The 113417-nt window shown below is 41.6% G+C and overlaps 7 protein-coding genes and 1 long non-coding RNA gene across 15 annotated transcripts; 6 read left to right on the top strand and 2 right to left on the bottom strand.

Annotated features, from left to right (window-relative positions):
- Positions 1-9938: 9938 nt before the first annotated feature.
- sncb (synuclein, beta) lies at positions 9939-22710 on the top strand. 3 transcript variants are annotated; one of them, XM_076292852.1, is made up of 4 exons: positions 9939-10059; positions 14846-14964; positions 18452-18538; positions 22573-22710. In XM_076292852.1, the coding sequence occupies exons 1-4, from the start codon at positions 9939-9941 to the stop codon at positions 22603-22605; spliced, it is 360 nt and encodes a 119-aa protein (XP_076148967.1). In that variant the 3' UTR covers positions 22606-22710. The 3 variants fall into 3 exon arrangements, with proteins under 3 accessions (XP_076148967.1, XP_076148965.1, XP_076148968.1); XM_076292850.1 differs by having other exon boundaries at positions 9939-10083; positions 14828-14964; XM_076292853.1 differs by lacking the exon at positions 18452-18538 and having other exon boundaries at positions 9939-10083; positions 14828-14964.
- A 1256-nt stretch (positions 22711-23966) lies between these two features.
- On the top strand, positions 23967-25196 carry adirf (adipogenesis regulatory factor). The gene is made up of 3 exons (XM_076292849.1): positions 23967-24060; positions 24546-24608; positions 25037-25196. Exons 1-3 carry the CDS (start codon positions 23982-23984, stop codon positions 25138-25140), a joined length of 246 nt encoding a protein of 81 aa, XP_076148964.1. The 5' UTR covers positions 23967-23981; the 3' UTR covers positions 25141-25196.
- A 10242-nt stretch (positions 25197-35438) lies between these two features.
- LOC143132846 (cadherin-related family member 2-like) lies at positions 35439-48250 on the bottom strand. The gene is made up of 29 exons (XM_076292670.1): positions 48193-48250; positions 47932-48071; positions 47760-47813; positions 47579-47668; positions 46840-46929; positions 46629-46748; positions 46302-46448; positions 46037-46112; positions 45456-45574; positions 45146-45364; positions 44803-44958; positions 43969-44130; positions 43652-43713; positions 43155-43401; positions 42785-43024; positions 42499-42568; positions 41795-42382; positions 41280-41351; positions 41129-41178; positions 40856-41013; positions 40576-40675; positions 40376-40464; positions 40090-40155; positions 39458-39602; positions 38888-39012; positions 37282-37395; positions 36978-37061; positions 36091-36154; positions 35439-35761 (listed from the first exon to the last, which is right to left on the bottom strand). Exons 1-29 carry the CDS (start codon positions 48230-48232, stop codon positions 35609-35611), a joined length of 3840 nt encoding a protein of 1279 aa, XP_076148785.1. The 5' UTR covers positions 48233-48250; the 3' UTR covers positions 35439-35608.
- A 3994-nt stretch (positions 48251-52244) lies between these two features.
- rnf44 (ring finger protein 44) lies at positions 52245-61939 on the top strand. Of its 6 annotated transcripts, none has more exons than XM_076291651.1 (11): positions 52245-52450; positions 56740-56938; positions 57521-57755; positions 57894-58061; positions 58820-58993; positions 59496-59657; positions 59780-59895; positions 60141-60228; positions 60354-60475; positions 60575-60674; positions 60786-61939. In XM_076291651.1, exons 2-11 carry the CDS (start codon positions 56832-56834, stop codon positions 60846-60848), a joined length of 1335 nt encoding a protein of 444 aa, XP_076147766.1. In that variant the 5' UTR covers positions 52245-52450; positions 56740-56831; the 3' UTR covers positions 60849-61939. The 6 variants fall into 6 exon arrangements, with proteins under 6 accessions (XP_076147766.1, XP_076147770.1, XP_076147771.1 ...); XM_076291655.1 differs by having other exon boundaries at positions 56715-56938; XM_076291656.1 differs by having other exon boundaries at positions 52246-52450; positions 57894-58013.
- A 5991-nt stretch (positions 61940-67930) lies between these two features.
- faf2 (Fas associated factor family member 2) lies at positions 67931-74368 on the bottom strand. Its single transcript, XM_076291650.1, has 11 exons — positions 74287-74368; positions 73037-73105; positions 72798-72932; positions 72593-72669; positions 72003-72141; positions 71615-71700; positions 71422-71513; positions 70812-70989; positions 69509-69680; positions 68780-68923; positions 67931-68671 (listed from the first exon to the last, which is right to left on the bottom strand). Exons 1-11 carry the CDS (start codon positions 74347-74349, stop codon positions 68489-68491), a joined length of 1338 nt encoding a protein of 445 aa, XP_076147765.1. The 5' UTR covers positions 74350-74368; the 3' UTR covers positions 67931-68488.
- A 5533-nt stretch (positions 74369-79901) lies between these two features.
- LOC143132251 (12-(S)-hydroxy-5,8,10,14-eicosatetraenoic acid receptor-like) lies at positions 79902-82006 on the top strand. The gene has a single exon (XM_076291649.1). It carries the CDS (start codon positions 80276-80278, stop codon positions 81269-81271), a length of 996 nt encoding a protein of 331 aa, XP_076147764.1. The 5' UTR covers positions 79902-80275; the 3' UTR covers positions 81272-82006.
- Positions 82007-95565: 13559 nt separating this feature from the next.
- LOC143133051 (uncharacterized) lies at positions 95566-101241 on the top strand. The gene is made up of 12 exons (XM_076292848.1): positions 95566-95622; positions 95733-95768; positions 95931-96224; positions 96356-96658; positions 96829-96930; positions 97031-97055; positions 97576-97625; positions 97706-97748; positions 97838-97896; positions 100272-100306; positions 100760-100787; positions 100954-101241. Exons 1-12 carry the CDS (start codon positions 95595-95597, stop codon positions 101040-101042), a joined length of 1092 nt encoding a protein of 363 aa, XP_076148963.1. The 5' UTR covers positions 95566-95594; the 3' UTR covers positions 101043-101241.
- Positions 101242-102006: 765 nt separating this feature from the next.
- Positions 102007-103461, top strand: LOC143133050 (uncharacterized). The gene is made up of 4 exons (XR_012988422.1): positions 102007-102070; positions 102208-102249; positions 102349-102656; positions 103186-103461. It is a non-coding gene; the product is annotated as an uncharacterized LOC143133050 (long non-coding RNA).
- Positions 103462-113417: the final 9956 nt, after the last annotated feature.

The following is a 113417-nucleotide window of genomic DNA, read 5'->3' as shown; positions in this document are numbered from 1 at the left end:
CAAGTATGGATCTAATGCACATTTAGACAAAGTACCGTATTGCCTATTTGGTGAAGAAAACGGTACATGTGTGTACTGTAGGTCTATTTCGATGAAAAATGACAAGTTGTAGTTCTATGAAATTTGTCTTGCCTGGCCCCAGTGGCGCGACTGGCTGGGGCACCTGCACCGTATGCTGGCGACCCGGGTTCGATTCCCGCCCCGTGGTCCTTCCCGAGTCCCACCCCGACTCTCTCTCCCACTCACTTCCTGTCAATCTCCACTATCCTATCTAATTAAAGGCATAAAAAGCCCAAAAAATATACTTTAAAAATGTGTCTTGCCTAGGTGTTTACTGTAGGTCTTACATGTCAATGACAATTACATCTTGGGAGGAATGAATAAATTATTTTTTATTCAGTACATTTTGTCTTTTCACAGTTTCTGCTAATACCAGAAAAATGAGAAAGAAATGGAACAGACATAACAAAAATGAGAACTAGATTTTGCATTTTGTTGTCCAGTGTGTGATTGATTGAAATAATAATAATTCATAGCAAAACCACAGCAACATACTGTATTCACAAATACAGTACACATTTCTCCCAAAAACGAGAAGCTGTGAAAATCACATAATCTTGTTACAGTGCAGACAAAAAGATCAGGGGCCGGATTCACAAAGCCTTCTTAAGACAAAAATACTTCTTAAGTGGTGCTTTCTTCTTATCTTTTGTCTTAAGAACAATTTTAAGAAGATTTGATATTCATGAATAAAGTTCTTATGATTTTCTTAACTTTCTTCTTAAGATGTTTCCTAAGAAAACACAAATGAGATTCTTGAAAACAAAGTTCTTACATTTCTTCTCAATTTTCCTCGTAATTTAAGATAACCCTGCACCTGTCTTAAAAATGTAATCTAATGTAATCGGCCATTGAAAGCGGAGTGCACCACACTCATGTCGGCACCTATGTGCGGAGGCCTTTAGTATCTACGTAAGAAACGGCTGATCTCCTGACAGTCCCACACAACAGTGGTTTGCTGACTGCTCTGTAGCCATGCCCAATCACAGCAATGGTATTGCCTCTCTCAACTATCAAAAATATCACAACCCAGATAGCAAGAGGCTGGCGGACCACTGTCGGCCCACTGGGGCCAGGTCAGTTCTCTGGCAGTCCACTGGCGGGTTGCCGACAAATGGCGCAATATTTTGCCGCTATTGGTCTAAAATCTTTTTCATTTATTCAGTTATACTTCATCCATCATTTTAATAACATGTCATGTCTTTTCTTAATATTCATGACAAGTTAAATTTAAAGAGATGGTGGTACAACGGCGGACCACAAGTGGCATGCCACCAGCGCTATCTGCCAATCTGATTTTGCTATCTGGGTATGTTGCTTTGAATGAGAAATGGCATCTAGTATCAATCTATCAACAACAGTCTCCTCGGCAGGGTGCAGAGCTGTGGAGAGCGTTAGCCACCCTGGTGTTAGATGTAGGCCTTCGTTGCTGTGTTGTCTGTTTTGATTAAGCATGGAAACCCGACAGCCGGGGCCGTAAGTCTTTTCAACATGCTGTTTGTAGCTCAAGCATGTTGGTGTGGAGGCGTCCATGGCCTGGGTGCTTGTCCACACACCGCTGGTACACTTGCCCTCGTACCCGGGCCCTCAGCCGTGGAGGGTCGCATCTGTGGTCACCACCATCCGGCAGTTCACGCTGCCCAGGGGCACACCTAGGGAACGCCAGTGGGGCAGCACATTCCAGCTCTGCCTGTCCAGTTCGAGCAGCTTGTGACGGCCCCATGAGGGAGGAGCAAACTGTCTGCAAAGAACCGCAATTGAAGCCCTCGCATGTGCAACAGACCAAGCACCACTGCTGCAGACTGCTACGGCTAGTGAGCCCAGCAGTCCCCGGCGTAAGCACACACTGGCGGTCACTCCCAGGCGAAATGTGCCATGCAAGCATGAATATCTGCCTGTGGCTTGTATGTCAGCTTGGGTGCCATGTACTTGGAGTCAAGGCTGAGCCCAAGAATTTCCAGCCTCTTAGTGGACGCGAGAGGGCACTTCAACCAGTTCACCCATAAGATAGGTGACTTAGGCTGGCTGCAGTGACTGAGAGTGGCCACCGAGTGGTGCTTTAAGAGCATAGCCCGGTAAGGTATCTGCTGTACAACCCCCTCTGCCTGTCCTCCACAGGGGCTAGGCGAATGGCCCACTTCGCCAACGGTTTGCTGATCCCATCTGAAAATGGAGGCGTGAGGAGGCACCATGATGGGCGCGATGATTAGAAGCGTGTTGGAGAGTGAGTAGACTGCAGTGTGTTGCTGCTCGACACCATGCTGAGTACCCACAGGGAGTTTGCCCATACTTGCCAAGTACTCAGAGGAGCGGTGAGGTATTGGGCCGTGTCTGAGAGTGTGCTTGCCGGAGCTCTGCGAGCTTCAGGCAGAGGCAAGAGAGTGGCCGCAGGGGCTGGGTGGGAGTACTGTGGGTGGGGTCATGTGTTTTATGTGTGCATGGTTCTGTTTGTTGTTGGTCCACTGTTTGTGTTTTTGTAGATGAGGTTTCTCTATTTTATTTACTGTGTTGCCTTTCTTGGCCAGGGACCATTTGAAAAAGAGACTATAGTCTCAATATGACCCCCTTGGTTAAATAAAGGGGGGGGGGATTAAAGGAGTAGCCTACTACAGAAGAGGGGGGGGGGGCGGTCTTGACAGCCATCGCCATGGTAGAACTGGGTATAAGGTCTTGAGGGCTCATGCCACCTTCACATGCTATCAGGAAGATGGTACTTCCCATTTGTGAATTCAGAACTATGAGTGCGTTATGTTTAAGTGCTTATGTTGTTGGAGCGAAAAGAAAATTGGCGGACACACGGTTCATCCTTACCTGCTATGTTATTGATTTGTTAAGATGCAGCAAAACGCAAATGGCTATAGCAGTTATGGCTATAACAGTATAACATTAGCTGAATGGTTAATAAAGGAATTATTTACCATAATTCCGATAACACGTGAAGGCAGCATCATACCAGGGAGGCTGGCACCTCGATGTCTGCCTCACCATCCGAGGCAAAGAGTGACATGACATCATCTCCAAGCCTCAACATATCTAGCTGTGCCTCACCACTCTCAATGCCCAGGTCATCCGAGGAGCGGAAATCTGACACCATACTGACCTTTGATAGCTTTCAAAGAAGCTCAAGGATTACTTGCCAACAATAGCTTTCTTAAAAAACTAGCAGAATAGTTTTGTAGATAACCTTTAAAAATACTAGCTGAAATTAATGGTAAGGGAAGGGCAGATACCCAGCTGAAGCAGGTAGCTTGATCTGGCTTCATATTGGAGGCTTCTGTCTTTGTGAAGCGTGGTGGTTGGAGGGGTTGGAGCTGAGGTTGGTTCAGGTCGATATATCATCCGAGTGACTTCCCGGTTCACATTGAGTGTACTTGACTGAAAGAGAACCATTAGCTGGGTCCATCCTACTATTTCATGCACATTTTGACCATTCAAATATTAAATCCTGACCGGAAACACTTGAAATGCACATTCAATCTTCTAATGAGCATAGAAATTCCATTCACTTGAGGGAGGTGGATTAACTCTCCATTCGTAAAAGATATAACATGATTAAAGTTGATGGAAACAATTTATTTGCATATATTCACATTTGTCCAACCAACCACCAACCATTTGTCACAATTCTGTAAGCCTTGCCCTGACGAACCTTATGTCTTGATCCCACAGCTGATCAGAACTCTTCCCAAGATAAGGAGTGTGTTACCTTGCAGTCGAGTCGAATTTTCATGAATGCACATAGAATATACGAATGAGCAGAATGGAAACCCATCTTATGGTGCTTCCTCTGCCTTAATTTTTAAACCATTACAGGGAGCGGTTATGCTAAGGTATTTTTTAACTGTTTACTCTATGTCATATCAATCAGTGGTTATACAGAGAAGCAATGTTATTTGACACCCACTTCAAAGAAGAAGTAAAACATAATGATTTTTGGCCAGCACTCGCAAATCAGCTTCTGGTAAATTGTTAAGCTTACTTTGCATACTACATAATCCCATGTTTAATTCATATTTCATATTTATAGAGTCTTCCATATTAATCTACCAGGTAAAAAATCGACAAATTGAGGAGCTATGTCCAAGTGTGACTGGTAGGCCTACTATACATGAGACTCTTTGAACTGTCAGTTCCCAAGTTATTTGGATGATGTAGAAACAATGATAATACAACAATGAGAAATGGACTATTGATGAACGCTTGGTCCAGAGATGTCATCTGGCTGGCATGCTACATAGTTACACAGGCTATTTAAGCATAATTCCATGACTTATCTATGACTTATCTGACCTGTGAAGAGGGTTGAAAGTTTTAAATACCTTGGTGTACACATCATTGAGGACCTTACATCGTGGACCACTAACATCCAACACAGAAAGAAATCCAGGAACTTACGTCAGCTGCGGAAATTCAAAATGTCAGCATCCATCTTGAAAGCCTTCTACTCTTCAGCACTGAAGAGTGTTCTAGCAGGTAGCATCATCACCTGATATGGGAACTGTACAGCCTGTGACTGCAGACTGCAGACCGTCTTCTGCTGAACACTCCATCAGAGCACCTCTCCCTACCCTGCAGGATATCTACCAGAATAATAGCATTTTTTATTTATTTGTTCTAGTGCTTTTCTAGACACTCAAAGACACTTTACAGTTTTGTTAGGTATAAGTCTGGAATAGACAAAGGCCTCTTAGTCATGACTAGCTACTGTATGCCAAAAATGGCAGCTAGCCACTACACTCTTAAAATGAATGTGTTAGAAACAACACAAACTGTGTTGTCCCTATCTGGACATAAAGTTGTGTTAAAGAAATAATTGCTGTGAGAATGTACTCAGTATAACAAAAGCACACTTGTTTTAAGAGTGTACAAACCTGTGACAACCTAACTGCTTCTGAGGTGACCGAAAATAACCTCATGATTGCACACACAGCCAGTTGTCACATGGTAAATGAATTGATTAAATAAGTTGATATTCCACTTTTTGACTAGCAGGTATATTAACTAATCTAAATTATTATTTCTAGTGGCCTGTAGATGAGGATTTATTGAAACTGTTGAGATACTAAGATAATGAACAAAGTATCGTGTACATGTCATGAACTAAAGCCATTGTGTGTCTTAGGATCTTGCTTAAAGTAGAAAATAGATTTTGTCTCATTATTAAATTAGCTTTTAGACTTTAGACTTTGCACTTTGCCCACCATTGTAATTAGGGTCTACTATCTTGAGTTGAAATAATCTGATACAAACTCAATAATAAGTAAAAGTATGCTCAAATAAAGATTGAATAATTCAAGTTAAATAAATACTTTAGTTATGCTACCACTACCCTCTGCTGTTGAGCTTTGCAAAATGGCACTTAATTCCACACCCAGGTAACTGCAGGTACTGACCAGAAGATGGCGTCTGGCATCTGAACGACATGGTTTATGCGCTTGAATTGCCCTCCTACATGTATGAAGGTATATTGGGTGCAAAAGTGGCGAGCACATTTAACTGCAGATTTTGCATGTGCACACTAAAGTCGTAAATGTGTAACAGTAAAGTTGAAGTTGTACATATTTTTTTATATCTTGTTAACACAAAATAGGGGCTACGGGTTCACAAATCCTTTTTACAGGTACACAAATCCTTTTTACAGGTACACAAATCCTATCCTGTGAGTCACAACTTTCAAGAGTCACGCACTCGACACTTCTGCTCCAATCGTTGCAGCGCAGTAGGTGCGAAACACATTTGCACATCCGTGTTTCATAATCTGAGAACATGCACAACATTCGTGCATTTGTAAACCCAAATGTGAACTAATGCATCCGAAGTTGTGCATCTGTGAAATAATTTCTCATTAATAAAATTCTACAGATCGCTTTGATTTTCTTGCACGACTACAAGTCAATTGATACAAGTGCTCGAATCTTCTTCTACGAGTGACGATACTTTTGCTCCTGGCTAGGTGATATAATAGGAGCAAAACGATTTGTATGTGTGCACGTCGAGCGAATCGATCGAGAAAACAAGGCGGCCGGATCTGGATCGCGCTCAGACTACCATTGCCTGCTCATAAGGTAAGTAACATGATAATAATATGAAGAAAGTTATTTTGTTTGTTGGTTTACATTATCATGACAGCTATGTTTAGCTTAGTTTACCTGCTTGCTAAATCCTCCAGTGCCAGATCAAGCTAGCTATCGCTAGATAAATAACTAGTTTAGAAGTACAGAAATATAACACTGCCCGTCCAAAATCGTTAGGACACACAATCTGACACAATCGTTCTGCAATTTTCGAACAGCTGACTTGTATCTTGCACGAAGACTATTGGATAGTGCAAGGCAAGTTAGCAATTGTTTGCTGTGCAGACATTATGAATAATAAGGTCGACTTAACACCGCACACCGCAACATTTTTTTCCTCGCTTTGTGCAAAGAAAAACTATAAATCGTGTGTCCTTCATTGATAAGGAAACATGCTGAGGTTACTTACTTTATGAGCAGGCAATGGTAGTCTGAGCGTGATCCAGGATCCAGATCCGGCCGCCTTGTTTTCTCGATCGATTGCTCGACGTGCACACATACAAATCTTTTTGCACCTATTATATCACCTAGCCAGGAGCAAAAGTCACTCGTCACTCGTAGAAGCAGATTCGAGCACTTGTATCAATTGACTTGTAGTCGTGCAAGAAAATCAAAGCGATCTGTAGAATTTTATTAATGAGAAATTATTTCACAGATGCACAACTTCGGATGCATTAGTTCACATTTGGGTTTACAAATGCACGAATGTTGTGCATGTTCTCAGATTATGAAACACAGATGTGCAAATGTGTTTCGCACCTACTGCGCTGCAACGATTGGAGCAAAAGTGTCGAGTGCGTGACTCTTGAAAGTTGTGACTCACAGGATAGGATTTGTGTACCTGTAAAAAGGATTTGTGTACCTGTAAAAAGGATTTGTGAACCCGTAGCCCCTATTTTGTGTTAACAAGATATAAAAAAATATGTACAACTTCAACTTTACTGTTACACATTTACGACTTTAGTGTGCACATGCAAAATCTGCAGTTAAATGTGCTCGCCACTTTTGCACCCAATATACCTTCATATACATGAAGCTGGAAGATTAGGATGAAACAGCTAACAATAATAAACAGAAGAAAAACAAAGGTGTAGTTGGATAGGAATCATTAGGTATTATCTAATTATTCAATGCTGGTTGAATCAAGAATATTTGGTTGCTAAGTTAAACATGTAGGCTAGCTTTTGTAAATTCAAGTGCTTCATGGAAGTTTCGAATGTATGATCACTGAACAGTGTTTCTCAATTTCACTGTGCATTTTACACATTTACATAGATGGTGTGCACGGACGTGTAGACGGCAGCTGTGCAGTATTGACTGACAATAGGCTACTACTGACATATCTCAACATGTCCTCGGACGAGGAGTAGTCGGTGGCCAATTTTACTAAATCAATAACGCATCTTTGAAGAGGTGAGACCATGGCAACGATACAGGCTATCCCCAGATGGTAACTTAAAGGCAGCGCCCCCCCCCTTTCTTCAGGGGCCTCATCATTAGAAGCCCCATAGAAAACAAATTAGCCTACCTTACTAATCTGACTGCTTATAAATCATACGACATTGAAAGTTTCTCTTTGCGTCATGTGGCACAGTGACACATTGCATTTAGATTAGGACACCAAGACATGTACGCTGGTCGAAGTCGGAAAGTTATTTTCAGTTGATCAAAACAGGGGGCAGTATAATGGTTAAAATATTGGTAGCCCACACACGCATGCATGGTGCTACTGCTGAAGTCTGCTAAAACAACACACAGTAGCGCACATAAATAATACTCGAATATCCGTTTTTAACTATCTTCATCTCATCATTATAAAAGCCAGACAGACCCCTGTCGAGTATTCTTCTACCACAGCAGTATTCATGGTTTACACTGACTGCAGCACCCTCCATCAAATGGATGCAGTCTATCCAGTGAATGTGGAGATCAGTGAACGTGACTGTCGCTCTCAGCTTATTACATAGGCTTATTCTTTAGCACATGTCCCACATGCATAGGCCTACTAGTTTTAGAATAAAACATGATGGCAGACAATGGTAAACATTTAAAATATCTTAATATACAATAGATCGTAATCTCCTCACCAAAGCGCAAATTGTCATAATCAGAGCGCACTTTGTGAGTTGCTATCTGTTGCTGGAACCAAGCATGAACTTCAATATTGTGATTGTATTCTAGATAGGCCTATTATGATTACCAATCGCTTTCCAAATTGCAGCCGAGCCAATCAGCAGATTGCCAACAAGTGTTTTGAGCAGTTTAATGTGCTTATTAGTCCAGACATCTAAATGACCCAAAATGACATGTTTTTGCATTATAAATGTTATGAATGGTGTAGGCCATAATGGTTGCTAATGGGATCATCCCATATCAAATTATTAATTAATGTACAGTCGTCACAGCGCAATTGTAGCTAGGTCGCTCTCATCCCACAGTGGAAGTATGCAAAGGGAGTCCATTAACAGTAATGGACGGTACGCGTTCAACAACACCTGTCCAAAATGTAATGTAGCCTAGGCAATTCCTCATTACTGGTTCGGGATTCCTATTTCTTCAGATCCGTTCTGGCGTTTCAAAGTAGAGACCCACACCACAGCAGATATCACCAGACTCACTGCTAGATGACATTAATCGCACTTTTACATGAATCAGAAATAACCAGAAACCACCAGCCGCTGGGATCAATGGTAGGGGCTACGTGGATTCTCTCTGTTGCGCCTTGAGGAGGTCCGCTGCTATTGGTTGAGCGCAAACGGAGGAAGGCCCACCTAGTGATTATATTGTGAGATTTCCCCGTTAGAACATATTTGAGTAGTGTGCAATTGAACCATAAGGAGAAGTGACATTTGGGGAAAAAAAGGTAAGTTTGACATTTGTTTCTAATGGTTGGTGATTATTATGGGATAATCGGATTTGATTAGCACGTATTTTATTAAGCATGTTGAATGTAGAGCGGAAAATTAGGCTCTTTGTATGCATACCAAGGATTAAACAGTATACATGTCTTGGTGTAAATATAATCAATATAATACTATGAATATATGGCGACAACCTGATGATGGAGAATTGCACATTCTGCCATATACCTATTGTTGTCCAGCAATTTGTTATAAGGACGTTAATGACACCTTACTGCTCATGTGAATAGCCTACTATTAAAACCAAATTATTAATTTAGAAAACAGGAACACCAGCGAAGGGATAAAGTTATATTTTGAAGAAAATTAGTCTCTTTAAACAAAAGTCTCGGTTTAAATTTAGTGAGGGATGAGTGCATATTTGTTGCACATATCTTCCACATCTTCCATTATCTCCACCATGTAATGGTCTTCCATTATGTCATTGAAAACTGCCATTTATGTGATACAGACAGGTTTATTTGAAAGACACTTCTCGGACATTGGGAGTAACGTTACATTAAGTAATAATTAATGAGCGGGTGCACAATTAACCGTTTCGAGGACATCGTGTTCAACTACCCGTTTGTGACTGAAATAAATAAATAGATCATACAAATCTGAATGTAGCATCAGTATAACCACACAGTCACGAGTGAGTGAAATATTCTAGCTGGAGGCAAACGAGGCGTTCCATTTGCTCCTCCATTGTGTTTAAGTGACAGGGTTCGAAAAGCCACTTTGTGATAGTTCGTGGCTTTTGGGTTGGCCACAACACACACATCTGAATATACTCCTGTATTGGTTATGTTTAATTGTTTACGCCTTGACTTAACGCAAGCACAGTAATTTAACACCGATTTCTTCATTCATTCATTTTCTTTTGGGAAGTGACGGGGCCAAGATGGATGTTTTTATGAAGGGGCTTGCTAAAGCTAAAGAAGCTATGGACGTGGCCGCCGAGAAGACCAAGGAAGGAGTGGCGGTGGCCACGGAGAAGACGAAGGAGGGCGTCATGTTTGTAGGTAAGGAAAAAATACACGAGGCGTGTGTCTGAAAAAATCCTTAAATGTATGCACATCACGGAGATGCCTCGCGCCTGCCTCCGTGGGGGTGATGACGTACAGGCATCCCTACATCAGCACGGTTGGGGGAAGCTGTTGCCTTCTGCTATATTACCCCATAGCGCATCTCTATAGGATGGGGGGACGTTTGTAAGTCACATTGATTGGCTGGAAGAGGGGTGGGGTGTTCTTTTCCTGTCACGTAGACCGTGCACACATGCTATAATAATATGCACTAATACTGTAACAGCGGTATCCTATGGACAGCCTCATTGAAGCACCTGTTCTTGTGTTACACTAAGACAAATTTATTCAATAGAGATGTCTAACAACAATGGGGCAGTTTTGGTTTGCATTTACAGTGACAATTGTTTTTTCTATATTGATTGCTTATCTGCTCTCTATGTAATTATTTGGTCCTTATAGCCTACATATTTTCATTTAATAATAGACTGCAGTTTAAATGTTATATTTTAAGTTACAGATAAATTGCAGTCTTGGTCCTTGTAATAATAATTTAAAGTACAATTTTAAAGGTTTTAGGTAGATTATTTGATCTGGGTTAAACGTTTATGAAACAGGTTGGTGTTGCATTTACAATCAACATGGTTTGTGGTCAGACACACACTTGCAGTCAATGGGATGGAAAGGTATTTATTAGGAATGATACTGAAAAGACTATTATGCTACACATAATGCAATTATACACGCAGTACAGTATGTGAGCTTGCCTGGATGCACAGTGTATTATCTACCCAGAGACCCTCATAGAGTTTGGATAGACATGTATTCTGGAGATCATCCAACATCATTTTGATCCCTTGCTGGTGCTGGACGGATGCCTTGCAGGCCACATGTCACCGAATTCCATGATCTCATAGAGTGTCTAATTCACCTTGGTAACAATAATGACAGAAGTCCCTATACATATAGTCTTTTTAGATGCACAAAGTCGTCTCCCCTCTGCATTTATAAACACAACTGTGGTGATGTAGTGTGCTTTTGGTGTTTGATGTCAGCTGAAAGAGTGAAATCCTTTTTCTCTGTACGTCTTCAAGATGCTCTGTTATGAATAGTTTTTCATAGACAGAGTTGGGTGGTGAACGATCAGAATGATCTCCTCAGCCAGCGAATTCGCTGTCTTTTGACTTTATGCTGGGAGGGATGTTTATTTTAGCAACTAGTGTCTGTCTGTAGGAGGAGGTGTTGTATCTGACTCTTAAGATGGTGATGAAGTAATTTATCTTTTATGGCAGATGTTGGTTAGATGTCTTTTTTTAACGTGAACCTGAATGCATGACTAGTCAAGCACAGCTTAATATTGGCAGTTGGTAAGCAATTTGAGATGCATGCATGATGCATGATATAGCCACATGGCATATGAAATCCATACAACTCATCAATATGATATGTTGAACATCTTACATATTGGACATAGATTAGTCAGTCTATATTTTTTGGCACAGTTTGTATTATAAATAGTGCCGCAAAAGATACACTACCTTAAACCATTACATTTAAGCATCTTTTGTGAAGGATTTGCTGAACTAGTAGTCACAGATCATCGTTCTGTTAAATGAAAGCAGAGGAACTAATCAATCTGCCTTCAACCTGTCGACCTCTCTCCCTGTTTATTGAAAGAACCTCAAGGTCTGTGCTTTGGCTGAGTACGCCAGCCATTCTCTGTTCAGGGACAACTAAGGCAATATTTCTCAGGTCTGCCTTTCTGATCAGTGCACTGCTGCACCATATACACTGCCAGGTTGCATTGCTTTTGTGTGGCTCTTTCCCATGCGAGGAGTATACATGTCCTTTATGGTGTTCCCAAAGACCAGCTGAGGAAGACAGAAGGGGAGGGAGGGAGAGAGAGGGAGAGAGAGAGAGAGGGGGGGGGGGTAGAATGCATGTCATCCTTATATGCGTTTGCATGAGAAAATGAACGGTGGTGGTGGTGATGGTGCCCTAGAAAGCTACGCTTGACTCGCCCTGTGGGCTTGCGTGTGGAGGAGGGGTGAGAGTCAGCTGAGCTCATAGGCATCCTCTCCTCCTCCTCCTCCTCCACACCTTTGACTGTCGCTCTGCACCCCCCCCCCCCCCCCAGCTGAGGGAGAGCAGAGCAAAGCACAACCAAGGAAATGGGAAGACACCCACTCTAATGGCCGCTGTGCATTTTACAGCCCACCACTTAACACACACACACACACACACACATACACACACACACACACACACACACACACACACACACACACACACACAAACACACACACACACACACACACTTTCACCCACAATGCCAAAGAGTCGTCCCTTAAAATGTAAAAAATAAGATCAAGCCACAGTGTGTAAAGCAGAACGGTCAGTGTTATATCTCGAGTACTCTGATTTCTTTCAGGCAGATGGAAAAGGTATTGATCCCACGAGGGTCCACACTGAAATGCCTCTTTGCATTATAGTGCCACAAATTGAAAGGGAGCTATTTATTATTCCTTTAAGTTGCATACATTCGTAACTTACACATAACATAAGATGATTGTAGAGTCGATATTCTGTTGATATTTGGACTCAACAGCTAGTGAAATTTTACCCCTCCATTCGGAACTCCTGAAACCATATGTTGACTGGCTGAAATTGTTTATGGCTGCGTCCAAGCTACTAATCACTTACAGAGCCAGGGATGTTAGATTTTTTTAGAGAGCATACAGAGGTGGCTAGAGGCACTGGACAAAAGAGGCACATGGACAAAAGGCACTGGATTAGAATAAAATCTAATCTATCTGTGGTCAATTTGCGCTGCAGTAGGATGGGAAGGTCTATGCGCGCTGTGGTGATAGCCAGTCTTGAGCAAGGTGGACAGTGTTGAGAAGGACACGCCGCTAGATTGGCATGAGATCAGAGGGTAATGCCTCATTCGCCAGAAAAGGCCCTCCATCGGCAGAAAAGGCCCTCCATCGGCAGTCGAAAGTGGTGTGTGGGTCCTCATCTGAGGCAACAGGGAGCCATCAGAGTGCTGTATTTTTCTAACCTCACTTGAGTAGGATTGTGGGGGCTTAATTTGAACAAATTAATGTGTTAGTGTGTATGTGTGTGTGTGTGTGTGTGTGTGTGTGTGTGTGGCTAGGTATATTTCCCTGGCCTGACAGTCGGCACAATTTCGTCTCCTTTAAATGTTGTGACTGTTGCCTCTTCCAAAAGGAACCATTTCCCCACGTACATAAAACCTAAAGCCAGCGCTCACTTGTGTTAATCCTGAACTGTGCACTTAACCTTGTCTGGTCTACCACATTGGTTGGTGGCTGTATTCGTGTTGATTTAGTTTAAATGCTCCTCTGGCACCACTCATAAAGACACTACAATATACATTTTAACAAAACGCTTGAAATAGCCCTCAGATGTGCAATTTAATGCAAGCTTTTGTGGAATTTTCAAACAATTTTTCAAAAGAAAATGGGCTCTCACTAAAAGAATGTCTGAGGGATCCCCTTAGAAATGGGCATACGGATAAGGTGCTGGCAGAAATCCAAATGGATTGAAATGCTGTTATTCTGAAAAGTGTTTGAATTGAACCTCAGTCAGGAACCTAAATGCTTTCATAGTTTTTGCCTAGTACATGTTTGAATGCTAAAGTCTTTGTTATTGTCTATGTTTATAATAACATACAGGTCTCTGATGGTAATTTTTATTTTTATTTTTTGCTTTCTAGGGAGCAAGACCGCAACAGGTAAGTTGACCTGAGTATTTCTAAAGCTATAAATATATGTTAGATCTCATTACTTCAGAATGATGATCAACAAATAAGTCACTGGTGCATACTGTGTGTACTTTCCACCTATTCAATAATTTAAGAATCCGTCTGGTAGAGACGGATGACTGTTAAACCCAATCCACCAAACCAAATGTGCTATCCCATGCAAAAGTGATGTTACGTTATTATGTACTTATACTGAATGTACATCAATGTAAACGTACCACTAACTGATGGACAATTTTAAAATCCAATAAATAATGGTAATATTGCTAAATGTATTGTAGTAGATTATTGAGAGTATGTTGGATGTGTCAGCTGCTCTATCTATTTGAGCCTGCAATAACAAATGGTAACCCAACGCAATGTTTTTGTTTTAGCATTGTAATACTGATGTGTACTTTAGATACTATTGTTTGGCTGTGGAATGCTTTTTTCACACAAACAGCGTAATACCATAGACAAATTCTACTTAAAACCTAAAATGTATGTGGGAGGAAACTGCTCACATTATGCATAAAAGTGTTGAGGAGGCCTTTATGCTTCGGGTCATTATCAGCTTCATTGACCCAGTTAAAGCTGAGAATAGCTAAATGAAGCCAGTTCTGTACCCAAGATGCATCAGAGGTAGAACTCAGAGTCCATTTGATGCATTTCTTTCTGTTCACTGTCATGTCTGCCTGTGGCAAACACAAACAGCTCACATCTTGGGTTAGGCCCGGGGTTATAGTACTATGCTTGGGTTAGGCCCAGGGTTATAGTACTGTGCTCAGGTATGAGCTAAGGCTTGGGGTTTGTGTGAAGGTTGCGTTGTGATTAGTTGACAGTTACTTGACAGATATTTTGCCCAAATACCCCAAACATATATGTTTATTTTTATTTTTATTTTGAAAAAAGGAAAAACTTAAACACAGGGGTATCAAAATGAGGGTCTTGGTTTTCTGTTGGCACCCACTCAGGTTCTCTCTCTCTCTGATTAAAAAGTCACTTCCTGTTTCACAGTGGCCGAGAAGACCAAGGAGCAGGCATCGCAGCTCGGCGGCGCCGTAATGTCAGGCGCCGGGAACATCGCCGCAGCCACTGGCCTCGTGAAGAAAGACGAATTCCCCTCCGACATGAATGTAGGTTCCGCTCTCATTCCCCACTTCCCTCTGTAAAAACAGACACAGGCGTGCCAGGCGTGGGGGGGTTGTTTTGTATCTGTACAGGGAATCCGTAGTTGTTGTTTTTTTTCTCACCGGAGGTCTGTGCACCTTTTTTAGGACCATTTTTTGGTCGAATGGGTCAATTTTTATGACGCAATTGTGCAACCATCCAATTACCAGGGAATGAATCTCCAGCAGAAATCATCCCAGGTGTCCGAGCAGAGCGCTGCTTGCCCTCTGTGCACAGGCCTTGCATCAGTGGCCCAGTGACAAGCAACGGGACAGATTGCTCCAGAGGGAGTATCGCAGCCTCTCAACTCCTTTGTGATGTTTGCTCCTCTCCCCTGCGACCTTGCACAATGTCACTGGGCCTAACATAAGCAATTAAAAAGCACCGGAGCATAGTTGAGGGGGGTTGGCGCTGTATTTGGTATTTGGTATTGTGGCTGTAACACCCTAGAATGTCTCTGCTAAGACTTTTTTCATGTGTCTCATGAAAAGCAGGTTTTTGGTGGCTATAGATGTGATTGAATCACACCACATAGCCACTGCTGTTACACATAGTCTTATATGCATGTATAGGCATACAACACACAGGCCCACACAAACACAACACCCTTCACATAAAGCCACAAATGGTGCATTAATGCACAAAGAAGCACACCCGCATAACATACATTGTGTGACTGACTGGATGGCAAGTTTGTCAAATAACTGATACAACTCTAATATCTAGTGCAGCAACACTTTTAGTGCAATGTCCCTTCCTCGTCTTGTTTGGGAAGACTACTCGGAGTGAGAGAAGGACAAAAGCTCAATGTCTTAGATGTGTTCAGCCTTATTGATCTGGTGTTGGGTGATGCAGCCGCCTCACATTAGAAATAGGAGCATCACCTGAAAAGTCACTTTAAAAAAAAATATTTAAAAAAAAACCCCACAAGATTTGGATTTCTGTTGCAAGCGCCTAGAAACCTTCCTTCAAACTGCAGGCACTGATTTATCCAATTGTATGCAATTTGCAGGGTTTATTATACATTTGTGAGGCTGTAAAAATAAATCTTTCATATCTGAATTGCTGCCCTGGGCGTAGATATTGGCACAGCATTGCACCTGATCAGGTCATTTGTCAAATTTGGGAAATATTAGGAGAGAATTTTAGATGATATTAATGAAATCACCCGAGTTAAGCTCCAATTAGATGCCAGATTTATCTTATTAGGACACGATTCAATATTAGAGCTCAAACATGATCTGAAACCAGGATTGATGATGGCGACCCCACCAGCCAGACACTGTTTAACTGCTCTATGGAAATCAGCTGGACCTCTTAAGTTCACCATGTGGTTCAGAAAAATGTAATCGTCTGTACCTCTAGAGAGTATAACGCTTAATTCAGAAAAAGAAGCCATCTGCTCATAATTAGCACAGGGGAAGAACTTCACTGAGCTTACAAATAGAGTTGGAAACAGACTGGCACAGGATGAGATGCCCATGAAGCCGTGTAGTCTCCGCTTAAGAAGCTGCTGATCACTCTTGCTTTGCTCTGTGTTTGGTATGTGTTGTTATGTGGTGGTGTTTTGCAACAGCTGTTAGCTGGGGTTTTTTTGTGGTAAAGATAGCAGTACTTTGATGCTCTGCCTGGGTGGATGGGTGGGCCAGTGACCGTGGCAACAGGGCTGTAATTGGTAGGGACACTGTGTTCTCGGTGGCGGGGGGATTTCACGTTTAACATTGCAGTGCGCAACTGCATTTAGTTTTGTGTTTTTATACTGTTTCATCAGGAAACATATAGAAGGAAAACAGCATCAGTAAACATACTGAAAATATGGTCACCCGCTTCTTTTAAAACTACTGTTTAAATACAGTATACCTAACCTGGAGTGAGTTATAAGAGATATTAATGCTTAGTAATGATCATGTAGATATTACCACCCGTTAATAACTTGATGCCTAACTCTTACCCTAACCAAAATAACACCCTGTAACAGCACAGACTTACATAACTATAAATATACATTTATTAAGCATTAAGTACATACTATCTAAGGCTACTTAAGAAAAGTGTAACAGAAAATGGTGTCAGGGCTGTTAGCCAGAAGTCTCCCACTAGACTGTATGACTCCCTTGTTGTTGTTCTCTTGTGTTGACTCAGTAATCTCATAAATCGCTTAGACAGAGACTTAAGCTAAGGAGCTTCCACTGGCTGCAGGTTTTGCAGCATTTACACTCATAGGTGTTCAGAGGTAAACAGAAATAATGCATTTGCTTACAAGCTGTGATGGCAGACGAAAGAGGCCATTGCCTTCAGATAATAGAGGAGTTTAATCGAACATGTCAGCAGACATGCTGTGGTTGGCTATCCTCTTTAGGGTGTCACCCCAGCCATCCACACTCTGGCAGCAAGAAACAATTCTAACACCTAGAGTCTCATAACCATCGTTTTGCAAAGCCAAGCGCTAGCTAGCATCATTTAATGATTCGAACGGCGGCAAACTAAACTGTGTGAATGGATTGTGAGGCCGAATCCATATACAATGCCGTGGGATTACAACCTGTCCCAGCACGGCCTAATTGACATGGTTAGTGGAGTTTAAAAATAAATGCCGCAGCCACGAGCCTTCAGCTCGGCTCATATTCTAGGTAACAGGGCTTCCTCCTCTTCCTCCTCTCCCTCTCTTTTGTCTGCACCTGTTGGACACAAAAGAGGAAGCTGAAACCGAGATGAGGTGTCGTCATTGTGGGATGTTACAGTTTCCATCAGAATTTCATGAGTTATCTTTGTAACCGTGAGCTGAGGCAGATGAGTATCTGTGTCTTGCACTGTTCTCGGCTGGTCTCGACTGGTCTGTACTCACGTGCATAAGGAGAAGCAGCAGGGCAAGTGGCACGCTAAAGCGCTTCTTTTAGTGCTTTTGCCCGAGGCACTGGGGTTGGGAAAAAATGCAATGCAGTGTGTGACAGTTATGCTCATGTGCACATTATTATCCAGAATGTGTGTGTGTGTGTGTGCGTGTGTGTGTGTGTGTTCGGTGTGTGTGTGTGTGTGTGTGTGTGTGTGTGTGTGTGTGTGTGTGTGTGTGTGTGTGTACATGTTCTGGCCTTGTGAATGTTTGCTCTGTCAGAGAGCAAAAGCTTTTGTGTGCTTGTTCTGAGAGAGTCTGTTACATTTGTAAGTGGTTGCCTGCATGTGTGTGTGTGTGTGTGTTTGTGTGTGTGGGTGGGGGGGGTGCAGGAGTGTGTGGCTCACTATGTATGTAAAATAAAAAAGAGAGAATTAGATGTGTGTATTATGGTTGTGTTTTTGCACCAGTCCGTATCTCTGCCTTGCGTCCTTATCGCCCCATCTCATGTGCGCGCCTTGTCTCTGTGCATGCACTGCACTGTATCTATGGGAAGTCCAGGGAATGAGGCCTGTGGTGAATGGTGTGGATGAGAACTGAGGTGTGTCCTCTCTCTCCCGCAGCCGGAGTTCGGTCAGGAGGCCACCGAGGAGCCAGCAGGTGAGCAGCTCATGGAGCCTGAGGGGCAGACATACGACGAGACTCAACAGGTGTGATGCAGCAACACACACACACACACACACACACACACACACACACACACACACACACACACACACACACACACACACACACACACACACAAATACAGACACAAATACAGACACACCCACACACACACACACACACACACACACACACGCACACACACACACACACCGCATTATCACTGGATAGCCTACGAAACTGACATAAGTTTTGATGGCTATGGAGCTCTATGCCAGCATCATCAGTGAAAATAGATGAGATGATTAGATCAGAAGTGAATGACCATTGAGGGTTTTCTACCCACAGTGAAAGGAGATCCTTTATTGAAATCGAACAGACTACCCGACTGGCATGCTTGAAATGAAGGTGGTCCAGATAGGGGCAACACAGTTTGTGTTGTTTCCTTTTTTATTTGTTACACAACATGTGTTGAAAATAACACAAATTGGGGGCGCTGTGGCGCAGCAGGCTACAGCGCCCGTACCATATATGGGTCCATGTGCCCACGGGGACCCAGGTTCGTATCCGACCAGCGGTCATGTCCCGATCCCACCCCGTCTCTCTCTCCCACTTGCTTCCTGTCACTCTCCACTTTCCTGTCCAAATGAACGCCAAAAGCCCCAAAAATATAATAAAAAATAAATAACAAATAACACAACCTACGTTGTTTTTTAGCACATCTCTGTGTCCAGATAGGGACAACACATTTGTTTTAAGAGTGTATTCTTTGGTAACCTTAATGTGTACGGAAATATCTGTGTTGCATGAATGCAGACATTTTGGAGCATACTGAAGTCCTTAAATCTTTCTTACCTCCACCAAGGAGGTTGTTTTCACAGACTGTCAGTGAAGGATTGCACCAAAAATACCAAAATGATTTTCACAAGACTTTGTGGAAAAGCACTAAATGGGCCAAGGACGAACACATAAAATTTTGGAGCAGATGGCTATGTGAATTTACAGCATATTCAATTTTTCCTTGGACTAGGACTGCTCTCTCCAGCTAATTTATTGTCCTCAGAAGCGCTGTCTAAGCAAACATTTTTCAAATATATTTGAGAGTAATACTTGGCTATGTTTTGTTTTCCAAGTTCAAGTTACAAACTTGTAGTTGAAACTGCAGGTTTTAAATGATGACATCCTCTTGGTAGGGTCAGGGACTGTTTCACTTTCTTTCAGGAGTCTTTTCCACTCTTTTGTAGCAGAATAAAAAAAAAGCTGAACACATTTAATTTGGTGATGTCATGTGACACAATTGTTCTTCCTATAAAGACAGGGACTAGTGCCCTAAATAAAGATGTAAATATTCTCAATGGTGTGGATGTAGCAACTTTGTTGGTTGCAATGCAATTTCCAATTGCCAACCAACTAAATTGCTAACAGGTTAGCAACTATGGTTTTGGGAAACGCACCCCATGTCTGGTAGTTTCAACATAAACATGACATGATATCAGTTGTGATGATGATGTTAATAATAAGAAATAAATAAATGTTTAACTTAACTTAGTTTGAATCGTTGAACCAGACCTGAAATGCACATTTGAGGTCCTGCAGAAGATCTCTCTAAATCTGGGTGAGCAAAGACAAGCCGTGATCATCAAAGCCACAGTTTCTCAAAAGCAAGGTTCTTGAGAAAATGTATGCTACGCTAATGTATGCTCTACACTGAATCTCCTTCTCAGTATTTCAACAGATGACCTTCCCTCTTGAGGCATTGTAAAAATAGGCCTACTGCTGGTGTAGGACATGCAATAATCAATAATCAGACGACAAATTCCACTGCTGGCATCTGATACCCACATAATAGCATCCGTTGTAATCAATCATTTCATTATTTAATTGTAGGATGCAGGTTGCTTGTTGTTTGCTTGTTGTTTGTTCATTTCCGTTCATTTTGTTTTTAACAACAAATTGCCAAATGTACATGGACCAATATAGAGAACCTCACGTTGATGGATAAAAACAAAATCCATTCGTTCAAATGGGTAATTGTGGGTTATTGTTTCATTTGCACCCCAAATCAGCAGTACTTGCCCCCTTTTGTCATATGCATCTCACTCTCCAAACAATGTCTCTGTGTCTGGTTGTTGGGGTGTGGTGATGATTCTTCTTCTAGGGCACAGATGCATTGTGGGTAGGTGCCTTGCCTGCTTGCCTGTAAACATGGATTCTGTTGGAGCTTGGTGACGGACTATTGGCCAAACTCTATTACTGTAACAGCGAGCTGGCCTTGTGAGGCATGTGACGTGAAAGATGTCTCTCTCTCTCTCTCTCTCTCTCTCTCTCTCTCTCTCTCTCTCTCTCTCTCTCTCTCTCTCTCTCTCTTTCTGTCTCTCTCTGTCTCTCTCCTTTTTTCTCTCTCTTCCCTCTGCCCCCCCCCCCATCCACCCTTATTGCCTTTTCTTTGAGTGTCCCCCGGGGGAGGGAGGCAAGAGGCAGCTGTATTGAAAGGACACTCGGTGGCTCGGTCGTGATGATCTGGGTGGCTCGCTGGTTGACTGATCTTGGCTGATTGGCTACCACTGCCCTCTGCTGGTCACAAGAGACACTGACATGATTTGTGTCTTAAGTATAGTTTAGAATTAGGGTGATAAACAAGGAGAGATATTGCACAGAAAATATCACTGTCATTACATACCAGGATGCATATTTACAAAGCTGGGTAATGAGACAGTACTGATGTAAATTCCATATTAGGCATGCTAAGATTAATTAAAGAAAGAGACAATTTGTATGCATTTGTAGTAACATACATGTATTATATTATACTATATTATATATTTAGTTAGTTAATTATGGAATTCCCATATTCTCTTAATGTCTCCTGGTAATCTTCACGACCTCCAACAAACCATTTTCTCAGACATTCAGTCTTAAAGGTCCTCTGCACTACAGTGTGTAAATAATGTCCAGCGGTGGAAACAGATTACTGGTGGTGGTTTTGCAAATGAAGGCTTGAATCAAGCTGGTGGTCTGCATCTTTTCATTTAAATCAGTGATTTAGTTTGATTCATCATTTAATTAATTTCATCTCTGTTTAATTCCTACAACACTGTCCACATTTTAAATACTAGGCATTTAAAATGGGATTGATAGCAAATTGAATTGCACTCTAAAACAAGTTTATTATAGAAAAGTAAATGTTATCATAAATATACCAAACTTGCATGGTAATGTACAGTTTATTACCTTATCGGAGTATGTTGAGATTCTGCAGAAGTTTTTTTTTTCTGTCCTGTTAAAATGTATTAGGCAGTGATGACATTGACCAGCGGCAAGTGGCAGATTTCCTATTGTTTGCCATGGTTCGCCAGCGGAATCATGCTGCACCACTTTAACACTAGCGTTGAACAAGCTGAGCATTTAACTTTGTAAAGTTTATACAGTAACAGTGTGTGGGCCTTCTGTTGTTTGACTGTCTGTTTTGCCCCAGTGCCTGTGTGTGGGTTGGGTATGCTCTTGCCGCTCTATTTAAAGTATTCCAAATATCCCATAGAGAAGCTCACTCCTGAATGGATTGGCCAGATTGGTTCTGGTTCTCATTGGCCGGATTGATTCTGGCTCTGATTGGCCACATTGGTTCAGGTTGATGAGAATGATGCTGGTTGATGAGAACGGTGCTGGTTATGGTCCAGTTCATGTCCAGATTCATTCCATGTCATCTGTGGTGGTCTGAATATTCTATGAACATTTTTTTAAATGTTAAGACAGTGAAGTGTTTGACAGAGAGGTAAACAACAGCTGGGCTGCTCAGGTGCACTGGAAAGAAGACGCAGGAACATGAATAACAATGTTACAGACTCCAATCAAGTTATTTTATTTCATTAAAGAGTCCAACTTGTTGACTTAGCATCTTGATCTTGGTCATTCATTACAAATACATTGTGTGTCATATTCAGTATGGACGTAGGCCTCTTTACAGTTTACCTGTTTACCTGAAATAAAAGAAAAGTAAAACCCAATGTGTACTGCTTGCATAAAATGTTAATGCAGTTCTTACAATTCCTAAGCTCTGTTCTTTTATGTTTGTTTTCAGGAGCAGACCCAGGACTACGAGCCTGAGGCTTAAGCTGACCATTCCAGTGTCCAGCCAGCAGCACAATAAAGGTTTATATCAATACCAAGGACAAATGCTGACCCCATCACAATAACCCCGGTTGCAAAAAAACCCAACAAAATCCAAGAGCAAAACACCCACAAAAATATCAAACATTCCTGCCGAGAGAAAAAAAATGTTCTTCCTTACAGAAAATACTTTTATTATGATCTATTGTAAATGTCATGGTATTTCTGTAACGTGTTGGGTGTAGTTTTATTATCAACATGGGTGACTCTGTCTCATTCCCTTGACTCCCTCCCAAAGAAATGAGACCCGAGGCCCATTTGTGAATCTTTGTACTTGTGTCTCTGTATTTCTATATTTGTGTGATAGATGTTTCGGATCTTCCAATACAGATATTGGGAGAGAAAAATTCTTCGGGTAAATGTATACAAAAGCAACAGTATGCTACAATGCCTGTTTGTGTATTCTCTTTTTTCATTTACTATTGAAGCAATTTGTTGATTTTACTGTTTTTCAAGTAAGAGTTTTATACATTGTACCTTTATAGTTGCTTGTGATATCATTTCAGTGAGGTATCTGTCGGACTTGGGCAACTTGTACATGTTTGTGCGTGCGTTGCGTGTGTGTGTGTGTGTATGTGAGGTGTGTTGGTGAAATGACAATTTAACAAGTCAAGTCTAAATGTGTCTCAAGCTCTCAGTGGATGTCAGTATGTGCTTTACAAAGCTGGAAATGTCGGTATCAAGATTTCTGTGTCAAGCAAGACATGCGAATCCTCTGTAAATAAAGAAGATATAAAAAAAAAAGACGTGGTCGTCCTTTTGGCCATCCTTCACCCACCCACGACTTTAGTCCCCTCTGATGCTGCCCTTCTGTCCGGCTGTCTTCTGCTTCTAGCTGAATAAACTGTCTGATTGGGAAGGACAGGAGCCTAACAGCTTTCCCCTCACAGTCAACTCTCTTTCACAGGCCCCCACCACCCTCCACCCGCCCCTCACTCAGGATGTCTGAGCGCTCGATCCTGAATGAAAGGGATGCTCTCCAAACTGCAGATGCTTGCAGAACCCGAGCCAGAACCTCGTCTCGGAGCTGCCCAGCCCGGGCCCTCGCCCTCCATAGCTGGGATGCCAGCCTAATCTAGCCCCCTTTTTACTGGGGGTTTTGTGTGTGTAATCGGGCTGGAATGTGGTGGGTGCGCGTGCACGAGCGGCCGGGCGCTGACCAGAGGCCGGTGGGGTATTAAACCGACCCACGCCCACTCACACGCTTTATTCGTTTGTGGGCAAGAAAGAGAGAGACAACAATAACGACTTGAGAGACATCGAGGAGGTTTGTGTGTTTTTTTTCCGGAGACGGGAGAGACCGAGGGTGAGCTCAGGAGAATGGCCTCCATCAAGAAGTCGTTTGAGGGGCTCAAAGGGGCCAGTCAGTCGGCGGCCAAGGGGGTCACAGACACCGCAGGTAGGGCAGTTCTGTTCCTGCACCTTAACCTTCCCAATGAGCACAGTAGAACACAGTAAACACCACAGTGATTTCATCCATGGGTTCTATAATCATGTTGTTACGCACTGAACTCTAGGGTTGTTTACATTCCCAAGAGGCATGCATTGTGCTGAGATCTTTTTTTGTTGCAACAAAAAAAGATAACACTGCCAATACACAGGATAAATTCAAGTGCCAGTGTAGGTGTCTGTTTTGTTAATGAAAAAAAATCTGTCCTATCTGAGGCTATCATGAAAATCACAGAACAGAAGCTGTTTAAACTGTCATATGTCTTGTACGTGTGACATACTCTGTCTGGATGTCAAACATATACTGCATGTGCATGTGAGAGATTTTCAAAATGATTACAAATTCATCAGCAGCAGAGTTAATAAAAGCCCTGCTCCAGTCTGTCTGTGTGTATGTCTGTGTCAGCCATGCTGTGTCTCCTCGTGTGATTGCAGTGCAGGCAGCTCAAGATGCTGTTCACCAGGTGGCAGAGTCTTCCAAAGAAACCACCACCACAGGTATGGCACACAGCACTACTTACACCGATCACTGCCGCTCAGAAATGCTACACTGATACACCTATAACACAGATTTGTTATATATATATATTGTATAATGTTCTTTACATTCAAATAATCAGTATGTAAACATACTTATTTAGTGTAATATAAAATGAGTCTACTTAACAGGAGGGTATAGCAACCAGCCAGGTCCACTGACGTTCAGTTGTATTATAATACTCTGTAATATAAACTCTGAGCTGAGATCGTTTTGGCAGTAAGGATCTCTGTAGATACGGAGGAGTTTTTATACCCCTTTATCTAATTAGGTCTGTTGTCAGATAGTATGTCTCATTACATTGTTCCAGAGAAATGATTCTTATGACTTTCTATTACGTACTGAGCTGCTTTGGCCACTCCCACTCCCGATCTCTCCCCCTCCACAGCTGCTGAGGAGGTCTCCCGGCAAACACAGGTCACCATCGGCAGTGCCGCCGACAAAGCCTCTGACACCATCAAGGGGTTTGGGCAGAAACTGGGGACCAAATGAACTGTCTCTCTGGCACACACACAGACACACATACACACACACACCCGCACACACACACACACACACACACACACACACACACACGCACACACACACCATGTTGTGATGATTTGATGATTCACATTGAGCGATTCCAAAAAAAAGAAAATGTAGAGCCCACTGTGTAAATTTTCTTTTGTTTCTCAGTCATTGATAAACTGTATGGTAATTGAAGAGGAACTCGAGTGTGCTTCTCTTCTCATGTCAACAGAGAGGAGAGATATAACACACTGGTCGATTGGCACACAGTATACCAGTCAAAACTCATCTCTTCATGATACCAAGAGCTTAACCTTTGTCCTTTATAGTATTTAGAGCATTTTTTTATGACATTCATAAAGGCAGTACATGTAGGTGTTCTCACAGAGAGATTTGTCAGTGGAAAACGAATGTTCAATAAAAGCATTCCTTTCCATGTAGTCCTGTATCATTGCTCTTTCATTAAGATAAACCTGCCCTCTGTGTTCTGTGGAAGCTCCTTTCCCCTTTACCATAAGCAAACATCAACAAATAATCTGGAAATAAGTGGGGAAATGATGTCAAAAAATTGCATTCAAGCCCAGGCTCTAAGGCTGATTTGAATAATATAAAAAGCCTTTATTTTATTGGGCTAAGAGGATTAAAAAGGACACACTCCAATGCATATCTGCTTTTGCCTTCTGCAGGGATCAACATATCTCCTTATAAGCTTCCAAGCCAATATGTGGCATTTTGAAAAAAACAAAAAAGGCAATGAAATGAAATGGACAGAGAATTCTTCTCTCATAATACATGTATTACACATCTGATACAGTACTGTGCAGAAGTCTCAAGCACTTTACATGTTTTGTTTCAGCAATGCTATAAGGACCATATTGTGTATTTCTCACTTTCTTTATTACAACCCCAAATCAGAAAAAGTTGGGACGTTGTGTAAAATGCAAATAAAAACAGAATGTGATAATATAAGTCTCATAAACCCATGTTTAGCAGCAAAAAAGGACATAGACATCAAATGTTGAAAATGACAACTTGGACTATTTCATGGAAAATATGTTCATTTTGAATTTGATGCCAGCAACATGTTTCAAAAAAAGTTGGGGCAGGGAATGTTTACTGTGCTGCTTCACCTCTTCATTTAACAAAATTCTGTAAATGTTTAGGAACCGGTTAAGAGGAAGAGTTTTTAGAATGAAATGTCCCATTACTCCCCGATTATAGGATTTCAGTTGCTCAACAGTATGGGGTATTCTTAGTCATGTTTTTCATTCCATGATGCACCTAATTTGACAAATCTGGACTGCAGATAGACCATTTTAGCACCTGGGCTCTTCCTCTATGGAGAAATATTATTTAAATATGTACAGAATTAAAAAAATGTCTGTCTAGGAGCGCTTCCTGGACTCAAATTTGTTTGTTTGAGGTGCTCTTTGGATGGGAAAAAGTAGATAATGTACAGAATTCATTTTGACATTGTTTTCCTGAAATATTCAAGTCTTCCCTGGAAAAGACATTGCCTGGATGGCAGTACATGTTGCTCAAAACCTGTATACATCATTCAGAATTGATTGTGCTTTGCCAGATGTGCAAGACGGCCAGGCTGTAGGCACTAATGCTTCTCCACACTGTCATAGATGTTGGGTTTCGAACTGAGCACTAAAACAGGATAGGTTGGATACTTGGATAGGCCCTCTCCTCTTTAGCCCAGATGAGTCCATGATTTCCAAAAAGAATGGTACATTTTGATCGGTCTAACCACAGGAACTTTTTCTCATGTTACCTCAGTCGATTTTAAACAAGCTCAGGTCCAGATAAGTATTGGTGATGGTATTTTTTGTATTATGTCTTAATACAATTTTGGCTGTTACAATTTCCGCTGCAGTTTTTGAATTGAGCATCAAATTGTGCACATAGACAATGGTTATCAGAGGTTTTCCTGAGCCCATACAATGACAGGTGTGGAAACAGGTCTGGTTTTGGTGCAGTGCCATCTGAGGTCCAAAAGACCATGTCCACGGCCATCCAATTTGTGACATTGTTTCATCATTTGTGCACACAGGTTTACACAGAGTGATGAATACCCCTACATCTTTACTTCTAAGAGACCCTGCCTCTCTGGGATGTTCTTTTTCATACCCAATCATGTTGAAACATGTTGCTGGTATCAAATGAAATAGTCAACATTTGATATGTTGTCTGTGTCCTTTTTGCAACCAACTATGAGTTTAAGAGATTTGCAGATTATTACATTCTGTTTTTATTCACATTTTACACAATGTCCTAACTTTTTCTGTTTTGGGGTTGTAGAATATGACCAGAGAAAGCAAGAAATATGTACTGTACATGGGAGGCCATTTAAATACACATAAAATGTAGTTTTTGTTCTGATACCAGTCCAATTTCAGTCTCAAGCTGCCATTAAATTTGTTTTAGCAGTGTTATATTCAGGGATGGATTACTGCGCCGGGCCCAGGCCCAGGGCCCCAAGGGGTCAGGGGTCCCTGAAGCCCAAGCCTTTGCATGAAATCATTGCCTCAATATCAACAAATCAGGATGTAGGCTATGAATCTGATTGAATTTAGTATTGGCCATCCCCAAAATGCACCAGAATACAGGAAATCACATCAAACATATTAAACAATTGTTTGATGTGATAAGTGGGGGGCCCTTAATACATCTGGGCCCAGGGGCCCGAAAGTTCATAATCCGCCCATAGTTATATTGACCAATTACCCAAAGGGGACCTCTTAATGGAGCTTAATGGAGGCCACTGATGGGCATGCCTGGCCTGCCAGAAGCTGCTGGTAGATACAGCTACAATGGGGGTCTCGGGACCAGCTGCTGATTTGACCGTGGCTCACCCTAAAACTAACGCTACAGTGACAAGGGCATTTTGGCAGGGTGCAAAGTGCAGGAGCCACCTGAAAAGTTCTGTACATCTCCGGTGACCCTCTTCATTGTATTCCCAGGTGGTAATGCAGTGTCAGCTTGCTCATCAAGATTTTTTGAATAGAAATCTTTGGCCATGCTTTTTCCACTTCAGGTGCCCAGTGAACTCTTCCAGTTGTAGCTTTTCAATGAGATCTTTGATCTGTCAGAGTGTCATCATCTCCTTCCCACTTCTGATACCAATGTGTCAGAGCCAGAACCAGTGCCAGTACCAACCAGCTTCAGCTTCCCCCTTGTGTGATTATAACACTGCAAAAACAACCAATCGAATAGATGCAAAAGACTAGAACCTGAACCAGAAATGCACATTTATTTTGTTTTTTATTCCCTCTATCTTCTGGTTGAATTATAGTAAAGACAATGAGAATTAAACATATATGGTCATCTAACATTGCTAAAACAACAAATCTAGTGCCTAACACTTTTGCACAGTACTGTATATATATTATATATGTAGATATGGATGTGGATGTCCATGGTACCGTAGCTCTGCCGGTAGACTCACAGCAGATCTGGCTTCACACTGTGTACTAATAAAGCAACCAGTGCATGATGGGAGGACCATCCTCCCGAGCTGTTTCCAAACCAGCCAGCTCTGGTTCCCTGAGAAGCTTGGGGGCAAATGCAACACCACTAAAAATGGATGACACATATCCAAACATGTCATCTGACAAGCATAGCTCACAAAAATGATTTACTTGATCATGTTAAAGCATGATGGCTTCATTGCCATATTGACAAAAGTGCACATGCATTATTATCTCATGTGTTGGCATTACATCATGAGCACAGTTGCAATAAAAATCAATTCGAGAGCAGTATATGAAAAGCTTCCAGTTGGAATGGCACAAAATGTACCAGTGAAGGGGAGAAATGTGAAAGGATGTTCTATGACAGCAATGTACATGTCTGCACCAGCCAACCATGGCTTTTCAACCTCTCGTTCATATATCCTCCCACACATTTCTCTCCACCTCCTCCTCCTCCTCCACCTCCTCCTCTGTTATGCTGTTCTCTCTGCCAGTGGCAGACAGCCCCAGTCTTGTTTGGCGTAGCAGTCACAACTGTTTACCAGGCCTTTCGGTAGCAGACCTGCCTCCATCTATGCGACCGAGCGGTTGCTAGGGAACAGCTATCGGTGGGAGATGTGATTGGTAAAAGCCTGAGAGTGGATGGTAGGAAGGGAAGCAATAGAACGCGGAATCCCAGGGGCAGGACATGCCTGGCGCACATTTTACAAGATAAATAAGTAACCAAAATGGTTAATCTGAAGGGGCCCTTCATCAAATACAAAATAACATAGAGTCATTTGGCTTTTAAAGCCATCTGGAATTTATTTGTTATCATAATATGTTTCTTGGCATGTGCATCCCCCCCCCCCCTTTGAGCTTTGTGGGTGTACCTTATTGGACCTACAAAATGATGGACATGTGACAATAATTTTTTGTTAAATCCACATTTACTTTTTCTCAGACCTCCACATTGCCCATGATTGTGACAAGCAGAAATAGTGTTGACAGCATGTTATGACATATGCAATGGTTATTGATTGTAACAGGGCACAGATTACTCATTTTCAAGAAAGTACTGCAACTTGATGAATTATTGAAACTACGTCATTAGACTCCCCCCCCCCCCCCCAACACACACACATACACACACACACACACACACACACCTCATGGTAGCTCCCCCTCCACAAAGGTGCCACTCCATACCCTTTGTGTCTCACAAATAATGTACATTTTGTTTGTGATGAGTTGCACAGAAGGGGGGAAAAAGCCGTGTATCATGAAAGCATGATATTAATCACCATAATTTGCTGATGATTAAAGAGGGAGGGAGATTTTTTTTCCCATCAACATGCACTTAGAGCCAGGCTGAGGCTGGTTTCCAGGGCAACAGAAAATCAGAAGCTTTCAGTACTCTGTCACATCGCAAGCCCAAGGACCTCCATCCAGGAAGATTCTTCTGGAAACTAATCCTTGTTTTCTCAAACACGCTTGGTGGGAGAGATATGGAGATGGCGATGTGAGAAAAAAAGCATGCTTTAGGGTGCAGAATATGGAACATGTGGATCGTGTTTCTGGTCTTCTGAGCTGTTAAGGTATGTAATATTTTAGGTACTGTATGTTGGTCAGATTTCCTGGAGGAATAGTCCATCTGTGCTCGATTACTGATGAAATGATTGCTCAGATGTGTTGGAAAACGTGTGCTTGTTCTGTTAGTCATGTTGAAATTCCTTTGCACGCAGCTGATGTCTGTGAGAGATAGATCTATGTTTTATGTGGCTTTAAGGTTCTGTGTTTCATTAGAGGACCTCAACAAAAACTCAGTGGAACTGCGAGGGCTGCAATGCAAGTATCAACAGTTGGGAAAGTGTGTTGGTGTAAATAATTCATATTCAGCCAAGCATCCTTAATTAACCCTTCAGCAGGGGAGATTTGAACATTCTAAATGAAGATTCTGTTCTGCAACAATGTTCAAACTTCTCAAATTCCATGTTCAATTCAATGAACGCAGATATTCTTTAGAACATTCAATTTCCAACAGGTATCCTTAATGAAATGAGCAACATGTGGATGAGAGTGACTTGTTGTTCAGCATTGCGTTGCAGGTGTTACATCTCTGTTTAGGGTAAAATGTTGCCTTTTCTACCAGCCACTCCTTCGACTGGCTGTTTAATCAGATGCTATTATCTGTTGGCTATAAACACACATCTCAACTGGTATATCTCAGAGCAGTCGTGACAGTAATAATGACCGTCTTCAAATTGTGTGGCTCCATAATAACAGTGCATCATTATAGTGCTTAACAAATCACACAGTTTGAGATGCCTTTCCCTATAAATGTAACGAAAATATGCTGTTTTCTTTTTTTTATTCTTGCGTTAGATGTCAGTAGCTGTATCTAGAAAAACGTTTTAATAGTAAAATAGTTAATTGTTTTTACAGGTGAATTTTTCTCTTCCTGGTCAGAAAAACTGAAAGCCTCAGCATAGCATAAGCATGGGAAGCCTTAAGACCCTGGCGGAGGACCACCACTGCCACGACATCTTACTGGAGAGCCCAATCTTGACTGATCGCGGCCAGTGGCTCGCCAACCCCAACTCCAACTCCGACTTCGGCCCTGACCTCAGCAGCGAGAGCGACGCCACTGCCGCCGCTGCCACCAGAGACGGTCAGACTCCCCAGGGCACTCAGGACTCGGAAGCGACCATGGCGACTGACCAGCCGGCGTTCCCCTCAGGGAGCTCAAAGGCAAGTGGTGAGGACAGCACCTCCCCCTCCCCCTCCCTGTCATCCTGTGAGGAGGCTGACCTGTCACGCTCTGAGCTCCTCCACGAGGCTGAGTCCTGCCAGCTTGATCCTGTGCCAGCCTGTCTTAACGCGGCGGCTTCGGGGGCAGACAACATGCGTCCGTCACACGTGTCGGTAAACAGCGCCAAGCGACACGATCAGCTGGGTGAGGAGGGCGAGGGCGACGATGAGGGTGGCGTCACGATGGGCCAGCGCGACCAGCGGGGGGAGGAGGGTAGCGGTGGCGTTGGGGGAGAAAAGAGCTGTCCACCAATAAGACGAGATGTCAGTCAAGAGATTACCATACTGGTGACCAGCCACGACAACTGCGTGGAAGACGAACAAGGGGAGCTGCAGGAGGAGGAGAAGGAGGAGGAAGAGGAGGTGGGGGAGGAAGAAGCTGAGCGAGGTGGGGAGATTGAGAGGGCAAGGTCACCCAATAGCATCAGGGAGGAAGAGCTGAGAGCCGAGAGCCAAGATGTAGTGGACACAGAGGGCAGTGGGGGAGCCTTGGAGGGCTGCATTGTAGTGGCGAGCCTCACATCAACAAGCGAAGTGGAGAGGCCCCAAATAGTTGGCCCTAACTCCTTGGAAACGGGCAGAGACAGTGTGTCTGACGCCCAATGGGAAGAGGCAAAGGCGAACAGCGGTAGCCAAGTGTCCTCTGATCCCATTAACAGCAGGGGTTCAGGTTGTTTACCGAAAGCCCGTACCGAGTCTCAGCAGTCCACTGGAGCAAACAGCCCACTCAACTGTGACCTGAGCGCGGATGGCGGCTCTCCGGGCACCGAGAAGCCCGTTCACACACAATCTAAGTCCGTGGTCACTGGGAACGCCACCGAGCATAAAGAGATGGGGCAAATGTCTAACACAAACGAGTCCTGCGCTAGCGAATCGAAAGAGTGCCTCCAGAAAGCCAAGACACTCGATCTCTCCAGTGGCAGGTTCAGCGCGTCCTCCAGTAAGACGGTCCAGGGCCAGTCTAGTCTGGAGGTGGTGACGAGCCACTCAGTGGCCACCAGTCCCATGACACCACCAGAGGGCTCGGCCGCTTTCCTTTTCCCGTACTCCACTGCCACAGCAGGCGCGGGCCTTGCCAGCACAATGGAGATAAAGGAGTTCAAATCGGTAGCAACTGCCCCCATGAGTCCCCAGAATTTAACTGCCCCAGCGGCCATCCCAGAGGCATGTCTTGTAGGGGTAGAGATGCGATCGGTGGCAACTGCCCCCATGACCCCTCAGAACTTAACTGCCCCAGTGGCCATCCCAGAGATACATACTGCTGGGGTAGAGATGCGATCAGTGGCAACTGCCCCCATGACCCCTCAGAACTTAACTGCCCCAGTGGCCATCCCAGAGATACATACTGCTGGGGTAGAGATGCGATCAGTGGCAACTGCCCCCATGACCCCTCAGAACTTAACTGCCCCAGTAGGCATTCCAGAGGCACATAGTACTGGGGTGGAGATGCGATCAGTGGCAACTGCCCCGATGAGCCCTCAGAACTTAACTGCCCCAGTGGGCATCCCAGAGATACATACTGCTGGGGTAGAGATGCGATCAGTGGCAACTGCCCCCATGACCCCTCAGAACTTAACTGCCCCAGTAGGCATCCCAGAGGCACATAGTACTGGGGTGGAGATGCGATCAGTGGCAACTGCCCCGATGAGCCCTCAGAACTTAACTGCCCCAGTGGCCATCCCTGATACGCGCAAGGTTGGGAGTGTGCAGACACAGATGAGCCTGGAAGTCATGTGTCACTCAGTGGCGACGAGCCCCATGACACCATCGGGAGGTTCCACAGCCTTCTTCTTCCCGCACACCCAAAAGGTCGAGCTGAGATCGGTGGCAACTGCCCCCATGAGTCCTCAAGGTTTAACTGCCCCGGAGGCGATCCCTGAGGCTCTTGTAGCCGGCGAGGACGAAGAACCCACCTCCCCAGAGATCATTCCGGAGCCGCGGGTGTTGGAGCCCAGCGCAGGGTCTCCAGAGCCCTTACAGGACGTGAGCTGGGACGAGAAGGGCATGACGTGGGACGTGTACGGCGCGGTGGTGGAGGTGGCGGTGCTGGGGACAGCCATCCAGAAGCACCTGGAGAAGCAGGTGAGGAAGCACCGCAAGCAGACGTCCTCCGACGCCGTGCCCTCTCCCACCCAGAGCCAGAGCCAGAGCCTGACCCAGGAGCTGTCTCCGTCCGAGGCCCAGATCCCCTCTGATGGGGCATCCTCCCCGCCGGCCTCCGACCTGGCCCTGGACCTGGCCCCCGACCCCGACCCCGCCCCCGATCCGGCCCCCGCCCCCGACCCCGACCCCGCCCCCGCCCCCGACCCGGCCTCCACCGACTCCCAGAAGAGACGGAACCCCAAAGAGGAGAAGAACGACAGCACCAAGAGGAAGGGGTGGCGCAGGAACCCTCTGAGGGGCCGTTTCCGCCGACTCCATTTGCCGAGCTGCTGTTCCCGCTCGCGGCCAGAAGAGGCGCCGTGAATCTGTGAAACAGAGATACACGTTTTATTTTCTGTCATGCCAGCGATTTGAAAGAAGCTATCATATCTCGATTTCCACATTTTTGTCTTTAAATTAGATTTGATTTAGCAGAAACAATACTAAAGAGAGGAAACTAATCAAATCAGTAAGCTGCCGCAAAAAATCCTGCTTCAGATGTATGGAAAGTAGAAAGTTACATTACAATGTAGATATCTTGCTCATGTTGTTAGTTTTATGTGACTCAAGTACGGTGCTTTCCTGCTTCTGTTGTGTTCAACACTATCACATGACACCCTGTGTCTGTATCTGTGTCCTCAGAGGTCCATCAAAGTTGCACATTAGCAGAGCTCAAATGCTAGTCAACAGCTATGATGTCAAAGCAATTTGCTTCCCTGAGCACCATGACATTTTAGTCATCAAGTGAGATTTTGTGTTGATGTGGTTTGCTTTTAGCTTTGAAGTGTCCGTTTTCAAAGGGCTCCCACACTCAAAGCCCTGTGGATCTCCCAAGTAATGGTATCCAACCAGGTAGTAGTTGACTTCATTGTTTCTGTTGATATTTTGTGACGCTGCAGATGTAAAATTTGGTGCAATGTGTTTGTGTGAATACATTTCTGACAGAAAAGAGGACAAATTAGTAATGAAAGGCAGTTTATTGGACACGTATCATGTTTGTGTTGACATTTTTCTGTACCTTTGATTCATATTGCACAGAGAGAGGTGAGATAATTGTTTCACTTGTACACAACAGCACACATTCAATCTGTTAAATGCATTTGATTTGCAATCATCATGTAGCAAGTGGGAAGTGTTTCAACCATCCGGCTAAACCTAACTGAACAAAAAGCACACAACTCACAACTCAAAATTCAACTCACAATTCACATCCATAGTGAATCAAAGCCCACATTTGAAGACATGATACAAATCTGACCAAATAGCTGTGGCACTGAGAATTTATCAGACCTTGAATGTAAGATTCCTTCTTCTGTCAAAATTATTTACTGTTTTAAGTGTATACCTGAATTTCAAAATGAGTTCCAGCATTTTTACATCTCTCACACAGTACATATATATATATATATATATATACACACAATCTGGGATTTAAAGAGGATTGTCAGGAAAGCCTCAATATTTTTAAATATGAGAAAATAATTATACAAAAATCATATATCAAAGACACAGTTTAACAGTTTCTTTTCCATTAATTACAATACTTCTTTAAAAAAATAAAAAAAATTATTAACATGTGCCAAATGAATGACTTTATTTATCTGTGCTTGTTTTATGTTTTTATGCTACCTAGCAGTTCAGTTTAAAGTGCACTGGAACTCTTGTAATGCACTAATACTTCTGGGAAAGGAAGCTGTTGGCAATATGACACGAGTCTTTTCCGTGATAAAGCCATGACGGGAACAAGCTTGGCATGGCTGCAATTTCCGTAATGTGCAAAAGGTTCAAAAAGCACAAGTTGTGTAAGCGAAGTATTATTAGACAAGGACACAGTGGCTGGATCTCAGCTCCCCAGACACTGCACTTACTTTTGGACCTACAATGGGCAAATTTCTTCAAATTAAAAGTGAATGCCTCAAATCCTAAACTGGTTGGTTTTGTGTTTTGTTTGTGTTTTTTTTTGGGGGGGGGGCTGGCACTATAGGTGGTGTGTGTCTGTGTTGGCATAGGCACCCGTATGGTGTCAGACAGCCAGGGCTTTACAGGTCAGTGGTGCTGGGAGTGGGCTCGGTGAAGGATAGGGATGGGCTGTCAGTTCCTCTCTTCTTGCCGCGTTGGGCGAGTGCTGCACCCAGCGGCTCATAGTAGCTATTGTTGTCGTAGCCATTCTCCTCCTCTTCCTCCTCGATTACCTACCGAAGGACAAAACACACACACACAACACACACACACACACACACACACACACACACACACACACACACATACACACACACACACATAGATGCACAGAGAGAAGCTCACAAACAGAAGCGTAGACAATGTGTTCAAGCACACACATAAAATGCAGGCAGGAACAAACACACAAGTTGACAAGGCAAAACCACCCATGAGAAAGTATGCACAATGTAATATCTTAAGTAATATCTGATCATGATTTCTAATCTACTATGTCATGTTTGATACATGGAATTTTATCATACAGTTGATTGGACTTATTATCTGAATCCAAATGCGTTACCATCATTGGCATAGTGTCTTTCTCACTCATGTTCATATCAATGTTGTAGTCCAGGGAATTAAGGCTAAAAACGAAACACAGAAGACCACAGAACATCAGAATCTCACAAAGTAACACCATCTTAATGTAATAAGACAGAAAGTACTGAAGGAATGTTACCAGTATAGACAATTGATTTGATGGCTTGAAAGAAAATCAGATGAGGTTTAGTGTATAGCTAAATACAGTTGAATACTCAGAATATAAATATACTATACATTTGTGTTTACATTGTGCGATTCTGAAAGACACATCACAAGAGGGGGTTGGGGTTGAGGGGGCTGCTAAAGGATTGTGGGATAGGGGAGGGGATACAGGGGCTTAACAGGGACATTTACACAGTCTGATATGTTTTACTTGGACTATGAAGCCCTTCTGTTCACACTAGGATCACAATCGCCATCTGTGTTGTCTGGCTTGTCTTAGAAAATCATAAATAACAATATTATTTAGCCGAACAATGAACAATGTTATCTGTATTCATACCGGAGAATTTTGTTAAGATACATGCAACCTTCCAAGACAAGAGGACAAGACAGATTAAGCCATCAACACCTGTTGCAAACCAGTTTAAAGTACAGGAATCAGCCTTCCTCTCCGAAACGGTTTCCGGTAAGATCCATATAAAGTCACTGATAGTGACTGGACTTTGTGTGGACTTTTGCGCTTGATTAATTGTGGTGGAGAGTTTTTGTTTTACTTTTTTGAGACAAGGTTGACACCCTGTGTTATCATAGGGTCACGTCGCCAAAGCAGTATCTCATACAAATACAAATAGAAGTTGAAGCCGTGACGTGTCTATTTAAAGGATTAGTACACATTAGCTTTCGGCTCCTGCTTTACGCTACCTAGATCTGTCAGCGTTGGAGTCCTCTTCGTCGAAGCCCAGGTCCGTGGTCGTGTCGATGTTGAGGTTAAGCACCGGGTTTGCTCTGTGGGGATACAAAACACGCCCATGGCCTGTCAATCACTCACGTCCGTAACATCTATGTAGCACTTACTGTACGACGGCAAACACTTATTCTTCACAGAGCCAGTTATGACTGTCGGGTGTGATACATTGCCACTTGATTTGAGGGAATAGAAACTCATGGCATTCGATTATCGCAACAGACTAAATGGGTGTCATGATGGTCATGCACCCTGACTCACCCCTCCCTTGTGTACTTGTTGGTGCCAGGGACGACTGGGCCAGACTTCTGGTTGTCTAATATGGCATTGGTGGCGGAGTTCATGGCCTTGGCTGCTTTGAGCTTTCTTGTGTAACTGAAATGACACCACAAGACAGTCTATATGTGACAAGCTCCCTTACACACCTCTGTGATAAAACATGATGAATGACGTGTGGATGAGGTGTGTATACAAACACGCACTTTATCCTCTATCACACACACATACACACACACACATTTACTTGCACAGACAGACACATATACACATATACACATTCAAACACACTTACACACACATACAAGCATACATACAACTTACAAGCATACATCACACTACCTAATTTTTGTTTAATTGAGTAATCACAGTAGTTTTCCTGTGTGTGTGTGTGTTTGTGTGTGTGTGTGTGTGTGTATGTGTGTTTGTGTTTTTGTGTTTGTGTGTGTGTGTGTGTGTGTGTGTGTGTGTGTGTGAGTGTGTGTGAATGTGTGTGTGTGTGTGTGTGTGTGTGTGTGTGTGTGTGTGTGTGTGTGTATGTGTGTGTGTGTGTGTGTGTGTGTATGTGTGATAGAAAAAGTGCATCTATGTGTGTATGTATGTGTGTATGTATGTGTCGCTGTGCTTTTATATAAGCGGGCGCTCCTGTCACAATGTTGACACCCAAGGGCCAGTCGTAAGTCGTAAACTCCTATCTGATGGCGCCTGAGTGGCATTTGTAATTGACCTCTCAAGCTGGCTAAGTGCCCAGAGCTGAAGAGATCACCCCTGCTGGAGGGTGGCATAAGCCTGCTAGCACGTTCACACACACCACATTTAAACACCAGGGGATTTAGACAACTTAGAGTTCACACAGAAACAGACATGGCCAGGAGGACTCCACTACGCTCCCCTCCTCTCTGCTCTCAGGACTTTGGACTGAAAAGAAAGGGCCTGCCTTAGTAATGGTGAAGAGGCACTGTATGAGGGGACGGCTATCTCTCTCTCTCTCTCTCTCTCTCTCTCACATATACTCTCTCTTATGCACACACTACAGTCTCTTTCTCTGCCTTGGTCTCTCTCTTTTACTCTCTCTCTTTCTCTCTCTCTCTCTCTCTCACACATATACTCTCTCTCATGCACACACTACAGTCTCTTTCTCTGCCTTGGTCTCTCTCTCTCTTACTCTCTCTCTCTCTTTCTCTCCCACACTCTCTCTTCCAGTGACCAACCACGAATCCACAGCAAGGTTTTTACAGCTCCATGTTACCATAGCAATGATGAGGGTTCTTCTCACACAAAGAATGTTATCTATGCTTGTAACATGCGACCTCTGCACGGGGCATCATAAAGAGCCATAAAGTCTCAGGGTGCGCACAAACACTGCCCAGCAGGAGGGAGATAAACTAACCTGGGCTTGTTAGGAGAGGGTGTGGGGATGATGTTATTTCATGGCAATAAATCACACACAGATACAAACTGTCTTACACTTACGCAAACACACATGCACACACACACACATGCACAAATAATTGTGATTGTATATTTGCTTGAAAAAATAAGAATAATATAGGTCTGTTCCTATCGTTGCCGTGGCAAATTTGCTACTTACTTCCGTCTCATGAACACCAACAAAGTCGTCATGACAACCAACACAATCACCAGGCCTCCCGCCAATCCCATCAGGATGTACAGTTCTGTATTGACCTCTCCTTGGTTTTCCTCTATACCAGCGTTCTTGACAGGTCAAGACCAGAGAAAAGTCATCAGAAAACAGATTCTAAAAACCTCTCTCCCTCCCTACACATGTTAATTATAAGGTGATGGTTGTCATTTACTGCAATGTTATACATTTATAAAGTGCAGTTAATAAACTATTTAATCTCAAAGTGCTGTTTGTTATGTTGTTATGTAAAACTATATTTTAGAATATCTTAAACACTGTAATCATACTAGCCACTATCCTCCAACATTATTGAACTAAATGTGTTTCGGCTAAGTTTTTTTTTTTTGGGGGGTGCTCTTGTCAGGTGCAAATTCAAGCAGGCTTGAAGCCAAGATCATCTTGACCAGGCTTGAGCAAGCTTTGACTGACACCTAGGATATACTGCTCTCCGGCTCAGCTCCTTGCTACTGTCAGAAAGTCTCAGTGTGGTGAAATGTTTTCTTCCTCAAAACTCACCACTCCTGAGAGACCGTTCTGGGAGAGGGTGTCTCTGAATTCTGTATTTGGGTTGCCGTTCACCATGTTTAAAACGGTGTCATGTTTCAGGGCGGTCCCATTAGGGTAGATAAAATAGGTGTCCACAACAGTTAAAGGGGTAGCTCTAGCATAACAAAAAAGAGAGCAAAATTAGTTTCCTATACACAGTACAATTTAGGCTTTTGTACAAAACATGATATATTATATATATATATATATTCACGTATTAAGAAACTTAGATAACTTAGAGAACTTTATTTAGAAAGTTATTTGTGGTTGGTCCTTAGGCACAAACACACAAGAACGAAAAATCATGAGATTTTGCTTGGAAACAATTTTTTTAATTGTTCTCCAAAAACTCCAATAAGATGTTACAGACTTTTTGCCATCTAGTGGTGAATATTCACCATTACAATACTTTGGTGGTGTTTTGTGCAATTTACCAAAATGTGCAATAAGTAATCATATTTGTGTTCCTCTTAGATGGCAGAATGGTTGTTTGTGAGATAATGCCCTACAGTGGCATTAGTTCTGCTACCTTGTTCTTTCCATTCATTTCACACACAAATACAATTGCACAGACCATAAAACTGTCGAATGCTGAATAGTACCTCTGCTCTGTTTGTCCCGAGATTTTAACAATATGAACTGTTGTTCCAGTGGCCGACTCAAGTGCCCTAGAATTCAACAGAATCAACATCAAAATCAGTACGTCACGGCAGACCATGTTTCAACACACCGAAAAACAAAACATCACCAGGTATTAAAAGAAGACATACAAATGACCAATATCTTCATGGGCAAATGCCTAGGAAAACACTCAGAGATATGTACATTATGTAGAAATTAGCTTATTTCCCCCACCCCAGAGAAGACATCAGTCAGACGTCATCCTACCATTTGATTGTTGCCTGGTTGTCATTAAACTCTGCCACTGTAACTCTGAATTCCAGGGAGACTCTGAAAGACTGGTCCACTGTGAAAATCTACCACAAACACAAAAAGTTGTCAATAATAAAAGCAGTTCCTGTTTCCCCACAGGTCCTGTGTTACACAGATGTGTATATAATGGGTGTGCAAAGGAAAGGGATGCTTACCACAACATCTGAAGTTGAACTTAGCCCGTCGTTTATGTTTTTCACCTGAACTGTGACCACATATTTCCCTTTCTTATTAGGGTCTAGGCTCTGGAGAGATCTGAAGGACGATATATGGAGCAAGATTTAAGAGTTAAATCAATTGTTATTAATTTTCATGTTTTCCTAATCAAAATGTGGATAAATGAACAAGCTTGAACTAAAAGCTGATAAATGACTTAACACGTTTGGTTCACATGTCAAATACATGTTACAGATATTAATTTGCTAAATCTCTTACCTTATTATTGCTAAGCGATCTGTAGATGTTTGTGGCTGGTCCTCCGCCTGGAAGATTTTGCTCATCCCTTCGGTCTGATTGTTATTGCTGACGAACTTCACCGCCAGCACTTCAAATGTCATGTCTATGTTCTCCTTGTCTGTATCACGGTCTGTTGCCTTCAGATAGACCATTTGAAAATATTATTCCAGAGACAGCCAAGTATTCATGGATAGAAAAGATCATAAGTCACCATAAGTTCCCAACAACAATGATGAGATGATATGAACTCACAGAAACACTGGCCACAGAGGTGCCCTTTTCTGTGCTTTCAGCAAGGACAACTATGGGAAAACAGAATCTCCTCACAGACACAGGAACATTTCATATTTACAAGAAAATGGGTAGTATAATGGGGGAGAAGTAAAAATCATAAATGTGTTACCAAAGTTGGGTTGCACTTGGATGAACTCTGGAGCATTGTCATTGATATCCTTTATTTTGATGGTAATTGTCCCTGGAAATGCAACATTTATTTTAAATCCCATTTTGTCTTAGAAGTGCAAATAAAATATAAATACATATTAATCTAATTAGGTAAATTGCCTTATGATAACAAAAAAGTAGAATCCATAAGATATATTACGTTTTTATTTATTACATGTTGTCCATGTATTTATCTAATGGAATTGTTATTATCCACCAGGCTTGTGCAAAATTCCAGAATTGAATTGAAACTAGCTCTTAAATTCCAATTCAATTCTTTTTTTTGCACTGCACTTGCATTTCAATTGAGGTAGCAAACAGGAAACAGAATTGCATTTCGAATTGTGCACAAACCTGTTATCCACGTCACCTTGAAACACAGGGTTGTGTACTCCCAGTGTATTAGATCAAGGATTGAGACATATAATCAATAACAAAGTAACTTACAAAAATATACTGTACATCTTCACTTACCCTCACTGCTGTTCTTGCCAAGCTCTGTTAAGACATCAGTCACTTGCACATGCAAGAGGACCTCGTCGCACATTTCATAGTCAACCACATACTCTGGATTGAGCATCACCTGCCCTGAAGGCTCCACCAGGAACCATTCCTCCTGGCACACTCCAGTCTCATTGCACGGACACTCGGTGCTGAGAAGCTCATACTTCAGCTCGTGGTTGGTGTCTACATCCTTGCCTACGATCACACCGACCTTTCCTCCAACTATGGTGGTGTTCTCAGTCACTAACATCACGATTCCCGTACTCAAGCTCGGCGTCTCGTCGTTCACGTCCTCGACGGTGAGGTGCACGGTGGCCGTGTCCGTCTGCTGCTCCGGGTCCAAGGCTTCCACTGTGAACGTGTACGTCTTGCGTGTCTCGTAGTCCAGCGTGCTGTCCTGATCCACGCTGATGTTCCCCCAGTAGCCTGCATTGTCTGGCGCTTGGACGCTACGGACGGAAAACGTTCCCGCGCCGCCGCCAGTGATCCTGAATGAGATCCGGTTGTTCTGCACTGTCTGGTCCAGGTCTTTGGCAAGCACCGAATTGATGAAAGCACCTACGGGAGGTAAACAGCGTGACATTACATCAATAACATCATTAATATGTCAAAATACAGCCATGACCTCTCCTAAGTGGGAATACATAGGCTGCAGAAGAATCTAGAGGACCTACCTTGTTCACTTTCTTTCACAGTAAATTTATACTCTTTTTGCTTGAAGAGTGGCTCGTTGTCATTGATATCCTGAAATGAAATCCCATTTTCTTATTAAATACAATTGTGATGCATCTATTGCAAGACAAGATGACCATGAAATTGTAATTAATAATTTGTAATTAACAACCTAAGCAAGTGGGGATAGCACTGGTTTGTTCATATCATGGCAGATGCATGACATGGTAAAGGTTACAAAAATAATACTAAAAAATGAAGTGAACAGGCACATAATCCTATCATTACCTCAACATTGATCTCCACTTTGACCCAAGTCCCAAGGGGTGGTGTTCCTTTGTCAAAAGCAGTCACATTTAGCTCAATCACTCCGTTTAAACTTGGGTCCAAAGCTTCCCTGTCCAGAGGCCCATTCAAAGTTAAAACACCAGTGTCCTTGTCAAGTTTGAAATAGTTACTGAATTCATCTGGGACAATTTGATACTCGATCTTGCTGTTGTCTGTGTCAGGTTGATCAAAATCAGTAGCCTGTCAAAAGAATAAGACAATTACCACCACCATCATTATCAGCAACATCATTTTCATTGTCGTCATCATGATCCAAATGATTTAAGAGGTCACAGTGATACTTCACTGTCAGGATAAAGTTGTCACGTACCCGGATTTTCATTTCAAAGACCACACCAGGTCCCTCTTTGACAAAAGCGATATATGTCTCCCTGATTTGTGGTGCGTTGTCGTTCTTGTCCAGGAGTGTGATCTCCAAGTTGGCAGTGCCAGTGTTGTTGGCCTGGTCTTTTGCTTGCAGCGTGGCAGTGTAAAAACTCTGACCCTCTCTGTCCAGCCTGTCACCATTTCGAACTGTGATTTTCCCTGTTGCGGGGTCAACAGTGAAGTACTCCGTACTGAAGAAAAGAGAAATCAGGCAACACACCTCAGAGGGATACACAGATGAAATGTTAATTGTATGTTATGAAAATGTTAATGTTATGATAGTATATTTCAGAAATAACAAAAAGAAATAATTTAAGGAATATTTTTCACATATTTTGGAACGAAAGCTAAAATGTGCCCTAATTGTTAAATGAATCTGAATTTTAGTCATCATTCCAAAATGTCTGCCTTTTACCATACAGTACAGAACACTGAACCTACACGCTCTCTGGAAGCAGTCGGTACACAATCTTCCCAGCATCATCTTTGTCGTCATCAGTTGCCTGTCAAACAAACAGCCATATTTAATACATGGTGTGCTTTATTCACAGACTAAAAGAAATACTCAAGATTAGCCTGTAAGCATAGGAATAAAATAAGGATGTTGTAATAGCAGAATACATTAATCAGACAATAAAATAGTTCATTTTGGATGACATAAAATGACGTGTGTGTGTCAAGGAGTGGTCTGTAGAACCAAAGCTATATATCGTCATATGACCACAATATACAAATTGCTGCCAGTGTATTAGACATACTGTGATGATTGCTATTTCTGTTCCTGCTGGACTGTGCTCCTCGACTGTTAGTTTGTAGGTCTCATTTTGGAATTTGGGACTGTTGTCGTTGATGTTGTTGATTGCAATGGTGACAGTGGCTGTAGATTTGAACTCCTCTTTGTTGGTATCCACAGCAATCACCTGAGAGAGAGAGAGGGGAGAGAGAGAAGAGAGAAATGGAGTGAGAGAGAGAACAAAGAAACATGTTGAGTGCTCTGTTTTCTTCTCCTTCTTCCTATCCTATCACCTTATTAGTGCTAACTAGCCATCTCAGCGATGGTCACTTCAGTTCTGCCCAGCCTCCCCTCAGACTGTTTCAGACTTAGCCATGAGCTAATGTGCCATGTGACTTAGGTATTGTTTGAAAGTTGACACTACAACAGCTGAAAGTCAGGTTCTTGTACTACTGTGTGAATTGTGTAAAATCTTATCCTTTTTGATGGTGTCTGTTTAGAGTTTTGACCTTTTATCTGTCTGTATAGCTGACCTGTGTGCTTGACCTCCAATTCAGCTTCTGACTTTTGGATTGTACTTCATGTGGACTGGCATTTCTGCTCACAAAAACACTTCTTGAACACTGCATCTGGGTTTGAGTCATCACACATCCCCTCCTCATGGTAATCCCTTTGTGTGCAGTGCAATTGATCTCATTCACAATTGCTTGTCTTAAATACGCAAAGCCCCTTTTCCTTTAAGCCAGGATAATTCTGGCCAGTAGAAATCCCAACCCATCTTAGCTGGTTGAGCAGGGATTGGTGTTGATGGTCGGGTGTCTTTTGTGCGTGCCAGGAGCCACTGGCTCAAAACACTCACCGTCAACGTAATGGACGGGGTCTTTTCGTAGTCAACGTCTGCAGGGCTCCTCATCAGAATCTGGACATTGGCACTTGATATGGCGAGTACTGGGGAGATAGAGAAGGCATCCTTGCCTTGGCCTTCAATACTTAGGCTGAATTTACTGTTGTCACCCTGACAAATGTAAAATTAAACACATTTGTTGTTAAAAAACAAATGAGAAAAAGCATGCCACTAATTTCAATATTCAGATTAAAGAAAGAAAAAAGATGGGAAACAATAAAGGTTATTTGAGGTTTGAGGTATGTCATGTATGGTAAGCTTATATGCGGCAGAATTATAAATAAAACTGAATACTAACCTTATCCTTGTCTATCACTGTCATATTTATGCCCAACAGAGGGAGGCCAACAGCTGAATGCTCATTGATATTCCCAGTGAACATATTCTGAATCGCACAGGATTCTGGGGTGCAGGAGTAGAACTTTGGCATTTCGTCATTTACATCTGTGATAGTGATCTGAAGTTCACTGTTTGCAACTGCATTAACGTTATTCACATCCACTATGGTCTCCTTTGCCTAAAGGAAGAATAATTTCCAATGACTCACATGCATGGTGGTGAATGGAAAACTCATGTTTGGCAAAACAGAAGAAGCCTGTGGAAGATACCTCTATTTCCAGAGTGACAACTCCATCTGAATCCAAATACTGCTCCCGATCTAACAAGGAACGGACAGTAATGACCCCACTATTGGGATCGATTTGGAAGAGTTCATCCACAGAGGAGCCTGAGAAAGGAGGATATGATTGAAGAATACACATAAACGGAGAGGACCTCTACTACTCTTGTGGGTACCCACCTCCTACGGATGGGCAGTTAATAGGAAATGTATAGATACCATAATTTCTGACAAATATTTATTTGGTTTAAAAAATTCGGTTTCTCAAGTTGTGAATGGTTGTGATAATATTACCCAGTTCTTGATAAATGTGCGAACCGATGATATTTTAAAAGATTATGATATTTGACAGGTCATTATTTTCCGAGATATATCAAAGTGATATTTTGAAACTGTCCAATACACAAAATTAATTTGAATTTATTGTCACTAAGGTAAGGCTGTGAAATAAGACAAATCTATTGTAGGTTATATTACTTAGCACTATGCGACAATAGAACAGCTCTCCCTTTAACAATACACAATTTTACAGGGCACGCATGACAATACAATGATTGACAATTCACTCACTTGTAATGCTGTACAGTATTGGTGAATTGACGCCTGTGTCAGGGTCTCTGGCTCGCACAATATACACTTCTGTTCCCTAGGTTACCAGAAAGGCAGGGAGGACATCACATGTTTCAAGCATATCTTATTTATTTATTCGTTTATTTATTTGTTTGATTGTTTGCTTGTTTGTTTAATGTAATTGTTCTGATTAACTGGACTGTAATATTTTGGGACATTCATTATCATAATTTTCATGGTATAAACAGAATGTTAAATCACGTACAACAACAGCTCCTTCTGCCACGTTGGCTGCACTGGGAAGATTAAAGAACTGAGGGTCCAAATTCGGGACATCCTCCACGGTAAGAAAGACAAAGGTTGAACTTTCCTGAAAATGTTGTGGGTCATCTCCAAGAGGCCCACCACCATCCTTGTAAATGAAAATAATTGATACCACATATTAATGATATATATTGAGATTTATAAACTATTTCTTACAGAATTATTTTACATTAAGGGGAAATTTGTGTATGGAGCATTCCTGGAAGACATACAAAACTGAAAACTGAGACAGGGTATGATAATAGATCATGGTCATCTTCACATTTACCTTTGCTGTGACATTTAACTGATAGAAAGTGCTTTTCTCTGTGAAGCTGAGCTCTCCCGTCAGACTGATAATTCCAGTACTTTGAATGGCAAAGAGACCTTCTCCATCAGGTGGTGAAACCTTTGGGATCAGTTAGCATTTTCTGTTATTAGGTCTATTGAATGATTCAATTAGTAATTGTTACCAGATCTTCTTCATAAATATAGCTTACGCCAGAGAGAGAATAGGACACAGCTCCAGCTGATCCTAAATCAGCATCGCGTGCCGTTACATGAAAAATAGAACTGCCAATGGGTTTATTCTGTAGGGGGATGTAACAAAGAAGATTTTAGCAAAATAATTATATCCAACATAAATGTATATCGGTATGGATCTTCTTTCTACAATTGGTTCAATAGTATATAAAAAAAATGTTTTTGTTTTTTTTACAAAAAGTAAAGTTATATATGGGCCATGTTTATGATGCTGCAGCTTTCCCTCCCTAAAGGGCCTATCACATTACACGCGGCATGCGCTACAAAACCCATTACTTTCAATGGCTTGCGCGCACAAGAACTGGTCTGCCGCTGCAAATTTTGCCGCTTTGCCGCTCTTGTGCGTGCCGCGGTCAAAGTTCAGCGCATACTGTGTACAATGTGATCCCCCTTAAGCCTTTGTAGCCAAGGCCACAGTGAATTAATACATATTAAAAATAAACATTTAAATGTTTTAATACAATTTAAGTCTATTAATTTACCTGCTTATGTTTTAGCATATTGCATTAACAAACATCAAATATACAACAGTGGTCCACAGGTCAAATTGAAAATGGCATGAAGCAGCTAGATTTCAAGGGACTTCCATTGTTGTAAATGGTCAATTTACCTTCAGTCTTTGTTTTTAAAGTACCACTTTTAGTTTTGAGCCAGTTGTATGCTTTTGTATGGACAGATCACTCTCAAATCACTTACCTCTGGAATTTTTACATTATATGGTGTTCCTTGGAATATTGGGAAGTTGTCATTGGCATCGATTAGTATAACATTAACCACCTTTGACACCTGAAAATATATAAATGCATTAGAAAGGTAAAATAAATATCATTGTACTCACTGGAAAATAATTTTAAAAAGCTGCAAAATGAAGACTTACTGGAAAATAGACATTATCAGTAACTGTTACTTCGAATGTCAGTACATCTTTCGCCTACAGGGGAAACAGTAACAAAAAACATGTAGTATGAAATCAACATTCAGAGATGTTTTTGTAAAGTTTGATGTATAACATCAATGATGTTCCTATATAAAGGTTAATATAAACTAACCTCTCTGTCAAGCTTAAGTCTAACTGTTACCCTCCCGGTCCCTGTGTCAGCATTGAAGAAGTTAGAATCAGGCCCAGAGAGACCATATACCAGCTTATCCCCATCGGCATCCGTTGCATTGATTTGAAATGCAAAATCACCTGTTCAGAGAAATCAGTTTTAACCCATGGGCCACGTTTATACCCCTTAAAGTGTAGGGAGGACAGGACATATGGAGGACAGAATATACTGAAACGGCTGCAGATAGAAACACATACACACCAGTAGGGGTGTCCTCACGAATACGAATGAGAGTAGTCATATCAATCTCTGGCACCGTATTACAATGGACTGTAGAGAAACACATGAAAAACATCAACTAAGAAACAAGCATACTGGGACAAACTTCTTTCACTATGTCAAATTTCTGAAGATCAAGATGCTAAACTTGATTTGTTATAACCTAACCTATTCCAATCCAATACCTATTCAAGCAATTCTGTATAATAAAAAAATATATTAGAAAAAGCAACTCACCTTTGGCAGTCAAAGTCACTAGCAGGAGAAAGGATATGATTGTCACCTGGTCCATTTCTGCCTGTAGTGCTGTGGATACACAACAAAACTACTCAGTACACTATTACACATTCAAATTATTTCACTTTATTGGTTATTACATTTTAACTCATTCATTGTACTAGTGAACGTTTCCCTTGAGGTTTTGTTAAGGACATAAAACCAAAAATATCCTTTCCCTAAGGTTTTCTAAGGTTCCTAACATTAATTAACAGCTGATTAGTTTCAAATGTGTTTTCAGTATTCACATCAAGCACATACACACAACCATTCATGATGAACTTTTTTAAATACTGATGACATAGACAAGTTACCTGGTAAGTCACTTTAGATAACAGCGTCAGCTAAATAACTAAATGTAAATGTAAAGATAATGACAGAGGACAAAACCAACCAGAAGAGAAGAGGCAGATTTTCTTTCCCTGAGAAAATGAGTGACCATAGAGACGTACCTGACAGCACACTCCGATGCCGTTGGAACAGATGCCTTCTGTTGAATGAGAAGCTGTGGGCAGAGGTAGACCTTTGCCTGGTGCAGCCCTCTTGATTACAGTCTCTCGGCTGTAAACGTCAATCATTAACACGGTGTGAGTGCCTTGATTGAGCCTCTTCACTTTCTCAACGCGCGGAAAAGCAGCTTAACACTGGCAAGGGATCTGCTCCTAAAGCGGCATGGCACATGGACAAGAGACCGGTTCTCTCAAAAGCGCTCGTCCACTATGTTCAGCAGCCCAGTCTACACCCACAACCTACAGTAGTTGGGATATCCTGTGTCTGTATCCTGACCAAGAGTGTGTTTAAAGCATCTTTGTCTTGCAGAACTAAGTAAATGGCTGCAAAACACAAGCACATGCAAAAACACAGACACTGACAAACAATAAAGCAAGAGTTTAACTGCTCTCTCTCTCTCTCTATCTCTCTCTCTTTCTCTCTATTGACTGAAAAGATGAAGAGTGCTGTAGACATGCTCCATTGCACCCCGTGTTGGTGCATCCCAGGCCTCCCACTGGAGGTGGCCTCACAGCAGGATGCCAGGGTCATCACAGGCAGCTTACCAGAAGCAAAAGCTGAACTCCTAATGAATGCAGCCTTGTGGCCTGACTGCCACCTCACTGAAGTGAAGGGGATGAGGCGGGGGGACATTCCAGTCCAGACACAAAATACAACAACAACAACAACAACAAACATTACTGTAACACCAAAATAATGTAAATAATAATAGGTAAAGTACAAGAACCATCACAAGAACAAGAACAGCCATACAAATTAGTGAGACCACAACACAGAGAGCCAGTTAAGGCTCCTCCCACCTCTCTGGAGTCCGTTAATGAGCTCGTCATGTTCAGCCCCCGTTTCCCTCCCCCATTTGTTGCTTCCAATTACTGTGAGCCAGACAAAGGATTATCCTTTTCAGAGTCGTTTAAGGCTTTGCCAAATTTGTTTGCCACCAACCAAAAACAATGCCTTAAAAAAAGTCTGTTCTCCACTTACGTCATTTTTAGTGGCATCGATAGAACTAGCATCAATGCATGTTGTTAATGAAGTTGGATGAAGTTGCATTATTTTTACTTTTCAAATATCATGCAGGAGTAAAACCTCAATAGGATGGGTGAGCCATGATCTTCAAGAGATGAGAGCGTTAAACTCTAGAATTGTCAGGTGAGAATCCAGTCACACAGAAAAACACAACTTTAAGGAAAATTAGCTTATTTGCCATCTACCCCAAAGTTAGATCAGACAATTCATGCCCTTCTCTAGCATAGCTTAGCATAATTCACTGGAAATGGATTATTAAGGTTAACCTATAGCTAAAAGGAAGCTAATGGCTAACTTGAACAGGCCACTTGCAGTGAATTATGCTATAGTGAGTATGAACCCTCTTAGGCCTATCTAACTCTGAGGTAGATGGAAAAAAGGTAATTTCCCACAGACTTGCATGTTCCTTAAACCGCTCTAATATAGACCGGTTTAAGGAACATATATATAGCATTTCTAATATTTAATTTTTTGAGAGATGTGATTCATACAGAAGTTGCAGAAATTAAATTGCTAGTAGTTAATTGGAATTAGTTAGTAAATAAGTTAGTTACTAAGCTGTAGCTATAACTTGCATGTCAGAATCATCAAGAGCACATCGTCATTACGATGCATTACTGCAACATGCCTAAATATGTCAATGGAATTCATGTCAGGGGTTATCATGCCATTCTGATCTTATCATATTCGACTTTGGTTTATGAGTACTTTTTATAACGGATACACCTTCTCAAGGAGCAAGCTGAGTGACCCTTCCAGTAACAGAAAATTTGATACTCAGTCAACATCACAGTGATTATACCTGATGGCACACAAATGAACATGAATAAGCAAAAAACAAACAAACAAACAAAAAAACATTGACCAATATACCAGTGAAGCATCCACAACTAGATTAAACACATTTTGTTTTTAAAGGAGAGAGGAGATATGGAGACATGCCTTGTCTATAAAAGTATTCATACAAATGCAAATTATTATCATTGCCTTATAATTAGGGTAAGAACAACTCACAGTGCAAAGGTTGATTATTTACATATCAATAAACATGTTGGTACAGCCCTCTGGTCTCCTGTCTCACCCATAAACAAGTGTTGACTTGACAGAAGAAGACTACTGGAAACTGCTATGCCCAGAGTAGGCTGGGCTACAGGAGATGTTCTTTATGTTGTCTGTGACTATAGGCTACAGTCCAGTTAGCTGACCAGAGCCATTGCAGTCCTTTGGGATACCCTTAAAATAAACTAGGCTATAGGCCTATCTGGATGATCTGAAGAGAATCTGTAATGAGGAATGGTCTCAAATCCCATGTTTTTTTTTCTTCTCCAACTTTATGAGGTGTTACTGTATAAGGGATGACTAGCTTACCAGCTGTTTTATTGGCAAAAGGAGTAGTTAAAGTAGGCCTATTGCATATGGTTATATGCATTTGTGTAAGTGTATTTAGAAACATGTATTTCTTCATAGGGTAGGCTATATTTTTCAGAATGAATGCACTTTCCTTCTAAATTGGATTTTCCCTTGTTGATTACAGTGTGAGACATATTGGTAAAAGATGATTTGTAATGCCTCTTTTTACTCGATTTTGAGTTTTGACCAGGGGTGCCAACTGTAAAGGGCACTGGGAGTGAAGACTTCCAAAATCTCACAAAGATTTAGAGTGATCAAAATCATGTCAAAATCACGTCTTTCCATCTGATAGGCCTAGTAAAAGACTAGGCCTAGCCTACTACAAACGCTAAGAAGCTACGGATAAAACAGTATTACATAAAAAATATAGCCTAACGCTAGGCTTGGGTGGATCATAATTTGGGGTGGATGAATGGATGAATCCATGAATAACGTTTTCCTCCGTAACATAAGTGTTAACGAGCATTAGAAGAAAAACGGTCGATTGAAAAATAAAAAATCCCGAGCATTTCTCTGCCAGAAAAGATTACTTAAAGCGCATTGTCGGTTAAATACATTTTCTCTCCAAGGTTTTTCTGACCTGTCCACTTTCCAGTGATCTTGATAACCGACACATGACATTGAGGAAATCACTGGGTATCTAGTAATAACGGTTTTACGGTAAAATTGCATGTAATGGAGAGCGCCCTCCCAAACGTTTTGGTAGGGGGTACATTACAAAAATATACAAACTCTGGAACGATATGAGTTGGAATTGTCTATTGTCAGTGTTTACTGTACATTTTATATGTAGGTCACTACTTTCTATGGCACTGTATTGGCTGAAAAAGTTAATATTCACACCGTTTTTCGATGATGCGACGATGTTTGTACCTTTTTCTGCAATAGTGGTGAAATCCACGGAATGTTCCATTTACAGGAACAGCTGAAGATAATGCTGCACCGAATATATGAAAGAGATGTGAAGGATTACAAGGAGAATTAACAGTGAATCAAATGCTTGCAAATTAACAATCAGGTAATTATTTGGACATTTTTGACGTTATGAACGCCGTTTTTTTCTCAGGGTTGTTTTGGACTGCACACTTGGTTTCTCGTTTTCCACGATTGGCGTTTGCTTCTCTGTTTGTCTTTTCCCCCTAGCCTTGAGCCCCTCCTTGTTTTGCTGCTTGCTAACTAGCTATGTTGTAATGTTTACATTCAGGTTAGGGTATGGGAAACGCGCTCTTTTCTGACAGTGCATATAGTTTTTCATTAGGCTACATTGTGTTAATGTCCCTTGTAGACAGAAGGCCTATATGTAGGTAGGCCAAGAAGTAACCACAATTTACAAAAAAAAAAATCTCTTCCGTCTCATCATCAGCGAGAATGCAACAGTATTTTCTCTGCAGTGTGGCAACTGGAAAGGCCTCATTTATGATTTGTAAAACGACCCAAGATTAATAGAATATTTTCATATTGCCGGACAAATGGCAATAGAAGCAGATCTATTCGAACTGGGAAAATGTAATTTGCAGTCATATTTACACTTGGGTTACGGGCCTGGTATAATATTTACAGGGCCTATCTACTCAATATTACCTATGTCTTCATGAACTCATTTTTAAAACCGCAGTCAACATATTTCATTAAGCTTGGGGTTTTCTTGAAATAGCTCAAACAAAAAGCAATAGCTTTTGCACCCAACTATATTTCATTTCCTCTTTAGCAGCTCTTCGTTTTGCTGCAAGTCTTACGTAACAGGGTAGGCTATGTCACATCTTCTCTAATGAGATGAGTTAACAGCCAAATCAGCGAGGGCATGGAATCAGCGCATGTTCGGGAAATGCATCGCCCGTTCTCTGTTGTTCGCGCAGTGTAATCAAAAGTATTTAACAGAATACTTAACCTGAATGCAAGATTTGAACGTTCCCTTTCTATCCTCATGCATTTCCGTGAGCTTCTGAAATAGCACTAAAAATGCCTCTTCGGTCAGAAGTCCAGCGTCTAGGTAAGCCTAGAGACCCACAATCGGTTAGTTTAGTCTTTGCATTTCATAGCCTGTGTTGACAGTCTGATCATTTGCTTTTGCGATTTTGAAAATGGGTTGACCTATTATCCCACATGGCTTCTCAAGTTGTTCTTAGATTTTACTGTGCTCAATGAGATGTTAACTATCTGAGAGAATGTAGCGTAGGTTGTTTCGATGTTTAGGCCTGCTTTATGTGGAACGTGTTACCTGGAAATAGGCTTAGACCAGAATATTACAGCCTGATTCAATGATTTGGGAGCCGAACCCAAGGGTAGGCTACAACACCTGAATTGTAGCGGTGTTTTACAAATCGCGTAGCCTATGTTCCAAGAATTATAGACTTGACGTTTTAGGCCTAGGCTACTGACTGTTGTTTGATCTCTTGAACATAGGCCGTGCTAATGTCCAACCTTATCATGAACTTTTACATTAGGCTATCACTTGAAGAGGAGTTTAGCCATCACAATGTACTGTGGCCTAGCCTACATCTTGCGTTCACATGAGAATAAGTCTATAACATCTTTGATCCATCTAAATTATTTGACACAAACAAACGGGCATTTATGGATATTTGTGGGCGGTAACAGGTAGGATATGCCTATGCCATGCTGTTGAAGGTGCAAACAAACAAACAAGCTGCATCGCCATTGAGATCATATAGAAAGGTAATAATAATGTTTTTTACGTCAATCACTCCTATGACAGTCATAGGCTATTGCTATTGTCTACCCAGAGTAAGGTGCCTGTTTCGAAGTTAACTGATGGTCAAATTAACCAAAACTCCGATATTGTTTGCACCTCCAAGTGGTCTGTGACGTAATCGTGTGTGAAAAAATTATTTTGTAGCCTAGCCTACTTTAATTAGTGACACATCAGTAGGAAATACATAATCAGATAGGCTGGCTAACCATAGACTGCGTAATATGCCAAGGAATGTAACCAACCAAATATCAAGTAAGAGATACAGTAGAATTCCAAAATCGGATACAATCTATCCATCTATGTTTTTATGTCGATTCTGTTTGATTGGTCCTTCGGGGCACTTGCGTAGCGAGTTCAGAGATGAAGGCGTGGTGTTGTCGTAGCCTACTCTATTACCAACAAGACATGAAATGAAACACGCGCTAAGGAATGTTGTGAATTAAATATTTCTTAGAATGTTAAAGCAAACGGAGCAGTTATTTCGTTTACTAAGAAACTTATCTAAAATATGAATTTTGTGCCATTTGGATGGCTCTGCGATAGAGACATTTCGCAAACCATAGCAAGCAAGCCATTGTTTGTGTCTGTTGGACTTCTCCACATCAAGATCAACAAGCAACAGCTATCGTTCACATTCAGGCTTTCGATGAGCTCATAAGTTATCACCTCTACGATTGAAGAAACACAGGAATATCGACTAACGTTAGGTACTATTTAACTAGCAACTAAGTTAACGTTATTCCACGTTAACTTGCTAATGGTAACGAGTAGCTGCTACTCAGACGAGTGGTGGCTACCAAACGGCTAACAATCTAGCTACGGTTAGTTAGCTTAGCGTTAACTAGCTAAGTGTTATCATCACTGTTTTTGTTTGCCTCTTTATTCTGTTTACGGTTTGCACTGATTGGCGTTAACGTTAGCTAAAACGTTAAAAACAAAAGGCTGCGTTTCCAGCGCCTTTGCCACTGTCGCATAACGTTAACCTGCGTGCATGTGCAGTCATGTAAATTAACGTTAACGTCTGCCAGTGCTGGCCTAAGAAAGTGCAGGTAACAATAACGTTAGCGTCAGTTAATTGTAATGTCACTAACGTTACAGTAAGGTTAACGGTACCAACTGACTAGGGTAAATCCTTCAACTTCAACTGTATCCCTCATGATAACATTTAATAACTCGGGGGAATGTGTGCATTTCCTGCTTGCTTAGCAAGATAGAGATCACTGTTTTGTAACGTTAATTCTAGCTTGGTTGACGTCGGCTAGCTTACGCTGACGTTAGAAGTAACGTTGATTTGAACAGTTAACGTTATGGTCATATACTAAATGCAATGCATGTTTGTCATGTGTGTGTCATCATATGTAACGTCAACGTTAGCCATGGTAGCCTGATATGCCAGGATAACTTCCATTGGACAAGAAAGGCATTGTTATCTTAGCCAATGAGCTAAAGTTGTTTGCACTTCATCCATAACGTTACAAGGTAACGTTAGCGATACGGGTGTAAGAGATGACCTTAGAGTTTATTCAACTATTTTTGTGTTTCGTTGATGGTCGAATACTAACGTTTGCTTACTGCTATTGCATATATCATATGTTTAAATAACTTGGAAAGCTTGCTATGCTAATTTGTTCGGTGTTGATAGCCAATTTTAGCCAGATAGCTAAGTCTTTGTTGAAGCTCACACCAGAGCCCGTCTACCGACCAACGTTAATGTTAGCTATTAGAAGCTATCAGGCTAACTTAGCCAACGAGATTACAGCAGCTTAGCCTAGTAGCTTTATGTAATGTTATCTTTATATACACATTAGCCGTTTGATGGACGAAGCGTTTATATCCGTCTGGTTTTCTAAAAGTATTGAGATTTAAGTGTTGAAGTGCAGCTAGATTGGTTATTGGACTCCATTTCATGTCGACTCTTTGTTATTGCTTTGTTTCTCCCTCTGAGCACATGGCTTTCCTTGCTTTGTTGTTAAAGTTGCAGTACTCTCATTCTGCACTGCACAGTCCTTTGTGTTTTGCCAGTGTAGCCGAATAAAAATGTTTTAATTTCTCGTTGTTGAACCAAATAGGCCGACAAATCGTGTTTCGAGATTTTTAATTGTTTTGTTGTGTGAGGGTGATTAGGTGCTCGTTTGGATAGTTTACATAGCTGTGTAGAGAATTTGGGAAATAGGGTGACTTAACAATGGCATACTTCTCTTGTCAAGTGATTGAATCCATTTCTAATGAAAACCTTTAACTGACTTGCAGTATAAGTAAACTTCTTTATTAGGGTAAATAAAGTGGACGGTGACAGAACTCTCGATATTTAATCATCCATCTCATCATAGCTTTCTTATTCAACCATCTCCATGTTAGTTACCCTTGCACGTTACAGCTAAAATAAAGAACAGCTATAAAAACTATTATTTGGATATGTCACTTGCTGCTGCCTAATTTATAGGAGTTGCATGCAACCCTGCAATGTATTGTCAAAAAAAACCTTTTAATGGCATTACATTGTGTGTGACAAAAATGGTGTCAATCAAAATTTGGCGTTTTTGAGAAAGCAATTCAATTGAAGATGTAGGCCAACTGTCTCTTGTTTCTATCAGAGTGAAGACAATCCAAAGCAGCAAGACACAAGTGCCTCCAGCACTGAAGGTCCCCCTCTTCCCGAGTGTGACTCGTCCCCACGACGTCACAAATGCGACCATGGGAAATAGCAGTGAATAGGCGGCCACCACCTGCCCCCTTAAATCAGAGGAGGTTCCTTGGGGAGCCCTGCAACACCCCTGTTCATCTCAGGAGAAGGTGAGTAAGAGCTTTTGTTGAAGCCCACTGAAGATTTTAGCACCTTTAGTGCCTGGGACCCTATAACCCTGTCAGTCTGATGTAAATTTGTAAGATGTAAAGATTTATTATCTTTTACTGTCCTTATTAGTCATGTGGATTTGTTATTTTATCATCCTGCTTATGTTGTAGTGTATGTTGTGTGTGATGTCTTTGGGGCAGCCGTGGCCTACTGGTTAGCGCATCGGACTTGTAACCGGAGGGTTGCCAGTTCGAACCCCGACCAGTAGGCACGGCTGAAGTGCCCTTGAGCAAGGCACCTAACCCCTCACTGCTCCCGAGCGCAGCTGTTGTTGCAGGCAGCTCTCTGCGCCGGGATTAGTGTGTGCTTCACCTCACTGTGTGTTTGAGTATATATACTTATACTTACTTATACTTAAGCTACTGGGACCTTGAATTTCCCCTTGGGGATCAATAAAGCATCTCTTATCTATCTATCTATCTATCTATCTATCTATCTATATCACCCACTCTTAAAGATTTCTGGAATTGCTCTGGTCACAGTCACAGCAACTAAGTCATGTATGTTTTGTCCTGATGTAGCCCTCCATTACGACGACAGTGGGGTCAACGAGATCGGCCTGTCCTGCACGGCTCCCTACACCAGGATGAGAACTTCCACCACTCGCTCTTCTCTCAGCAGCCGCAGCATCAGCAGCAGCAGATTCCTTTAGATGAGTCTAGACAGTACAGCCATACCAGCGCACCGCCACGTATGCTCCACCCTGCCACGCACCCTCCTCAGCAGAGTCCCATCATGGTGGATCTTCACGAGCAGGTAGGAGGCTCTGTGGGAGCCATGGAACTAGGACAAGTCCTTGGGGCACGGTCTCCGCTACTCTGCGCAGGGGGTCAAGGTCATGTTGGTTGGGTTCATTTTGTTGAAATGGTATTTTCTGTATCTCTCCTCTTCAAGATGCACCAAGGATCAGTCCCAATATCTTACACAGTTACCACGGTGACGACCCACGGTTTTCCTATCCACACCGGGCAACCTATCCCAGGGTGCAACACTCAGCAGCTCCCAGCATGCTCGGTAATGTTCAGCGGACAGCTCTCTCTGCTCTGCTGCCTTCCTCCTCCTGTGAGTTTGAAAAGGAAGAGCTGGATTGTCAGCGAAGTTTGTGTAGTGTACACCTTATGACCCCATACCACTCCAGCTTTATTCTGTGTCAGTGTTTTTGTTGTAGACAACCATCAAGCCTTCCCCTCTCTGTTGTGTTTTCTTTTGTAATGCAGATTAGATGTCATTTTGCACTCACCTCAGCTTCAGTTAAAGCCATTAAACTGCTTCTGTTCAGGTTCCTCCCATTAGGAGTATGTAGACACTTGTTAGCCGCAATAGCTCAGACATTTAGCCAAAGTTCACTTGTAGCATCTAATTGAAATGGTCCAGGTCGTGTATGCACTGAGAATGTGACGCTTAGGAGAGACTGACGGAAGAGTATTATGTCAAAATGGTACACAAGTCGTGTTGTCTGCTTGAGCCATTGCATTTGTGCTGTCAACATATCCACTCCCTGTGTCATGTTTGTGTTAGTACATGATCAAACTGTTGACGGTGTGTAGAATGTAATTTATGTGCTCATACAAGTAAGCATTTGCTAAAGTTAATGATCTGTAACTTTCACTTGTAGGGCTTATTGGTGAGATGCCACCTTAATATTTCTAAACAAAGGAAACTGTTTAAAATGTTGTGGTCTAGTTGGTTCCAGACTAAATTGAAACAAAACTGTAAAATGTCAAAAGATGCTGACATGACCCAAGTAGCCTAAATAATGCTCTACAATTAATAATTTATGTTTATTGTTTGTATTTCTGTGTGTTTTATGTTTTCTACAGCTAATCCAAGCATGTACAATGCAGCATTTGCCAGTGTCTTACCAAGCCTTCCCGCCACTCATCTCCAGTGAGCATTTTATACTGCATCCCTCTCCACCTGTGCCCCCACACCAGCCACCACACCTTGCTCCTCTGAGCCAGTTTGTTCCCTTGCAGCCTCAGCATCCGCGCATGGTGAGTGTCTGTACGACCAGACTATTTTTTTTTTTTGTTGGGCGGACATAACTTCGGTTTTACGTTGAAGTCAAGGAAAGGTTTGATTTGAAGATTTCCTACTAAATTATTCCGGTGATTGACCAATGAGCCAATGATAAAGTTTGTCAAATCGGCAGTTCAGATTGTATGATGTTTGTTTTATATGATTTGATAAGGCTCCCTAAGCAGACTTTATATTGTATGGTTCCTCAAACATATTTTTATACACACACACACATACAATTGTTGTCACAATGTTAGGCTAATGCTTATGTGTCTAAATGAAGTCTAGCTTGTAGACTTAAATGCCCTCTGATTGTTTTCTTGTACCCATGGGGTATAGTGGTAGCATAGGTCTGTGGCTGTCTCCAGCCTTCAAACCTTTGGTTGGTTTTGGTGGTTGGGATGTCGCATGCAATAAATCTATACCCTTCTTGAGGTCTGTTTTTGGCTACGAGCTAAAATATGTCTTCTTGCATAGCCTCTGCAGAGGGTAGAAAATGAAGTTGACCTAAGAGGGGACCAGCACCCCATGGGGACTTTCTCCTATCCTTCTGCACATCATCCACCAGCAATGCCTCCCTCAATGCCCCTGCAGTACCTTCCTCAAGAGCCACTTCACCAGGAACTGCCCTTTGGAGTGGTAAGCGACCCAGAACCCTCTCCAGTTCTCAGACTGGATTATTTTAGTCAGACTGTTATTGGTTATTGTGGCATTTAATGTATTCTGGTTACATTGTGTGTCTCTGCTCTGGTTTGCTGTAGCCATATCCCCATGTCCTGCCAAGGCGTGTCAATGGACAGAGATACAGGTTACAGCAGCCTTTGCCCCCGCCCCCTCCACCGCCCCCCTACTACCCTGGATTCTTACCTTATTTCCTGTAAGTGCCATCCTATCCGTTCAGTTCACACTAACTTTTCATGGACAGAATTTTGTATTTATTTTGTCCAGATGTTTAGCCAGTGTTGGTTCTGTGTGTATTTTAGGTTTTGGGAATGCTTAATGCGTAAATGCTCTATTTAATGTGAAACATTAGAAGATGGGCAGTTTATGAAATGGTCAGAAAGTTCCTGTTGCTAGCTTCATGGGATTGGAAAGGTGGTTGAGGTGATGTGTGTTTTGCAGCTCAATGCTTCCAGTGCCTCCAACTGCAGTGGGCCCAGCCATAAGTCTTGACCTGGATGTGGATGATGTAGAGATGGAGAACTATGAGGTAATTTAGAAGATTTTAAATTTTTACCTGTCTGACCTTTTAATGAAAAAAAAACGTAGATGATGGTTCTTATATTTTTGAGGTGGTCTATCACATTGTAAAAATGAAATTTGAATTCTTCTCAGGCATTGCTCAATTTGGCCGAGAGACTTGGCGAGGCCAAACCGCGAGGACTCACTAAAGCCGACATAGAACAGCTTCCGTCCTACCGGTTCAATCCCGAGAACCACCAATCTGAACAAACTCTGTAAGCACTGCTCTATGATGCATGATGATGTTCTGCTTCCTGTTTGTTGATGACCAATATTAACATTGGTATGTTTATATTATTTGCTCCCCACAACAGGTGTGTTGTATGCTTTAGCGATTTTGAGTCAAGGCAGCTACTCCGAGTACTACCCTGTAACCACGAGTTTCATGCTAAGTGTGTGGACAAATGGTTAAAGGTAAGTTCCTCTGCTCTTTTGTCCATGTTGTCTTTGTTAGTCTCTCATGCATGGCTTGTCGTTATCGTAGGGTTGAATATTGGTAAATGTGTCCGTCCCTGTATGTTGCAGACCAATCGCACGTGTCCAATCTGTCGAGCCGACGCCTCGGAGGCTCACCGGGACGTCGATTGAGCCAGCTCCAAGTCCTGCATTGGGGAAACAGCACAAAAAAAAAACACAGGACGAAGAAGAACAAAAAAAACAACAAAATGACAACACAACTGGAGCCTGTGACTGGGGATGACCTGCCACCTAACCTGTGCTCTCCAGCCAAACTGATACCAACATCCCTCCCCCTCCCCCACCTCAACCAATAAGCAATCTTGGATTTTGTATGGAACGTGTTTGACCTCTGCTGTGCATCGTCGTGTGAGTTTCATCAACGCTACTGCCTACTATAGCCACCAATAGTTATGGAATTTAATCTCTCTCCTTTCCAAGTTCCCTTTTTTCTTTTCTGCCCTCGTATTTTGCAGATTCCAAAGATTTAACATGTATGTGATGAGTTGCCATTTTTCTTATTTTCTATTTTCTTTTGTTAATGGAATGTTCTCTAGTTATTCTGGCTTTTCTTCACATAAGGCGCTACTATAAGGTCAGCAGCGAGAGGCAGTTATAAGACTGGGATGAGGGGATGGTTGGATATGCAGATAGTGCAATCAGGCGAACAGAGAAGGCCTAAACAGTTGGTTGGTTGAAGTTACTGGGCCATTCCACTGGTTCAAAAGAAACCGTTTGACCACCATAGATGCATGTTTGTGTAGGTGATGGGCAAAGTGACTTGTTAAATAATGTACGTTTTTTGCAATAATGTATCGACAATTTCAATATCGCTATCCAATTTTTAGTTTTAAAACTTTATTTTCACCTGCGAATGCTATTGTGAAAGTATGACTTGCAGTGGTTAAACGTTCAGAATCTTTTAACGCCTGATGTACAAGGAGAAAAAAAAGAAGAAAAAAAAACGATCCAACGCAAAATATGACTTCAAACGATGGACATGCACCTGGTTGGAAACCCTAACCCTCCCCCCTCCCCAACATTTTCCACTTGCTCACATGGACCTGAAAAGGGTTTAGGAGCCTCCCCTTATGCAGGGGGAGGCATTTGGGGTTGGGTGGGGAGGGTGGCGCGAGGTTGTTGCGGGACAATGAAATGGAGTGTTTTAACCATCGCTGCTCTGGCATCGGGCACACCCCGTCTGGCACAGACTCACGGCGTGAGGGGTGGGTGGGGGGCGGGGGGGTGGGTGGGGGGGGCTGCCTGCCTCTTACCATTGCTCATCTGGCCTCACTGCACAAGCCACCACACCATGCCCCCACGCCCTCCATGTTCAGCCCACGCCCTCCAGGGTCAAAAAGCGAATGGTACAACATGGTGCGCCCTTCTCCCAAAACACCCACAAGCTGTCACTTCAGAAAAAAAAAAAGAAAGCAAAAGAAAAGAGAGGGGCCCTAGACAGCCTGGAGAGAATGCCTGGAAGAGGATTTTGCATGGACTCCTTTTTAGACTAGCAATATTTTAATCGAGAAATTTCCAACACATGCTAACAATTAGACACCAGTAAACAAAGAGGAAGAAGTAATCAAACTAAAAAAGAGAGAAAAAAAGACATGCTATCTTAAAGCAGAGGGGCCCTTGAGTCTTGGATGGCATATATTTTGTCATTTGATTGCACCTCTGCATTTGTGGTAGAGCTGGGGAAAGAGAAAAGAAGCGTCAAAGTAACACCTGACATTCAAAGCTGACACTGGAGAGGTCGACGCCCTTTTGCAGAAAGCAATATGTGCAGTGAGTGTTTGAATGGGACATTTTCTTCCTGTTTGTGGAAGACCAGGCTTTTTCCTTGTTTTGAGCCAAATATTCAATATACTCAAGATTTCAGCTCTGCCTTCTTACGACCTTGACAAGCACAAACCTATTACTAATCTTAAAAAAAAATATATACTTTGTCAGTTCCACTTGTTTTAAGAGTATACAGTTTTTAAATGGTGTTATTTATTGGTTTTAACTTAGATAACATTTGAAGGACAAGGTCAGAGTACTAACATGGTATGTGTATGTGTGTGTTATATTTTGGCAACGCTGTCAGGTCTCAGGCCATGTTAATGGTGTAAAGTGATGTAAAAGGTAAAAAAAAAAGCATTGTATGCATAGCTTCAGTGTGAAAGGTTTAAAAGTTATCGTCTTGTTTTGAAGACAAAAGAATGTTTTAAAATACCCTGTTAATGTAATTGACACTTCTCCTGCGTGCCAGTTGACTGTCGTAGTTTCCATGATCAGGAAGGGATTTAAACGGCATCCTTCAAGTTGGGTCTTACAAGTAATGCACTGTAATGTGTTCAATTCACTCTACTTAAACTTCCAAAATGGTATCCGATTGTGGGGGATATGAAATGGGAGGGGGGTGGGGGTTCTTTCCGAAATTGGTCTGTGGTTACAGAACTAATATTCCTACCCGTGAAAAGCACTGAGTAGCAGATAGAGCCCATATGATGGGGGACATGAGTTTTTTTTTTTATTTTATTTTATTTTTTTTTTCCTTTTTTTCCTTTTTTTGGGAGGTTGGGGGGGAGACAAGGACCTCTTGCCATGTTTTAAAACGTTTCTGGTAAATGTGTGCCAGCTAAAGAAAACAATATTAAAAAGAAGCCATTGTAATGAGTTTAACCCAGTTTTGATTACTTAATCTGATATATATATATATATATATATATATATATATACACACACACACATACATGTTCACTGGCATATATTTTAAGTTTAAAAGAGAAATCACTCAGGGCCTCTCGGTAACGAAGAATAAGGAAAACACATTAAAATGGGAATGATGCCATGGGGATGTATTTGAATTTTGTTGGTTGTTTTCCTCAGGCCATATGTATTTTTAATGTAATCAACAACTAATACTTAATTTTTGCTGGTAGTAGTGGATATTACACCATATAAAGTCAGGCATGCTAGAGAAAAAAAAGAAAAGGAGATATAATGTAGAGAAAGAAGAGGTATTGCGTCACTGCAACCAATCATCAGTGTATGTTACTCCAAACCTGTTATACATTTCCTTTCCATGTTCTTGTACTTGAACGACACACATAGCGGTTGTGCTCCCATGTTTGTGCAGCTGTGCACACTATCCTACCTAAACCACTTCCAAGAAATATTCTAAAGGTGTTTGCATGATTTAAGAAAATTACAAAAAAAAAAACCTAGAACAAGTGTGTATTTTCAGTGGAAGATATCTAGAAATGGGGCGGGGACGTATTTAATTGTGCACCATATGCATGCATGTCTGACCAGGTCCCCATCGGTTTTTGCTAGCTCTAGTTGGCTTTGGGTTAATCGGGGTTGGGGACTATCTGCTCAGCTAATTACTGCCATGCATTGTACTGCACACATTTGTAATAGAACTGAATGACTACAAGATTTTATTGCGCTAATTCTTTGTTACCAAAAAAACATAAAAGAGAAAAAAAGATTTAAAAAAAAGAGAGAAGAAAAACAAGAACAGCGGGAGGGGAAAATAGAAATGGAGCTCTTCAGATTCTGGGGGATAGAGCTGGTTTGAACACATGGTTTCCTCCGTACCACATTTATGCTTACGTTTGTTGCCTCAGTGACTGAAATACACGCCTGAAAACTAGATAATCGAAAGCCATATAGTGACAAGGTGCTAGATGTTCTATTTTAGGTATGTTGCTACTTTCACTTAAGGGAATGCAATAGTCTACCATGAAGCTGATGTACTCCAAGCAGCATGCTGTGTCAACCCCACCCTTAAAAATGGTCACCTGAGGGTCAAAAAAATGGTGTGTGGGGGGGGTTCCTGTTACCTTACTGGTTTTTTTCTTTGTTCTTTTTTGTTTGTTTCCTTTTGTTATTAGTATTGTCTTTTATTATGCATCTCTCTGTTGTCAGTGCAACCTATGTAAAGGTGTCCTTATTAGAAGAAGGAGAAAAAACATCAACAACTCTTAACTGCCCAGGTGATCAGATCAAGTACATCTGCCTTAAAAATGATCAAGTTATGTATTGTCTGGGTGTCAGGCTTCCACCAAACTTGTTTGAGAGCAACTACTATTGCTACTACTGCTACTATTAAAAGAAAAGAAAAATAAATAGCAAAAAGGTCTGTTGCCCTTACCTATTGTAATGTTCAAACCCTATTGTTACACTTTAAGAAATGGAATTCAAACAAACTTGACCACTACAGTTTAAGGGATCTCCTTTGTTTCTGCTGTTTATGCTTAACATTGTCTTTGTTTTTAATGTCCCACTCCTTTTGGCTTTGTTTTCTTCACAAATCCCAAATTCCCTTAAGTACTCACCAAAATCATTTTAACGATATACAAAATATCAAAAGGGTAAAAAAAATAGAATCTTGTAGTCTTTCTGTGATCCAATTAATTAATTATCTCACAGCTTTTGTGGTGCAAAATTGTGTTCCAATAAGCAGCTGACATATTATTTAGGATTTGTGATTTATTGATTGCTCAGTAGATGCCACTGATTGTTTACCAATGATTTTGCTGTGGTGGGATAGTGGATTGTTTACTGTTCTTATACTCCCCCTGGCCTCTAGGGGTCCTCGCCTGAACTCCAGACTACCCACCCGCCAACCAGGCCAGGGGCATGTGTTCTGTGTTAGGAAGATATTTTGCTTTGGTACTTGCACATTTACAGTTACCTCATTTTTGCCATGTTTGTATTTGGAAGAAAAAAAAAATAAAAAAGCTAATATATATATTATATATAGGAAAATGGTTCTTAATGCTATAATTTTTTCATTCCATTGGAATCATATTGTTTGTAGCATTTAACATATAACTAGTTATAGTGTATTATATATACATCTGTATACTGATTGAAATTTTTAAGATTTGTACTTTTTTTAAATGAAAGTTGCTAGTTCTGCTTTACCGAGTAGTGCAATCATATTTTTTTTAATTGTTGTGGCTGATTTGAGAGGGTTGTTCACTAATAAATGTATGATGTATACCAGTACAACAATGATTACTCCTGTCTTTCTAGACCATTACTCAATAGAAATGCGTTTTTATATTTTGTGTTTTTGTTTCTTTTCTTTTCTTGTGTGTGTGCATGTGTGTGTGTGTGTGTGTGTGCGTTTTTCCTTTTTTCCCATGAGCTGTTGGGGTGTCAGACCAACCTTGCTCAGCTCTTCATCCTTTGGACAGCATTTACTCAGTATCACGGTTCAACTTGTGCATCACTGTGAGCTATACAACTCTTAACGCGGAAATACAATCAGGATAGTTGAAATGTTGAGCAAAGGAGATTTGACCACTGGAGCTTGGCCGTATTACCTTACACTGTGTTAACGCCTAGTGCACGGCTCAGTAACGAGGTGCATTAAAGCCTACGTAGTATTTTAGACTGACTGGTCTTGCTTCATTTCCTTTGGTGCAGTCGTTTTTGTGATGCCTTTGCCCGTCTGCTTTTATGCCACCTTGAGTGCATCCTTTTGCGCCTTGCAAGACAAAGTAATAGTGATCGTTAACAAATGTGAGTATCCAAAACCAGCTTTTTTTGTTTTTGTTTTCTTACATGCTCAATAGGTATCAGTGACGTGGTGAATGAGTTGCTGTGAATTTTAGAATCGTTCCTTTCCTGTCAATATACTATTGGGAAATTTATGGATTCCACATAATTGAAGTGTTGACTACTGTGTGGCAGTCGCAAATAAATTACACATTGTAAAAAAAAAGTGAAATCTCTGAATATTTTCTGATATTTTTAAGATCTTGCGGGCCCCAAAGTTGTATGTCCACATTGCAATATAGAAATAAGCAGATGGTGTGTATGATATGGAGGCTTCAGTGCCATCTACTGGGTAAGACCTGAAAAAGAGTTTCTTACATGCACATTTGGTTCTGCTGACTATCCTGGTTGTGCAGTTCTTTAGCATCCCTGCCTGTCTTACAGAATGCCAAAGCATTGTAGCAATGAGCACACCAGATCTGAGTAAGTCAAAGCAAAGGATGTGCCATGACACAAACCATCTCCAAAAAATTAAGGAAATTCATTTCACTTGAACATCTGCTGGGTGCCTTTCCTACATTCTAAAGTCAAGACTGCACTTAGAACTGGTCTCACAGCTGACTGGCCAATCTGAAGGGGCTTTCAACAAAGCATTTGTTTTTGTTGTTAAACAGGCTTGATTGTTGATTGGCTGCTGTGGGAAATCCCCCACCGATTACACAATGAATTTTTCAAATAAAGTTCAGTAATTTAGTAAACAATCCAGAACTTATGCAGCTGTGTTAGAAAAATAGTTTCCCTGAACATGTTTTCTCTGTTCATAAAAGAAACCAACCATGATACCATCACTAATAGTTGTATGCCAGAAGGGTCGGGAAAGATACTTTAGGATATTTTTTTTATTATGTTTGTGTCAAAGTCACTCAGTTCTGTAGAACCTATCAGTGTAGCTTACCCTCAACTCAAAGATTTCAAAGGGAAAACAAAGATTTTACCAGTAGAAAGCAGTCAAATTAAGCCAAACTGGACAATAATCTCTGATAATAAGTCCTGTGTTGGCCATCAGGCAGCTAACACACTTGTGCCAAGAAGTAAACGTTTTCATGAATCCCAAGGGATAGTGTAGTTTGCTTAAACTCAAGCTAAGGTTCAACCGTTCAAAACATAACGGGTATTTTAGGCAGACATAAAATTGATGTATAATTCTGAACAGTGAAAATCTTGTCCAATATTCCTGCAACTTTTCATTTCAGGTTTTTATGAATGTCATGTTGTGGCATGGCAAAATAGTCAAAGATGTGGCATTGAACTGTACTGAGAAATGCCCTCATTATTCAGATTTTCTTTCCGTTTCATAACATTATGTGAAATAATACATCTGCCGTTCTAAAACAAAATCGTGGACAATGCTTCAACCTTGAGTGCCAAATTGTCATTCATATTTCCGTAATTTATGGGGAAGGATGGTTATCTCAGCCATCACACCCCTATACTGTACTAAGTATTAAGATAGGATAAAACTAATAACCCTATAATACATATTTTAACTCATCATTTAGCATAGTAGTTACATTTTATTCTTTTTTCCCCCAACATACCTACAAAAATACTAAAACCGGCATGGCTTCAAGGTTAGCTGTGCCCAACGGCAGGATGAAATGTAAACGTTACCAAAAGCTTGGACAGCAATATTATCAAACTCAAACCACCACAACATTTTAAAATGTTTAATTTATATAGTTGGAAAATTACATCTTTACATGACCGGCCCATTCAGATGGTAGAAGGGCAAAATAGGCATCTATGAATTACCACAGGCACACTATGGGCACACTTGTACTATACTATATAGACAGGGGCACATGTAAAAGCTGTGTCCCTAGTTTTTGATCTCAGTCAGTTAAGAGGTGCAAGTAGCCCATTAGTTTTTCAACCCCTCAAACTGCTTTTGGTCGTTTCGTACATTATATGGTCAACTTTGCATTTTTTTAAAAAAAAAGTTAAAGTATAGTGAATTTCAGGCGTGTTCTTAAATATCTTGGTATTGTATTTACAGGGCAGTTCACGTTGCTCTCCTTCAACAAAAACCAAATCAGTCTGAGTCGGGTATTGGGAGGAGGGACAGTGGGCCAGGGGCTTGAAATATTTTCCAGAGGTTAATTTTAGTGATCCCTTGTGCACAATGGTCATTCGACAAAATAAAATACAAAAGAAAAAAAAAGAAAACAACAAAAAAAGCTTTTTCACGAGCCAGGGAGATAAGCTAGATGTCAATCGTCCGTGAGGTCTTGCACAAAAAGGACTTCTGACCGACTGAGGCCGGCCTCCTTGAGTGTGGGGGGGTTGGGCTGCTCCTCGGTGGGTAGGCAGGGAAGGACTCGGCGGGGGAAGTTTGTAACTATTTGGAATTTCTCCGGGCTTTCTTTCAAAGAAAACAGGAAGTCGTGTATTACCTAATGACGAAGTGGAGAGAAGCAAAAAAATATGATTAATCTGATAATACCGAAAGCATGACATCACAAAAAATGCGGATTTCGAGTGGCTTCATTACTGGTGGTTACCGTTAGTGACTGGCTGAAGAGGAACCTCCTCTCTACCCGCGTGTCATTGGGGAGTTTGAACACTATTTTAACACTGTCAGGGTCGTCCAGGGCAGGCTCTGGGGGGAGACATTCAGACTTGCGCTCCTTCTCCTCCTGGAGTGTCTACAGAAGGCAAGCAGGCAACATCTTTAATCATTTGAAGGGGTTCATTAACACACACATGCTCCCACGCACGCACGCACACACAAGCTCTGTCAAAAGGTCTGCAACACAGCTAACTGCACAGGTCAGGAAAGTTTTGACTTTGACTGAAAACACCCTTTTTCAGATTCTGAAGGATGTCCATGAGGTAAAAACAAGAGATATTATTGGCCTCCAGAAATGACACCCCTGCTGGATAATCCCACAAATATAATTGAGGGTTTTAAGTGTCCCGTTATCTCTAATTTTGCAACATTCCCTTGACATCCTAGAATATCCTAGAATATTATCCTGAAAAAGGAAATCTAAAATATACAGAGCAAAGTAATATTTTCAAGAGAATACAGAGCAAAGTAATCTTTTCAGTAATAATTCTTCTAATTCTTTTCAGTAATAATAACCTTCATTTCTGAAGACCTGTAAGCCTTTTGTTTTATTTTTTTTTAGAAAGTAATAAATCAGAGAGCAGTATATTTGCCCATTAAATTGGAACACGGCTTGATAAATCAGAACAAAATGAAGTGTTATGCGGTTGGCCTCCCTCACCCGTCTCCTCCTCTCCTCTGCCAGCACGCCCTGGCGAACCTTCTCCTCCTCCTGCCTCTTCTGCTCCTGCTCCTCTCTCTTCTTGCGGTCCTTCTCCTGGTCTGCTCGGAGCGAAGCCAGGTAGGCCTCGTCCTGCTGCTGCCGTAAGACCTGTGTCTGGTTCCTCTCTTCCCTGAAAACACACACACACACACACACACACACACACACACACACACACACACACACACACACACACACACACACACACACACACACACACACACACACACACACACACACACACACACACACACACACACACACACACACGCACACAGAGTGAACCACATTCCTATGCATAACACATGCTAGGCAACATGAACAAACATCTGTCCTTATCTGTAACCACACTATGGGGTCATGTGATGCTAAAACATTCCTCGCAAGTGGTCAGTGCAAGATGAGTGACCGTGTGCTTAAACTTCACTGAGATTACAGCAGTGAAAGCAATTGACCTGTCGCTAAGCTCCGCCCCCCATTGTTACCGTGTGAAAACTCGGACAAACAAACCAGACTTGATTAGAAATACATTGTGGACAATGGCAGCTGACAGTATATGAAAGCAGGCTTTTTTTCTGGACGTTTTGGTCAATAAAATATTTACTTTCCTCCAGAAGCTATCAAAAGGGACTTAATTATGGTATTATATGGATGAGTGTATTCAAAACTTTAGAATACATACAAGGTGACAAGCAGTTGTGGCGAGTAGCCGTGCAAATCACCGTGCAAAAACCACTAACGTTAACGCTAGCTAGCTAGCTAGTGGAAGATTGATACTAAGATATGTTAGGTTACGTTAATATTTGATGTAGTAAGAATATAGTAGTTGGTTAATGAGTATTTTCATCTTGGGAACCTGTGCCCACGTTGTTGGCTAAGTAGCTAGCCTACATTACGTCGAGCTGTTGCAAACGCGAGAGACATCCTGTAGGCTACTGTTGATGAAAATATACCCCGTTTTCTAGCCTCTCGGGGTACCGGCTATCAGTATTACACGTCTCCCATGCAAAACGTTTGACCACGGTTATTCGTCTGGGTTTTTTGAGTTTATAAACTCCATAAATAACCATTATTTGTCATTTTATGCCTCCTCCCTGTTGTTTCCTATGGAGTTGTCCAAGCTGATGTCCGAGTCCCGTTGAGGCTGGACTGTCATTGGCTCATCAGTGTTCTAAGGGTGGCGCTTAGCGACAGGTCAATTCATTGCGGATGGCTTTCGGATCCAGATATGGTTGAGTGCACAACTGATAGCCGTGCTCACCTCTCCAGGCGTTCGGACATCAGGTAGGTCTGGTTGGCCTCCATGATGAAGTTGAGCTGGTTGATGAGGTCCTCTGGTTGGATGAGCCCCTCTAGCCGGCCCACCACGGTCATCTTCCTATCCTTAAGCATGATCATGGCCAGAAAGGGGTAGGTGTTCTCTCGCAAGGCCTGGGACACTGATGAGCGCACACACACACACACACACACACACACACAGGAAGAGAGGTTTACTCTTAATCATCTACACTGATCCACACCACAGTTATTCCCTTCTGAAGCTCATTTCCTTATAGTATGCTACTGTAGGTGCAGTAGGTAGTTTCCATTAATTAAAAATTCTATTGCGTTTAGGTTTTTTGATATTTTCAATCTTTCTATACTGGCAACAAATATATGGTCTTTCTAATAAATATCATTATTATAAGGCAAAACAAAACCCACTAACTACACCTCTGTGAATGACAAATTCCAAAGGGTGTGTACAGAGTCAAATAATCATCTCATTGCAAAGTAGCAATAGATAAATATACAGACCTGAAACACATACATATATTATCTCATCTGACAAACTCTTTAACTTCTGAGTAATAATGAAGTTACATAGTCACCTCTGTAGCCCTCCGGCTTGTTGGTGGAACACGCCCAAAAAAGCATCCTCGTATTAATGAATGTCAGGACCTCTTCCGTGCATAACGTGGAACTGTATGGACAAGGAGGTAGAATTAACTAAGTACTTGTACATTAGCGTTCAATGACACGGCCCAATGAGGCCAAAATCTACGAGTATGGTGGAAGACCTACCGACAAAACTCATCGGTGTCCTGGTGCTCTTCTCCGTGTAAGTATACTAGCAAGTAACGTAGCTCCCGTTTCGCATCATTCAGTGCCTAAACAGGACAGACCACGAGAGAAACAAACTCTTAGCGCTAACCTCTAATAGACCAAATGTCCACAATAGTGTGTGCACATGACATTGTTAGAGCACAGTAGAATTTTTTTTTGTTTGATTTGAGACTTGCCTGAAAAAGGAAATTGACACGTATTTTAGGTATAAAGAAAACTGACATATTTTAAAAACGTATTTCATGCCAAACAGCTTTAACCTACTTGCAAAAGCATATCATTACACGTTCAGCACCACTGCCAACCACTTAAACCACAAATTAATACAAAATCCAGGACAATTTACCTGGCTGTATGTTCCTTGATAAAAGACAGGATGTGATCGGCCATACTTCTCTTCAAAACTATGAATAAATGAGACCACATCTCCTACTGGGTCTGTAACTCTTCCTCTGGGGTCCGGTCTGATAAAGCGCAGGGCGAACCTGGGAGAAATCACATTAGATGTTCAGCAAACAGTTATTGTGTGCACATCCCACCTTTTGGCAGGTGCAGGACAAAATAAAACGTACTCAATTGAAAAAAGTCCGCAACTCTGCTTTTGACTCCCATATATGTAATGCACAACAGGCAACGTTTCGACCCTGCTGGGTCTTCTTCAGGCAAAATGGGTCGAAACGTTGCCTGGTGTGCATTAAATATATGGGAGTCAAAAGCAGTGTTGCGGACATTATATTTTTTCAATTGAGAAATCACATTAGAGTAATTTAGTGTCATTAAAGCAATCCCAGCTTATTCATAATTATGTGGTGAAGAAATGAGGCATACTAGGATTGTCCTTTATTTTTGGAAAGAGGTCACAATCGAGGATAAAAAATACACTATAAATAGACAGTACATTAAGGAGAACATTATGTGAAGCAGTTCGAGGTTTACCTGAATATGTCCAGAAGAGTGTAATATGTAAACCTGAATGGAAGCATTATTAAGTAGTAACTCCATCCTAACAGGCCCTGCAATAATAAAAAGACAAAAAAAGACAGTCAAAAGCAAATCTCCTCTTCTAACCTTCCATTTGAAAATGAGCCATATTGCCAGAATGTGTACAATTAACGCAGAAAACAAAACGCAAGATACTTACTCTGGGCTGTGGCCTTGATACAATATAGCTATACACTCTGTGGTCAGCTGTATTGACCTGTAAAGGTCTAGAGGGAGGGGGGTTGAATACGCTGGGAACTCCTTCCTGCTCATTCAGTCTGTCCTGCACGGCTGCCTGAAACACAATACCCATCCATGGTTACCTTCAGCTCATTTCTTGGGCACATCTCTTGAAACGACCCAGACACGCCACAGCTAGTCACAGGCAGCTGTTCTCACCTCGATATTCCAATTGTGCTGTTCTAACGTGCGTCGACATTGGTCCATAGACTCCAGGCCCGTGAGGTCCTGTTAGAGAAAAGCAGACGTTTTGGCAGATGTGTTCACTACAAGAGACCATTGAGCGAAGGTGCCTGCAGTGTGAATGACTTGATAATCTGCTTGTTCGCCAACTTCAGGGTGTTAACAGCTCAGAGCTCATATCTTACCAGCTATCGAGCCCTATGTTAATGTTATTTGATAATATTGACGTCTTGGCTGGCTACCGTTCAGCATTTAACTGTCGTTGTTAACTGTAGCCTAGTTCTACACCGTTAGGTTACCCCACTCAAGCAAGTAGGCTACCTTAACCCATGCAATGACTTGCATCTTGCATTGACGTGTCACACATTACACTTACGTGAGCTTTGCTGTCATATGATGTGTGACCTGAACCAAAATTTGACATAACGTTAGCAATTTAATCATTGACATGGGAAACATCACCTAATGACAGTTGGGGACCAAGCTAACGTTAACTGTTTGAGCCAAAGTAGGGAGGCCTGGTTCTTTTTAGCTAGCCTCGGCTGTACGGACTAGCCTTTCAAGTAACGTTAACAGTTAACGTTACCAAAATGTTTCCTATTACGATAAACTGTCATTGGCTACCAAGACAGGGAACAAGACACATTGTAGACTAACTAAGCCATCACACGATCAGGGATTGATTCTTCAAAATATATTTTCGCGAGTACAACAAAAAGATGGGTGCTGTAATGATGTTTCGTATGGATGGCATGAGTTTTGTTTATTTTATCTCCTTTCCCAATTACACTAGCTAAATAACAAGCTAGCAGTCGCCACCGTTAACGTAGCCTGTTTATCACGAGCTAGGTCCAGTGGCCTGCTGGCTTGTCATTTTCTAAAATCAACAGTAAGTTACTCTGAGTTGCTGAAATAGCTGCTATGCATTCAGGGAAACGGTGGTTCTGACACTCGTAGCTAGCCAGAAAGCGATCTAGATCATATGCTAAATACCATATGAAGGCAACTAACGTTAGCTTTCAGGAGTAACCACCTAGTTTGGTGGTTCAGGTTAGCGGAGCAAAAGCTAGTTGGCTAACTAGCTATGTCTGTTGGTCGAAGTAAACTCGCTCACTTCTTCTCGCAGCTGGCTTATGAGATGAACAACCAATATATCAACTTCAAAGACAGACACGGACATACAGCCCAGGAGTCAGAATAATCGCTAAAACATGTCTCCACCATACCTGAAACTGAAGGAGTTTTTCAGTCTGCGCCTGGGATAATTCCTGCTCCTCTGGCGCCGCCATCTTACCTTACCAATCCCCAACAAAACGTACTGATGTAGTCGAATGAGTTTTACAGTCACAATGAAAATTGTTTTGTGCTGCCATCTATCATGTTGGAGTAAAACAACAGGTTTGATGGTCATTTTGGTTCTGGGTGATGCATAAAATTCCGCGTTAGTGCATTATACTTTTAAAAATACAAAATATGTTGCACAGCAGACAGTTATGTCCTCCCTGGCTTTAGATGGCCTACCCACCAGTTCTTATGATTATGCATGAAATGACAACATTTATGTTTAAAATTGTACATGGTATGTTTACAAATCAAATTAATACTTCTACTACTAGCCTACTACTAATAATAATACATAAATAAATTACATGTAATTTAATTGTAATAAATTGCAATTTAAGTGTAATAAATTGCATGTGCACTGTTTTTTTTAGGACAGACATAAACATTGTACTAGCTCAAACTGCCCACAAGAGGTGGGTGAGATCAACATGGCTTAAACAAACTCAGGGGTCCTACAACAAAGCTCCCTCCCCAACAAATTAACTCCAGTTAAAATGAATTTGCAGCACATTTATGAGGACTTTGTTCACTCTTTCTCTCCTTTCTTTCCCTGCCTTCTTCAGAAGGCTCCTTTGCCTCTCCTAACTCTCTTTAGGATAAAATGTTTCTCCTGTCTTATTTTTTACACAATCAGTCTAAATAATAAGTCCACGAGTTGGTATTATTGCATAAAAGGTTGCTGGGCTGGTTTAATGGAAATATATATTTCCATCATTGCATTTAAGATATACAAAGTGAGATATGTGTAAATTACGTGAGTCTGACAGTCAGTGCTGACTACAACACAATCATTGCTGAATGCTGAGTTAAAAACATTTCTCCTCAGTCAGTCTGATTCGGCCATCTTCAGGTAGCTCTGGATCATTCTTCTCATACATCAGCCTTGTTTCTCTTGATCTAATAGGTAGCCTAAGTCTAACAAGACATCACCTTTACAAGAGACCTGACCTTGGTTGACTTTACCTCAGCTCTTACACAAGAGACAGAATCTCCATGGCTACCACTGTGCCTTTAGTACAATTTCCAACTCCTGATGTAAACATACCAATACCAAAACATATTTCAATGCAGGGTATGTAGCTTGGCTGATGCAGGATGGTACAAATGACAATAACAAATTTGAGGTTATGGGATCAGGTCCACAAACCATGACAATGTTCTAGAAGAGAAAACATATAAGCAACAGAAATTAGGTGAAAATGTGTGCACCAGTGGGGCTGCTTCCCTCTGGTGGTCAATGTGGGGTATGGCAATATGAAAACTAAAATATAGCAGGAGTCATCACATATGCATGCAGACAGACAGACAGACAGACACACAGACACAGACACACACACACACACACACACACACACACACACACACACACACACACACACACACACACACACACACACACAGTTAATCTGTAAAACGTAAAACCCATTCTCCAAGTGATTAGGATACATTTGCAAAGCACAGTTGAACAAGTGGTACAGAAAAAGATGGACTGACTCTTAAAATGCTGTCAGATGCTGAAACATTACAATTCAAATTCAAACATTCAAATTATTATGAAAAAAGATCAGTGAGTACAAACATATAGCAAAGGATCTCTAAAACCAGAACACATACCACACTTTATCTCAGGGAGACATGAGCAGAAGCAGCCACAAGAGCAAAATGCTGGTAAAAACAGAAAACTGAAGAGGCAGGAACTCATGCCATTTAAGGCCTGTCTGTTCTTAGTTTTATCTGAATGAGCACTGAGGCTTGTTTTCATGCAGATGTTTATTCTACTACTTAGTCTTGGTAAGTAAACACTATAATCATACGGTAAGACTTTAGTTTACGAGGTCCTTGTTCCAATGTATCTACATAACAAAGTAGGGTACAGTGTAACAACCTAACAATATGTCATATATCACATACTGTTGTCCATACATAATGTATTTTTGTGTACCTACAGATCATTAGTACAGGTATAATACTAATAATTGTGCTTGTTACAATACTTTGCCAAAGTGGCCTCTAGGGTTAGGGCACTTTTTACATGTGTGCTAATGATCTAGGTACACAAAAATAGATTATGTATGGACAACATAAGTGTGATATGACTTGTTGCATAGGTTGTTAAACTGTACTTCATTATAGATACAGTGGGACAAGGAACCCCATAAAATAAAGTGTTACCAATCATACTATTATTTTGAATGACTATTGATAAAATTATGAATAAATGCATATGCACTGTCAAGTCTGATATTTAATCAGCCAAAGGACATACACGTAACTCCTCGGTTAACTCTCTTCATGGGCTTTCTAGCCAGAATTAAATTCAATTTGGCCTTGCATCAACACTAAAATGTCACAGTCAAAACTTTGCCTTGATGGAATGATTTACCTAATACTCTTCATTCTACAGTGGCAATAGTTTTGGTATATTCAAAAAGCGTCTAACGACTAATCTGTTTACCTTGTATCTAACTAATCACTTCTCCATACAGTTAGATGTTTATGGTTATTTTTATTCTGCTGTTAATTCTATTATGTTTTTTACTAATATATATTTTACATTTAGGCAATATGACTTGTGATTTTTCATTTAGATGTAAAGTGTATTGATATCATTGTAAATTGCTTTGGACAAAAAACCCTGTTAAGATCTATAAACAGACATAATATGACAAGTATTGCTTAGGCTAGCTGCATTAATTTGATTTGTTGTTTTGTAAACTTGCAGTTATTGTGACTGGGGGACATCCAACAGTGTCCCAGGGTCCAGGTGTGTGATATTTCATTTTGTTTCAAATTGTTTTCGTTTTTTTTTTTTTTGTACAGTCAGTACTCGTGACCTCGAGAAATGGAGATCTATGTAAAAACACACTTTTAACTTTTGCTTGATATATCATAATGTGTAAGCACAATTCCCACATGATTTGGCATACTTTTATGAATTTTTAGTGATGGAGTCTGGAATGGAGAAGTGTTTCTGTGGGAGCCTGTCCTGTTTTGTGTATATCAAGATAATTTGCACTTGCTGTCTTAAAGTGTGCTCAATTTAAGTGGTGTTCTCATTTGACTACATTGTGCTTTCATTTTACTAAAATGTGCACTATATTGTTATTGACAATGACCATCAGCTTTGAATGTCACTGTGTAAGCTGCATGTATTTGTATCACTTATGCTCATCTACTTTGTTGAAAGCACCATATTAGCATGCTAATTTGATTAATAGCATTTTTTAAATAAATGATTTGATGTTTTGTTCATTTCTCTGCTCCTCTCATTTCTCTCTGTTCATCTGATTGCTTTTGTGAATTTTGGATCAATGGAATGCTACCATCTAGTGGCGAAGGTGGTGATGTTGACTAAAACTAGATATACCACATATCGGTAAAAGTACAACCGCCGCTGAGTCCTGTACATCCTCTCTGTAAATAAATGACGCTTGTCAAATTCTCTCCATCTCCTACTCTTGCAACTTTTGCTTGTATGTGTGTGCCTGTGTGTGCATGTGTGTGTGTCTGTGCGTGTGGATGTGTGTGTGTGTGTGTGTGCATGTGTGTGTGTATTAATATAAGTTTGTATTAATATAATTTACAATTAGAGCAGATCCATATTGTTAGTTTTGTCAGCGTCTGTTTCAAACAAAGCTCTGGTATCTTACCTCTCAAAATTCATTCTGCTGTCATGAAGCATTATTATCACGATTATGTTTTACTAGCAAGTCCGTCGAGAGGTGTGCCAAATTGACACTGTGGCAATATTAACATTCCTGGCGAGTGTGGAACTGAAAATCTCCAAACAAAAGTTGCAACTCTGTCAGGAGAGAGTTTTTGGGTCATATACTCACTCCTGGCTGTCGGGCCCTAGATGCATCTTATCTCAGCAAAAACTGCTTGTCCCAGACCCAAGACAAAGCAGCATATGTTGCGCTTCCTATGAATGGTTAGCTACTGCTGTGCTTGGATTTTAAATTATACAGAGAGGGCACAGCCTCTCCAAGCATGCATATGCAAATGTGAAAACTTGACTGACAAACTGACAATTGTGATAAATCCTTTATAGATCTAAAACAAGCATTAGTGTCTGGGGTAACTATGACTTACCATTCCATTTATTTGTGTGTGAAAAAGCAGGGTACGTGTTGGGGGTGTTGTGTTAACAGCATGGTGGTCATCACAGACCATTGGCTTACGCATCTAAGCAATTAGATCTAGTAGTGAGAGGGATGATGTGGCAGCAGCTGCAAGTGTTAGCTTGTGCTGACATTGTGTTGTTACATCCACTCACTGTACAAGTCCCACATGAAGTTATCAGCTTGGGCAAGCCTGGCAGTGAACCCCAAGAAGGCTGCCAGCCCAAACGGAGTACCTGGCAAGGTGCTCAGAGCGTGTGCCCACCAGCTCGCCCTCATCTTCACCAGAATCTTCAACCTCTCCCTGGCCCAAGCAGTCATCCCGGCCTGCCTGAAATCAGCCACAATCATCCCAGTGCCGAAGAAGTCTCCCATCACCAGCCTAAATGATTATCGTCCTTTGGCCCTCACGCCTGTAATCATGAAGTGCTTCGAGAGACTGGTTCTTCAGCAGATCAAGGACTATCTCGCCCCAGACTTCTCCCCTCAAGGACTATCTCCCCCCAGTACTTTGACACATTATAGAAGTGAAGCACATTAAACAGATAATTAAAAAGAACTGTATTTCTCCCCTTTCCTCTAAGATACTTGGCCACTGTGAATGTAGTATTCCAGGTATGTATGTATGTCTTTGTTTGTGAGGTTATCTAAATGTGATACAGAAAAGCGTCCTCAGAATATACTGCTGCTCTTGTGCTCTCTAAATGATGAGATGATAAAAAAGAAAAATTCTGATATGAAAATGCTTGTGTATTTTGCTAAACGGTTATGCTTCATAACATGTTGTATATTGATTTCAATAATATATATTTCTTTTTTTCTTTTCACTTTTAACATGTATTGTCATGTGATCTATCAATCAAGTGATCTCTGTTTGTAATGTGACCTACTTGATTGACCTGCTTTGAAAGAGTGGCAGCCATTTTTGAGTGGCTCTGTTGAAGGCCAGTTTGGCATGTTTAAGGCATGTTTAAGCAGCCAAATAAGAAAATACATTTTTATATGCATCCTTCTTGAGTGCCTCGGATTTGTCTTAATTTTTTAATACATCTGGAATCCCTGCGCCGAAGAGCACCATAAAGGAGTTACACCCTGTAGCACTCCAAACAGAACTGTTTTTTCCACTTTTTCATCATATCATTTCCTCGAAAGAGGGCTGTGTCAACTTGTCTGACTTTGCAATGTGGGCATGTTTGAGTAAAAAATATTCCTAAGTTGGTTGAAAACATTTCCTTGAAAGAGGGCTGTGTCAACTTGTCTGACTTTGAAATGTGGGCGGGTTTGAGTAAAAAAATCTTCCAATTGTTGGTTGAAAGCATTTCTTCGAAAGTGGGTCGCTCCATCATATAAGACCTCAAATGTCCAATCACGAGAGCATGTCTGAAGATGTGAGTGTGTTTGGGTCACTCATTTGTATGTGAGCGCGTACTGGTGTGAGGTGAAAACAGACATTTTTTGGTCTCATTGGCTGTGAAGCTGCCAGTGTCCTGCATCACCATATTAACTTCACTTAGAGTCTTTCTCATTGGTTATTGCGGTCTGTCACAAGTCTGAACAAGTCAGTGTTTAGTGACAACACCCACCCTACGCTTGGGAAACTTGAGACTTTTCTCACTGACCAAATGCATTCCTATTCTCCAGGGTCTCTGTTTGAGGATATCCACTACATGAGGTGATCATTTTGCTGTCACTTTCCATGAGGAGGTGATCATTTGCTGTCTTTTTCCTGAACTGGATTTATTTCTTCGTAATGGAGGTGGACCCTCTGGTAGACAACTGCACGGCCCAGAACAAGCCCCTCTATGTGTTCTACTCCACGGTGTTGTTTGGGGAGTTCATCTTAGCTCTCCCCCTCAACGCGTCGGTCATCTATCTCTTCATCTTCAAGCTCAAGTTCTGGAAGACCAACGCCAGCAACATCTTCCTCTTTAACCTGGTGCTGGCGGACATCTTGCTCCTCTTCTGCCTGCCTGTGCGCGCCTACAACTTCCAGCAGGGCAAGAGGCGCAGCGAGAACGAGGTGGTCTTCCGTGCCTTGCTCTTCATTCTCTTCCTCAACCGAGGTGCCAGCATCGTCTTCCTCACCGTTGTCTCAGCGTACCGCTACTTGAAAGTGGTCCATGCTGGTCGCAACTGCACGCGGGAGATCCACAAGCACTCGCCGCTCATCGCCGGGCTCATCTGGCTGGTCCTGCTGCCGCTGACCATCCCCATGATGCTGCGTCCGCTGAGTAAGAGCCTGTGCAGCGACGAGGACAACGTTGTGGACGTCTTCCGCGAGATCGTGTTCTTCACGGAGAACCTCGTGCCGTTCGTCATCCTCGTCCTGTGCACGGTGGGCATCACCGCGCGGCTCCGCCAGAACACGGTGGGCGACCAGACCGTGCTGCGGCGGGCGTCGTTCCTGGTCGCGTCCGTCATACTGGTCTTCTCGCTCTGCTTCCTGCCCTGCACTATCTCGCGCATGGTGCTCCTGGTGGTCAGCCGAGGGTCCGAGTTCTCCCCAGAGGCCAAGGACGTCGCGCTGCAGGTCTACGATGGCCTCAAGTGTCTGGAGTACCTGGAGCTCCTGCTGGACCCCATAGTCTACTGCCTGAGCAGCACCAAGTTCAAAAGCCTTTACATGGAGACCTACTTGCCATTTCTTCTGACTAAAAACAAACAGGACTCGTCAGACAACGTGCCTGCCACCAGGCAAGCACAGGCACTCCAGGAAGAACCGACTGAGGAATCCGATGACGTCTAATACACAAGAATACTTTCAGTGTTATGGTCTACAGGGTAACAAAAACTAAGATTTATATATTTAAATTTCATTGGCATACTGTCTATAGTGGGTGAGAAGTTGCTTACACTCCTACACATGTTGTTTTTGCAACAAATAAATGTTTCGTTATTGGTTGATACTTGTGGGACCGTGTTGAAAGGCAGTCTGAAGTAGACAGTCTGCAATTGCCTAAACAGGGATATTTCACGTTTCTTTTGTATGGACAACCTTCCTCGACCCAATACACCCCTATCCTCCCTTCTAACCACCATCACCAGCACAATGTTAGCTGTAGATGATATCACAGAAGCCAGTATGTGGCAAATGTTTTTCATATTCACATAGTTATATAAAAGTCTTGTTCTAAATGATGAGATGATAAAAAAGAAAAATTCTGATATGAAAATGCTTGTGTATTTTGCTAAACTGTTATGCTTCATAACATGTTGTATATTGATTTCAATTATATATTTCTTTTTTTCTTTTCACTTTTAACATGTATTGTCATGTGATCTATCAATCAAGTGATCTCTGTCATGTGATCTACTTGATTGACCTGCTTTGAAAGAGTGGCAGCCGTTTTTGAGTGGCTCTGTTGAAGGCCAGTTTGGCCGAAACGCGTAGGCATGTTTAAGCAGCCAAATAAGAAAATACATTTTTACCATCCTTCTTGGTCCTCGATTTGTCTTTTTTTGAATAAATCTGGAATCCCTGCGCCGTTGTTTTTTCCACTTTTTCATCATATCATTTCCTCGAAAGAGTGCTGTGTCAACTTGTCTGACTTTGAAATGTGGGCGGGTTTGAGTAAAAAATCTTCCTTAGTTGGTTGAAAGCATTTCCTAGTAAGTGGGTCGCTCCATCATGTAAGTTGTTAACTAACCCCTCACTTCTGTTAATATGTGTAATATGTAGCCTACATAGTAATTGACTGCTGTAAAGGTATTTATTTAACTGATATTTATTACACACAAGGTCAAAAGGTCACCCTATTTGCTATGATTTGTCTCATTACACCATAATAATTTAGCTTAGTTTTATTTGTAATAATTGAGGGGGTTTTGTGTATATGTGCCAAAGCCAAACTGCCGCACTAAAGGGGGCTTCACATTGTACGTGCAAGTGGCAGCGCTGCGCTATGAAACCCATTATTGTCAATGGCTTGCACGCGCAAGAACTGGTCTGCGGCATTTTGCCGTTTAGCCGCTCTTGCGCGCGTCGTGGTCAAAGTTGAACCATGTTGAACTTTGACCGTGACGCCCTGTAAATCATGGGTATTTTGCGCTGAGCCGGCGGTAACCACAACACAAATCTTTGGGACATTACCTCAACCAAGAGCAACCTAGCGGCGAGCGCAACACATGCCGTGAACAATGTGAAGCCCCCTAAGGCAAAAGGTTGTAACTTCGATTTTTGGCAAAAATTAGCTATTGTAATTTTTAGGACAATAAACAAAAGTTTTATCATGTACACAAACATCAAGTTTCAATTCGGTTGTTTTTTGGGGTAAATAAGATGATGTTTGTGCCGTAACTTCAAAAAGCCAAGGGGAAATTGTGGTAGAAGCCTGTGATGCAGATACCATTTTATGCCTTCCTTTCACGCTTCTACTGAACACTCGAATGAAGTTACGGTGTGAAGTTACGGCACGCTACCTTGTTCTGACCGACCATCAATGTGAAAGTATTGCGCGCTGGAGTTAGGGTATCTATGTATCATGCAATTAAATCACCTCAGACACACACAAACTTCAATAAAGTGTATGCAGTAGGCCTACATGTTTTGCAGTACTGGTTGTAGACAGGGTTCTAAATGAACTTTTTTGATCACCAGCCAATGTGGCTGGTAACTTTCTAAAGTTACTAGCCAATCAGAATTTCTGCTAGCCAATTTGTTTCCGGTGTTACATGGCAACTGGCTTCCGTGTTAACTGGCTGCGTTGATGACGTTTCATGATTGATGACGGGTCTTTGACACATGTGGCCGCTTGCAGATTTGTCACTTTCTGATATACTAGAGACGCACACAAATATGCATGACATGTTTAAAATGGACCATGAATATGCCACCCAAAAAACAAACACCTAAATACGAATAGCATAAATTAACTTCACGTGGGTATCGAACCACGAATAAATTGACCTGCTGGCTTGTTAATCAGACGTCTATCAACTTGCGCCACGAGCCAGCTGACAGCCCTCACAGAAATTGACTTCAGTTGTATGACTAAAAGAAGCAGCTAACGTTATGATCGTAACAAGTTAACATAGCTGCATGTTATCTGGTTACCATGTTATCATGCTACCGTTGCCCAAGCCATTTAGTAGGCCTTCATGGTTAAGTATCATGGTTAAGTTTTACAAACGTTTCACTGAGGTTAGGCTGTGGCCGCCCCTACCTGAAGTGTCTGTAGAGCAAATAAATCAGCAAATAAATCAAATAAAAATGTGTTGCCTAATTGTGTATCCTTTTGTCCAGCCTATTCTTTTAAGAATTCAGTTCATGAAACACAGGCATTGAAAACCACACTGCAATGGCCATGGGCAGGAGAAGTCTATAGCCTAACGTGTCCATATTTTACACAGAATTTGCGCACAGGGAGAATCTAAATGTTTAGGCTTATAGGCTATTAACGTATGTTGCTGACATGTAAACATGGGTTTGATATTTTATTGATATTTTATTTAGCCTACCAATTAACACATTTGTGCTTCTCATGTGGCGCAACAGGTTAATGCTTATATGTTGCTTTTTCACGCAGTCGACATGGGTTCAATCCTCCCCATTACACGGTTTTTTTTTTTCATTATTTATTTATTTTTAGACCAGCAACGCTTCCTCAAATTAGGCTACAGATACTAGGTGGTCACAGAGAGCCTGACCAGCAGTCAGTGAAAACTTAACCATGATACTTTGAAGACCTACTGGCTTGGGCAACTGCTGTAGCAAGACAACATGTACCATCAGCCGTGTTAACTTGCTACAATCGCCAGCTGACTTCTTCAAATTGTATAGAGTAAGTCAATTACATTTCACAATGACTTATCAGCTGGTTCGTGGCGCAAGTACATAGATGAATGGTTATCATGAAAGTGGTTTCATTTAGGAAGCAGGTTCGATACCCACGAGTTGTTATTAGGCTATTTGTATTATTTTTTTTGGTGGCATATTCATGGTCCAGTGCATGTAGCGTACTACAGACAATTTTGACCTTTAAATATGTCATGCATATTTGTATTTGTTCGTCTCCAGTTTCTATCAGAAAGTGACAAATCTGCAAGCGGCCACATCTGTCAAAGAAACGTCATCACTCGTTAAACGTCACCAACGCAGCCAGTTAACATGGGTGCCAGTTGCCATGTAACACCGGTAAAAATAAGATAATTATGAGTTTATGAGATGAGTGTCACTGAATGCATTTGATCTTTATTAACATTGTTGGCATGGATATACTATCTATATCTATTTCTCTGTCGATATCCTCATCCCCTGCTCCATCTTCTTGCCCCCATAAGTCTGTCCCAACCACCGCCGCATTTAGTTTAATCTTAACTTAATAAAAATGACATATCAATTATCATCAACAATGACAAGCCAGCTGGAAGCTGCTACTCGTTTTCTCTCCCACTCACGTGTGCTTAGACGCGTTCTCAATTAAATGCAGTAGCATACAGTGTTGGGAGTAATGCATTAAAGGAGAATTCCGGTGTGATATTGACCTAAAGTGTGTTGAAACATGATACCGAGTGTGAACGTATTGTGATGAACGTAATGATGTAATTGATTGCCTGCTCACGTGGTTAGGGACGTGTATTGATTGAGCGATGAGAGACACCTGTAGAGGAAGAAGTTTAAAAACAGTACACGGTGCTTGGTGGGGAGAGAGAAAGGAGAGGGCAGACGACTGAAGACGGGCAGAGATGATGTGTTAGCGTGGACATAATTAGTGCTATATGGACAGGACATCTGAAGTGATGCTATTGAACTAAATCGGAAGGCCAGAATCAACGTGGGACGCTATATTTTTTTGTGACTCTTTTTTGTGGGTATCCGGGACGCCGGTGTTGCACCAAATTCTGTGACCTGTCGAATTTTGTGACTCTAGAGGGCGCTGTTTTATTGGAGTCTATGAATGTACTGAGCTGTACTGACACACTGACAATTCTGGCACATAACTGGCAATTCTGTTATGTGTATAATTCTTCTAATAAACTTTGTACATTTTTGAAACATGGAACATTGACTGGGTGTGGGTGTATTATTCTAGAGTAGAGCTAAAGCCTACCCCTCACCACTCCTGTGAACAGATGGACAGGACAGGTCACATATTTTGATAGGCTACTGTCAAATTATGTCACTGTAACTGCAGAAAAAAATGCTGTGGAGGTCACTAACTGCCTCCTTAAGTTTGTATATCAGTTTGAGGTGCCAAAAAGTAAATTAACAGACAATGACAAGGAGTTTGTCAATAATGTAAATAAAGTGTTTGCTGATGTCAATGACAATGTACAATATCAGTCCATTTCTGCAGAGTTATAGTGGGGTAACATAATTTGACAGTAGGCTTATCAACATATGTGACCTGTCCTGCTGAAGTCCACCTCTTCGCTGGAGTGGTGGGGTAGGCTTTAGTTCTACTCTTTAGAGATAGTATAGAGAGGAAGATACACAGGCAGGCCTGTGGAGTAATACACCCACACCCAGACAATGTTCCATGTTTCAAAAATGTACAACGTTTATTAGAAGAATTATACACATAACAGAATTGCCAGTTATGTGCCAGAATTGTCAGTGTGTCAGTACAGCTCAGTACATTCATAGACTCCAATAAAACAGCGCCCTCTAGAGTCACAAAATTCGACAGGTCACAGAATTTGGTGCAACACCGGTGCTCGCGGACTGAACGTAGAACCATACGGGAGGGTCTCGAAGGCTGCCGGACAAGGGAAGTGGCGATTGTTTTAACCGTGTTTCATGAAGTGTGTGTGTGTGTGTGTGTGTGTGTGTGTGTGTGTGTGTGTGTGTGTGTGTGTGTGTGTGTGTGTGTGTGTGTGTGTGTTGGGAGGGGAGGGACAACTACTATGATTGAATAGGCTAGGCTATTGGAAATCGCGGGTGGTTCTTTGGGGATGTTTTTAGGATGTGTTGATTAGTTAAGCCATGAATTTAATGATTGCTGTGATACACTTGGAATGCCTAATTATTACGTAGTTCAGCTCCTAGCGTTTCTATGTGTGTTTATCCCCTGTTGGGCCTTTAGGTGTGTGCAATAATTGGCCTATGGTATGTGTGCAATAATCGGCCTATGGTGTGTGTGTGCAATAATCGGCCTTTGGTGTGTGTGCAATAATTAGCCTATGGTTTCTGATTTGTAGTGGTGTTAAGTGGCTTAGTGCAATATATCTGATAACAGACCTGGACTCCTGCTGACTGGCTTCAATCTAGTACTTTTATAAATGAATTATAATTAATAAACAGATTTACTTATACTAACTTCTGTCTGTGCTGGTTTTGTGTGGAACTTTGGACGACAACCGGACCATACCGGTAAATAAAGGTGGTGGCAGCTAATTGATAACCAGCTGTTACATTACACTGGTGGCAGCGGTGGGATCTGTTTAAAAATGTCGTCCCCTGATTCCATACAAAATCCGCCTGATATGCCAGACCCGCAACCTGAGCCAGGAACACAACCACCTGTACCTGTATTACAGAGGCCAATTTTTATGCCAGAAACTTTTACGGGAATGGGGAGGGATTGGTCTGACTGGTCAGAACAGTTTGAATTGGCATCAGAAGTTAATCGGTGGAGCAGGGAATTAAAATTAAAATTTATGTCTTTGTTATTTTCAGGTCGAGCTAGGGATATATATGCAGGATTGAGTCCAGTTGATAAAAGGACTTATGAAAAGTTAAAAGTGGCAATGGGGAAATATTTGGAGCCAAGTGGGGAGGAGTGGCACAGAGTGAGTTTCTCCTCTAGAAAAAGACTACCAACTGAAACCGCTAGGGAATTTGGAAATGCGTTGCGACGACTAGTGTCTAAAGCATACTCATCTATAGACCCACTGACCAGAGACCTGTTGGCACGTGACCATTTTATGGCTAATGTGGGGAGTGGGGAATTGCGGATCCAGCTGAGAAGTGCTAAACCACCCACCCTAGAAGAGGCAATTAATATTGCAACAGAATTAGAGCTTGTTCGTGATTTGGAACGGACAGAAATTAAAGCTGAATCTAAAGTAATGGGGGTGAGTGGTAGACCTGTTACAGAGGAATCACAGATGGGCGTCTTATTGGGAGTTGTGGAGGGTTTGAGGCAAGAAATGAAAGTTCTACAAGCCAGTGTATCTGAAATTAAAAACTCGCAGACAAACTTGAGACAAACTCCTAGTCAGTGGAATCATCCACCTTTACGATCTGGCCAAAACCCCTCTCGAGTAGACCCTATTCAAAATCAAAATGGTGAACAACGGATGGAAGGGTGCTGGGAATGTGGCTGTAATAGACACATTAGAAGAAATTGCCCCTATTTAAACTAGAGGAGGCTGGTACAGAAGGCCAAATGCCCGCCCCTCGTCGTGTTTATTCTGGCCTAAGGATGGAGCCCTTAGGGCAATCATGTGGTGCTGGGGTTTATTTGTTGGCTAAAGTGGGAGGTGTAAATTGTTCCCTCCTGGTGGACACAGGGGCTCAAGTGTCTATTATATCTCATGCATTCTGGTTAAGAAATAAACCGGGGGATGCTCAGCTAACGGGTTATAATGGCAAAGTGTCTGTGGCTAATGGGGGACACATGGACATATTTGGGAAGTGGCAAACAGTGTGTGACTTTAATAATTTAGCATTGATAACTGATTTTTTAGTAGCTGATATCTCGCCAGAGGAGGGGTTGTTGGGAACTGATTTTCTATGCAAGTTTGGGGCGGTAGTTGATTTAAAGGGGGGCTTTTGTGTGTTAATGGGAAAGAAATTGCCTTTACAATTCGTCCATTCCTTAAAGGAGAACAGGCCAGTGACCATCGAAAAGGACCTTGTCATTCCCCCCAGGAGTGAGGTGATCATTCCAGGGACTGTCAGCGGGGCCTTTTTAGAAGGTATGGAAGGCATGTTGGAACCCTCAGCGTCTCTATCAAATCACTCTGATTTACTAATCGCTAGAGTGGTGAGTAAAGTGGATAAGGGCTTGATACCAGTTAGACTCATAAACATGACAGAGTGCACACAATTTGAAACGGGGAATGTCGTTGGGCACCTTCTGCCCTGATGTTTGTGTAGAGGAAGAACATATAGGCATGGCTGAGAGACAGCAAACTCATGTGGGGTGGTCTACGGAGTCGTTGGTGCGGGCCCTTGGTCTACACGATAGAGGTTTAAGCGAATCTGATATGCAGGGTATCCATAACCTTTTATCAGCTCATTTGTCTGTTTTTAGTAGAGATGACGCTGATTTAGGAAGGACCCATTTAATCCTTCACCAAATTGACACTGGACAAGCCCCTCCCATTAAAATGGCTCCCCGCCGTGTGCCGTTGCATCTACAGCAGGAAGTCACTGAGCACATTAGAGACATGCAAGACCGTGGAATAATTCAACCCTCTGTAAGCCCTTGGGCAGCGCCTGTTGTTCCTGTTTGAAAAAAGGATGGGGGATTACGTTTTTGCGTAGATTATCACAAACTTAATGATGTAACTCGGAAAGATGCTTATCCTCTCCCCCGTATAGATGATGCTTTAGATAGCCTGACGCATGCCAAGTGGTTTTCTACCCTTGATTTGTCTAGTGGTTACTGGCAAGTCGAGGTGGATCCTAAGGATCGACCTAAGACTGCCTTTGCCACCAAGAGTGGTCTTTGGGAGTTTAATGTTCTCCCTTTTGGCCTAACTAATGCGCCCAGTTCCTTCCAGAGGTTAATGGATCTCGTATTGGCTGATTTACAGTGGACTACTTGTCTAGTGTACCTCGATGACATCATCGTCTTTGGTCGCAGCTTTCAGGAGCATTTGAGTAGATTGGGAGAGGTCTTGAATAAGTTACATATAGCAAATCTGAAAGTTAAACCATCGAAATGCAATCTCTTTTCTACTGAAGTACAATACTTGGGCCATGTTATTTCAGCTGAAGGTGTAATGGCTGACCCTGATAAATTAGAAGCGGTACGTTCATGGCCAGAACCCACAAACCAGACCGAGGTGAGGAGTTTTCTGGGTTTAGCCTCATATTATCGCCGTTTTGTTAAAAACTTTGCAGAGATTGCTCGGCCCTTACATTCACTGACAGAAAAAGGAAGGAGGTTCAAGTGGGATGAAAGATGTCATGATGCGTTCATTGCTTTGAAGACCCATTTGATATCAGCTCCAATTCTGGCCTACCCGGACCCTCAAAAGACCTTTATTCTTGACACTGATGCGAGTGATTGTGGGATAGGGGCGGTTTTGTCCCAAGAGGATAATGGGTTTGAAAGAGTTATTGCATATGCTAGTCGTGCATTGACAAAAACAGAATGTAAATATGCAACAACTAAAAGAGAACTACTTGCAATGGTGACATTTACAAAGTTTTTTAAACATTACTTACTTGGGAGAGAGTTTGTTTTAAGAACTGATCATAATTCCCTTCGCTCAATGTCTCGTTTTAAATGTCAGGGCCCTCAGAAGTCTACCAATGAAGTGTGGAGATACATTGAGCCTCGTAAATGGTGTAAAACAGTGATTTATTTGCATGGCTAGCCCGATGCCGAAGCATCACCATTGAAAAAGCTGTTGGTAGCATCGGCTAACTAGCGCCAGATTTTGGAGTGCAGGGGACAAGCCGAGATGGGCTATGAGACATACGTTTACACTTGGTATCATGTTTCAACACACTTTAGGTCAATATCACACCGGAATTCTCCTTTAAAAAAGTAATGTAATTACAGGAATGCATTGCTTTTTGCTGTAATGCAGTCATGTAAGGCATTACCAATACAATTTCAGTACAATTTTACTCTGTACAATTCTCAGTAACTGAAGTTACTTTGCTTTTAATCCAAAATTGAGAAATGCTCAATTGGCACCAGAGAAGATTATCCAAGAATTAAAAAAAGTCATCTATGCTGGTCATGGAATTTGATTGCCTTGTTTAGATGACTGTAGAAAGGGAATTTAAGTTATCTCTGCCATTCATGCAACAGATCTAACATGGTTAGGCTATACTTCTCATTTCAAGCATGTGAGAATAACTAAAATGTTGCTTTTACAGACAAAGATCGTAGCCATTATTCTCAAACTATTTGCATTAAGTCTACACCACTGTAAGTGGAAGTAAAGGCAACCAGCAATGATGAAAACCATTTAAAGTCAACATACAATTTCACTATTGCTATATTTTACTAAGTTGTGAGTGACCTTTGGCATTTGGGGCCTTCATTGTCCCATGCGCCATAACTGCAACCATTATATTTTTCTTTTGTTAGCCTTAAGCCTAGCTCAGTCATTATGCCACATCACTTCCTGCCGTGTAATGAGCTGCATTGAACACATGAAGATCTATTAAGAACACCAAATCCATATTTCCTGTTATGTTGGTGAAAGTAATGTAAACGTAGTGTAATGCCTTACAATTCAAAGACAGTAATATTGTAATGTAACAAATTACTTCTGTTACTACTGAGATGACAGTAACAAGTAATAAACTAGATGTACCGCAGAGCGGTACAAAATATGACCGCCGCCCAGTCCAGAACATTTTTTCCACAAAAATAAATCACGCTGAAAGGCCTATATGATTCTAACTGTCGCACTAAATTGCATTATCCACACTCAATTATCACTGGTATCTTCTAGACAACAAGTACCAAAACATGATTAGTTCATAGATTTCACATGTAAAATTAATTTTATACAACCCCACCCCCATCTTGCCTGTTCATAATTCTGAGAATTCTTGAATTGTGTGCGTGTACATGTTTATGTTTATGTGTGTGAGTGTGTGTGTGTGTGTGTGTGTGTGTGTGTGTGTGTGTGTGTGCGTGCTTGTGTGTGTGCCTGCGTATGTGCCTGTGTTTGTGTGCATGCATGCGTACATATGTCTACTGTGTGAGTATGTGTCATACGTATGATTACTGTGAATGTATGTGTGCGTGTGTATCTGTTTATGAACATGTGTGCATATGGAATGGGTTAACATGACCCCTGAAGGCAAACATACGGAAAAAATGGGTCATCCTAGGCCCTACAGTTCTCAAGATATTCACAGAAAACTGTGTCTGCCCTACCCTCCTTTCGGGGGGTCCAGTACAGCGGGGGGGCTACAGATCAAAACAAAAAACGATGGTTCCATGCTATCCATGTGGGGTTACATGCCCACCAAGTTTCGTGTCCCCCGGTCTTTCAGTGTCCCGGGAATCCTTGTTGGTGTACGGTCACTAAATGTACACATAAATTATTTTATTGTAAGGCCCCCCATGAACGAAAGTTCACAAAACTTGGCATGCATTCGGAGGGTGTCATAATGATCCTACACTTTTAATTTCGTGCAGTTTTGACCTTGTCAGCCAGAGATATTGTGATGAAAACACCTAATTTTTTGCTTTTTAATTTTTAACTAGGTGGCGCTATACATGAAATAAGTGGTAATGGGATGGGTTGACATGCCCCCTTAAGACCAACATACATAAAAAAGGTGGACCTCCTAGGCCCTACGGTTCTCGAGATATTCACAGAAAACTGTCTCCGGCCACCTACAGGCCAGTTGGTGTATAGTAACATAAATTAATTTATTGTGTGGCCCCCCATGAACGGAATTCCACGAAACTTGGCGTGCATTCAGAGGGTGTCATAATGATCCTACACTTCCAATTTCGTGCAGTTTTGACTATGTTAGGTCACAGATACCTGCGATTACAACACCTCATTTTTACTTTTTTGTGTTTAACTAGGTGGTGCTATACATGAAATGAGTGGTTATGGAATGGGTTGACATGGCCCCTTGAGATCAACATACAAAAAAAAATGGTCCTCCTAAACCTTACGGTTCTCGAGATATTCACAGAAAACTGTGTCTGCCCTACCCTCCTTTCGGGGGGTGCAGTCCAGCGGGGGGGCTACAGATCAAACCGAAAAACGATGGTTCCATGCTATCCATATCAGTGTTTCCTCTAGGATTTTTTTAAGCAGTGGGGGCAGGCCTGTCCGAACCAGCCCCCCCACCGTCCCCCGTTCCACGGAACTGACAACTGACACTTCGCTGCAACACAAACAATTATATGTATTCACCTCTATTCACACACAATGAGGCATTATTTTCAGTTGTGATTGAGCTGTATATTTGGAGAATCTACAACAGGTCTGCACAATGAATTTTAAAAGGCAACTGCGACTATTGTACGTCTGCCCCATTTCTGATACCGTGGGGGAAGAAAGTTAAACCGTGGGGGGCCGCCACTACCAAATCAACATAGAGGAAACACTGCATATGGAAAACCAGCGTCCTTCTTGCATACCTCTGCAGGAATCACACCATCATTGATGTTCAAATGTGGAATTCTCAGAAGAAACAGGCTAGTTTCCATCTAAAGACAGTGCAGGGGGGCAACACAGACGGCTACAGTTGTGTGTTGTCAGAACGTCCGCTGGCTGCAGTAGAGTTGGACACTTGTGGAATGAACTCAGTGGTCTTGCATGACAGTGATAATGTGTTCCAGTTAAGTGGTCTAACATGTGAGTACAGGCAACTATAGCTGTGTGGTATCAGAGATACCGTTGACTGATGCATGTGGAAGACATGCCGTTTTCCTGGAAGTTTATGGTGAGTATTTGCAACCAAGGTAATTTGAAAAGGAATTTGAAAAGTAACATAGTAAGTTTAACTTTGTTCTGTTATCTGTGAAATCTGTTTTGTTATTAATTGTTCTTTAGTTGTATTAGTAGCTTCTTCAATACCATGATCTATTTTTATTGAGTTAATTTAATTTCCAACAGTTGCTTTTATTTGATTCATTTTTAATTCAATTTTTAATGATCAAAGCAAAATGTCCAGTTTTATTTGGGCCTTTGAACTTTCCTGAAAATATCTATTTTGCTACTAAGCTGTTTTTTTTTTTTTGTCTGCACCTATTGTGTTAGAATCTGAGCCTATTTCACATTGGAATGAGAACTTACTTAGGATACTGTGTTCCATTGGAGTGGTCATAACTGCTGCGTTTATTCTTCTGAACAGAGTTCAATTCTGTCAACAAAGAGGTAATCACTCAATTAAAAACATTGCTCCTCTAACAACTTTCTACCCTATCTACAACCTCCATGGCAACCAGTGATCCAATTTCATTGTTGCAACTAAAAAGTAGCCCTTTGTTCCTCATATGCATGTTCTGTTTACATATTCAGGTGTTGGTGAAGGAATGACCGAGACTAACCCTGGTGTGTGCATTCCCATGGTATCCCAGTCAGCTTCAGTGCAGAATGAGCAATGCCATGCTCCACAAGACATTTAATCTGAGTCATATGATGAGTATGGATCATGTCTGTGTTTCCTCACAGTAACTCATGTAAACAGCTATGTTAGCACATTTATGTTAGTTTTCACATACTGCTCTTAACCAACTTTGTCTTGTAATACTGTGCCTTCTAAAAAATGACAAATTTATATATGTATATATATATATATATATATATATATGCGCAAATAATTTATTAAACTTTGGAACTGATAAACACATACAAAATTCAAACATTTGCTGGGCCCAACGGCTAAGTAGCCAGACAGTTACACTCTAGGGGCATGAACATGGAGGCTCACAAACATGCCCCGAGATAGTAGCGCTGTAGCTGCTGCAGCAACTCCAGTTATGTAAAACCGATTGTTTTCTGTGTTTTTTTGTACCGTCAGTACTCGGTGACCTCAAAAAAACGGAGATCTATGTAAAAAAATAGACCCCCCCCCCCCCCCCCCCCCCACAACACACACACTTTTAACTTTTGCTTGAAAAACCATAATGTGTACTAGTAGGAGCACATTCACACATGATTTGGCATATTTTGGTGAATTATTAAAGGGACACCAGGCAACGTTTTTGTGTTAATCAATCATCTTTGTAAGTCGGTATATGGTTAAATGACTCATTACGGGACGAATGAAGGCTCTCTCGCCCGCCCCTACTGCATGTAGGAAGAACATCCCACTTATAAGTTCGGTGTATCCTACCCTGCGGACCGAAGCAGGATCAGTTTACAGCACAGAGGCAGGCTAACGAAATGCTAGAGATTGTTGCAAACATGTGTATAATGGCAGAGCCAGCGAAGAAGCAGCGAAAACCCTTGACTGAAGACGCAAAGGAAAGGAAAAGAGCTTCAGACCGAGCGAGGGGGAGTTTCGTAGAGAAAAAGCATCAGGCTTGCCTGGTGTCCCTTTAACACAGAGTAACGCAGTCTGGAATGGAGTTTATCTGTGGGAGCCTCCTACAGAACCCCAGAGGTGTCATTGTAATATATATTTTGTGTGTGTATATCAAGATAATGTGGAGTGTGCTCAATTTACTTGGTGCTCTCATTTGACTAAATTGTGCTTTCATTTTACTAGAATGCACGCTATAGGCTAACGTTATTGACCATAACCTTCAGCTTTGAATGTCACTGTATAAGCTGCATGTATTCGTATCACTTATTCTCATCTACTTTGTTGAAAGCACCATATTACTAGCATGCTAATTTGATTAATAGCATTTTTAAAATAAATGATTTGATGTTTTGTCCATTTCTCTGCTCTCTGTTCATCTGATTGCTTTTGTGAATTTTGGATTCATGCAATGCTACCATCTAGTGGCGAAGGTGGTGAGGTTGACTGAAATAAATGTATCAAATTCTGATTCAACAGCACATCCAGTTCTCCTCTTCTCACTGGCAGATGAGAATATCAAAATGCCCAGATTATACACTTAACATTCAGACCTGCAAAAACATGTCATCCTACACCTGCCACTGTCTTCTCTCCTCTTTTCTGGGTATATTGTATACATATTACTGGTAAGTCGTTCTGATGGGTTTGATGGGTAAAAATACACAGAAAAGGAATGGTAAAACCCCTCCGTTTTGATCACTATTCTTGAAAAGTGCCAACCATACACATTGTTATAAGCTTCACCACTGCTAAACACAATACTAGGCTACTATAATAATATAGCATAATAAAGCACAGGACACAAAAGCAGTTCAAGTTGACTGCCACTCAACAAGACAGGAAGTGGATTTAAAGATGTGCTCACACAGTCTGATCTGTAGCTATTTGTACATCAGGCTTGAGTGCCAGCCATTCAGACACCGAAAACAACATGATGAAAGCCATCCTCTCCACCCTGTGTGAGTTCTTAAGTATAATACAACACACCTGTTGATAATATACCAAGAGTAAGTATTTTGAGTAAGTGTGTTGTATCTGATTAATCTGATTTGTCTCAATGTGTCTGCAGTCTTTCTAACATCTAAGGTGTCAAGTCTGAGTGAAGGTAAAGTATGTGATAAATATTCAGTTCCATAAACCTTGTGCAGTCCTTCTTCTATGAAATGGAGTGGCATGTCTTCATGCACCTTGTGCAGTCCTTCTTCTATGAAATGGAGCGGCATGTCTTCATGCACCAAATTGTATTTCTTCATTTATTCTTGCACAGCTGTGAAGCCAGCCAGGGTTTATGGATCTTCAGCTGTTAAAAAGGGAAACAATCTCACAGTGAAGTGCAGCACATTTGGATTGAACCCAGCTGGAGGTCATGTGTTTGTTTACCTTTGCAAGAATGGGGTTGGTATAGCAATGATGGAGAGCAAAACGGTGGACACCAGTTTCACTGTGGGAAACATCACAAAAGAGCATTCAGGAAACTACAGTTGTGTGTTCTCCAGAACAAAACACCATCTCGGGGATGTGAAAGGAGAAGGACACAATACTATTTCTATCAAGGTGATTGGTAAGTGTCTTCATTGGCTGATTACATTTGATCATGGCATTTTGTCATAGTGTGTTCAAATTGATAGCAATGCCATTGCACTGGTGGGCATTTTGACTCTAGGCTTCTCCTGTCTGTCAATCTTTCTGCAGATAGTCTATACCCTGCGGTGATAGCTGTTGATGACTCCAGAGTGAGAAGAGGGGCAGACGTGCACTTCAGATGCTCCTCCACTGATGCTCCAGACACAGATGTCCTTCATGCATACTTCTGCAGGAATCAGACCATCATTGACATTGAGATGTGGGACGCTCAGAAGAAACAGGCTAGTTTCCATCTCAGAAGTGTCCAGGAGGATGACGCGGGCAGCTACAGCTGTGTGGTGTCTGGCCGGCTGCTTGCTGCAACAGAGTTGGGTGCCTGTGGAAATCTGAACGTTTCTCTTGCAGTGTACGGTAGGAATGGCCAACATACTGACACATTTACAGTAGTGCAGGTTAGTTATGCATAATTAATAACAGATCACTGTGTTATTTTGCCAAGAATGTGCTCAAGAATGTGCTCATGCTTGTATCTCTCTCTCTCTCTGTGTGTGTGTGTGTGTGTGTGTGTGTGTGTTTTCTAGAATATCCTTCCTCTGCTTTTAGTCAAGTGATGCTACCAGGAATGCATGTATCACTGTCCCTGGCATTTCTGCTGTTGTTGTTCCTACTGGCCTGGTACCTGGGTAATTTCCAGTTACCATTCAACACACCATATCTGAAGTCAAATAAGGGTTTAGAAAATGTTCATATTAACATTTGCACTGATGTACTTTGTGTGTACAGGGAAGAGGATATGGTCATGTAGGAGGTAAGACATATCTGTCTCAGTGATCTGAAAATAAATACTAAAATTTTGCTCAAAATGCCATTATACTTGAGTGGTACTGTGGAGAACTGTGAATTATTCTAAACGCTGTAAATGTAGAGATGTTATAATGAGGACTGTTCACTGTTAACTCGTCTTCTGGTCACTGCCATCTCGACTTGTTGCCACTGACTTGGACGGACTTTTTCTCAAGATGGCGGCGACCGGAGGATGAGGTTTTTTAATCAACAAGCTTCCCTTCTTGACGTGAAGGGAATAGATGTGAACGGCTCATTCTCGTCTCACTTAATCACATGTTTACAGACCTGGCAGCCCATAAACAAATGACTGGGTTTTGTTATTTTCGTGCTTTTGCATTGGTAGCCCAGATACCCAATTACATACATAAGAGCACAGAAAACATGTAACATTCATTACATGTGTCATGTAAAGGTACAGCACAACACTGACACAAGCACTCTGTCTGTCTTTGATACGTTTTATGTCATACTGTATGCCCCAGACACCCACAGGTATCAGGTAACCAGGATGGAGTAGACACGACGTATGCAGGTACGCATCTTCGCTTGTGTTTACTTTGGTGTAGCTTTGCACTGGCCTTTGTGGATAATCTCTGTTTTATATTAATGTAGTGGTCAGTGAGAGAAATCAAAACTCAGATGAAGCTGAAAACATGTAGGTCCCTTTTGTTTTTCATAAACATTGTTGGTCATCATGGCCACTACATTTTTGTAATCTGTAGGCTTTTTTCTTTTTTTTTCCAGGAGCCAAAATGAGTTCTCTGACTTCACTGAAGAGGAGAACAGTGACAGAGGAGACGCAGGTGAACTCATGCACGCAAAAACACACACACACACACACACACACAAACTTTGGAGTGAGATTTGGTGGGCCCAACCAAAATGTTGCCGCACACACAGCAAATTTTACTTTCGTTCATTCAGCATCATTACAGTAGTACAGCAAAAAATAATAAAAAACAAAAATGTTAACATTGGGGTACCTAGTGGGACTAGGACCACTGCAATTCTAAAGAATGAGAACCACTGATTTACATAAATTCGAATCCTTATACTAAATAGAAATAACCATTTTTGGTTACTGGCTGAGCTGTGTTTCTCTGATGGTGTGTCATCATATGGGGGTCCTGGGGCATGCTCCCACGGAAGAAAAAATTGTATACAGTATATTAACTTTTAAATGCATCAATCTGGTGCACTTTAAAAAGAAATTCAGAGGTTAGACTTGCTTATTTGTATCTATGGATGGAAAATATTTGTGCTGTAGCCTAAACTAATTTGCACTTCATAATTTTAACCTTGCACACACAGATGTTATAGTTATGATGATACTGCAATAAGTACACAACCACAAAGCTATTTGCTGAGTTTCACAGTTCAGAAATGGTCAAAAATAGTGTACATTTCAGCACTCCATGAAATTATGCAGAAGGTCAGTGGTGTTGTTCAACTAGTTAATCCTATCATTGTAATGGGCATCTATACATGCTATATCTTCCTTTTTCAGGGCAGTCTGGGCTACCTATATGTGGGAAAGTATGATGGTGATAATATTGGCATATGTCTTATGTCAAGCTTTTGTATATAAAATATATTTGTGTTTCATTCAATAATGATTCAATAATGATTTTTTTTCTTCATATTTTTGCATTAATGTCACTATCAGCATGTCAGTAAAAATATATAAGTGGGATTGTCTGGAATCGGGCAATATAAGAACCATGATGGCTGGATACTCTATGGCTAAGCAATTTACAAAAATGCTACTGACATAAATAATTTACATGAGAATACATTATAATGTCAGCCCAGAGTTGGAGACCATGTAGAAATGTACAATTTTAAAACCGGTTTACTCTGGAATCGCTTATTGTACAGAGGCATGCTTTATATCCTTATATTTGGTAAGGTCTGCTGTTTATTGTGATTTAGGGCCCTATTTTCATGACGCAAAACCTAGCAGAAAGCGGATTATTATCCCAACTTTGTTATTATCCAAATTTTTTTGGGGGGGGACTTTTATGCCTTTAATGCGATAGGATAGTGAAGAGTGACAGGAAGTAAGTGGGAGAGAGTCTCGGGGTGGGATCCGGAAAGGACCACGGGGCGGGAATCGAACCCGGGTCGCCAGCATATGGTGCAGGGGCCCCAGCCAGTTGCGCCACGGCTGGGGCCTCCCAACGCAAAGTTTATTATTATCTTACACTCGAGTTTTGCGCCATGTGCCTCTCTTCTATTGAACAATGCACTCAGGGGTGTGACAATTAACGTGGTCTGGCTGTGGTCTGTGGTCTGGCTTTGATAACGAAAACACTCCCAATGTGGACTGGACAACCCACTAAATTTAATTAAGCTATTCGCTAGTGACCGCTGCGTTTCAGACCGCTAAAATATTCCCCTCGTTCACGTGATATGCTGTGTGATCTCTGTGTGACGAGTACTCCGCAAGCAATTTAGTTTAACCTGGACTTAAGATTTTATTGGGACACAGCAGTTAAAAGGGTCTGACGCCCCTGTTAAGGTAGAATCCCAGAGGATTTTGAAGTTCCGGCTGGACGAATTTATTAGGTCTCAAAAAGAGAACATGTCTGCAGAAAAGAGGACGTCTGGACACCCTACAGATAATCTCATCTGTATTTGACCGACGGGGTTGACACTCCAGCGTGAGAAATCGGGGGGATGGGGGGATGGCGTGTGAACTCAATCAAATGATTGAGTCTCACGGCCAATGCGTGAGAGTTGGCAGCCCTGTGGTTTGTGCTCTGCCTACTTTTTATGGTCTATTGGTTCTGCTGCAGTCTTTATGTGTAAAAGTGTACCCTGCACATTCAAAATACAACCATAACTGCTCATGGTATTTCTGTTTGTTGCTGGTGTACCGTCTGTTTCAACCACAAGTATTTTGACTGACTTAGTGTCTCTAAACATATACTGCAGAGTGCAGAGCACAAAGCTATGTTCTTTAAAATGCACATGCCACAGCATAGTTCAATTTAGGTGTATAAAGATGTCACTGATGATTAAAAACTGAAATGTCCATAACACAGGTTTTACTATCTAGATCTACGTTAAACAGTTTGTACATTTTTTGTTTTGTCATTGTTCATGGCATGATGTGATTTTGGGGTAAACAAATGGCTTAATGTGTCAATGCATTTCTTGTATCTGCATCACACAGAGGATGTCACATACCAGGAAATTGAGGATAACAGGGTGAGCCTAACATTAACACACATTAGGCTTCTTGGACATAATTATGTAGGAGATTCATTCAGTTCTATCTGCAGGACAGTATGTATCTGATCCGGTTTTCATTCATCTATGTCTTATTTCAGCATGTATTGACAGTAACTGTATATTGATCTATTGACATCAGTGAATATCACAAACATCAGTAAATATTTTTTTTCAAACATCAACTCATGTGCAAGTTGATGAAGTGAGAGGGAGAGCTTTTGTCTAAAGTGTATATCTACAGTTACCATAGCAACAGTTACCACTGAGAGTTTGACGTCATATTGTGAAGGGAAATGTGTTGAGAACACAGAACTTGTATTTTTGGCCTGGTGTGTAGGGTAACGGTCACCACCTACCTTTTGATCATACTGCTTTTTTTAATCTCACATATCTCTAACCCTTTTCAAATCTGTCTTATGTCCTTCATAGGGGCAGGAACATGCTGACATGTGGACAGGTCAGTGAGGGATTCTCCACTGTGGCCTCTGCACTGGACTGTGTCAGATTAGATTGTTTCTACCCAGTGATCATCATATTGTGTCGGTACTAGGAGTTTGCACAGATAGTCAGACAAAATCTCAAAACATTTTTCTCTGTGTATGTTGGTCCCTCCCTGACTCCAGGTCCTGACGGAGCAAGAGTGTCACCACCAACCAAAAAGGTTCTCTATGCCACACCACTGAAGAGCAAGAAACCTTGTCATGTGGATTAAAATGTTCTGTCATTTTGTCTGCAAAAGCATTATCTTTGTTTCATAGTCAATGAAGGTCTACAACATAAAGAGCAGTATAGCGGAATAACTGTGTATGAAATGTGTTAAGACAAACTTGCCTTGCTTTTTTTGCATCTTTGGGTTCTGAATGATGCAGAAACAGGCAGTCTGTACAACACTGCCATCCAATGGCAGTATTGGGAAGCACAAGATTTTTTCATGATGTGAAATAAACAACTAGGGTACCTAAAGTATTTGTGTGTGTGTTTTTTTTTTATTATTTATCTACTTTTTTATGAATTACCAACATGAACTTACAGTGATGGCCAAAAGTATTGGCACCCATGCTAAAGTTGACTGAAAAGAGGAATATAAAATATCTAACCTTTAAGGACACCAACTTTCTTAGTGAATGAATAATGTATCATAAATAAATAAATGTTCTTCCTTAAAATACAGGGGTCATAAGTATTCCCACCCCTATGTTAAATTCCCATAGAGACAGGCAGATTTTTATTTTTAAAGGCCAGTTATTTCATGGATCCAGAATACTGTGCATCCTGATAAAGTTACCTTGGCCTTTGGAATTAAAATAGCCCCACATCATCACATACCCTTCACCATACCTAGATATTGGCATGGGTGTTATTTCAGTTAGCCTATTAGCTGGTTTGATTTGCATTGAGCTCAATGAGCATCAAACCACTGTACGGCTGTAGTGTCCACTACAAGTGCTGACAACACCCTACCCATCCTGAATCTAATATAATATGTTTACTCGTCATGCAACAAACAAATATGAAAATGCTGCAACTATGTAATTGACATTATTTATGTCTGTGTGTCCTACACAAACCTGGTTTGTTAGCACTCAGGAAAGACTAATAAGTCAACTCTGGCCTGAGAAAGCCTCAGGACCTACTTCCACATACATGTCATTTCTTAGTTCTTAATTCAGTCTGAAGGAAAACCTGCTACAGGCTTGGTTCTCACGAGTTGTGAGATGTTTATCCTACTGCTTATTCTTGGTAAGTAAATACTCATCAGGTATTGTAAATTACTTTTGAGAAAAATGCTGAGTAGTTGGTACATTAAGTCAGGGAACTATTGATTTCATACAGTGTATTTGCATTCATTTGTTCATTTTTTTTTCTTTCTGTTGCAGTTACTGTGACTGAGGCACTTCCCCCAGTGGTCCAGCACACAAGTGTGTATTTGTTTAGTTGCATTGTGATACAGAAAAGTAGGAATGTATGAAATGTCAAAGCCATATAGATTCACCATGTGTATATATCATATTTTATAGGGGCTGCAGATGTAGATCCTGTACACCCTGCACACATTTATGGATCTTACTCAAGTGTTAAAGTTGGGGGAACTTTTGAGTTGAGGTGCAGCACATTTGGATTTAAGAAACTCGAGGAAGAAATCTTTGTTTACCTCTGTAAGAACGGAGTCGGCATTGAGAGGGCCTCAACCAATATTGACGACTCCATTTTCCAAATGTGTCACTAAAGAGGATGCCGGAAACTACAGTTGCATGTTCTCCAAAACAAAACGGCATCCCAGTGAGGTGAAAGGAGGGAGAGAGTCCCATCTCCATTGAAGTGATTGGTAAGAGTTCTTGTCGCATCAGGATTGCAGTAATATTTGCCATAAAATGAATTAGTATACAGGCTTGTGACTTGTTTTATTTACAATTTTTTTTTGAAGAATTAAAGGACAATTCCGGTGTTTTTTCTCTATTTCTCGAGGTCACCAAGTAGTATCGGTACGAAAAAAACGAAAACAATTGGTTCTACCTATCTTGAGTTGCTGCAGCCAACAGCTAGTGTAGCCAGGCAGTTACAGTGCTACACTCTGGGGACATGTTCATGAGCCCCCATGTTATTGCCCCCAGAGTGTAGCACTGTAACTGCCTAGCTACTAGATAACTCCATTTGAACAAATATGCAAAAGCATGCCTTTTTCTATTGTGTATTCCATGATAAATCAAACTCATGTTTTGGGTTGGTTTCAATTAAGTAAAAATAAAACTGATCAAAACAACTGAGCTTCAGTTTGATTGATATTACTTGAAACCCATGATTTATAATTTATGAAAAGAGTACTGACTCCTTTTCTCATGTGTGTGGTTGTGTAGATAGAGTCTACCCAGCAGCCATAGCTGCTAAGTCCATAGTGAGATCAGGGGCAGGAGTGGATCTCAGTTGCTACTCTACTGATGCAACCGACACCAGCGTCCTTCTTGCATACCTCTGCAGGAATCACACTATCATCGATGTTCAAATGTGGAATTCTCAGAAGAAACAGGCTAGTTTCCATCTAAAGACAGTGCAGGGGGGCAACACAGACAGCTACAGTTGTGTGTTGTCAGAACGTCCGCTGGCTGCAGTAGAGTTGGACACCTGTGGAATGAACTCAGGGCCAGATGTACGTATTTGCGAACGTAACGTTATCAGCGCCATGAACAAACCGCAGACTGCGAACGCTGACAGACCCAAGTTTCCGTCGTATTTATCAATCGTTCAATCCTTGGTGTAAACTGCGCCTTTCTCTGCCTCTCTCCGTCCATAAACGCAATTTACGAAGGTCCACAACTGAATGGCAGAGCCTACAAGCGCAGTTAAATGAAGTTAACTGATGACAACATTAAAAAGAATCAAACGTTTAGCGATCATGAAATAATACCATAGATCAGCGCTCCCCAACCACCGGGCCGCAGGACATTCCTAACCGGGCCGTAGCCTACGACATGAGTTAAAAAAAAAAATGCATTCAAACTAAACTAAATTTAATTCGCAATAATGTCACGTTTTTACATGGCATAGGCCTATATGCAGTTGTTTGATTGCACGCATGTTTGCATTTTGCAAGGTCTATTTTCTTACGTCTGTCTATCCCGCCTTCAACACTTTTACATACAGTATTGCCTTCAGCGCTGCGCAGCCTCAGGTCAGCTCACTTCACTTGATCAGTTCTTGGCGAACGGTAGTGTCACACGAAGTAAGCTAAAGTGCTAGAATTAGCAACAAAAAAACAAGCATCTTTAGCAGGTCACTGGCCAGAGTCAGGGGCGCCTGCAGGAATTAATGCTATGGTACGCACACCCTTAACCCCCCCCTCCCCCCGAAAAAAAAAAAGGTTCACGCGTGACAGTATTTTTCCTTTAGGTTCGTGCATACATAGCATAACAACATCCACATGCAATAATGCAACAGCGTCTCAATTACCTATTCATTTGGGCAACTTTATACATCCCTATACAGGCTAAAGCTACCTTTAGTTGTGTTATAGCGTAGCCTACTGTAACGTCTGGCTTTAAACAGCTGTAATGCAGTCGTTCTGACAAGCACACCAATTGCTTAGCCAACCTTGTTCTTGCCCATCTTGAATAGCTCCTCTAGCTTTGCTGCCTCCATCCTTTCTGTTTTCGTGGTTTAAACTTGTGATATCCATGATGAGTATTGAGTTAGTGAATTAGCTCAACATTGTGTGCTGATAACCATATAGAAAGCCGAGTAAAAGAAAACGCGTGCCAGCCGAGTAAAAGTATATGCGTGCCTGCGTGCGTATTCTCTCCTGCTCAAACATGTGTGCGCGTTAATTTTGACAAGTGTTCACTAACTTTACTTAATAGAAAATTGTAAATAGCCTGATGGCATGCAACTAATGGGATACTGTGCATAGTTGGAAAGGTATGGTAGGCCAATATGGTGTGAATATACACACACTCAAGGTTCTCTCGTTGTTGAGTGATGGTACGCACAGTGCGTACGGACGTACACCTGCAGGCGCGCCTGGCCAGAGTGTTTGAGTTGCGAGAGCCGCTGCAGAGATTTCTTACAGAATAAAAGTCACCGTTAGCTGCACATTTTAGTTATGAGGACTGGGTGTCAAAACTCGCTTACCTGTGTGACATATTCGGGTTGCTTAATGACCTCAACCTGTCACTCCAGGGGAGAATGACGACTGTCTTTAAACTGGCAGATAAAGTTGCTGCATTTAAAGCCAAGCTTGATTTGTGGGGACGACGAGTGGACCGGGGTGTATTTGATGTTCCAAACAGTAGTGGGGGTTTTGGGAGAGACTGAGGCAGGGCCCTTTCTCTTGCAGCTGGTGCGCGATCACCTTGTTGCGCTTTCAAATGAGTTTGAGCGTTACTTCCCATCCTCCAAAGTTCCACGGCAAACCAATGAGTGGGTCCGCAACCCATTTGTCAATATCCCGAATAGTCCTAACTTGTCAGCGCAGGCGGAAGAGCAGTTGATCGAAATTGCAAATGACGGTGGTCTTAAGAGTGTGTATAAGGAAACCTCTCTGGCGGGTTTTTGGATCAAAACCAAAGCAGAATATCCCGAGATAGCCGTAAAAGCGCTGAAAACGTTTCCCACCACGTATCTATGCGTGGCCGGGTTTTCGGCAATGACTGAGACCAAATTGCGCAATCGACTGGACATTTCAAACACACTGAGGGTGTCACTGTCTTCCATCACCCCCAGATGGAAGCTTCTTGTTGCAGGGCTCCCACTGATTCTATTCGTAATGCACGTTTTTGTTCCCATATTTTGTTATGCATGTTCACACTTACAGATGTAGCTTCAGGTTGTTCAATATTCATAGTTCATATTGTTCAATTTTCACTTCTTCAAGTTCACGTTTTCACCTTCACTGTTCATACATAACTGGAGCTAGTTCTTTTCAAGTAATGCATGCACAACACATATGGAACATGGAACACCCTTTGATAGTAGCCTACAAAGACTTGCAAAACTGGTGCTCTAAATAGCGATTCTGTTGTCTTTGAAAGGTTCTCTTATTGAAGCATTGAACTTCAATTTGGATTAACACCTGCTTTTACAAGGCGCAAGTATTTAGGCGCAGAATAGACGTGCACTTTCAGGAGCAGTCTTTGTACATACCGCGGAATACATAATTAGGCGCTCTTTACTCTTCCCCTCCCATCTTTTTACGCTAAACTCCCACTTTCCCCTGGATCCTCCAATGAATGCATATGCATGACATGACAATCGCAATCTGCCACTTTCAGCTCCCGCGACAGGCAGTTTGCGCTTTTACATCATTGCGGCCTGTTTGTACATACCTCGCAATGATTTTACACGCACGTTGCGAAACAAATACGCCTGAAGTGGGCGCAAAAGTGTTAGTACATCTGGCCCTCAGTGTCCCTGCAGGTGTACGGTGAGAATTACAAAAGCATACAAAGCATACCACAGACTGGGGCAAATATTACATATTTTATAATATATTATCATAATTGACCATTTTGATATTTCATATCATATTGAAATGTTGTGTTGAAACACACACACACACACACACACATAGAAAGTGAATGTTTTTAACTTTAGAAATGCTAACAGCAATTTAAACTCTTTGGTGTCCAACAGGGGAACAGAATGAACAGTGGCCTTCCTGTGCGTGCAGTGGAGCTGTGATGGTCCCTCCAAAGATTGTTAAGGCGGAGCAAGATACTTCGTCGTAGTTCATGTCTATGGGCGCGAAATGGGGATCGAATCCTGTCTGCATAAAGAGGCGTGTCGATGACGTATTGATGAGCGTACGTTGCAAACCGCCAACAGCAGCGGCATAAATAACCGGCGCACACCTGATATAAAGTCGATTTTCTCCAGACTGGAATGCTCAAAAATGCTAAAAATGTACCTGAAATGTTCACAAGGGTTTGAGGATCATGAAAACGTGCCCGAAATTCACATTCCTAACTCTATAGAACTAAGACCTTAGCATATGTGGTAAAATTCTGAGCTATGCCCATAGACTTCAATGGAGCAGTCGCTGCCTCTGCTCTGCATAAAGGGGGATTTTGACCCCCCCCTCGTGCGATCCGGGTTCCCGGAAGTGGCTCCTGATGAAGTATCTTGCTCAAGGGGGCAGGCGAATTCCCGGAAGTAGAAGAATCGACGTAGGCTGGAGGGACCACCTCTCTGCTAACTCCCATAGAAGTCCATTCATTGTAAGATTTTTTTGAAATACCATAACTTCATATAACATATATCCTGTGCCGATATTGTAGCTTCTGTGTAATCCACATAAACACTACAAAGGCAAAACAGACTCCACTAGCTCGTCCGTAACGTTGGTTATCCATAAGAAGAACGGTTAGCTTGTTCGGTTGGAGGGAAGCTAGCTTTGACGTAATCTCTCTTTCGCGCCGTAGGGAGATAACCGTATTGTTTGGATAAGAAGCTCAGTCCACCTTACTATGACGGTAACTCATAAGCAAAACCTAGCATACACGACCGTGTGTTAAGGTAAAGCATTACACAGAGTGAACCTAATAATAATAAAAAAGTAAACCTAATTTTTAAAAAAAGGGCACTAATCATTTCAGAGGTTTTCGATGGATTGACCGTAGGTCGGAAAAGTGGAAACAAGATTAGCTTCAAGGCTATAACTTTGTTTTGTTTCAGCATGACTGTTTTTGAAGATGATCATGTAGGCTATGGTAGCTTCAACATTAACTCGACTTGGTGAGGATGATATTAATAATAGGCCTAATACATAAATAAATGTTTAACTTTGAAGGCGAAGGAAGTGTGAGAAGAATTTCTGTGTATCTATCATATGAGTTACAAGATTCAGTTAGATGGCTAACGTCACGAAGTTAAGTGTGAGTCTGCGCAGTACTGGGGGGACCAACTGAAAAATCGTTCTATTTGACTCAGTGCCCTCCCATTGAAAACCACAGAGTCTGTTCGTCCATTTCTTTTACTGTCTATGATCTTGCTCCGCCTTAACAATCTTTGGTCCCTCTATATCTGCTGCCCTCCTTCTTCCTGCTGGTCCTTCTGCTTTTACTGCTCTGGCGGAATGGTACTTCTGAACTCAGTTCCTTACGGAGCCCAGGAGGTGTCATTGCAAGATATTTGTATTGAGAGAATGTGCGCTCATTTTACTAAATCCTGCGCTCATTTTACTAAATCCTGCGCACGTTTTACTACATTGTGCTCTCAATTTAGTAAAACGTACAGTACGCACAATTTAGTAAATTGTGCGCACGTTTTACTAAATTGTGCGCTCGATTTACAACAATTAAAATGAAAGCACATTTCACTAAATTTAGAACACAATTGAGTAAAATGAGTGCACAATTTAGTAAAATCTGCGCACGATTTAGTAAAATGTGCACACAATTTTGTAAACTGAGCGCACCTTTTCTTATATACCAAAAAATATATTGCAATGACACTTCTAGGGTTCCGTAGTTCCTAGTGTCAGTGCAACATATCATTGTTGTCTTCTGTAAATGCTCTGTTTAACTCTGAACCTTACATGTTCACAGGTGTATGCAAGCATAAGAGGTAAGAGACTGCAATTATATGTTTGCATTATCATTTACAGTACAGATTTGGTTTTCTTGTTTTGCTATCCCAATGACATCTGCTATTAGAGACACATAATATGTATATATTTTATCATTTATTGTGAAGATCTGTTTAATTCTCTTTGTAAAATGTAAATGTAAAAAATGTAAAATGTAAAAAAATCACATCACTCACTGTTTTTCATTTTTCCATGTCATTTTTCCCTGCCTTTCTTTTAAAATTATGTAAACAAGAAAACAAATCACTGTTGTACACACAGTTCCCTGACACATAATGCTGTCTGGTAGTCTTTTGAGGTGTGCACATAATGCTGGTAGTCTTTTGAGGTGTGCACTTAATGCTATCCTGGGGGTCCCTTATACGGCCCACACATTGGGCACGCCTTCAATGGCCTCACGGCAGCCATACCACATATGTAGCGAAGGGAGGGAGCAGTGAGCAGTGATTTCACACCAGGGGAAGAGGATATATGACATTAAAACATTAAGCCCACACCTCAAAAGACTACCAGACAGCATTAAGTGCACACCTCAAAAGACTACCAGACAGCAGAAGTATGGCTGGTGGTTGCGTGAGGGATGGCAGTGTGAGTGAAGCGCATGGGCACGCTTCCCGAGGGGGCGGGTAGTGTGATGAAGTGCCGTCACTACGGTTGAGTATGCGCTGTGACTGCCATGTCAACGAGGTTTAGTACTCTGCTTCCTCCCTTCACTCTCTCCCTTCGCTACATGTGGCCTTCATTATCTGCTTTCTTTACAGGGCCCGCAACAATTGGAATGAGTTCTCTGATTATCATGCTAAGTCTACCAGAAAAAAATAAGAGGGGGGTAGAGGGCTTCTTATGTACTATGATGGAACAACTTGAAAGAGTACTTGGAACAACAACTTGGAAACTTGTTTTGCACAGTCCTCACAACTTGTAACCAATATCGCTTTAGAGTGAAAAATAAACACTTAACTTGGGCTCTTGCTGTGTACCTGGTTCCATAATCTCTATAATGTACATAACGGCTTGCTGCAGGTTTGAGGAGGTTCAGTCCACAGGACTGATATGCACTTACAGACTGCATCGTTGGCATTCTTGCATGGAGATGATGATTAGCCTGGGAAGCAACCACATCTGAGAGTTAATTTAATTTACTCAGTCAGGTTACCGCGAATTAACTTGCAAACAACTTTTTAGAATGTATGCCACCCTCTATAACATGTTTACGACATGGTTATACCTGACAGTTTTACAATAAAGGTGTCCCGTAACATGCAGAGACTGCACAAAACTTGGGGAAATTTGAGCAAATGAAGACACTTTGTTTTTTGCAGACGTTTTCATGTACTGGTGAAAGCTAGGTTGAAAGCTAGAGGAAACAAGACATGAAGATATGACAGTGGTTTTTGTGTATATGTGTTTTGTCTGTTTTTTTGTGTGTGTGTTTGTGTATGTGTGTGTGTGTGTTTGTATGTGTGGGTGCGTGTGTGTGTGTGTGTGTATGTGTGTTTATGTGTTTGTGTGCGTGTCGTGTGGGTGCATGTATGCGTGTGTGCATGTGTAGTGTGTGTGTGTTTACGTGTCTTTGTGTGTGTATGTGTGTGTGTGTGTGTGTGTGCATGTGTGTGTGTCTTTATGTATGTGTAAATAAATAAAATCAGGGAACCACCTACTCTTTGCGATAAGTGCCATGAGATCTTTAATAACCATGGTGAGTCAATTTAGCATTCATGGAAAGGAAAACATCTCCTGCAGTACAGTGTCGGTGTCACTGCAATAGGGCATTGGGATTGATATTTGTTTGGTGGCTTTTGCCCACAGGGCAGAGTGCCACCTACTGGCCAGCCACCAGCACCACTTCCAGCAGGAACCTACTCTTTCAAGGAGGTCTCTTATCCAAGTACTAAGCCTGCTTAGCTTCAGTAATTCAGCAAATTCAGGGTATCTGCTGGTCTGGCTGCTGGCTGAAAACAAAAGGTGAAAGGCATATGATTCTAACTGTCTCACTGAATTGCATTATGCACACGCAATTCTCACTGGTATCTGCTAGACAACAAGTACCAAAACATGATTAGTTCATAGATTTCATATGTAAAATACATGCAATACAACCCCCTCCCCATCTTGCCTGTTCATAATTCTGAGAAATTTTTGTGTCTATATTTATGTGTGTGTGTGTGTGTGTGTGTGTGTGTGTATGTGTGCGCACGTGCATGTGCTTGTGTATGTGCCTGTGTGTGCGCCTGTGTGTGTGCATGTGCATGCATGCGTACATATGTCTACTGTGTGTGTATGTGTCATACATATGATTACTATGAATGTATGTGTGTGCGTGTGTATCTGTTTATGCACATGTGTGCATATGGAATGGGTTAACATGACCCCTGGAGGCAAACATATGCAAAAAATTGGTCATCCTAGGCCCTACGGTTCTCAAGATATTCACAGAAAACTCTGTTGGTGTACAGTCACTAAATGTATACATAAATGAATGTATTGTATGGCCCCCCATGAACGGAAGTCCACAAAACTTGGCATGCATTCAGAGGGTGTCATAATGATCCTACACTTTCTATTTCGTGCAGTTTTGACCATGTCAGCCAGAGATATTGTGATTACAACTCCTAATTTTTGCTTTTTCAATTTTTTAACTAGGTGTCGCTATACATAAATAATAATAATAATAATACGTTTATTTTATATAGCGCCTTTCTCAAACCCAAGGTCGCTTTACATAGTAGGAAGGCAGGGAAACACAATAACAAACAAACAAACAATACAACAGAGACAAAGGCAGGGAAACACAATAACAAACAAACAAAACAATACAACAAAGACAAGTTATCTGTATGGAACTATGTGTTGGGTGTGGAGGAGAAGTGATCATTAAACAGAAAGGTCTTGAGATGTGCTTTGAAGAAAGGAAGAGAAGTACAGGCACGAAGGGGTTGGGGGAGGGAGTTCCAGAGTTTGGGGGCCAAGGCACTGAAGTACCTGCCACCCAGGGTGGAGAGTCTGGAGCGGGGGATAGCCAAGAGGTTTTGGTCAGAGGATCTGAGTGAGCAGGAAGGAGTGTAAGGGATCAGGAGGTTGCAGATAAAGGGGGGAGCAAGGTTGTGGAGGGCTTTGAAGATGAGTAGTAGTACTTTGTATTTGATCCGGGACGGAACTGGTAGCCAATGGAGTTGATGGAGAATGGGGGTGATGTGTGCTGATCGTCTGGTATGGGTGAGGAGCCTGGCTGCAGAGTTTTGAATATATTGTAGTCTTTGAAGGGTTTTAGTGGGGAGACCAAGGAAAAGTGAGTTGCAGTAATCTAAACGGGACATAATGAAAGAGTGTACCAAAGTCTGTGCATCACTAGCAGAGAGGAAGGGTCGGAGGCGTGCAATGTTACGGAGGTGAAAAAAAGCAATCTTAGTGAGATGAATGGTTATGGGATGGGTTGACATGGAACTTTAAGACCAACATACAAAAAGGTGGTCCTCTAGGCCCTACAGTTCTCGAGATATTCACAGAAAACTGTGTCCTGACACCTACAGGCCACTTGGTGTACAGTAACATAAATTAATTTATTGTAAAAAAAACCCCAAAAAAACAATGGAAGAAAAAACTCTAACTAAACCTGACTATGTCCACTGCTTTGCTGCGCGGCAGTCATAATAAATAGGCGAATGCCTCACTATGCCTGGGAATGTGTAGCCTGGGTGTTTCCATGCTGCCTTGCGCGCGATTTGATTCACGCTGCTAAGGCAGCCTGGAGACCATGGAGCAAATTTTCGCCTGAGATAGGGGATGAGCTATGCACAGACGCATTTGATAGACATCCGTGGCACCCAATAAACGGATCTGGGCATTTTTTTTCAAATACGAGAAAATTAACGTTTGGTTCCCAGACCACGTCTCATTGAGAAGTGGTGGCGCTAGCCAGGCTAGGGAATGTGCAAGGCATGTCTGCTTTGGTTTTGTATGCAATGTCCATCAACAATACATTTACCATCCAGCAAGTACATGTAGAGTCCATCAACCATACATTTACCATCCAGAAAGTAGAGTCCAGGTAGACGTATTGCACCAAGTAGGAAAATGCAATGCAGTACCTGTGCAACAACTTCTCTAATATTAATTAATAAGAAAAATGACTGGGCCATCCCAACATTTGGAGGTCCAATATTTCATGATATTGACCGCTGCAAATAACGATTGCTAGATAATGACTCCTGTCGTCAGGGCTCCGAACCGGTTCAAGGAACGAAAACGAAAACCGAAAACGAACGGAATTTTACGGAATTTTACGAGGAGCATAAACGGAAATGAAAACAAAATGGTCTTCAACTGTTCCGGAACAGAAACGTTATTCTGAAATCCACAAAACCGGTTAATAACGTTTTTTTCCGTTCTTTATATAACAGCCTAATAATTTGATTTCTGCCGTTTGAAAAAAAAAAAAAAAGAATAAATGGACCTTTGGTCCAAATGTGTATATTTTGTCTTGCTGTTGTAATGTAGGCTAACCTATCCGTCTGCCACTTCGGATCTTAGGCCAGCTCGTAGCGTAGGCTAATGAAACTGATTTGGAAATTGTTTGTAGCCTATGCGTAATAGCCTATTTTACCTGTCCACTACTTGTCGTTTTAAAGTCGGGATTTGAAATGTTTGCGCAATTATAGCCTATTCTATGTAGAAGAGTTAAACGGGAAATTTGAGATAGGCCTTGACCGCAACAGACAGGTTTGTTTATAAACAGGGCTGGAATTATAGCGCAAGCCTTTGAAGATCTCCATATGGATAAAACTTAGGCTACAACCAGGTAAGGAGTTTAGCATGTATCCAGAAATATTTTTGATAAGAAATGATTTATAGGCATAGGTTAGGCCTACAGTAAGTCTGTAGGCTATGGCCATCTGAATGTTTTTGGATGCCGCCTGTGATTTATTATTTTTGGGCATAGCTACGGTATAGGGGAAATAATGAGTATGTCTATTCTAAGGTAAAGTCCACAAAAATAGACTTGATAGGCCC

This window comes from Alosa pseudoharengus, unplaced genomic scaffold, assembly GCF_046254945.1.
Source record: "Alosa pseudoharengus isolate Yale_2024_CS ecotype anadromous, Long Island Sound unplaced genomic scaffold, YU_APseudo_1.1 YU_APseudo_1.1_scf_19, whole genome shotgun sequence".
NCBI classification, from domain to species: domain Eukaryota; kingdom Metazoa; phylum Chordata; class Actinopteri; order Clupeiformes; family Clupeidae; genus Alosa; species Alosa pseudoharengus.
Note: the sequence above shows the minus strand (reverse complement) of the source record. Positions and strands in the feature narration are given on the sequence as shown.

Excerpts from the sequence above, each read along its gene's own strand:
- LOC143133051 (XM_076292848.1), top strand. The coding sequence starts at position 95,595 with ATGATGAAAGCCATCCTCTCCACCCTGT. Across the intron at positions 95,623-95,732 it reads AGCCATCCTCTCCACCCTGT|TCTTTCTAACATCTAAGGTG; the intron begins GTGAGTTCTTAA and ends ATGTGTCTGCAG. Across the intron at positions 96,225-96,355 it reads TATTTCTATCAAGGTGATTG|ATAGTCTATACCCTGCGGTG; the intron begins GTAAGTGTCTTC and ends ATCTTTCTGCAG.
- LOC143132846 (XM_076292670.1), bottom strand. The coding sequence starts at position 48,232 with ATGACTACTCTCATTCGTATTCGTGAGGACACCCCTACTG. Across the intron at positions 43,714-43,968 it reads CAGAAATAGCAATCATCACA|GCAACTGATGACGACAAAGA; the intron begins GTATGTCTAATA and ends TTTGTTTGACAG. Across the intron at positions 35,762-36,090 it reads AAGACACTATGCCAATGATG|GTAATCGAGGAGGAAGAGGA; the intron begins GTAACGCATTTG and ends GTCCTTCGGTAG.
- rnf44 (XM_076291651.1), top strand. The coding sequence starts at position 56,832 with ATGCGACCATGGGAAATAGCAGTGAATAGGCGGCCACCACCTGCCCCC. Across the intron at positions 58,062-58,819 it reads TCTGCTGCCTTCCTCCTCCT|CTAATCCAAGCATGTACAAT; the intron begins GTGAGTTTGAAA and ends TGTTTTCTACAG. Across the intron at positions 60,476-60,574 it reads CACCAATCTGAACAAACTCT|GTGTGTTGTATGCTTTAGCG; the intron begins GTAAGCACTGCT and ends TCCCCACAACAG.
- sncb (XM_076292850.1), top strand. The coding sequence starts at position 9,939 with ATGGATGTTTTTATGAAGGGGCTTGCTAAAGCTAAAGAAGCTATGGAC. Across the intron at positions 10,084-14,827 it reads GGAAAAAATACACGAGGCGT|TCACTTCCTGTTTCACAGTG; the intron begins GTGTCTGAAAAA and ends CTGATTAAAAAG. Across the intron at positions 14,965-18,451 it reads AATTCCCCTCCGACATGAAT|CCGGAGTTCGGTCAGGAGGC; the intron begins GTAGGTTCCGCT and ends TCTCTCCCGCAG.
- adirf (XM_076292849.1), top strand. The coding sequence starts at position 23,982 with ATGGCCTCCATCAAGAAGTCGTTTGAGGGGCTCAAAGGGGCCAGTCAG. Across the intron at positions 24,061-24,545 it reads GGGGGTCACAGACACCGCAG|TGCAGGCAGCTCAAGATGCT; the intron begins GTAGGGCAGTTC and ends GTGTGATTGCAG. Across the intron at positions 24,609-25,036 it reads CAAAGAAACCACCACCACAG|CTGCTGAGGAGGTCTCCCGG; the intron begins GTATGGCACACA and ends CCCCCTCCACAG.
- LOC143132251 (XM_076291649.1), top strand. The coding sequence starts at position 80,276 with ATGGAGGTGGACCCTCTGGTAGACAACTGCACGGCCCAGAACAAGCCC.
- faf2 (XM_076291650.1), bottom strand. The coding sequence starts at position 74,349 with ATGGCGGCGCCAGAGGAGCAGGAATTATCCCAGGCGCAGACTGAAAAA. Across the intron at positions 72,933-73,036 it reads AGCACAATTGGAATATCGAG|GCAGCCGTGCAGGACAGACT; the intron begins GTGAGAACAGCT and ends ATTGTGTTTCAG. Across the intron at positions 68,672-68,779 it reads TCTTCAGCCAGTCACTAACG|GTAATACACGACTTCCTGTT; the intron begins GTAACCACCAGT and ends CTTCGTCATTAG.